The sequence below is a fragment of the Cavia porcellus genome, unplaced genomic scaffold (genome assembly GCF_034190915.1).
Source record: "Cavia porcellus strain 051 isolate PalLab524CR breed Dunkin Hartley unplaced genomic scaffold, mCavPor4.1 scaffold_15, whole genome shotgun sequence".
Taxonomy (NCBI): domain Eukaryota; kingdom Metazoa; phylum Chordata; class Mammalia; order Rodentia; family Caviidae; genus Cavia; species Cavia porcellus.
In genome coordinates this window covers 7,864,824-8,003,497 of record NW_026947498.1, presented here as the reverse complement: position 1 = coordinate 8,003,497, position 138,674 = coordinate 7,864,824, and the positions used below count along the sequence as shown (strand labels likewise).

The 138,674-nt window shown below is 52.6% G+C and overlaps 4 protein-coding genes and 1 long non-coding RNA gene across 14 annotated transcripts; 3 read left to right on the top strand and 2 right to left on the bottom strand.

Moving 5' to 3' along the window:
• Window positions 1–23,864: 23,864 nt before the first annotated feature.
• Pknox1 (PBX/knotted 1 homeobox 1) lies at window positions 23,865–74,899 on the top strand. 6 transcript variants are annotated; one of them, XM_063224548.1, is made up of 12 exons: window positions 23,865–24,030; window positions 41,781–41,841; window positions 42,770–42,877; window positions 45,477–45,604; window positions 53,635–53,806; window positions 56,128–56,298; window positions 59,815–59,914; window positions 61,312–61,409; window positions 64,453–64,581; window positions 67,166–67,242; window positions 70,100–70,272; window positions 72,021–74,899. In XM_063224548.1, the coding sequence occupies exons 3-12, from the start codon at window positions 42,827–42,829 to the stop codon at window positions 72,230–72,232; spliced, it is 1,311 nt and encodes a 436-aa protein (XP_063080618.1). In that variant the 5' UTR covers window positions 23,865–24,030; window positions 41,781–41,841; window positions 42,770–42,826; the 3' UTR covers window positions 72,233–74,899. The 6 variants fall into 6 exon arrangements, with proteins under 6 accessions (XP_063080618.1, XP_063080621.1, XP_063080617.1 ...); XM_063224551.1 differs by having other exon boundaries at window positions 41,781–42,163; window positions 59,818–59,914; XM_063224547.1 differs by having other exon boundaries at window positions 41,781–42,163.
• A 6,682-nt stretch (window positions 74,900–81,581) lies between these two features.
• Cbs (cystathionine beta-synthase) lies at window positions 81,582–95,086 on the bottom strand. Of its 2 annotated transcripts, XM_013146092.3 has the most exons (17): window positions 94,975–95,013; window positions 94,416–94,497; window positions 92,241–92,417; window positions 91,167–91,273; window positions 90,593–90,727; window positions 90,286–90,365; window positions 89,984–90,118; window positions 89,599–89,668; window positions 88,851–88,942; window positions 87,984–88,109; window positions 87,631–87,715; window positions 86,666–86,771; window positions 85,968–86,045; window positions 85,752–85,886; window positions 85,276–85,384; window positions 83,872–83,956; window positions 81,582–82,487 (listed from the first exon to the last, which is right to left on the bottom strand). In XM_013146092.3, the coding sequence occupies exons 3-17, from the start codon at window positions 92,408–92,410 to the stop codon at window positions 82,384–82,386; spliced, it is 1,617 nt and encodes a 538-aa protein (XP_013001546.1). In that variant the 5' UTR covers window positions 92,411–92,417; window positions 94,416–94,497; window positions 94,975–95,013; the 3' UTR covers window positions 81,582–82,383. The 2 variants fall into 2 exon arrangements, with proteins under 2 accessions (XP_013001546.1, XP_003463971.2); XM_003463923.5 differs by lacking the exon at window positions 94,416–94,497 and having other exon boundaries at window positions 94,975–95,086.
• Window positions 95,087–95,213: 127 nt separating this feature from the next.
• Window positions 95,214–97,354, top strand: LOC106026263 (uncharacterized). Its single transcript, XR_001199870.3, has 4 exons — window positions 95,214–95,730; window positions 96,318–96,442; window positions 96,586–96,745; window positions 97,073–97,354. It is a non-coding gene; the product is annotated as an uncharacterized LOC106026263 (long non-coding RNA).
• A 9,966-nt stretch (window positions 97,355–107,320) lies between these two features.
• Window positions 107,321–119,812, bottom strand: U2af1 (U2 small nuclear RNA auxiliary factor 1). Of its 3 annotated transcripts, none has more exons than XM_003463965.5 (8): window positions 119,655–119,812; window positions 115,897–115,984; window positions 113,434–113,500; window positions 109,366–109,415; window positions 109,170–109,268; window positions 108,727–108,860; window positions 108,550–108,642; window positions 107,321–107,605 (listed from the first exon to the last, which is right to left on the bottom strand). In XM_003463965.5, the coding sequence occupies exons 1-8, from the start codon at window positions 119,696–119,698 to the stop codon at window positions 107,461–107,463; spliced, it is 720 nt and encodes a 239-aa protein (XP_003464013.1). In that variant the 5' UTR covers window positions 119,699–119,812; the 3' UTR covers window positions 107,321–107,460. The 3 variants fall into 3 exon arrangements, with proteins under 3 accessions (XP_003464013.1, XP_003464012.1, XP_063080616.1); XM_003463964.5 differs by lacking the exon at window positions 113,434–113,500 and adding an exon at window positions 112,568–112,634 and having other exon boundaries at window positions 119,655–119,811; XM_063224546.1 differs by lacking the exon at window positions 119,655–119,812 and adding an exon at window positions 112,568–112,634.
• Window positions 119,813–131,728: 11,916 nt separating this feature from the next.
• Window positions 131,729–134,624, top strand: Cryaa (crystallin alpha A). Of its 2 annotated transcripts, NM_001172935.1 has the most exons (4): window positions 131,750–131,995; window positions 132,184–132,252; window positions 133,671–133,793; window positions 133,893–134,624. In NM_001172935.1, exons 1-4 carry the CDS (start codon window positions 131,807–131,809, stop codon window positions 134,100–134,102), a joined length of 591 nt encoding a protein of 196 aa, NP_001166406.1. In that variant the 5' UTR covers window positions 131,750–131,806; the 3' UTR covers window positions 134,103–134,624. The 2 variants fall into 2 exon arrangements, with proteins under 2 accessions (XP_005001048.1, NP_001166406.1); XM_005000991.3 differs by lacking the exon at window positions 132,184–132,252 and having other exon boundaries at window positions 131,729–131,995.
• Window positions 134,625–138,674: the final 4,050 nt, after the last annotated feature.

Genomic DNA, 138,674 nt, shown 5'->3' with positions numbered 1-138,674 from the left:
CAGCATGACCGGAGATGCTGCAGCACAGGGGAGACAAAGCCAGGACGTGGGGATGTCACCTGCTTCTGTCCAGCACTGGCCATCACCTGTGACCACGACATTGGAGCAGGCTGGGGAGGCCCTGCTAATGTGTCACCATGATGGATGAAGAATCCGGGTCAGACAGGGCCCAGGGTGCGGAAGGGACCTGTCCTGTGCCTGCTTTCCTCAGTGTCCTTCACGGGTCCCAGTGCCCTGTCACTGGACAGCCCTGGCCAGACCCACCTGGGACATCTCCATGCCAGGCGTTCATGCTAGCTGAAGCCGCTGCTTCCAAAGGGCCCTGGGCCCCCTCTGTCTGACATGGCCACTCATGACGGCCCTTCCTCCTCCCTGGGTGCCACTCGGGCCAGGCAGACACAGGGTGCACGAGCAGAGCAGGCGTTCTGAGGATGCATGCACCAGGGACCACCTCCAGCCTGTGGCTACAGAGGGGGCTGTGTCCCTGGGCTGCAGAGCTGGGGCCTCCACCTTGAGGACAGGGAGGGAGCTGAACCCAAAACCCAGAACCCAGACCCTGAGATGAGATACAGAAGGGATGCACAGGAGTCTGTGCAGCCTGTGTGACTGAGAGGAAGGGAGGGGAGGAGAGGAAAGAGAAGGGAGGAGGGAGGGAAGGGAAGGAAAGGGAAAGGAAGGGAAGGGAAGGGGAAGGGAAGGGAAGGGCAGGGAAGGGGAGGGGAGGGGAGGGGAGGGGAAGGGAGGGGAGGGAAGGGAAAGGAAGGAGAGGGGAGGGGAGGGAAGGGGGAGAGGGGAGGGACGGGCAGGCCCCTGGGTGCTGGGGTGGGACCTGGCGTCAGGGCAGGACTACTCTGGCCAGGCCTAGAGACCCAAAGCTAACCCCACATGACCATCCTGAGAGCTGCACCCCTGTGGGCTCCAAGTGTGGCCCTGTCTACAGTGTCCTAACACTCAAAGGCCAGGCAGGAGAAAATCCGGACGATGCAGGCAACTTGCTGGGTGACAGTGTTCACTAAAAATTCCCCTGGCAGCGGAAAGGACCTCAGAAGGTACCGCCTGACCAAAGGACCACGCATTTTTGTTTTTAATCAGGGAGTAAATATTTATGGACAGAAGCAAATGAATCGGTTGGCTGTCACTGCCACAGCGGGGCTTCTGGACCAGGAGGTGGCTTGTGTGTGGCCTGATCTGGGAAGTCTGGGAGGGAGGACCTTCACCCCTGCTCCCCAGACCTCGGCCTTCAGACAGGGATGTTTGGGAAGTGACAGTCACGGGAACGCCCACTCATCAAAGGTGTCATCCATGGTAGTTCACCACGGAAACTTCAGGAAGTACGGCCGCACTGGAGGAAGCAGGTCTCTGGGGTCTCATCCCCGGAGGATGTATCTTGCCCCTGGCCCTTTCCACCCCCCAACTTCCTGGCCCCCACAAAGCTCTGCCTCTCCACCGACCCACGGCAGTGGGGCGGACAGCCTTGGATAGAAGCCTGGGAAACCGTGAGCCAGAATCTGTCTTTTACATCTAAATTGCTTTTCTCAGGGATGTTGTCATAGCAGCAGAAAGGTAACTCACGCAGTAATCAAGGAACTTAAGTTATATAAATAACCAAATCGTATGTTGTGGAGACATCTTTGCCCTTCCTTCCTTTCTGTCTTCCTCTCTTGCTCTCTTGCAACTTCCTCCTTTCCTTTCCTTTCTTTTCTTTCTTCTTTCTTTTCCCAGTACTGGGGACAGAACACAGGCCTCGGGCCAGCAGCACAGACACTCTCCCTGAGCCGCGTTCTAGCCTAGGAGCACCCTGTTAGACGGACAGAAATCCACTGCTAGCTTTTCAAATTTCACACATTCTGTGTGTCATTTAGGATGAAGATCTTAATTTTTCAATGCCTCCATTTTCCTGTAGAATTAAATCAATAATATACGCCTCTGTGGCAACAAAATAACATGATGTCTGGGATTTTTGCCTTCATATTCCCAAGGGCACAGAGACAGGGTAGAGCTGGGTGTGGGGCCCTGCGTAAGGGGCAGGGTAGGGGGGAAATGGGGGGCAGGGAGAGTGCAAAGTCCTGGCCCAATCCTGCCCTGACACGACAAAATTCTCAGGGGGAAGAAAGGATGAGAAATAAATAAGATCCATAAGATGCTTGTCTGTTTGCTCATTTTGTTTCATTTTGTTTTGGTGCTGAGAATTGAACCCAGGGCCTCACACACATTACAAGAGTGCTCTACCTCTGAGCTGTACCCCCTAACCCCTGGGCACAAAAGTTCACTATTTCCTTCTCTCTACTTCATGCATGTGGAAATACTCAAAATAAAAGTTAAAAATATAAGCCGGGCATGATGGCACATGCCTGGAATCCCAGCACTCGAGAGGCTGAGGCAGGAGGATTATTGTATGTTCAAGACCACCCTGGATTACAAAGTGAGCTCAAGGCCAGCCCAAACTGCATAGTGAGGCCCTGTTTCAAAAAGAGAAAAGGGAAAAGAAGTTAAAAATGTAACACCTGGCCCTACCTAGCACCCAGGAACACTATAACTCGAGCACTGTCCTTAGGGAGGGTGGTAGCATCACACAATGGACACCAAGTTATTAATCCCCTGGCCCCAAAAAGATTGCATCACATCAGGAGGTGTGTGACAAAGAGACAGAAAAGCCATGAGGCAGAGATCAAGCTTCCAACCCCAGAGGCGGTGTAGAAGACCCGATTTCAGCATGGAAAATGAGAATCCATCTGGGCAAACTGCTAAGGTAGGAGATAAACTTGCAATAGATCAAAACTATGTCCCCCAATGGCTGATGATTTATTTCTGGAGTTCCATATGTGGAGCATTTCCAGTCTCACAAATGATAAATAATAAATTTTTATTTCTCACTCGCTGGTTCCCAGAGGCAGATGAACAGCAGAGTATAAAGGGGCTACTGCAGAAGCCAGCCAGGCCCTGACCAGGCTCCCCACCCAGGACAAGCTCAGGATCCGGGGCACCAATGGGTGACCCAGAGCAGTGGGGGGCTAATGCCTGCTATCTACAGAGTCCCCCTTGTGAAAAGCACAGGGTGAGTGTCACGGTGAGAAAGCCCTGAAACCTGTCTTGCGATTATGTGGCCGTTATTACAGATCAGCAGCCTTGTTCCTGCGTGGGAGGATGCGTGCCTGAGAATAAATTAGCGTAGGCTTCTGTGAGGCGGAATGAAGAGAATGACCTCGAGGCTCACGTAAGCCTACCATAAAACACTGGAGAGAGGGTTCGTCCAAAGCCTTGATGGCACAATGGGGCTGATTGTCCTCTGAGAGGTGGCCTGGGGGCCTGGGTAGGGAAAAGGACGGGTATGGACAAGAATTAAGATGCGTTTGTTGGTGGCAGTGGGGTTGTTTTTGTTTTTGTTTTTGGCTTAGTTCGGTTTGGTTTTGTTTTGTGACAGTGTGTCACTAGGTAGTCCGGGCTGGCCTTGAACTTGCAGCAGTCCTCCCGCCTCAGCCTCCTGAATGCTGGGCTTACAGGTGTGCACTGTTACCCCACAAGAGGCACTCTATATACATACCAGCTCCCCATGATGAATGCGATCATATGCACGGCAAACATGCACTCATTAAAAGATTTTGCAAGGACCCAAAACCATTCCGTAGCTCTGTGACTGAGGCAGTGAGCACAAAGCCAGTCAGGATCAGCAGGTGATAAAAGGGAAGGACAAGATTGTTACTTCAAGTAAGGAAGCACTGCAGTTTTCTGCCAAGCAACATTCCCAGGAGGAAAGAGGGGAGCTTTCTGGGGAGACCCCGCCCAGGTAGGGTGGGTGCATGCCCAAGCATGCTCAGTCGTAGGTCACAAACAACCAAACAAGGCAGATGCGTTGCTGGGCCCAGAGTTGGTCCTTGTAAGTTTTTCCCAGGGGCCTTCACAAAACTGCCTGATCCCTGAGAGAGCAGCAGCCCCACTCTGAGGCAGGAGCTGGGCCCACATGTGCTAGTCTGGTCCTGTGGCCAGCAGCCTGAGGCCTCCCCAAGGTCCAAACCCTAAAATACTCCATCCCTGCAAAAGCAGACAAAGTCATCCTGTGACAGCATGGTGATGGAGAAGCAGATTGCCAGAGGCTGAAATGAGGCAGGAGGGACTTATTGTCATTTAGCAAACCCTTGGGTCCTGGGACCAGACAAGAGTAGAGGGACAGCTTCTGGGAGAATCTTTGAACAACTAAGAGAGCTTCTTACGAGCTTAGGAAACCTTCACCTCCGCTTAGCAACCACCAAGCTGATTAGACAGTATTTCCACCCAGCTGTTAACTAAGTCTCCTAAAGATCTTTATCAGGCAAGATTGTAAAATCCTTCTTCATTATGAAAGTAGTGTCAAAGACATCCAGACACTAGAATATGCCCACCAAAATAAGTCTCGTGGGCATAATTAAGTAATTAGAGACACTTAATGTAGCTCAGGCTGGCCTTGAGCTCATGGCAGCCCTCCTGCCTCAGCCTCCAGAGTTACTGAGATTTTCACACATGTACTACCATGTCCACAGAAGGTGATTATTTTTAGAGCCAGGGAATACTGGAGAAGTTGTGAAACCAGCGCATAGGATAACTCCTGTAAGGGAATTTACATTTATAAAGGGAGTCTTCGCACGCCTCTCTCTCACTTTCTCCTCACCTCATTTGCTTTATGTAAAGAGTGCCCTCACCACTGAGTTTCTGTTGTGCACCAGGAAAGATCCTGAACAAGAACTTAAAAAGTCATGTTTCCCCAAACTTCTCCCTCCCTACAGCTGTTGTTCTTTGTTCTAATACAGATAAAAGCAATAATCTTTGTCCCTGTAGGTAAAATTTTATAACCTGGCCCCATAACATACAATTTTGGCCAAGCAAGGCCTCCAAGGTGCGTTAAATTGCACAACTGTCACAGCTTAACAAACTGCCTTAGTTTTCCTTTATAAACTTTTCCACCCACCAGTTTCTTGCCACTAAAGGGACCCACTCCCTCAGCAACACGCATCAAATGGGAGCCTTTCCTTGGCTCAGGGCTCAGCCTTTTGGACATGGGTTTGCTGAGTTGGTGCACTGGTAAAGTAAAATCCTCCCATTTCTCCCTTGATCTCTCCAGTCTCTTGAATTTTGCACTAGTACATGTTAATGAACTTAATGGAATCCTATTTCTGTCTCATAAGCCTCCCCCTTGGGAAGAAAGGAGAAGAAAGAGACAGGTGTTCCTCCCTACCCAAGTCAGCCGGAAGAACACTAGCCAGGGTGGCCTGGAGCTAGCCTTGAACTTGCCCAGACAGTGTCCTTCCCATAAACAGATCTGAGAGCTCCTTTCCAGCTTCAGGATTCCTTACTGATGCTGATGGGCATTGCACATACACAAGAGCTCCTGTATTCACAGGTGTGCACAGGGCCACAGAAGGGAAGGAGGTTGGAAACACATTGCAGAGGCAGAAACTGGCTCTGTGTTGCAGTTATCGGGGGCAAGCATTCATTTCAGTGCCACCAGGAGGACAGCCAAGATTGAGGGGTAGATGCCCCTCTCTGTACATGGGAGGCAGTGCCAATCCTGCCCTCTCCCTTTTGACATCTTCCCCCAAGATGCCACAACACAGGCCTGAGGCTTAGGAAGGACAGCACAACCAGCTGGTGGGCAGGGAGACACCACTGTCACCCTATCACCCTGCTGTCCTTCACCCACGACCCCCAGATGGACTAAGAGAGCCACACCCACAAGTGGGAAAACCAAGTGGCCCAGTGACACTACTGTCAGTGATGGGAACTTGAAAATACCTTTTCTGTATCTCCTCCCTTCTCCCTGGGAAGAGCTGGGGCTGTGGTCAGCCAGGACCAGGGCCTTCCAGTCACACCATGGTGACTTTGGCCAGCCTCAGAAGGGAAGCAGGAGGTGATATGACCACCAGGAAGCCTGTGCCATTCCACGGGGGTCCAGGTAGAGACAGAGCTGTGAAGTCAGCAGAGTCTCCAAAGAAAACCATGGGGTGGACATCTGTCCCTTCTATAGGAACTGAATGTAAGGGCTGGGAATGGACACGACAGAGTCCTGGGGCCAAGGTGGAGCAGAGAGGGTGACAGCTCTTGGAAGGCAAGGGCTGAACACGCCAAGCAAGGCTGTATGACACAAAGGGCCATGCTCAGGGTGCACAGACACTTGGCATGAACAGGGGGCCTTGGTCTCCTCTGCTGTGTGAGCCTCTTTCCTGGTCACTGAGATGCCTGGGAGAAAGCCAAGCCAGTGCACTGTTCAGGGAGAACTGTCTTCCACGCGGGGAGGGATTTGGAGGCAGCTCCTGCCCCAGTTCCGGGGCCCAGAGAGAAAGTGAAGGTTGGGGAGCCTTGGATCTTAAGGTGGCAGCTATCTCCTTTTCTTCTCCTCCTCTTCCTCCTTCTCCTTTTCCTCCTTCTCCTTCCTCTTTTCCTTCTCCTCTTCTCCCTTTCTCCCTTCTCCTCTTTTGCCTTTTCTTTTCAGACAGAGTCTTGCTGTGTAGCCCAGGCTGGCCTTGAATTCATAGGCATCCTCCCTGACTCAGCCTCAGGAGCCCCCTTTTACTCCAAAAGCCTTGGGCCCACTGCGGTAAATTTTTACAAAAGCTACATTTTGGGAGGAGTATAATGTTATTGTTAGAAGTTTTTCCACTGATGAATTACTAATTTGAATTTTATGAATTTTACTTTTATTTCATGAATTTAAACAATATGTGCTTAACAGGAAAATAAAAATCAATAAAGCCAGGTGTGGTTGTACATGCCTGTAACCCCAGATCTCAGGAGGCTGAGGCAGGAAGATCCCCATGGGTTTAATGCCAGCCTGGGCTACAAAGTGAGTTCAAGGCCAGTCTGAACTATATGGTAAGACCCTGTCTCAAAAAATAAAAACAAACAAAAATCAATAAAATATTAAATTGTTAATATTAAATGTTAAAATATTAACTGTTAAAAATGAATGTTTATAATAAATATCAACATCTTCAATATTAACTGTTTACTTGCTTATGAGACCTAAAAATAACAGCAAAATAAATTCCTATTTATATGAATTATAATGAAAATACAAATGTCTATTACAAATAATCTTTGCTTCAAGTATCACACCCGAGGCAGTGTCCACACATGGGAACCGCATGTTCCATATCAGGCCTTGTCTGCACGAATGGCACATGTGCCCTGTTTTCCTGTCTTCTCAGGCAGGACATGCTTGACGTCTTTCTGCTCTTCCTGTTTCCTTGGGGGTTTCTCGTGAAGTTTCACCTATCTGCTCACCAGTCTGCTCCAGAATCCTTGTCCCGAGCTCCCTGGGTAGATACATATTCTTCCTCTGTTGTAACCGATCACTTATCAATTCTAGTCCCCATTCGCTAAAGTTCTCTGTGATATTTTGTGCTTGTTATTTTCTTTATAAACAGTGAAACTATTTATGCCTCACGTGTTTAGGATCCAGTAAAACACAGTCATTGGCCAAAGCACTGTGTTTCGAGTGGCATCACAGTTGTTGCATAACTTGCCAACATCCACTTTGCCTCTCCTTTTGTTGTAAACTGTGACCATTTCTGCTTCACTTGTATTGAGGATTCACAATCAATTTTTGTTTCTTTGTTCTGAGACAGGGTATACTGTGGACTCCCAGCTGACCTCAAACTCATAGGATCCTCCTACGTCAGCCTCCTGAGTGCTGGGATTACAGGCATGTGCCGCCACACCTGGACTCATTATCAATCTTATCATCGTGGTTGTCTTCGTTACTTTTCCCTCATTGCTGGGACAAAATACCCAACACCCCAAATTAAGGAAGGAAAGGTTTATTTATCTCATGGTTTGTGGAGGTTTCAGTCTACATTGTAGTATCAAGAGCTGGCTCCAAGGCAAGGTGACATGGCTGAGGGGCAACATTTCAAGGTGAGAGAAGACAGCAACATCAGTAAGAGCAAAATGAGGGGAACAAACCTCTTCTCCTCCCTTATATTACAAGCAGGTTATCATCCCATTCCCCACCCTACCCGCAAGTGCAGCACTCAAACCATCTCCCTGCCCTTCCTTGCACAGGATGAGGATGTTTACAAAGTGAGAACCCTGGCTCCCCATGAGTACTTCAGTTAAACTTCCAAACTTCTCAAGTTGATTCAATGTATCAACCATAATTATCTCCTTGTCAGCTTGTCAATCAGACACTTTTCTTTAAAATGGTCTCCAAAAACAAAGTCATGCTTATTCTTAATATTTCACAACCTGAACATTGTAACACAGGCTTAACAATCCTTAAGAACCAGAATTAAATCTATCAACATATTACATTAGAACCATAACATTTAGTTCTTGGCCCACCAAAGAATCATGCACTCACTTTATGCAAAAGCCATTTTAGTCTATCTGCAAGAGTTACCAAAGTCCTAAGAGTTTCAGCATTGCTGAAAAGTTCAAGTCCCAAGTCTCCTCGAGATTTAAAGTGAACTCTTACTTGCGAGCCCCTGGACAAATGAAAACAAAATTAAAAACTTCCAACATTCAATGGCACAAGATAAACATTTTCACTCCAACAGTTACAAACAGGAGGATACAAAGTATTGGAACCAAAGCAAGTCCCAAATCCGGCAGAGCAAACATTAAATCTTGTAGTTCTCTGTGCAGGACCTAAGGTAATTTGTGACAAGTTTTCAGCTCCAAGGAGCTGTGGCTCCACTCCTATGGCATTTCTGGCCATCATAGCTCCCATGGTTTCTCTCTTAGGCCTGTTTTGCTCCTCCTTGCAGCTTTCCTTAGACGATCTATATTCCTGGTTTTCAGACATTGCCTTCTCAGAGGACTGCCTGGCCTCCCAGGCCTTCTGAAATTGGGGTGGAACCTTTCTTAACCTTGAAACTCTCACACTCTGCATATGACTAAAATCAGCACTGCATGGATGATGCCAAGGTCTGCTATCTGCTGAAGCAGTAGCCAGTTTCCTTTCTTTTGGCAGTAGAGGTCAAGTGCCTGGATCAATGGGCACTCGGAATCCAACTCTGAGGGACAATTTTTGTATGCAGCTGCCATTCTGGAACATAGTGCTCTGTAGCTTTCTCTTCAAAGCAAAGTCTTTCACTTTTGCAGCTTTGAGGTTGCAAAGGTTAGAGACTTGCTGTTTTTTGTGATGCCCCCAGGCCATCTTTTCTGTTCTCCTGTTTCTTCTAAGCCATCTAGATTTCCTCAGTTTAGTCTTTGCAGTCCACAGCTTTACTGGAGCTTCCTTTTTGGCCAAACTCTCAGTGTTTTAAATCATTCTGTTGGGCTCTTTGTTCTTGATTCATAACATAAATTGGCTAAAACCTCCAACAATAGCCATCTTACAGCCTCAACACTGATTGCCTTGATATTTTTCTGACAGATAAATTAGTCCACCATCCTTAATCTTAATCTCAGGCAAAATCTCTGGATACGAGCAAACTTTTTGCCAAGCCACAACATACATCATCTGCAATCCAGCACCCAATGAAGTCCTTCCCAGCAGAAAACCCCTGAGCCTGTTCTTTACTGGCAGGATTTCTATTAGGCTTCTGGTCTTCTGAGGTCTGACTGAGGTCTGGTCTTCTGAGATGTTCCAGTGCTACCCTTTCAGGCAACATTTCCAGACTTTTCCAAACTCTTTCTACAAGTTCTTCTCAAAGGCTGCATGGTCAGGTACAGTCACAGCAATGACCCCACTCCTGGTACCAAATTCTGTTCTTTTTACTTTTCTCTTGTTGCTGGGACAAATGAATACCCAAAATGAAGGAAAGACAGGTTTATTTAGTTCACAGTTTGTGGAGATTTCATATTGTAGTCAGTTGGCTCCAAGGCAGGGTGGCAGGGCTGAGGGGCAACACTTCAAGGTAACAGAGAATAGCAAAAGCAGCCAGAGCAAAATATGTGGAACAAGCCTCTTTTTTCCCTTATATTTTAAGCAGGCTATTCTACCCCACTTCCCAGCCGGTGTAGCACTTACACCATCTCCCTGCCCTCTTCTTGCACATGATGAGGATGTTCACAAAGTGAGGACTATGGCTCCCTGATGAGTCCTTTCGTTAAACTTCTAAACTTTCAAGTTGATTCAATGTATCAACCATAACAATGTTGTAATGTTGACAGCATAATACTACTTTGCTTTTCTTGGTCATTAGGAAACTAATGTTATTTCTTTCTCAAATCCAAAGATTGTACTATACATTTCTCTGTTTGAACTTGCAACACTGTTTCAGGGATCTTATCTTTGTTATTGCAAATAGTTCCTGCCCTCTTTTAGCAACTAGTCAACTGATACTCTTTTAGCCAATGTGACATCAGTGAACTACTGGTGAACCAACTGTCAAATGTGACATTTGGGTTACTTTTTTTTTTTTTGAGACAGGGTCTTACTGTGCAGTACAGGCTGGCCTTGAGCTCACTTTGTAGCACAGGCTCTCCTCAAATTTGCAATGATCCTCCTGCCTTAGCCTCCTGAGTGCTGGGATTACAGACATGTGCCACCATGTCTAGCTTTCGTTACTTTTTGCAGTAGACAAAACAAGTCTGGTCATAATGTCATATGGTTTATTACTGCACAAATAAAGATTGGTGGCTGAGTTCCACGATAAATTTCTAATTTCAAGATGTAAAATGTCTTCCAATCTACCAGGGGATATATTTGTATACTGTATTTGGAGGGTTTACTTGGTAAATACTGCTGAAAGCTTTGACAACCATGAAATGGTGCAAGTTGGCCAACTGTCCTGTATTTGGATGGTGTATAAATTGCTTGACAGTTCAAAACAAAGGTTTCAAGAAATGAGCCAACAGCATCCAGATTGTTGGGATTTTTTTCTTTCTTGGCAAGTCTTCTGTCAAAACAATTCTGAAAGAAACTCATCTCTTGAGTGTCATTAGGGTTCTAAAAATCTCAGTGAACATCTGTCACTTCTCCATAATCCTTTAGACTCCGATGGTTGGAATGATAAAGTCCTGCTCTGAAGACTTTTAGTTCAGAGAGTGAGGGGTCAGGATAGATACATTTTTCAGTGTTACAGTGGATACTCATGGAATGTTTTGCTAGTATTTCATAACTAGTGTATTTCAAAACATCTCTCAGCATAGCATCTGTTACAGTTTCCAATACTGAATATCAGTGTTGCAATTCCATCCTATAGGTCTCGCCCTGGCAAGAACCTAGTAACGTTCTCCAACCTAGCTAGTTCTCATGTTGGATTATGCAGGTGGACATGACCATCTTGTAGTATTTTGATTAGGGGAATATTTATTTACATCACAGTGTTTTCCTCATCTGAATAAAGGCCTTCATTCTGTACTTCTGTCTGTCAGTCCTGCTAACTTCTTTGGCTCGATGATCCAAGTCATCTTAGTAACCTGATGACTCACTTTTCACCTCCTCCCAAAGTTGTAAAAGTGGATTTTCATGCACTATTGTATTGAATTGGGCTATTTCTACAAGAAAGATCAAAAGAAAACATTTATTAAAGAATTATAAATACATAAAAATACAATGGTGCATTATGTGTGTAAAACTCACCTGTTTACACTCTGACACACGTGCATACCCCCTTGCCATTTGTCTGTTGTACCAAGTGGGTAAACAGAAAGACTGCTTCCGGTGTTTCCCCAGTGAGCTATACAGACGCTACCATCATGCTAAAGTACATATTTTCATCAGAAAAGTACAGTTTGCACATCTGCTATCCTGAGTGAGGAACCAAGGTTAAAGTGTTAGCCTCATCCAGCCAGGAATGGCGGTGGGGATGAAAAAAAACAAGAGACACAAAGGACGGAGACAAGACAAAACCCAATCAAGTCTTGTTTATTCAAGGAAGGAGTATGGGGGGCTGGAGGTTTAGCTCAGTGGCAGAAGCGCCTGCCTTGGAAGCAGGCAGTTGTGAGTTCGATCCCCGGTACCGATAAAAAAAGGAAAAAGACAAAAAAAAAAAAAAAAAAAAAAAAAAGAAAAAGGAAGGAAGGAGTATCAAATATATAGGGTATTGGGGAGGAGGGAGTTGGGTTCTGGGACGTCAGCAGGTAACTTAGCAACAGTGGCAAGACTGAGGGTCATAAAAATCAAATTTTCAAATTTCCCACCCATGGGCTCATAAGCATAATCCCTGAATAGGCCAGGCCAAACAAGCTAGGTAAGGTGCTGTTTAATTACCAAACTTAACTCCTAGAGGGAATTAAGGTGGTGCGACCTGCAGATATAAGGTAGCAGCCAATTCCCAATCCCACAGGTCCCCCTTTAAATATAAGAGGCTGTATCCTTGAGGAGACTGTGCCTGTCTTGGGTCAGGGCACTTCCACAGGGGGCCAACCTAGCCTTACCGTCATTGGAAGACAGGGCATCAAGAGGCCCAGTTCCTGTCTTAGGTGGAGGTTGGCATCCCACGTGAGGCCCAGTTGCCTGTCTCTGGCTATCCAGTCTATCACACCAAGGCAAGAGAAATGGAGCGGGCAGCATGCTTTCACAAAGCATTATCATAATACAGTTTTGCAGGCTCTACGTAATTTTCTCTATCAGCCATTCTAAACCTATGGTAATGGACCTGTAGGTTGCATTTTTATGGCATCCACCTGTTGTTTGACAAAAGCCATCAACTTAGCCATCATAATCCAAGAGACAGGATCCAGGCTGTTGTTCCATCATCTGAAAAACAAGAGCTATGAAAAATCTCTCAGGGGTCCTTTTCATTCCTGGAGTTATCTGTAACATTATCCTCTATTTGTTGCATTTGACCTATTTGTTTAACCAATTGTTCGGGCAGCCATCTTGCAGATTTCATCTCTTTAGAGTAAATGCATACCGATCCTCGTCTTCAGATAAGGACTGGGTCTGGACCATGCCATGAGTTAGTCAGGGGGTCTCTCCATAGTACAGAAGCAAATTGCTTTTGTGTTTCAGTATGCCAAAAACGGGTGGCTGCTGATTGTTCAGCAACATCCAAATTTTAAAAATTAAGGATGAATAAGACATGAGATAGAATATTTTTAGGTGTCCCCCTTGTGGGGTACCATTCCCCCTTTTTTATTTTTTATTTTATTTTATTTTATTTTTTTTTTTTTTTTTTTTTTTTTTTTGTCTTTTTCATTTTTATCGGTACCGGGGATCGAACTCACGACCGCCTGCTTGCAAGGCAGGTGCTTATGCCGCTGAGCTAAACCCCCAGCCCCTCCCCCTTTTTTATTTATCTAAAACCATCCTCCTTTTTTATTTATCTAAAATGAGCTTTAGGGAGAGATGTGCCCTTTCAACTATGCCTTTTATATGATTAATATTAAGATGTTCTATCTTTGGAGTCCTTTTGCAGTTCTTTGCAAAATCACCAGTTTCTCCACAGGTAAAACAGTTTTGTTTATGCTTTTGAGATAAGAATTGTTTAACTGTAAAGCCTTGTAAGGCAGCAGCTATAGCAAGGCCTTGCTGATAAATGGTTTTAATGTCAGTGGTACTAAGAATTAAACTCATACCCTTCATTTGTCAGGCAGGTGCTTGTGCCATTGAGCTAAATCCCCAGTCCTGGGGACCAGACACAACCTTGTGCTTGGTTGCCAGCTGCTTAGGCCAGTGAGCTAAAGCCCCAGCCCTTGCTTAATGCTCATGAGAGAGGAACTCACATTGCCCCTTGGAGCCAGTTTTCTCCATGCTCAAGTGGCTGCTGTTTGAATTTGAGCAAAAAGCATTTTTTGGGCCTCTCTGTCGACCTAGGCATCCTCCCCTATTAACATATCAAGGTCCCACCCATTGCCGGCTTGCGTATTGTGCCTGGTGGTCTCTTTGCAGTTGTCTATATATTCTGATTTCCACAAAAGATAATCCCCACCGGAAAAAGTTGCTTGGACCAATCCTTGCTAATCCATAGGTGTGAGCCGGCCATCAGCCAAAGAATCCAAAACAGCAAGAGTATATGCGGCTGTGTCTCCCTACTGTGCAACTACTGTTTTTAATTCTCTATTCAGTTTGAAATCGAAACCATAGCGTGAAAACTCTGCCCTCTGCGTCCATCGTTATGGTCACAGAGAAAGCCTCCATATCATCTAGCTTTAATGTTGGGTCAGGCCAGGGGGTAAATTTAGAAATCATGCCTCTAGTGTGTGTGTGTAGGGGGGTCGCTGAGTGGGAGAAATCCCGGAGGAAACTTTGGGGTTAGTTTCACTTTTCGTTTTACATTTTTCTATTTTTAGCCTTTCTAACTGAGCTATCAAATCCTGATGTTCTTTTTTCAGTTTAATCTGTTGTCCTTAAATCCTTTTGTCCCAACGGACAAAAATCTGTTGTCAATTTGGTCTCTTAATTCCTTCCTAGTATCAAAAGTTAAACATGCTGAAGCCAGAGCAATACCGCCATTACAGTATGGGAGAGGGCACGCGGCCAGGGCCACACTAAGGGCTTTGTCTGCCCCGGCCACCTGGTGCAGGCGAGGCTACAGTGTGTTAAACCTGGAAGGCGTTGGGCCTTAGCAATTACTGGCTCACTTTGCTCCCGAGTTAAAGTTTATTAAGCCCTAATGGACAATTGCTTCATTTTTTTTCCTTTACTCTTTGCATCTTTAAGGTCTTTCTTAAACTTTTAACAAAAATCTCATGCTGGCTAATTTCTTGTCCCATAATCGCTGTTCGCTTACCGCGGTTCAGCGGCATGGCAGACTCCCATGTCGCCAGGTCCTCTATTTTCCTTTCCTTTTTCTACTTTGGGCCCACGAACAGCGTCCCTCATGAGGTGCCCTGTTCTCAAGCCCCACGCTGGACGCCACTTGTCCCAGCCTGTGAGTAAGACCACTTCCTAGATGGGGAGTGGGGATGAAAAGGAAACAAGAGACACAAAGAACGGAGACAAGACCAAGTCCGATCAAGTCTCATTTATTCAAGGAATGAGTATCAAATATATAGGGCATTGGAGGAGGAAGGAGTCGGGTTCTGAGATGTCAGCAGGTAACTTAGCAACAGTGGCAAGACTGAAGGTCATAGTGTCGAGGTCGCTCCCGGCCGGCAGGAAAGACACACGACAAAGTCTGGCGGTGTGCAACCTTGCCTTTATTTATCTCCGCGTGGGCCCCGCGAGGCCTCCACTCTGCCACCAGCCCTTTCTCGCCAGTGGACTTTCTCTATCTCTCTCTGTGCTTCTCTCTGTGCTTCCTGTCTCGTGGCGGGAGAGGCATTCACTTTTATAGGGTGACAGTGGCTAATCAGTTCAAAGCGCGCGATGCGGGCTGATTGGCTAACATCAGTTGTTGCTAGGCAGACTATCTTACAGAGCGGGTTGTTTAAGTCGCCAGCGCAATCAGGGGGCAGGAAGCAGGCGCCAACTTGACTCACTCGATGGGAGGGGCAATCTAGCTCAGGCTCCGCTCCCACCCACAGGCCCTACGTCCGCCAAGTAAGGCGACCGGTGTCGGCGGCTCCCAACATCATAGGTTAATTCAAATTTTCAAATTTCCCACATGCAGGCTCATAAGCATAATCCCTGAATAGGCCAGGCCAAACAAGGTAGGCAAGGTGCTTAACTACCAAACTTAACTCCTAGAGGGAGTTAAGGCGGTATGGCCTGCAGATATAAGGTGGCAGCCAATTACAGGGCTTCCCACAGCCATGCTTAGGGCCAGCCCTCCCTAGCTGGCCTCCAACTCTCCTGCTGCCCTTCTGTGCACCATTCAGATGCGCCCATGCCTGCGGCAGCACTTTACCAGGGTCCCAGGTATGCTTCGTCCAGCCACAGTGACCGTAGAGCACCAGCATCCTCGGCTGTCCAGGGCCTTGTAAGGAACACACATTTATTCTCCATGGTTCTGGAGGCTGGAAGTCTGACATCAGGGTGAGATTCCTCCTCCTGAGTCACAGACGTTGGCCTTAAGCTGTGTCCTCACAAGGCAGGGAGAGAACTCTGGTCCCTTCCTCTGCACAATGCCACCAGCCCTCTCATGGGCCCTGATCAGTGATCTCTAAACCAAATCCCCACCCAAGGGAGGCCCCTACAATAGCATCACATTGGAGAGACATATTCAGGCTCTAGAAGATACCATAATTAAATAGCAAGGGAGATGCACCTACCTGAACACCACGGAGAAAGACCAGATAAGGCACAAGCTGAGATTTGCAGTTTTAAGCCTGAGAAACAGTTTTTGGGCAAAGGTTTCTGGAGGGATAAAGCCATACAACTATGTTTGGAAAGAATGCTTTTCTAGGCAAAGGGCACAGCCAGTGCAAAGGCCCTGAGGCTGCATCAAATGGTGTGATCAAGGCAAGTGCATCAGAGGCTGAAGGGCAGGATGACATCTTATAGATCCTCATGGACCACCTTGTGATGTGCGACATACTCTGTTGTCCACACACTGCCAGTTGTGGGAAGCCGCCTATGATGGCACCCATTTCCTGCTTCCGGGTTCTTCCCGGCCTGAACAAGCCCGCCAAATTGTCATATCTGCCCAGTTACCCGTGACGCTAGCCTATCAGCTTGTTAGGCGCGCTTCTCTGTGATTGGATACTGCTTCCCCTTATAAGAGGTTGTTCCTGCCCCCAACGGGCGGAAGAGGAACCAACACTGAGGGTGGCGGACCTTGTCAGGTCCGGTTCGCTGTACGCAATAAAGTTTGAGAGCTGATCCTGCTCGAGTTTGGTCTCCTGTCTCCCGCGGCTCCGGTCATCTGGTGGCCCGTACGGGGAAGGTTCGGCGACGCGCGGGCGCGACTGCTGTCACCTGCGGTACGACGGAGAACCCGGCTCAATAACAACGGAAGGCCCCGAGCACCTCTTCTCTTCACCCTGATCAGCTACGTGAGATACAGCGGTTCCCGGGACAGGTGAGTACTGAATCGCCTGGGTTGGGTGGACGCACCTAACAGATTTTGAGCGCCACACGGGTGGACGCCGGTCTTTTTTTTTCTTTGCATTTGTTTCGCTTTCGCTTCGCCATTGTGGGCAACGCTGCTCGCAAACCCCTCGCTGACTCCCTAAGAGTCCTGCTGCGGACCCGAGGCATCTACATAAACCGGGTCACCCTTTCGAGGTTTCTGGATAGTGTTAATGAGATTGCCCCCTGGTTTTGGCCCACGGGCTCTCTAACCCTCCCGTCATGGGAGAAGTTAGGAGGGGATCTTAGATGCGCCCGAGAAGAGGGATGCTTGGATCCCATGGTTTTACCCCTGTGGGAACTGATTAGGGCTTGTCTGATGGACGAACAAACCCCCGGGCTTTGCTCAGCCCGACAGGCTCTTGACAAAGCTCGATCCGAGTGCTCGGAGGAGCCCGAAGTCACACCTGACTTTGGGCCTCCAGAGAAACACAAGGGCTCCGATTCTGATTCGGATTCGGAGGGCTCAGAAGAGGAGGTCGTCTTTGCTAAGCATGACCCTCCTACACCGTTAAAAGAGGAACTTAGGGCTCGGGAAGATAAAAAGGGGAACCAAACACCACCCTGCCCGAGCTACTCTGCTTTGCGGGAGGAACTTAGGTCCTTCCGCTCCTTGGCAAGCTCGCGACCCATGGTCGCCCCCTTTAGGACGCCAGGCCCTACTGCACCGCCGTGGCCGGAAGAGGAGTTGCTCCCTGGGCTGCCACCTCCGCCCGTGGCCGCCGGAGGGCGCCCACAATCCATGGCACCGCCCTGGTTAGAGGGAGAGCTATTTCCTGGGTTGCCTTCTGCGCCCCCATCTGGGGAGGGAGGAGGACGTTCCTTCCACCAGAGGGTATGGTTGCGGCTTCCCTTTGAGTGTTCTGGTCTCCATGCATTCCCGGTACAAGTAGGAGGCAGGGGAGGAGGAGGATATTATGAGCCCTTAGAAATTAAACAACTTTAAGCTATCAAGGACACAGTTTCAGCTTATGGGCCCAATGCGCCATTTATCATGGCGCTTTTAGAGACATTGCCCAGCTTGTGTGATCTCTTCACCCCAACAATCTATTGGCATTAACCCAAGAGGACTTCGCCCAAATCATATTTGGCAAATGGATGTTACACACATCCCAGAATTCGGAAAACTTAAATATGTTCATGTTTCCGTAGATACCGCCTCCCAGGTTATGTTTGCCTCGGCAGAACCCGGAGAAAGGGCCACCCACGCTATTAATCATTGCCTGGCAGCCTGGGCTGCTTGGGGAAAGCCCAATATACTAAAAACAGACAATGGTCCTGCCTATACCAGCAAAATTTTTATGACATTTTGTCAACAAATGGAAGTCACTCTTAAACATGGCATTCCTTACAACCCCCAAGGACAAGGCATCATTGAGCGATCCCATCGGACACTCAAGGATGTCTTACAAAAACAAAAGGAGGGAATAGGCCATGGCCTAATGCCCAAAGGAAGAATATCATTGGCACTCTTTACCATAAATTTTTTAAATCTTAATCACAATAATCATTCCCCTGCCATGGAGCACAATAACCCGTCCCCGGCCGACAAAGGGCTGGTGAGATGGAAAGATGTCCTTACAGGACAATGGATGGGCCCGGATCCAGTGATTAGCTGGACCCGAGGTGCGGTTTGTGTCTTCCCACAGGAACCAGGCTGCGAACCGCTGTGGGTCCCAGAAAGATTGACGCGAGCAGTAAACTCCCCACCAGTTCCTGATAAAGCACAGGAGGATAAGCCCGCGGACACAAGTCAACTCGACCCTTCTGGGACCGACGCTCAGCGCCCGAGACCATCTACAAACTAAAATGTCTGGTTTGGAGCTTTTTCTATTCTGTGGGTTCCTATTAATCACCCCTGTTCGCACAAATTTGACCAACACTGTTAAAAATATGACAGCTTGGCTGCAAGACACCTACCTACCTAAGTTTCACAATTTGTCCCTCATAGTCGGTCAGGAACTTGACAATATGGACGGTATCCAACTAGGTCCAGTCAGGTTTGATTTATCAACTTTAGGCAGTGTTATAGCCAGTTTGTGGGAACGCGTCACCTCCTGGTTCTCCTGGCCCAACCTGACTACTTGGATCCTGATTGCCGTGGCCTTCCTAGTGGGGCTTGTGGTTATTAAATGCTTGTTAGATCGCCTCATACAAACTCAGCAGCAGGCCGCCGCATATCTCCTTCACATTGCAGAACATCAGCTATAAGAGCTGAGTGGGCAAGCCAATGACGGGTAAGACGGGAAAAGCCCTCCCGGTCAACCTAAGACAGGCTCCACTCAGATATACATGGCCTATAAGGCCAGGGGTCCCTTCTGGAGTCAAATTATTGGCATTGAGATGCGAGACCAAGGGTACTGCAGTGCCGTCCGCCCCAAAGGTTGGGGGGAAGGCAGGAATGAATGTCTATATGCATCCAGGTTCGGTTCACAAAAGCCTGGCCCTGCGAAAAAATGAACCACTCACCTTGAGCATGGTCCTGGCGCAAGGATATGCACAAAACAGGGTGATGCACAGCAGGGTGTAGACCTCTACATTCTCTCATACCTCGGCCTACAAGGTAGGCCCACTCCTAGGTGTCTAACAGCAACAAGGTCATAGACACCTTGGAGGGACCCACAGACCATCCTATTTTAATAAATAAAAAAGGGGGAGATGTGGGAAGCCGCCTATGATGGCGCCCATTTCCTGCTTCCGGGTTCTTCCCGGCCTGAACAAGCCCGCCAAATTGTCATATCTGCCCAGTTACCCGTGACGCTAGCCTATCAGCTTGTTAGGCGCGCTTCTCTGTGATTGGATACTGCTTCCCCTTATAAGAGGTTGTTCCTGCCCCCAACGGGCGGAAGAGGAACCAACACTGAGGGTGGCGGACCTTGTCAGGTCCGGTTTGCTGTACGCAATAAAGTTTGAGAGCTGATCCTGCTCGAGTTTGGTCTCCTGTCTCCCGCGGCTCCGGTCACCAGTTACTTCCCATCTTCTGCCAACCTTTGCAAACTGGAGCCATCTGTACATCAGCCAAACCGATTGCCTTCATGATTGAAGAGACCTGCCCGGATCAGAAATGGTCTCTGGTTCACTTTTTCACTTGTGTCTTTCCATATCTTAACATCCTTCAAGGACCTCCCAACCATCCTGTCTCCACTATTCCAGCCTCTCCCCAGATTGTCCCACTGTGAGACAGGGCATCCATCCAGTTGGCTCCTGGGAGCCTTATACTCTAGGCCAGAAGCTCTGCCATGTGGGGTCCACACCTTACCTTCCTGTTGGGTCCCTGCTGATTCCAGTCTGGGTCCACAATGAGCATGTCCACCTCCTGGCTAGTTCAACTCTTCTGTGGCTTTTCCCGAGTTGCTCTTATCTGCCTTCCCTGTGGTCACAGTGCTTCTGCCTGTGCCCAGGTGCATTATCCATCTAACAGCCTGTGGTCATGTGATCCCTCCCCTTCTCTGTCACCTATGGGCTTTTGTACATCACCAACACTCTGCAGATTAAAATGCTCCTGTCTATAGCAGAGCATGGTGGTGTGCAATGGTAATCCCAGCATGCAGGAGACTGAGGCACCTCAAATTTGAAACCAGCTGAACACAGTGAGTTCAAGGCCAGCCCTAAACCACATACTAAAATCCTATTTAAAAAAAGAAACAAAGAGACTGTAAGTCATACACCTGAAATCGCGGAGTTCCTGGCAACTGAAAGTAAGGAGACAACTTAGCGTTTATACTGTTTGGTAAATTTTGCATGCCTATTATCCCACCCAGAACAAGTCCAGAAAACACATTCATAAAAGAAATTAGAAGCCACACACCTGAAATTTCTGAAATGATACCAACTGAAGTAAAGAAACAATTTAGGGCTTCTACTGTTTAACTTTGCCTGCTGTGTCTGGTAGCCTGAGCAGCTATCTAGAGGATAACGATGTGCAACAGTAACTATTGTTGATTTCCTGTCTTGTTTTTGAAATCCAAGGGATTCATCATTTTGGTTTGTTTCATTTTGTTTTATTATCTTTTAAGAAAACAAGAAAAAGAAAGAAGAATGCCAGATATACACTCAGTGCCACAGCACCTGCCTGACAGGCATGATGTCCTGAGCTCAGTTCCCAGTACCAAAAAAAAAAAAAAAAAAGAGAGAGAGAGAGAGAGAGAGAAAGAGAAAGAAGAAAACACTCCTGTCTAAAACAAGGAGAATAAAGGGCCTGGGGTTTAGCTCAGTGGCGTAAGTGCCTGCCTTGCAAATGAGTGGTTGGGAGCTCGATCCCTGGTACCAATAAATAAGTAAATAAAACAAGGAGATTAGGCAAGGCAAATTTAGAAAAGACAGAATACAGTTTAAGGAGAGCAATTTTAAGGCTGTTTATAGCTAAATGATGATTTAGCTTCAGGCTTTGTGAGTCAATTTAAGTCCCAATATCATTTCTTTAACTCTGCAGGTTGTACCCTGTATAACTGGCAACCAGAAGAAATTCTGCTCATCTACTTGTATAAAGAATTACTATAGGGGCTGGGGATTTAGCTCAGCAGCATAAGCGACTGCCTTGCAAGCAGGCAGTCGCAAGTTCGATCTCTGGTACCGATAAAAAGGAAAAAGATAAAAAAAAAAAAAAAGAATTACTATAGACATGCCTGTAATCCCAGCACTCAGGAGGCTGAGGCAGGATTGCTGTAGCTCAAGGCCTTCCTGGGCTACATTCACAGTGAGTCCAAGGCCAGCCTTAACTGCATAGTGAAACCGTTTCAAAAAGGTCAAAAAACAAACAAAACAAAAAAGCCACCATATATGCAATTGTTTATTTCATGTATGAAACCATGATCCTTGAGAAATAATAGATCTTCAGAAATCATATTGGGAAGAGAACAGAAAGAATTGGCTGATCATTGGAATTAAAATGTACAAATGTTCATGTTTCTTTTTTTTTTTTTTTCTTTCTCTTAGAAGGAGGATTTTGCAGGTGGGTAGAGAAGGCGGGTGCTTAAGGAAGCCAATGAAACTCTGATCCCTCCAAACCCCAAACCCAAGTTTTAAGTATGTTTCTGAGGGTGGACCCCCTAATTATGAATGATTACAGGTGGGGGCATTCTCCTTTGCCTGAGATGGACAGAACAGAGAAGGAAGTATACAGCAGCAGACAGGCTTGGGCCAACTGACAGTCAGCTCCAGGGGCCCAGGGGCAGATGGGCAGTGGTAGCCCCCATCGCCCCTGAACCTCAGGCAGAAGTGTGTATCTGGCTCTGGGGCCCACACACCTGGTTCCTCCAGCCGCACCTCTACTGTTTTATAGGCTGGTTGGGCCCCAAGAAAAATGTTAAAACAGCAGCCAGGACTAGATGAAGACCACAAGGCCTGGGCTAGGGTGGTCATATTAGAGACAGTCAGATAGAACTATATTGTGCTGTGAGAAAGGGTTTGGGCCTTCAGGGAAGTCAGCACAAAAAAATTCAGACATCAGAATTGTGGCTGCAGGCAAACCTGGAGAGAATCAAGTCTCAGGACAGAAAGCAATAGCTAGACCTGCATGCCTCCCTAGACAGGAAACAGCAGTTTGGGATTATATATCATTAGCACCACTCGGTCCTGTGGACCCAGGCAGGCATCAGACACACAGGTGGGTGACCAGAAAGTGCACCTGGACCCGTACCACCCCTCCTCACAAACGCCTTTGTTCTTCCCATGTACCCCTGCTCCGTGACTCCGTCCCCTGTTGGATCTATATTGGCTAAGCCAGTATACTTTTAATCCCATGTTGTTGTAGTTTGAGCCACGGTGCGCCTGCGCTGTGATTCTGCTGTATAAATGACCTCGGCCAGAGGGTTTCAGTGGCCACCCATTCGAGGTCTCCTTCTGGAACTCTAGGAGCTGTTTTTCTGCCCATGGCCGATAAAACTCAGCAACTTCTTCCTTTCATTCACAACTTCATTCCTTGATGCCGTGAGACCACAAACTCTGCACATGTGACACCTAACAGGTTGGGAGTTATATTTTTCCTGTTAGCCACATAGGGCACTGCTCAGACTTCAATTGCCATCTCTTCCCCTGCTGCTGCCTTGAAATGCTGCATAATTTTGAACACAGGACCCTACATTTCCATCGTGCACTGGGCTCTGCAAACTTTGTAGTGGTCTCCATTACTGAGCTTTTTGGGTCCTTGTGAATTTTCTTGCTCGAGGCCTCCTTGGCCTCCTCCACTTGTAACCTGTACAGCTCTTCTTTCTGAACACGCGCTGGGCAGCACCGCGGGGCACTTCGCCCACGACTTAAGAGTCCACAGAAGGCCTGGACCGAGTGCAGGTGCGTCAGTCACCACGGGTTGTCCTGGGTTTGCACAGCTGAGGGCGCCTCGTGGGCACTGGGGAGAAATCGGTGCTTCTGCACCAGCCGACTAGCCTAGGACTTCCGGTGGGACTCGCAGGCGCGCCGTGTCGGAGAGGACGGCTGGCACTGTCCATGCCTTGGCCTGGACCTTGGGTTCGCCTGGGTCAGATGGGAGGCAGGTGCGCTCCAGGGAGCCCAGGCGCAGCCACAGAAGGTCCGTGGAGGCGCCAGGTCGCGGCGCAGGGGCTGGGTTCCCGGGCAGCAATTTCAATCCACAGTGGGGATGCACGCGTGCACCCGCTGCTCTCCCCCGCACACACTCACTCAGGCCAGGAGGGCGGCCTCACAGTTAGCACCTAAAGGGGGCGAGATCCAGCGTAAACAAGGCGGCTGAGCAACGTCTGCACAGCTGGGACCGCAGATGGTAGAGCCCGCTCTCCTTGTGCCGGAGCCGCAGATGGTTTCGTCCGGTTCCGCAAAGCACTCAAGTGGCGGAGCAGCCAGTGGGGGCGGGGCGCGCTCGTGGCCACGCCTCGCCACCAAGGCAAGACTCTGGAAAGCCCCGCCTCCTGGGCGGGGCCTGCCGCTCCGCCGGGGCGCGGCTCGCTGGGCGGGGCCTGTCTGCGGGGGCGAGGCGGGGGTGGGTCTGGCCCCCGCCCCGCCCCGCCCCCACGTAGGCCCCGCCCCACTTCGGCGGAGCGCCGAACGGGGGCGGGGCCCATCCCCGGCAGGCCCCGCCCCCGCAGTGAATATTGATGCGGCGCGCGTCGGCGTCGCCCTCCTCCCATTGAGCGAGGCTGTGTCGCGTGGCCCGGCGTCGGCGTGACGGTTGGACGCGGGCGCGGCACTGCGGGTCCCGATTGCTGCAGCCGCTTGTCAGTGTGATGAAGATTGGCACCCAGGTAAGCTGTCACTCAACCGCTCCGCCGCCGCCGCCGCCGCTCTCGCCGCCGCCGTCCCTATCAATCACGCCGGCCGCGGCCGCCGCTGCCGCCGCCCCGGGGCTGGGCGTGCGGGGTGCGGCGCCCGAACCCGCGCTCGACCTGCCGCCCGGGGCAGGGGGCGGGGAGGGGGTGCGGGCGCGCGGCCGGGGAGGGGGCGCGGGCGGCCGGCGGCGCGGGGGCGCGCCCGGCGGGTTTCCTGTGTGGGCTCAGGACGCGGAAATTTCTGGAAAGCTCCGCGGCCGCCGCGCCGGGCCCGCTCGGGGGCGCGCTCCTAACCGTCCTCGGCGGGAGCGCGCGCGGGCGGGGCGGCGGGGGCGCGCGGGATGGGGGCCCGGGGGCACGGGCCGGGAAGATGGCGGCGGGGTCTACCTCGGGGCGCGAGGACGGCGGCGCACGCTGCGGAGCGGCCCGGGCCTGCGTCGCGGCGGCGGGTCCCGGGGGCCGGTTACGACGCGTTCTTTATATTCAAGAGCTCGCGTAGATAGCTACTCGGCGGGAGTTCGGCCCGCGTGCCCGCTCCGTGGGTTTCCACGTTGCTTTCGAGCGAAATCGTGCCACTTAAAAAAAGACAGAAAACCGAGAGAAAGGAGTCGGCTTTATTTCCGCGTAGCGCCCCTGCGATGCCTCGCTTTGGTCCGGGCCCGGGACCTGCTTGCTCGCTGGGTTCCGCCGCGGGATGTTGGAGTCCTACCTGTGCGCCAGGTGCTCCCGGTGCAGGTGTGCGTGTGTTTGCTAAATTTGAGCCCAGGCGTGCAGCAGTCAGGATAGATTCGCCTCGGTAAGAGGTTCTGACTTAAATAGAGGACCGAAGAGTTAGCTTCGGAAGAAAGTAACGGGTTTCCCGAAGATGTGGGCTCTTTCCATTAAAGAATGGAAGAAACCTTCCGCTCTCATTTGGCTTTCTTAACTTTTTTTTTTAAAACTTCATTTTTTGATAGTAAAAAAAGATGGATCTTTCTCTTAAGTACTGTTACTGTTGTTTGCTGTGCAGAGGATTGAACCCAGGGCCTGGCAGATGCTGGGCAAGCCCACAGCCATAGAGCTGCGTTTCCCGCCGGGCTGTTAGTTGATAAGGAGGGATTCAGGGGAAATTTGAACTGCAATTGTAGATGATACACTGGAGTGTCCCTGGAGTCTGGTTGGTTTGTAAGGTGGCAGACCCGAATCATGCTTGCGGTCCATCATTTGCAACCGCCTCTGTATAGAGGGGAGAGTGATATGTGATGGTCTAGTTAGCAGTTTTGCTAAGTCCGCTGTTGTGTACACTAAACCAAAATGTTGGGAATCCCTGCTGACACGACACTTTCTCAGCAGGGCAACTGGAGTTGAAACCCTGGAGATTTAAATGTGTTTACAGTCCCTGAAACATGGCAGGTGATGGGTGGCTTGTGCCTAGTGTCTTCGGGTTACATGGTTAATGATCTCCCATCCCAGGCCTCTGGTTTACATGTAGCCATATACTTGTGGCAGAACTGCTAACTTTTGCAAAGTCCTGGTTGTGAATAGAAGTACAACGTTACTTACTATTCAAGTAACATCACAACTTTCATTTTTGTTGCAAATTGTTCAGCTCTCTGAAACTGTTAAGTAGTGGCTAGTGTAGACCTTAGCTCTTTAAGTTTCCCATGTTTGCCTGGTCAAAATGAAATAGGACCAAGCAGAGACGCAATGATTCTGAAGTGCAGTCACCAAATACTGAGTCAGGTCAGCATTGGACCCCATCTGAGCCCCACCGACCCAGGCCCCATGGTGGCTTTGGGAAGTGCTTGGGGAGGAGGGATGTGGTAACGGCTGACAGCTGGAATTCTTTGTGACTGTACTTGTCACTGGTCCTGGAGAAGCCCCAGAGTTCATTGTCTGCTGTCACATAGGAGTGCTACATGTCAGCTGGAAGTGATCGCAGATAAAGATTCTTTCTCATACAGGTTCAGATACCAACCTAAGTACTTCCTGCCTCAGTCCCAAGTCCCTGTAGTCTCTATCCATCCATTGATAGGAATACAGATGAATGTGTCTTTGTCTTCCTGACATGATTTTATTGGTGGCAAAGGTGACAAATTGTTCAAGTAGCACAGCTGGGGAAACTCGAAGCCTAGGCAGTATGGGTTGCCCGCGAGGTGCGGTGAGGGATGTGGCCAGGCTGGTCAGTCAGGGAGTCTGTCTGGCATCCACGTGCTGGCTGCATGTGTTGCTTGCGGGTTCTGGCTGGTATAAGCTGTGGACCGGACCTGTGAGCAGTGCAGTGCATTCGGCTGGGAGGTGGGGGCTGGGTCATCAGAGGGCTGGAGTTTCATTTTACAAGATGAAAACATCTTGGGGCGCACCTGCGGAGGCTGCAGACGGTCCTGCTGAGGGGGCGAATGGGCACACTCAGTCCTGAGACTGATGTGCAGTGTGACTGTCACCTGCTCCTGTTTGGATTCGTCTGTCGTGGGCCTTTGTCTAAGCTGCTGTCACCTGGAGAAATCAAGCCACCAGGTCCTCTGTCCTCCCTCAGGAGAAGCTGCGCTGTGTGGATTGTTAGTTCCCTGTTTTGGGGGTTGTTTCTGCTCAGGACGATGCTATCACCCTGAAGCCTGTATTTGGCCCACCCGCTGGCAGAGGAAGGAAAGCCATCTCCAGGTGTGGCAGCAGAGACATCTACAGGCATCCCGGGAAGTAAGGACAGCTATAATCAGGCGTGATTCCTGCACTCATTGACTCTGCGGGCATCCAGTCGGCCACAGGGATCTTGTGTTGTCCATGAAATCGGGCTCTCATGCTCTGCCCCCTTGCACCTCTGCCTGCCTTGGCGTCTTCTCTTCCCAGCACACACCTCAGAGAGGCTGGCCACGTACTCTTCCCTCAGCACCACCACAGACACTGGCTGCAGGCTACCTCTGGTGCAGGAAGGTTAGGGGGCTGGAGGGGGAGTGTCTGCTGCCGGACAGTGGTGCCATGTGTCCCTCCAGCTGTGGCTTGGCAGGTGCTGTGACAGCTGTTTGTAAAGCTGTCTGATCAAACTCTTGCAAAGCCTCCCTACATGTTACGTGTTATGTGAGATGTGCTTTGAAGGTTTACCTGTTTATTTACTTTTGCATTAGAGTTTATAGAAAAGTAATAAATTTTAAATTGCTAAACCTTATGTCCCTTTAAAGTCAGTTTTGTGTTACGCGTATGTTTCTCATTGTGATAAAATATATAGAACAAAATTTGCTGTTTTAAATTTTTCTTTTTTTTTGAGATGATGTTACTGAGTAGAGCAGCCTTGCCTTGAACTCACTGTGTAGTACAAGCTGGCTTGAACTCACAGTGATCTTCCTGCCTCAGCCTCCTGAGTGCTAGGATTTACAGGTTTGTGTCATCACACCCAGCTTGTTTTCACCTCTTTTAAGTGTATAGTTTTGTGGCATGGAGTTCTTTGGGACTATGTAATCAGCAGAACTTCGCCACTGTCCTGCTGCAGGATTGCTTTCATCTTGTAAAATGAAACTGCTCGTTAAACAAACTCCATTCTCTCTCTGCCTAGACCTGGCAGATTCTGTGCTGCCGTTTCTCTGCCTGTTTATTCTAGGTACCTCAGCCCAGTGGACTCCTAGCTGCATGCTTGGCTTTTGTGACTTACTTTACTTAGCATATGTCTTCATTTTTGTAATAAATATTTATGCTTGTTTTCACATGTGTCAGAATTCCCGTATTTTTAAAGGCAGAATAGTATCTCCTTGCATGTATGTACCACATCTTAGTGACCCACCCATTCACAGCCATTCAAGTTAGGCTCAGCTTTGACTCCACAGATAATGTGCAGGCATGGGTGTATAGATCTCTCTTTGAAACGCACTTGCAGTTCTGTTGTGCAGTGCTCAGAGGTAGAATCTTACGTTAGTTCTGTTTAACTTCATGGGGAGTCACTGTGCTGATTTGCACAGTGGCTGTGCTGGTTTCCATCCTATCTGCAGGACATAAGGGTCATGTCACTCCACTTCCTCTACAGTGTGACTTTCTGGTTGGTGTGGGGGTTTCACGGCGCTGGGGTGGAGCCCAGGACTTCTTGCGTGCTGTGCAAGTGCTCTACCACCAAGCTGCTGCCCCGGCCCTCTTCTTCCTGCTTTTACAGGGGTTGTCCTAATGAGTGTGAGATGACTGCGTACTGTAGGTTTGATCTGTGCTTCCTTAGTATTAGTCATATTAAACATCTTTCTGTGTATTTATTGGCCATTTTTACGTTTTCTTTGAAAAATTGTCTACTCAAGCCCTTTGCCTATGTTTGAGTCAGGTTGTTTACATGCGTGCATTTGACATGGAAATATTGTAAGCTGTTTTGTGTTGCCCTTTTACTTGACATGTATTTTTGTGAATTTACATGTTTCTCATTTAAAAATTTTTAAATTTAAAAAAATTAAGTCTCACAGTTTTTGTGAGTCTGGGTTTTTATATTTTATGGTTACTGAGTGACAGAGCCTTTTAGCATTTGGGTGTGGGTATGGGTTTCCTGTGTTTTGCCGCTGCTCCTCTCCCACTCTGGTGCTGGGACTGAACCCAGAGCCTCATGCATGCTAAGCCTGTGCTCTGCCCCTGCGCTACACCCACTTGCCTTCATGTAAACCACACTTAGTGACCCTTACCAACAAGGACACTGAACATTCTTCATGTCCACTTGTAATGATGCCAGATACGCACCTTAACTCTTTGGTGCAGATTTAAATTTACCAGCTCTGATAGGCCATCCAACTCAGAATCTATTAAAAGAAAATTTGAAAACCACTAAAGTGCCTTGTCATTTCAATTTTGTTTTGTATTTAGTGGTTGTGTTGGAATTACTTTCTTTGTACAGGCTTTCATAGGATTTAGTATCTGATTTTATTTGAATATTAAATTTTAAAAATTAATCCCCCCAGCCTTGTTTGCAAAGTAATTTCTTAGCAGATGTTTTCCTTGAATGAGTTATTTATTGACTGACAGTAGCTCTGGGATGGGGAGGACAGACAGTGTAGAGAAAGGTGGTCTTGTGGTTTCTGAGCCCCCACTGTGTAAAGCTCACACAAAACAAAAGTGACTCACTGAACCATGGTGAAGCATAAGTGTTCTAAAAGTTTCCTTGAAAAGGTGTCTTTTTTTCTTTTGGGGGGTGCCACTGGTGTTTCCCAGGGCTTCAGCACTGAACCTGAGGGACAGCCCCAGCTCATTTTAAAACTTTTACGTAGGGTCTCAGCAAGTCACCAAGCAGCCCAGGCTGTTTGAACATGTGAGCCTCCTGCCTCAGCCTCCCAGAATGCTGTGACTACATGTCACTCTATCTGGCTAAGATGTCCTTTTGAATGTAGAATTTTGAGTTTTTGTAGATCCCTTGACGGCTTTCATAGATACGTTACTAAACAGGTTTATCTTGGAAAAGATCATGAAACATTTATTCAGAGTTTACTAACGAAAGAACAGTCTCTAGTCACAGCCCTGGTTCTCACTGTGCTCCAGTTCTCTGGCTTGTCTGTCTGTCATTGTGGCCTTCGCAGTCTGCAGTGGTGGACCTGAACCTTTCAGACAGCAGGTAGGAGGGGCATTGATGGGGAAGCCAGCTGTGCAGGGTGAGAAGCAAGAGGGCAGTGGCTGCAGGGCAAAGGCTGGGGCTGCATCTTAGATGACTGGAAGGAGTACAGCTTGGCTTGAAAAAGGGTTGGGATTTAGCTCAGTGGCATAAGTACCTGCCTTGCAAGCAGGCAGTCGTGAGTTCGATCCCTGGTACCGATAAAAATGAAAAAGGAAAAAAAAAAAAAAAAAAGAAAAGAACTGGGACACGTCTCTGCACAGCTGAGCTTTAGAACAGGGGTTGGCAAACTAGAGGCCTGTGGGTCAGGACCTAGTGCAGTCTGCACTGTGTGGCCGAGTGGCTAAGAGTGTTTCATGATTTTCCAGAGAGCTATAAAGGAAGAAAAGAGACCATGTCACCAGGAGCCCGATTTTCGAAGTTGGTGTGACTCTAGGTGGAATCAAATCCTGTAACTGTTGGGGAAATACGAGTAACAAGGGAGAATGGTGGACTCAGACCTTGATGGGGTGGGTATGCCATGCTGTCTGTGTAAAACGGTTTGAAGAAACTGCTCTTAGCTGGGCATGATGGCACGCCTGTAATCTCAGCACTGTGGAGGCCGAGGCAGGAGGATTGCCTGGAGTTTAAGGCCAGCCTGAACTATATACATAATGAGACCCTATCTCAAAAAAAAAAAAAAAAAAAACCCCAAAAACAGCTCTTAAACCATAAAATCATAGGACTGCCTATAAGAAATGCTCACCCTAACACTAGAGCTCTTTCCCTGGGTGGCCTGTGCCCTGAGGGAGGGCCCTGCTCTGCTGTCAGGCAGCGGGAGTTGTTCTTTCCTGCATTCTGCCGGTCACAGCTGTGCTGAGGCTGCAGAAAGCTAGAGGCCTCCTGCTCCAGGGCGTGGGCGGGTTGGCCAGCCACCCAGCTGGCCCAGGCCTGGGCTTGCAGGAAGAGGACTGCTGGGGGCACCCTCTGGCTCCTCAGGACTGCTTTCTAGAATGATCCCACTTTTCTGTCTGCAGAGTCTTCAGCATTTCTTCTGTAAGAGGAATAGAAACAGGAGACTTCCTTACTTTTGACTGGTCAGGATAACATTTAGCTAATGAGCTGAGGATGTGCTTTAAGTGTTGTTTTCACTCAAGTTAATAAATTCAAAGAATCAAGTCTGTAACTCTTTCTGTTTCCTGCAGTCCAGCCCAGGGCGTTTGTGTGGGCTTGGTAGATCTGCTGCTGAGCTGCATTCCCAGCCCTGTCTGTAACTGTTCTCAACTCGCAGGGCCTCTCTGCTTTGTTCTTTTTCTTTTTCTTTTTCTTTTTTTTTTTTTATTATCAGATCTTATTGGTATTTAGATCTTATTTTAGATATACATAATGACCAAATTCATCAGAATTTGTACCTGTGTATGATGTAATTTGTTTTTTCCCCCATTCTCCTACCCTCCCTTCAACCTCCCTCCCCTTCTCACTTTACATTGTTTTTCTTGAAGTATTCTGAGCAGGGGATGGTAGTGCGCACCTGCAATCCCAGCACTCAGGAGGCTGAGGCAGGAAGATTACCAGAGTTCAAGGCCAGCCTAAATTACAAAGTGAGAGTCTGTCTCGAAAAACTAAAAACTTTCTATGTGTGTTGTGTCCCAAATGGAGGATTCAGTTTCTGAGTATGTTTTTGTGGAGTGAAGCACATGTCGTGGCATGGTCCTTGTGGCTCCAGGTACAAAGCAGTGTTTCCTAGCACTTTTCACCTGCGTTCCCCTAACGCCTACTTCATATCTAAGGTTTCACTTTCTATGGTTCAGTTCCTTGGGGTCACTCACAGTCTAAAATACTGAGCGGAAAATTCCAGAGATAATTTATAAATTTTAAGTGTATTTTATTATAGTATATTGTTATAATTATTCTATTGTATTATTTTTCTGTTTGTTTGAGACATTCTCATTATGTAGTTCAGTCTGGCCTTGAACTCAGTGATCCTCTTGCCTCAGCCTCTCCAGTGCTGGGTTGTAGGCATGCACCACCACGCCCAGCAATATGGCATCACTTAGGAAGAAAGCATTGGAGCCAGGGGAACCCCACAGATCCTAACATTTAACCTTCCGGTGTCTTGAAATTCGTTTGAAGGATTTAACATTTCTTTTGAAATGACCCCAGATGAATTTGCCTTTCCGAATTGTACGCCTAGCTGTCAGCACTGTAGAGCGTTAGTATAAAGAAGAGCAAGCCAGCCTGGCTAGGGTCACGGTGCTCATCCTGGTGCTTAGAAGCAGGAGGGCTGCAAGTTTGGGGCTAAGCTGGGCAGTTTAGGGAGAGCCTGTCTCGGCTGGAAAAGGTGAGGATAAGGCTCAGTACAAAGACCCTGCGTTCAGGCCTCGGTGCTGCTGCCAGAGGACCCAGGTTCGAGTCTGGGAGCTTCATGAATGCACTGTTTTTGTTTCAGGGAGATGGGGGTCTTGCTGCTGCAGCTCTTGGGCTCAGCTGCCTCTTCCGGCCTCAGCCTCACAGGTAGCTGGTCATGTAGGTGCGTCCCACTGCCATGCCTGGCTTATAAATACACTTCTCTGTGTTACTGGTAATACAGGACTGTTCCAGAAACCATCTGGGAGAGAGTGTTACTGCTGATTTTAGGTAATGCTAAAATAACCATTAAGTGACTGAAGAGCCAGTGTGAGTTCCTAACACCCCAGGGGAGAAAATAGAACAAAGAAACACTTCAACAAAAGAGAGTTTGGGAGACAGAAACATAACACAAGTAAGCTTGCTTAGTACATAGTCTGTTTCTCTTTCCTTTTCTGTTTTTTAGTCTTTCTGAGACAGGGTCTCACTATACAGTTTAGGCTGGCCTTGAGCTTACTTTGGTTTTTTCTTTTTGGTACTGGGGATTGAACTCATGACCTTGTGCTTGCCAGGCAGGTACTTATACCCCTGAGCCAAATCCCTAGCCCTGCCGAGCTCACTTTGTAATACAGACTGTCTCGAACTCGTGCCTCAGCCTCGGGAGTGCTGGGATTACAGATGTGAGCCAGCATGCCCAGCTACTTGGTATATTTTTTTAAAATAGCAGAACTGGGATTACTTGAATAACCTCAGGTGTATAAGGAAGCACAGTCATGTGTGGAGGTGAGCTGGGTGATGAGTGTCAGGATAGTGGAAAACAGCATCTAGCTAAATCGGTCTGTGAGCGAGGCATCCGCCAGGAACACAGCAGATGGGAGAGGAGAGATGGGAGGAGAGGAAGGACAGGGCTGGACTCGGGACAGCTCTGGGCAGCAGCAAAGCTCCTGCTAATGGACGGGCGCTCACAGAGGGAGATCATCCTCGCCAGCTTTGCCTGCCTTGCAGCACACGAGAGTGGGTGGGAACAGGAAGACTGGACAGTTCCACATGCAGAGGGTGAGACCGTGCTGTGACTGCCCACAGCCCAGGGACCACGCAGACCAACGAGGAGGGCATGGGACAGGCTCTCAGAGGGTGGCCCCCACCTGGCATACGGGAGTTAAGTGCAGTAAACCAGACAGCTGCCCGGGGCCTGTGTGATGAGGCTCCTCTCTGTGCCGCCTGCTTCGGAGAGAGGGCTGTTCCCTACCCCAGGGCACACAGAGGGCCTGGCGCAGGCAGGCAGAGACCCCTTATGGGCTGCTGCTCAGGATCATTCAGCATCAGGTACCCAGTAGGCTGGAGTTCACACCTAGACCACTGTGCCTACGCTCTAGCAGAACCATACACGTGTAGAGCTGAAAACTCAGAAACAAGAGGCAGAGTAGTATATAAAAACTGAAGGCAAAACCAGTCAAAAGAACTAGGAACTGAATTGTGGTTTAGCTGTACAGACGGGAGGTTTTTTTTGTTTTTTTTTTCCTTTTTATTGGTACTGGGGATCGAACTCATGACTGCCTGCTTGCAAGGCAGGCACTTATGCCGCTGAGCTAAATCTCCAGCCCAGATGGGAGTTTTTACAGGTGACTTAACAAATTGGCTTGTGCACCCTGGTGAGATAAATCCTAGAGACAGAAACTACAAAGACATCCTAGACAGTTTCTAGTCCTTGTATTGTTAGGCACGGTGTTGGTGTTGCTATTTTGAACACAAGTGTCATATAGTAGGTCAGAAAAGTCATTATGTTACTGTCATTAGAAAATAACGTATCCAAGGTAAAAGACACACAGATATGAAATGAAAGTAGTCAAGTAAATATACTGTAATTCTCAATTTGGAGATTTCAGTGGTAGCTTAGTGTTTGAAATGTATGAGAAAGTACCTTCTAACTGCAGTCACTAAAAAAGGCCTAAACTACACGTTGCTTTGGGGTGATTGGGGTGCAAAGTCAGTAGCCAGTAGTGCCAAGCACAGCACCTAGACCCAGGCAGATTCAGAGCCAGTTCTGGGTACCGTGGACAGGGAATTGGAGGTAGTACCTCGAGAGGAGGAGACAACAGCAAGAGTTTAGTAAAGCCAAAACAGCATGTGTGCAGAGGGTTTTAGTGCACCCCTGCTTTAAAGCCCCCCATGGAAAGGCCTCCAAGGGTGACTGACAGGGTGCCGACTCACAGCCTCAGCATCTGTTGTGCACAGACTTTCCCAGAATTCCCTCTCCAGTTATGTGTATGAGATGCAGCCCCCACGCGTGAACTTCCGGTGAGCTCCAGGGGAAGAACATTGACTAGGGCAGGCCGAGCTGTCCAGTGCACCCAAGTGTCTTGGTTTGGAATTTTCCAGACATTCCCTGGGTAGGTTCGGAGTCTTTTTTTTCCCCTGTCTGTATGTATCACCATGTGGTAAGCTGTGGTACAGGGCTGAGGGTGGCCCTGAGTGGAGGGGAGTGCCCACAGCTCCAAACTGTGCTATGGCAGGGACCCTGCCTGAGTGGCAGAGTCTTGGAGTGTGCAGAAAACGAAAGAGATGAACCTGGAGCAGTGCATTCCCCTTGAAATTGAGGAAACTATCAAGAACCCCAGCTCAAAAGACTAAACAAAAAAAGAGCTGGGCAGATAGCTCAGTGCCTGGCCCTAGATTCAGTGTTCTGTGCAAATAACAATAACAAGAAAACAAACAGAACCCACCCACGCTGAGGTTGTAGTTGAGTGCTCTGGTACATTCCTGCAGTCTCAGCCGGCAGCATTCAAGGCCACTGGGAGCTACAGACTGGCAAGACGTATTTCAAAAACCAGAGCTGTAGGGTTTTGTTAAACAGCATGGGAGCTGACTTCAGGGTCTTGTGTTGCCAATAATGGGGTAATTTTAACACTAAGGAAAAAAGAGCAGGAAATACTTAACACAGTGAGGCAAAAACCACCTTCAGCACTGTCCTGAAGACTGGTAGCTGAAAGGGGAGAAGCAAGCGTTACAAACCCTGTGTGGAGGACAGGCTTTGGGGATGGGTGGGAGGCCCTTTCTTGAGTTGAGAAGGTAAAGCAATGTGGGGCGCCTCACCCACTCCTCAGCGAAGCTGGGAAGCAGCCTGTACACCTGGCTGTGAATCACAGCAGGAGGCTTCTGCAGAGTGAGAGCCTGGAGAATAGGCTCCTGGCCAGGCTTGGGGTCGGTGTCATTCACATTGTCACTTTCACTCTCCCACGAGTTTGTACCACCGGAGTAGGAGTGTAGAGCAGATTACACACACTGTAATATTGACAGCTACACCCTTGTCCCGAGTTAACCTCATTCGTGGTATTTACTTGATGGATCAGGCTTTGAGAAACGCCGTGGCTTTGGATTGCATTGATGAAACTGACAGATACCCAAGTTGCGTGGATTGTTGGTTACTCTCCTAGTTCCCGCATGAGCTCTACAGTATGTTATCAGCAAAGCTAGTTTATGCCCAGACAGCATTATATAGAAGAAAATGGGAGTGCAGCACATGTTCCCAGGGGTCGTGCTGTTTTCCTCACCTTAGGAGCCCTCTGAGATTTGAGCCTGCATCTAGGCCTGGCTCAGTGGCAGTGACCTGTGGCACATGCACCATAGCAAGCTGTGTCTTTGAAAGCGCTGGAAGCTTCCCAGCACTGGCCTAGCGCTGAAAGTGGGTGGCAGGGCGGGTTCTTGCTTGGTAACTGCATCAGGACCTCCTTTGCTAAGCAGCACAGAGTGAGCATCCTCGGGTGCAGGGAAGGCCAAAATCATGGTGAGTGGGGGTGGTGAGGGTGTTTTTGCCCCGGAGGGTGCAGCAGTCTCTTCCTCTGGCAAAATACTCTCCTCAGTATCCAGCAGCTCAGTGTCCCCAGGCTCATTAGGTTCCTCCAGAGGCCTCCACCCCAGTTTGCGGGGTTCCACTGTGGTACAGTCAACGCCTCCATTTGATCTGCGGACAGTATCGGAGGCCGAGGGTGACCCTGTGCTGTAAGTCAGCCAGTTTGTACGCGGGCTTGGGTTTAGCTGTGGTATTTTCAGCCCAGTGGCTAAAGGAAGATGGTTGTCCTTCAGCGTCCCAGGCTGTTTCCTTGTCTGGAGCTTGGGAGCTGAATCTTTTAGCACGTTCTTTTCCTTGGTTGCTTTGTCAGAGATGCTAAGAGCAGTGAGCCGTTGTACTTCTTACTCTTCTGTGTGTAGAAGTACTGTGCACTTCTGCATCTTAGATCTGATGAGTGGTGGGTTGTGTATTTGGAGCGGTCACCACGACTCTGGGCTGCCAGGAGAGACCATGGCAGATTCAGGTCTCATCAGTTAGAGAGCCACCTCCAGAAGCCATTAAGCTGACTAGAGAACTGCGTCCTTAGAATTTTGTTTCTCTAGACTCACTCTCCGTGGCAGACTACTGGTCAGCGTTCTCTAGAGCAATGCTGTCAGGTTAGGCTCCCAGGAGAGTCCACAAGGCCGTCTACGGCTGGAGAGATGGATCCAGCGCTCCTCAGCCCAGGATGGAGGCTGAGCCCAGGCCAAGGTGGAAGGCCTGGACGCTCCCTGGGCGTCAGTGGTGGGAGGCTGCATGAAGCTTAAGGGGCAAGACCAGTGCTCAGAGGCGGTGGCAGCACGCAGCGAACCTCCTTCTCCTCTCCCTCCGTGCCACACAGCGGGGCCTGCCTCCCGAGTCGGCTGGCCTGGGTGCCATGCATGTCTGCTCAGGTGTTTGCTGGTGCAGGCAGGCCGACACACAGTGGTTAATGGCCACAGTGAGGAGGAGACTTGTGCCAGTGACCCGCAGGGGGCGCAAACGCTGTGGACTGCAAGCACGTAATAAAAAATTCTTCAGAAACATAAAAAAACTTTAATTAAAAAATGGCTTATTGACATTTGTGTGTCTTTAGTTAGTGAATTTTAATTGTTTGCGAAAGTTGGAACATTGCATTTTCCTTCTGTGGCCTGCAGGTCACTCTGGGAAGGGTACTGAAGTGACAGAGAACTTCAGTGACTGGAGGCAGCAGACAGGGAGCATGTGTAGCCCTCAGTGTAGAGCATTAGGTGGGTGGTCCTCCATGGGGAGCCGAGCCCCGGGACAGGTAAAAGGCAAGCAGCCCGCACATTGGAGGGGAATACGAGTGACCTAAGGTGTTTTGCTCAAAAACATTCTTTGAGCTCAGTCTGTTTCTTTAATGTTGAATCTCTCCCTTTTACTTTTTCAGTCATCTAATTCATGGATTAAAAGTACAGTATCTAGGGGACGTGGGGTATAGTGGGCCTAGGGAAGAAGCAGCCAGACAAACTGGGGAATACTGATGGGAATGGTCTGCAGTGGATTCCACTGCCTTTTGGAGCTGCAGTCTTGTTAGCTCTGGCTCTGCTTGTCCTCTCTGCCCATCTTTACTGCTTCCCTCCTCTCTCACTTCCCCCAGACTTTGACCCCTTATTGTCCAGGGAAGCAGAGGCGCTGAGGGTCCATCTCCTTACAAGTGCCTCAAGGTAAAAAGAGGATGATGAGACCCCGGGCTAGGATCCAGTGTTTCCAAAGGAAATGAGGAAGAAAGGTTTGGTTGTTTGATAAACTGTCATCTTTTGATAGGAGAAGAGGGCAAGAACATTAACAAGCCATTGACACTTAAGCTTCATATTATAACCAGCAGGGGCCAGGAAGACCCCCCCCCCGCCTCCTCAGTGCTGGGGATAGAGCTCAGGCTTTGCACCTGCAGGGAAAGTCCTGTGCCACAGAGGCGCATCCCCAGCCCAGCGAATCCTTGCCCTCCAGTCACCCTTGCAGTGTTACAGAATGTGAAAAAGGACAATTTTCGGTAAAGATGAGCCTGCCAACACTTGTCATGGGTCAGATCCTCTTAGTTCTTTCCCAGTAGGTGCTAGGTTTCACCCACTCTCAGATGGTCCTAGGCTCAGATGGTCCTGCGCTCATGGACAGAGGGGCCTTGGGCTGTGTGGAGTGCTGTGCCCTCTGCTGGAGGAGAGTCCCCCAGGGGCTGGGGAAGCCACAGGCCTGTGCTTGGGTGGGGCGGTTTGGGGGTGTGGCGCCATCTGCTGGCAGCTTCTCTCCCGCTCCTTGGTGTCAGTAGCAGTGCTGGTCACCGTGGGACTTTTGTGCCCTGTACTTACTCAATTGTATGGTGGGCAGGAAGAGTTGCTCGGCTCTCCCATTTTTAGTTCCTTGCCTGGTGTTCTGATGCATGGGGGCACTTGTGTGCAGAGACATTGTAAATGTCTCTTTCAGAGTAGTTGGATCAATGTGTATCGAATATAACCATTTTTGAAAAAGAAGAACTGCAGGTCTTTACGTTTTTGAAATAAAATTCTGTCCCCTCCCCTGTGTTGATTGTGAACATCTGGAACCAATTGAGATAGCAGGGCTGCGGTTGCTGCTGCTGAGGTCCAACGTGTTGGTGTGGCCGGATTGCTTTTGCTGCCCACATGGGGTCGGCTGCGGGTGTAAGGGCCCTGCTGCTGGCTCTCGGCATGTGCGCCTCAGCATAGAGAGTGTGAGGGCCTGCAGCATCGCCACATGGCCCAAGCTCAGTCTCTGTAGCAACAGTATTTTCATCGCCTAGTTTTCTTTCTTTCTTTTTAATTTTAAAGATAGTAAAATCCAATGAAACAAAATAGAACAAAGCCAATCAAAGCAAAGCAGCAAAACTGGCACAGAACTTCAGAGCACAATACTAGGAAAACATAAGTGGCTGCCGTAGTACATCTTGTGGTCTTCACAATAGTTGTCCATTCCATCAGGTATAGCAAAATCAAAACAGAATTCCCTAGTTTTCTTAAATCAACTTTTACAGCATTTGGTTTCTTTTTATTTTTATGGGCTTTTTCTTAGATGTTTACCCAAATTGGCTTTGAACCCTAGGCCCAGGCAAACCTCCTGCTTCCTCAGCTTCCTTATTAGTTGGGATTACAGGTGCACACCTCTATGGCTAGCACTGTGTGTGTGTGGTCCTGGGGACTGAATGGATGCCTTTGCACTGAGCTGCATCCCTAGCCTGTCTTGTTTGGTTTTGTCTATTTGAGACAGGGCTTCACTGTGCAGCTCAGGCTGGCCTTGAACTCATTGGCCGTGAACTCACAGCAGTCCTCCTGCTTCAGCCTCCTGAATGCTAGAATTACAGGCATATGCCACCATGCCTGGCTGTTACTTACTTTTTATTTCAAGACCAGACCTTGCTTGCTAAGTTGCTTAGGCTGGTCTCAAATTTGCAGTCCTCGTGCCTCAGCCCCACCTAGTGCTGGCATTAGAGAGGTTCTCTACCATGTCTAGCTCATGGGTTGATTTTGATCACATATTATAGTTGGTTACCTGGCACCATCCCTTCACCTTTCTGTTTGTTTGTTTATTTTTGAAACAGGGGCTTGCTGTGCATTGAGGCTGGCTTGGACTTACTATGTCTCCCACACTGGCCTTACACTTGAGGCGGTCCCCCTGCTTCAGGCTCCCAAGGCTGGGATTACAGGCATGCGGCACTACACCTGGCTCACAGAACACTTTTCTATCTTAAACAGTCTAGGATATTCAGAGATCTGATTTCCCAGTGGGCAACGGCTGGAAACCTCCTTACCATGGCAGCTCCGTGGCTGCCTAGTGAGGGTCTCCAGCCTTTCTTGCCTGTCTCGCCAGTGCTGCAGGGTACAGCTGGTCCCACTGGGTGGTATGGTGTGTTGGAATAAGCAATGTGGCACACATGGGTGGCCCTACAGGTACTCGGGCCAGACTCCTTCCCCTTCCAGCTGTTCTCAGGCTGCAGTGCTCCCAGCTACAAAAGGAGTTTTGGAAAGGAGCCCTGCAAAGCCAGGGCTACTCTCCACGTCCGCCTGTGGTGTGCAAGTGTCTCAAGTGCCATGGGTTAGATCTAGACTGCCCCCTGGAACCTCCTGTGCCCAGAGGTGGAGTTTGGGAGGTGGTCTAACGGCCCCTGAGTGCTCACTCATCAGTGGAGCCCTCCCCTGGAGGTGCAGAGCTGCCCCGCTAGGGAAAGAGGCTGAGGTCTGGAGGAGTTAGACCGTTCTCCAGCACCTGCCTCTCTGCTTCCTGCCTGCTGCGGTTGAGCCCTTTCCACCGAGGATGCTCCCACTGTGCCCTTCCGCCCTGGAGCCAGCTGAGCAAGAGTTCTTCAAAAACAGTGAGCAGAAAAAGACTTGTCCTTTATGTCGCAGTCGGCAGGTGTCCTGTTCAGCTGGGAAGTCACTGAGGCACTGAGAAAAGGGCACAGCTTCACCCTTCCTCCCTCTTTCTGAAGTGCACCCCGGACTTGCAGGTCATCCCATGGAGCATCTTCTGAGAGTTTTTGGCACTGGTGCTGTCAGCCAGCCACAGCCTTTCTCTGGGTCGATGGCCGCGGACATGGAGGGGCAGACGCAGTCCTCAGCCCGCAGCTTCGTGCTCTGGCAGCCACTTAAATAAGGGTGAGATTAAAATCTGCTGTGAGAGGTACAAGGCCATCTGTGTGCAGAGGCAAGCAGAGCTGTCACTAACCACATTCTAGAGTGTTTAGGCTGTAATTGACTCATTCCTGTACGTCTAAATTCTATTATAGATGAGTATTTCTACTGCACATCCAAGATTGCACCTGTTGCTGGGGTTGCCAGGAGAGCAGTGGATGAGGGGTTATAATGCTGGGGACTGCATAGAGGGGTTGTGTGAAGGCCCTGAGGAAGGCCTTGAGGGGGAGGCAGTGTCATGATGGCAAATGTGCACAGTGAGCCATGCGCACAGTGGAGGAGAGGGCTTGGCATAGCTTCCAGGTTGGCCAGGACCCAGGGAGGGGAGAGGACAGGGACACGGGAGAGGTGGCAGCTGGAGAGGAGCAGGGTCAGTGATGCCTGGCATGGGACAGGGGCAGAAGCGACCTGGAGAGGTGACTCATATGGATAGATGTGCGTGTTATAAAGTGTGGAGAGTGGACTGCAGCAGGGCCGGGCTGAAGTCCCAACAACCAGATGGGACCAGGTGGCTGGGTCTGGGGACAGTGCTGACCAGGAGTCTGCACTGGAAGGTGGGTAGCTGGGAGTCAAGCGGGAGAGCAGCTGGGAGGAGAGGCAGGCTCAGGTCACGGCTGAGCCCTAGGGAGATGCTCCAGGCCAGGTGTGCGGATGGCGGGGGTTCTGATTGGATAGTGGGTTCCTAGCTAGATGGAAGCAGCTTTCATGTCGGTTCATGGCCTTGGAGACTTTCCTCCCATCTTGACTCTTGCACGCGGTCCACTGCCATCCTTCCAGTGGCCAAGATCCCTGTGTGGCTGCCTCTTGCTTGTGGCTTCAAGGATGCTGCCTGGCTCTGCTTCTAGCCCCAGGGCTCCTTGCCATGTTGTGTTCTCCCATCTGCTGGTACAGCCATCCCCTGCCCCTGCTGGTCTCCTCCAGGCTTGTGGCCTTGAATGAGGCATTCACAAGTGAGGGCTGTGCCACGGATGGCCACAGGCCAGCTGGGCTAGATGGGGAGCCCTGGCCTGGTGTGCGTCAGCCCTGAGTTCCATCCCCAGCACTGGGTGCAAAGAAGGTTTTTAAAATCTAGAAACCTTTTCTGTCACCGTTTTGGGGCTGAAATCCAGCATCATGATGTGGGCAGGGCTACACTCCCTCGGGAGGCTCCAGGGGAGGGTCCTCCTCCAGCTCCTCTACCTCCCTGTGGTACCCTCCTGTCCTCCACACAATGGCAAATACTAAACCGGGATGTTTGCGGCTCAGGACCCTTCACCCATGGCCTCTGGAAGCCACTGTGCGCGGGTCCTGGGAGAGGGTGACCTGGTTCCCCTTCAGCATGTCCTACTGGGACCTGCTGCCCCAGCGCCCGGGAGTCTGCAGAGCGTCTCAGCCTCACTTCTTGTTCCCCCAGGCCACAGGCGCTGCTGCTCACCTGTCTGCTCTTGTCCGGACCTGCGGCTCTGCTCCTCCAGGTGCTCAGGCGGGAAGGCCGTGTCCCCTGACTGTGTCCTCACCGAGGCCCAGCTTACAGCCAGCATTTTCCAGGGACCAGGAGTGCACTGCTCCCCCACTGGCCAGCCCTGGCTTTGGCTGTACCAGCCAACCTCTTAGCTGGGAAGTGGGTGTCACAGGAGGAGGCCTGGGCCTCCAGTGCTCAGCAGAGGCTCCGCAGGGGCCCCTGATGCTGCTGCTGGTGGCCAGGACGCTGTCCCTTTGAGCTGAGTGCAGAAGACGCGCTGCTGCTCATTTCTTCGTGGACCGTAGCTGCTTTAGGGCCTCCTAACGTGGTCCGTGGTAAGATGGCTCTTGGCCTTGCTGTGAGTTTCTCCTGACCCTGGGACCACAGAGTCTGGGTGACACGTCCCCCGGTATTGCTGGTCTGTCACTTGGGGGTCAGCCCATGTTCTTTGCTCTGCTCCGAAACGCCTCTCTGCAGCCATGTTGTAGATGTGTGTCATGGTCCCTGGCCTAGCCTTCTGTCTTCTCAACATTATTTTGAGGTTGGACTAAACCAGTAGCCATTGTCCGTGTGTCTGAGCCACACACGTGGTGCTCCAGGAGAGCCAGCTTTTGCTCCTCGTGCACGATGCCTGCGAGCTACACCTGCTCTTGGGGTGCTGTCCCTCCGTGTCCTTGTGCCCCCAGAGCCTGCCCACACGGCTTTTCCCTCAGAGGCCACCCTGACCATGCGTGCAGCCTGGTGCCTCCCCAGGCCCCATGCTGTGCCACATCACTGTCCCCTTGGTGTCATGCCCAGTGTGTGAGATGAGTGACCTCACAGCAAGAAGGGGTGGCTCTGCCCTGAGAGATGATGCCTCAGAGTCACTGCCCAGGTGCTGTGGGGAGGGGAGGAGGGAGGCCATACGCCCCTAACCACCGCTTCTCGCTCTTATTTTCTAGACGCCGCGTGCTTCGCACTCGAGATGATCTGATGTCCTGAGCACACGCTCGCTCACCATGATGGCTACACAGACGCTGAGTATAGACAGCTATCAGGATGGGCAGCAAGTGAGCGCCTGACCTTATTCTGCATGCTAGCTGCTGCCCATGGGCCTGGCCCTGGGCAGTGGAGGGTGCTCTGTGTGCTCATCCACACGCCCTGTGAGGTTGCACCTTCAGTCTTCAGTCTGTTATGCTTTGCTATTTGTTGGTGTCCAAAGATAAGCCATAGAATTCTCCAGATTAGTTCCTTGTCACTTTAGCATCCCTCCCCTTGCATAATTGACCTTTTTTTTTTTTTTTTTTTTTTTTTTTTTGCGGTACTGGTGATCAAACTCATGACCTCATGCTTGCTAGGAGGCACTTATGCCTCTGAGCTAAATTCCCAGCTTGACCTTTTTAAAGTCAGTGTTAATTAGCATTGTGGCTTTTGAAGAAGAGCTGGATGCTTGCCTAGCTAGCATATAGAAGGCCCTGGATTAGTAGTTTAAAAGAAAGAAAATCTGTACTCCTGAGCCCCCACCCTCTTCTCTCTCTCCTCCCTCCTTCGTTGTTTTGGTGTTGGGTCCCCGGGGCTTGTTGTATGGTAGGCAAATCCTCTACCATTGAGTTCTTTCCTGCAGCAGGGTAGGGTTTGTTTGTGGTGCTAGGGGTTGGACCCAGTGCCTTTCACACTGTGCTACCTACCAGCCCTTTAAGACAGTATTTGCCAGATCGCTCAGCTGGGACTTGAACTTGCAATCCTCTTGCTCCAGCCTTCCAGAGTGCCCAAGATGATTTAGATAAGTATAGTTTCTCATGTTGATGATCACAAAACTGAGCTGAGCCAACCAAGTTTGACATGGGAGTTCTGAGGTTTCATCTCCCCAGTAATAAGTGTGTGAGGAACTGTCCTGGTAAGACATCTGGCAGAGTCTGTGTTGATGGTCCTGTCTTGGGTAGCTGTGCTGTGATGTGGGTGGCCCCTTGACTGTCCCCCACTATGGGCGGGGCTCTCCTCGGCTGCTGTGTGCTGTGTCTGCCTGTGTGGCTATTGTGTACTCTGCGACCTCAGAAATTGAGGAGGAGCTTGACTGAGGCACCCATAGTGCCGCCTGCCCTTTGTGTTCCCACGAAGGTGGGGTCCGGAAGCCCCTTGTTCCCTGCCGCCCTGTGGAGGGTTGGATGAGGTCAGGGTAGAGGCCTGCCTGATGCCTCAGTAGGACAGCTCAGGTCTCCGTCCTTTCTTGTCCACTCGTAGGCAGTTAGAAGTTTACTGCAGCAAAATTTGATTTGCTTTTTTTGGAAACTGAATTGTTCAAGGATAGAAATACATTTTACCCAAGAGACAAACACATAGCTTATTTAAAGCAGTCAAGTCATGTATCTTTAAGACTTTTCAGTAAACACAGCTGGTCTTTACTTTGTGAATGCAGTGGGCTTTCCTAATTTGTGTGTGTGTGTGTGTGTGTGTGTGTGTGTGTGTGTGTGTCTGCATGTTTGTGTGTATGCACACACCCACGCTGGAGTATCACACCAGGCTTTGTGCATGCCACATATGTACTCTACCACTGAGCTGAATCTCAGACCATGTAAAAACCTTTACAGTGTATAGCTGGGAATGATGGTGCAATACATATAATCCTAGCGCTCTAGGAGACCGAAGCAGAAAGAGCACCAAGTTTAAGCCCAGCCTGGGAAATTTAGAGGCTTAATGATACCCTGTTTTAAAAAAACGTTTCACATCGAGGAATGTGGCTCAGTGCAGAGCCCTTCAGTTCAAATCCCAGTGCTGAGGCAGGGTGGGGGCATGTAGAGTGGATAGGGGAAATTTCCACGCTGGTGCAAGTATGTAGCATATTGGATTTTCAATTATTTTTAGAAAAAGACAAAAGAGTTTGGCGTACAGTGGTATCACGATTCATGAATGCTTTTGTTCACAAACAAGTGTTTGGCAAAATTTTGTTTGCAAACTGCATCAGGTAACAAACATGACTGTGGCCTCTTTCCCACACAGACACACAATCCTGGAGCAAGGTAAGTTCACGGACCGAGATACCACTGTCTGTTACTACCCCTCTCATCATATTATTAAAGTGAGGCTCTATGGCAGGAAGACAGTAAAAGATTGTTTACGTGGTAGTGTATAGTTGTAATTTTTAAATCACAAGCATATCACAGATATTGGTCATCTCAGTTCTTAAGCAGTTTGGGAATTTGATCTTTATGTTACCTGCTTTAAATCATATTAAAGTCAAGGAGTGTTTTTTTCTTTCTTTTTTTTTTTTTTTTTGTCTTTTTTTTTGAGACGGGGTATCGCTATGCAGTTCAGGCTGGTCTTGAGCTCACTTTGTAGCTCAGGCTGGTCTCGAACTCGCAAGGATCCTCCCCCCTCAGCCTCCTGAGTGCTGAGAGCCACCACACCCAGCTAAGTCAAAGGAGTTTTATTGGTACCATGCTATACTCCGTGCATTGTTGCCAACTCATTAAGTGTCTGACCATTCACACAAAGTGTCTGATTGTGTTCCTGTTTGGGAGTAGAATATAATTTTATTGTGTTCAATAACAGAAATTTAAGGCTGGGGATTTAGCTCAGTGGCATAAGCACCTGCCTTGCAAGCGTGTGGTTATGAGTTCGATCCCTGGCACTGATAAAAAAAAATAATAACAAGTTCTCCTCCTTTTATAGATGCAAGTGGTAACAGAGTTAAAAACGGAACAAGATCCAGTCTGCTCTGAAGCGGATGCGGAAGGAGTCAGCCCTCCTCCCGTGGAGTCTCAGACCCTGATGGATTCGGACAAGCAGGCCATTTATAGGTAGCACCAGGGTGTGGGCGTGTGGGCTTGCGGAGGACCCGCGGAAGGCAAGCCTTTTTGATGCCACCCAGAGCTGGTGTGAAGGCAGGGTGGACAGTGCCGCTGTGGGGTGGTGCCACACCTGGGAGACTTCGCTGGGTGAAGCTGATGTGACTTTTGACAGCTAGAGGAGAGTGTTTTGTGATGTATATTTAGGTAATCTTGCCAAAAGGAATCTTTAGGCCCATGTGGTTCTATGTGTGTGTTTATGGTGCTGGGGGTCAGACCCAGGGCCTTGCTCATGCGAAGCAAGGGGTCTACCCCTGACTGTACGCCAGCCCAGACTCAGGTGGGTTTGGGGAGGAGTCTGCCAAATATATGAAGACGAAGAGAACAGTGAGTTTGTAGTCTCTTCCAGAAAACAAGAGGGGGATGCTCCCCAACCTCCCTGGGAACTGCCTTATTCTGACCCTAAACCAGAGGAAGGCAGTATAAAACCACATACAGACCAGTGTCCCTCCACGCTTAGGTTCATCATCAATAAAAGGCTGACAAAATCCACCAGTATGCAAAAAGAAAACCACCTAGTGAACAAGTGGAGTTTATCCTGCAATGCAAGGCTAGTTCAGCATTAAAAACCCACCAGTGCACAATATATCCTGATTCTTCTTTGTCCCCCAATCCCTTCCCCTCCCTTCAACCCTTCTTCCCCTTAAAAAAACCAAAAATCTACCAGTGAGATCCACAAGGTGATCATATCCGTTGATATAGAAAAGCAGTCAGCAAACTCCAATCTGTAACCATCTACTTACAGCTAAGAGTTGTCAAGTAAAGGCAGTATTGGGGAACTCTCTTTGAGACAGGGTGTCCACAAAACAGCATGCTACTAGCATCCTATTTAACAGTGAAAGGTGGTGTTTTTCCCAAGATTGAGGTGTCCACTTCATTGCCCCTTTCCGGCATTGTAATGGGGATTCTGGCTCAGGCGCTGTGGCAAGAATGAGGGTAAGAGGCGCATCTCTTACTCACCGGAGAGGTACAGCCCCGGGAAGGGTAAATGGGATGTGCACGGCAGCTCACACCTGTTATCCTGACCTGGATGATACAGTGAGTTCAAGGCTTCCCTGAGGTATAGAAGAGTCTGTCTCAAAACACAACTGATTGTGCATAAATAATAACTGTCTATGTAAAAAAATTCCAAAAAAACTCCCCAAAACTTCTGCAACTAAGTGATTTTAGTAAGGTTACAGGTTACAAGAGCAACAGACAAATCCTACTTCTATACCAGTAATGTACAATTAGAAACTTAAAAGGAGCTAGGTGTGGTGGTACACAGCTATAATCCAGCATTCAGGAGGCTGAGGCAGAAGGATTGCCATGAATTTGAGGCTAGCCTGGATTCTATAGTGAGTTCAAGGCAACCTGGACTGCATAGCAAGATTTTTGTCTCAAAAAGAAAAAAAAAAAAAAAAAAGAAAGAAAGAAAGAAAAAAATAAAAAGAAAAACTTGGGCAATTCTATTTATGTTTCCTATGCCTAAGAAAATTAGATATAAACCCTTTGTGCTGAAAATGATAAAATGCTGATGTAAGCAACTGAATGCCATAATAAATGACAGGCCGTTCTGTTTCTGGGTTAGAAACAGAACCGGTGTGGAGCCGGTGTGGTTAGGGTACCAGTATCCTCAAATAGGCTGTGGACTTAACTCAGTCCCAAGCCAAGTCTTAACGGGATGGTTCTGTACAAACAGGCAAGCTAATTCCAAATTATTTAGAGAACACAAAACTAGAACAGCTCGAACAGTGTTTTTTTTTGAGACAGGGTCTTACTGTGTAGCGCATGTTGACCTTGAACTCACTCTGTAGCTTAGGCTGGCCTCCAACTTGTGATGGTCATCCTGCCTCAGCATCCTGAGTGCTGAGATTACAGATGTGACCGCCACACCTGGCTAGAGTGATTTCAAAAAAGGAAAAGTTGGAGGGATGCACCTACCTTATTTTTAAAGCTTACTGTGAAGTTACAGTCCTGGAGACGTGGTGGCACCATAAGGGAGACACCTGCAGGTCAGGCACAAAGCGCGGTCTGGAAGCAGGTGCCATGGGAGTGGTGGAGGGGGAGCCAGTGCAGCCCACTCCCCGCAGGTGCTGGGATAGGGGCACGTGTCTCGTGTCCAAAACAGAAGCCAGTGGGCCTCAGTCCGGCCTTACATCTTACACATGCATTCACTCTAACTGGATTGCAGCTCTGATAACAGACTGAAAAAACTGATTCTCTCAGGAAATATCTTTCTGAGCCAGACAAAAAGTTCTTAGGACAGCAAGACCATGATTTATCAAATCAAAAGTTGAAAAATTGGACTTGATCAAAATTTAAGACTTGTGCTGTGTCAAAAATGCTGCTGAGAGAATGGAAAGACAAACTGCATGCTGGAGGGAGAGCTGGACGTCCCACGGCTGCCGAGGAACTGTGTTGTTAGAACAAGACTCCTCAGAACTGGATGGTGAGAAAACCAGCCCTGCAGTGACAGCTGACAAAGCAGTCAAACAGGCACCGCGTCCGCCCAGGAGGACCCAGGGGCGGCAAAGCGCTGAGGGAAAGGTGCGTTCAATGCTATTGCTCATCAGAGAAATGCAGATGACACTTAGGGTGAAGCCACTATCAGGGCGGCGTGAGTGAAAGGCAGGGGCATGCCATGCTGCACAGCTGGGCTGTGCCTGCTTTGCTGCCCAGGGCACAGTCAATCTGTCCCTCCTCATACTTCATGTGCCTTCTCAGGGCCCAGAGAAATGAGAACTCGGGTTCACACAAGCTCGTGTCTGAAAGTTTCATTTTGATTATGGTAAAATGCACAGAAAGCTGAGGTCTAATCCATCTTTTGGGGTGCAGGTCAGCTTGCTCAATTCATGGTCCTTCTCCAGGAGTTTCTCATCCTTGTCTAAACTCAGGCCTCCTCTCTCTTCCTCCACATTTTCCTTTTTATTTCTGTGATTTTCAGTATTCTAGATAATCTCATCTAAGCAACGCCATGTAGTGTTTATTTTTTTGTGATTGACTTCTTTCCTATCATGTGATGTCTTCAAGGCTCCCCTGTGTTGTAACAGGATCTCCTTCCTTTTAAGGTGGGGTAGCATTCCACATCCGGTATGTGCTCTGCATGTTGGCTTGTACCATTCATCAGTGGACCTTGGCTTGCTTGTATCCTTTGACTTTGCTTTCTTTCTTTCTTTTTTCTTTTCTTTTTTTTTTTTTTTTGGTAGTGGGGATTGAACTTACAACCTTGAACTTGCCAAGCAGGCACTTAGGCCGCTGAGCTAAATGCCTTACCCCCTTTTGATTTTTCTTTGGTTTTCTTTTGGTTTTTTTTTTTGGAGCAGAAATTGAACTCAGGACCTTGCGCTTGTCAGGCAGGAGTTTATGCCACTGAGCTCTATCCCTGTCTTTTGACTTTTCTTAATGCAGCTATGAGCATAGGTGTGCAAATACCTGCCCAGCTGTCCATTAATGTTCATCGATGCTTCCTTCATGACTGTCGGAAACTGGGAGTGGCCTCGGTATTTCCCAGCCGACAAACAATGGACAGTGATGTGCCACGCAGAGGATGTTATGCAGCAGTTAAAGTAAAAAGTGTGGGTTCACAGAACAGCTCGAGGGACTTCCAGCCGCAGGCACTGAGTGAAGGAAGCTGTTGTCAGCTGGCTGGAGCAGTGTGGCTTCATTTCCATGGACTTCTAATAGCACCACGCACTGGGGCAGGGGACCCCGTGGGCGATGGCCCAGGCGGAGAGCGGATTTGGGCACAGTGCAGCAGAGGGGCAGGGAGAGGAGGTCTGGGGTCTTGGAGCTGCTCTGCAACTTGATCATGGCAGTGTTTACACACTCACAGTGTGCAAGTGTGTGGGTGTGTGCCAGGACCTGGCCATTCCACTGTTGGATAGTTTATCAAATAAAAGTCTGAACCTGCACTGGTCCTGGTGTTCTGAGACCTCGGTCTCCTTTACCTTGGAACTCACCTGATTAACAGCATCGCATAAAACAGTTCCACTCAGAATTGCCACAAAAGCTGTAAAACTAGGAACAAACCTAGCGCCAAGTACACCACAACTGCATAGAGAAAATTGTAAAACTTGTAATGAGGAATGTAAGCAAAAACCAACTGGTAGACAGCTGTTCACATCCCTGCATAAGAGCACTTAGTGCCAGGGTGGTGGCACACACCTGTGATCCCAGCATTTGGGAGGCCAGGATGGGTTACACAGAGACCAGCCAGAACTACATAGTGAGAACCTGTCTGAAAAAAAGAGCAAAGGGAAGCACTTAGTGCCCTGAAGCTTCACTTCTATATAGATACAATTCTAAAGCTCATCTGGTGGAAAATGTGCAAGATAACTGATGTTGTAAACAGCACAATATAAATAAAGTCCCACAGGAAGTTCTGTGTCACTTTGCTTTGCTTTTGTGACGGTTACTGCCTTAAAAAGATGACGAGGAGGGCCAGCCCAGGAGCCCCGCCACCTTGTGGCTGGCCACCCCTCCCACCCCTGGGGTAGATAGTAGAGGACCGTGATGTGGACATGCACCATACTGCAGAGTTCAGAGAGAGGCTGGGCATGCGTGAAAATACAAACGGGGCTTTCAGTCGGTAGGCAGCAGATGCGCGCGTAAGCATCAAAGGACCCACAGACTATTGGTAAAAGATTCCCAAGTTCTTTGTTAATAAAAATCCAGCTGAAGCCAGATTTAATGGTGCACACCTGTAATCCCAGCACTTGGGAGGCTGAGGCAGGAGGACTGCCCACATTTGAGGCCAACCTAGGCTACGTAGCAAATTCAAGATCAGTTTGAACTTCATAGTGAGACGCTGTCTCTCAACACACCCCCCACCAGAAAACCCAGTGGAAGACAAATATGAAGAAAACAGGAAAATACATGTAGCCATCAACTAAGGATGCTTTCTTAAGTGAACACAAACTCAAAGAGTAACTGATAAAAACTACAAAACCCTTTATATGACAATAGATGTTACAGATAAGTCATAGACTACAGACTGGGAGCAGGTGTGTGTCACGGAAGCAAAGTGTCCGTATCCCGAGCCTGGAGCGGGCAGTGGAAGACGGCAGCCTCAAGCACCAGGGCCAGCGTGGGCAGTCCCTGAGGGAACGTTCCAGGTGGACATGTGTCTTTTCTGCCCAGCTAAAAGATGTCCTGCCACAGTAAAAAGAGGAGGCCAGGGACAGTGGTGCACACCTACAATCCCGGCTGCTCGGGAGGCGGAGGACCGGCCACAGCCTGGGCAGCCTGCGAGGTCCTCTCTCAAAGTAGATGCTTAACATTAACTGTGTGGGTTCTCTCACATGAGAAATCCAAAATGCAAACCAAAGACTGAAGTTCAGGAGAGATGGTAAGAAACATGGAGGTGAGCTCTGCGGAGACCAGGAAGGGCAAGGCAGAGGAGACGGGCCGATGTACCTGTGTGCCAGCTTCCCACGGCACTTTTAATGGCTGTGAACTGTCTTGGTCATTTTTCTTGTTGCTAAGGGAAAACCCTCAGCACCCTAAGTTAAAGGAGGAAAGGTTTACCTGGCTCGAAGTTTGTAGAGGATTCAGTCCCTAGTCTGCGGGCTTCAACAGGGTGGCCTGGTGAAGAGAGGTGGCTTGGCGGCCACCCACCTCCTTTCAGTGCCTTTGTGTCACTCCCCATCCAGGCTGCAGGCCTGTTGCGGTGCTGCCCACAGCTGGGCAGGGCTTCCACTGTCACCCTCACTCCCTGTCACATACCCTGCCACTGCAACACTCCCACCTGTGAGCACGGGAGGCTTTGGGACTGGTAGACACAAACCAAGGCAGTGTAGAGGTTTCTGGAAAGCCTGGGGGCTGTGGTCCTGAAGATCCCTAGAACTCAGAGGGGGTATGCTGAATAGCCCTTCTGTTTTCTTTCTGTTTTTGTTTTTGGTTTTTTGATTTTTGAGACAGGATCTCACTGTGTAGCCCAGGCCAGCCTTGATCCCTTACAGTCCTGCCTCAGCCTCCCAAGTGCTCAGCCTCCGGATTACAGCACCTGGTGTACCTGGCTCCATTTTCCTTCCTTACCCTTTTTTCCTTTACATTGTCAATTAAAATGAAATAAAGTCCCAACCATAGTACACACTTTTTTTCTTTTCCTTTCTCCCCTGTTCTGGGGGCTGTGCTCAGGGTTTACCGCACTGGCCACACACTGTGCCACAGAGCTGCACCCTCGGCCCCTGCAGCTCAGCACGCTCCCCGGTGTTCCACGTGTGGCTGCGAAGGGGGATGTACATCTGCACCGCTGTGAAGCAGACCTCCAGAATCTTTTCGTCTTGCAAATGTGACACTGCGCAGTGATGGCAAGTCTTTCAGAGACTGAGTGCCCAGACCGAAACCCATCGCTCAGTGCAGGGTGCCGATGCTGCAGTTAAACCTGAATGCCGAGACCCAGGCAGCCTGACTTGCATGTTGACTGAGCGCCATGTGCAGCATGCGTGCCTTCGGTCTCTGCCACTGCTCTGTACCCATTAAACCCAAGGCACCTTTCCTCTTTCACCCTTCACCCCATTGACTCTGTTCCATTTTCCTTTTGTGAATTTATTTTAGATGCCCCGTAGAAATGGCACCACATACGAGCTGGCTTCCTGTGGTACATTGCTTCACTCAGCACGATGTCCTCAGGGCTTATCCCTGCTATAGCACAGGACTCTGGTAGCCTCCAGTGTCCTCGCCTTTCCCTCCAGGCAGGGCTGCCAGGAGCTCATTGTGTCTGTGGACAGGGGTCCTCCCTGGTTGTCTGTGATTGTTCCCAACTCTGGATGACCCCAGTGACTGCCAGGTGACATGACACTAGAATTTCAGGGGTAGGCTGCCACAACACAGTTAAAGAATGCCAAGATGTCGCTTCAGCAGCACTTGCTGCTTAGTTTGTGGGGCTCAGCACAAGAGTAAAACCTGAGGTTCCCTGTTCCAGACACAAGAATTTCAGGCCAGTGCTTGCAGGACCTCCACGCAGCCGTCCTGTTAATCAAAGCAGGTCCCAGGACCTGGGGGCACGGTGTCCTCAGGAGGAGGGCACCACCAAAATATGGACAGCTGGGGGCAGGGAGGAAGGCACACTCGGGGATGGTGGGGTAACCCCAAAGGCTTTCTGCCTGACCCGTGGGCCAGAGTCCTTTCCGGGAAACAGCTTCACCCTGTGGGTAACTGGAGATCGGTACCAGACCATGCAAATGACTGTAACGGAAAATCACACAGCAGACAGCCAGTGTTGCTGAGGACGTGGGGAAGTCAGAACCCTTGGACACTGCTGACGAGAGGGAGAAGACTGCGGCCACTTTGTAAAACTGCTCCTCAGACAGAAGTGGAATTCCGTTTGGCTCCCCACCTCTCCAGTCCTGCCCACGGTCCTAAGAGAAGGAACACCAACGGGTGCCCTCAAGCACTTGCGAGTCAGCGCTCAGAGCAGAAGCAGCTATGGTAGCTGGGAGGTAGATGCAGCCCAGACGTCCACCGACTGAAAGGGAAAAGCCAATTGGCGTGTCCTCACCAGTCTCCCAGAATGGCGGACAGTGTATGGCACAGCAAGCTCCAAGCTCCGCACAGCTCCTGTCCTTCGGAGTGTCTGGACAGGTGTGGAGAGAAGGTGAGGCCAGGAGGAGTGGATAGGGATTGCTGGTGGCCACAGGCTGCTTGTCAATGATGACATTGGAACCAGTGTACAGTACCTTTAAAACCACTGACTTCACCGGGAAGAAAGGTTTGTGCTTATGTTTCATCAGTTTTTCATGCCTGTAGCTCGTAAGCTGAGCAGGTACTTTGAACGTAACAGTACGCAATGTATTAGCCATTGTTAACCTCCTTTTGTTTTGAAATTTTGTGTTATCATTTTTGTTGTTGTTTCTCTTTAAAATAAAAATGGCCTTTGTGCTGTAAGTGGTGAGATGTGCAGCTGGGGCTGGGTCCTAGAGCTCCACCGGGCTGCGTGGCACCAGAGCCCAAGCTGGAGGCAGAGAGCACAGCTCTGTTCTCCGTCCTTCCCTCTGCAGGCACCCCCTATTCCCACTGCTAGCCTTGTTGTTTGAAAAGTGCGAGCAGTCCACACAAGGCTCGGAGGGCACCACTTCCGCCAGTTTTGACGTGGACATTGAGAACTTCGTCAGGAAGCAGGAGAAGGAGGGGAAGCCCTTCTTCTGTGAAGATCCAGAGACAGACAACTTGGTAAGTAAAATCAGTGTTTCATGTGGATGTTTTGCTTTCATAATTTTAAAATCTGTTCACGGCATTTTGAACTCATATTTAGAACTCCAGACTGTAGCTCCACGGAAGGGGGGTGACCGCTGACCACCAGCTTCCTTGGTTAGGAACACTTAGCAGATGAGCAGACAGCTCCGGACTGCGCAGCCAGTGGCCAGAGATACGGCTGTGGGTGCTGTGTGGGCTCCTTTTGTCCCCGGCCCTCCCGCTCTGGGACCACTCCTTGCCCTGCCTCTGGCCACTGCAGACTCAACAGCTCTGCCTCTCCTGCCATGGAGCCAGCGGGTGATTAGCTGGACCCCCTTAAGTTAGGAGCCACATTAACCCTCCTCTTCCTTAAGCTGTGGCTGGGGTGTTGTATCCCAGCGGTGGGAAACTGACTGATTCAAGGGGAGAGCTGTGTAATTATAAAGGAACTCACTTTACAAGCCAGTTGTGCATATCTGTAATTCCAGACATCTGGGACACAGAAGCAGGGGGTTCACAAATTTGAGCCCAGCCTGGCAACTTAGCAACTTAACAGATCCCTAATTTAAAAAATAAAATAAAGAGTTGGGGACGTAGCTCAGTCTCAAGGCACTCACTGCATTGAGTCCCCGGTACTGGAGGGAAAACAGACCATAACCAGCTTTACAGTGGGTTTTAATGGGATTGCCCCCAGGCTGCCCAGTTTCTAGTTAGTTCCTTCTTTAACAAGCACATCACTTAACTTGGGCTGCATCCTAAGTGGAGGGATCGGATCCCCCTGAGGTCTGAGAGGCATCCAGGGCTGTGCCCCGGCAGTGCCAGTGGTAAGTTTCTTCTTAGCAGATGTCTAACCTGGGGCCCAGCACTTGCACCATTTCCTTCAAGACTGACTCACTGGGAGCTGGGGATTTAGCTCAGTGGCATAAGCGCCTGCCTTGCAAGCAGGCAGTCGTGAGTTCAATCCCTGGTACCGATAAAGAGGAAAAAGACAAAAATAAAAAAGACTGACTCACCTGGGCGCCCTCCTCCTGCATCCTGCGCACTCTGCAAAGGAAATGGAGTTGCCTGGGGCCCATTGACGAGTCTGCTAAAGCAGGCCCTGCCCTGTGGGAGGCACACAGCACTTGTGGCCTTTGCCAGGTGGCCACATCCTGTGCCTCCTCCTGAGGGTGTCAGGTCTCTGCCCCCTTGCAGGCCTTGCACACAGACCCAGCCTGAGCACCATGGTAAGCTGTCCTAGGGCCCATGACAAAGCCTTGCCCTAAGCAACAGAGGGTCTTTGCAAGCTGCTTTGTTCCTAGTGAACTGCCAGGTGTTTGCCTTTAAAAATGTCTTGTGGGCCAAGGGTTTAGCTCAGCGGCACAAGTGACTGCTTAGCAAGAGCAAGGTCCTGAGTTCGATCCCGTACCTAAATAAATGGCGTCTTGTGTAGCATGTTCAATCCTTTCCACCCAGTGGGCCGCTCCTGTCTCTGAAGTGAGACTAACAGTGCCTGTCCTGGTGTGAGTCAGAAGCCCTCTCTCCTGAGACTGTGTCTTGCCTTCTCCCCTCTGGCGGCTGTGTCTGGCCTGGCTCAGGGAGGGGACCTGGTATCTTTCACACCCTGCCAGGCTGCAGGGGCCCGAGTTCTGCCTGGTGCAGGGCTTGGCAGGCCCACCGCTCTGCAGCTCCTCTTGCCCGCTGGTGGGCTCTCCCTGCCCATGAGTGCCTGTGCGCCACCTCCCGAGTGGGTTCACAGGCGAGGCTGCTCTTCCGAGCTGTCCTTCACAGGCTTTGTCACTGGGATTATTGATTAGCTATCGTACAAACTGTCTCAGAACGTAGTGACTTAGTAGAAAGGTGTAAAATGTTTAGAAAATCATAAGAGAAAGTCTGGGATGTAGGGCTGGGCAGGAGGTTCTTAGACTTGGCAAGATCAGAAGAGGCCGAGCTGATAAACTGTGAACTCCAACAAAAACAAGAGCCTCTTGGGGTGGATGTGAGTCTATCCCCGCTTACAGACAAAGTGGTGGATTCGTGGAGCAGGGGTGGGAAGCTGTTGTGCGGGGCGGGCAGGCAGAGGAGAGCGGGGACAGAGCCATGCTGCCTGTGTGCGGGCACCGGGCTCATGAGTCCTCTGCACACTGGTGCAGCCCCAAGCACAGGGCACTGCTGCCAGGACCGTTGCTTGCGGTGTGATTCCTGTGTCTTCCCCTCGGCTGCCAGTGGCTGGAAACATTTCCATGTAATACCCAGAGGCCAGCTGTGTGGAAGGAAATAGTGTAGCATAGGTGCGCCGCCGCCTCCTTCCCTAAGGTCGCCGCTTTCTCTGCTCCTAGATGGTGAAGGCCATCCAGGTGTTGCGCATCCATCTTCTTGAGCTGGAGAAAGTGAATGAGCTCTGCAAGGATTTCTGCAGCCGGTACATTGCTTGTCTGAAGACGAAGATGAACAGCGAGACCCTGCTGAGCGGGGAGCCCGGAAGCCCGTACTCCCCTGTGCAGTCCCAGGTATTGCCTCGGGCCTGTACTGCATGGGCCTTGTGGCGTGGCCGGCCAGCTTTTTCAGAATTGCAGGGCTGTCCTGATGGCTGTCCTGCCTGAGGGACCCTCCAGGCCTCCGCCCCAGCCTGGTGTGGGAAGGGCTCAGACCTGAGACAGGCCAGACTGTGTGGGCCTCATGTGTGTTGTAGATGAGGCCTCTGCCTGTTTTGGGCCCCGTGACCCCGACAGGTGTCGCCGGAGGGTAGGGTGACACTGCCAGTCAGCTTTCCTTCATGAAAAAAAGTGTAGATAACACTTATGACACACAAAACAGGCACATTTTCAAAAGTTGTGTAAAATGTGTGCAAAATTTACTATCCTAACAATTTTTTTTTTGGTAGCTTTTTTTTTTGAGGCGTGGTCTCGCTATGCAGTTCAGGCTGGCCTCGGGCTCAATTTGTAGCCCAGGCTGGTCTCGAATTTGCAACCATCCTCCTGCCTCAGTCTCCCCAGTGCTGGGATTACAGGAGTGCGCCCCCATACCTGGCTTGGTAGCCATTTTTAAAGTATGTTTGAGTGGTGTTAGGTTCATTCACACAGCTGTGCTTCCAGCACCGCCATCTGTGTCCAGAGCACTTTGTCTTCCCTCCTGAAGCTCTGCCCGTTAGACTCAGATCCTCAGCCCCTCCCCCGGTGCCCGCCATCCTGCTGTTTGGCCTTCCACGGGAGACTGGGGCAGCAGCTGCCCTCTGTGCTAGGCTTATGTCCCAGCACGCAGTTCCTGGTCTCATCCATGAGGCGGGACTGTGGGTTGGCCGTCCCACCCAGCCATCCCGTTGACCTGAGCCCCGTGCCAGCATCTCCCATCCTGGTCCTGACCTCGGATCAGCTGCCACCTGGGGAGCATCTGGTGAGAACGAGTGTGCCTGTGTCCTGCCCATTCCCTAGTTTGATGTGTAACTGCCGAGCTTTGAGAGTTCTTTCCCTGGAACAAAGGATACCAAGTTTTTCGTTGGAGACATAATTTGCAGATATTTCCTTCAAGTCCATGGCTAAACTTTGTCTCATTTTCCTAGCAGGTGATTTGCGGAACACACTGTTTTAATTTTGTTAAGGCTGCTTTATCAACTCTGCCTCTTAGGAATTGGGCTTTTGCTCTCAAGTCTAAGAACCCTGCCCAGTCCTAGGTCCCAATTTTTTTTTTTTTTTTGGTACCATAGATGGAACTCACGACCTTGTGCTTGCCAAGCAGGCGCCTATGCCACTGAGCTAAATCCCTGGCTGTAGGTTTTTACATTTTTCATTTCAATCTGTGACCCATTTTGAATTATTATTTGTAGACAGTTTAAGGTTTGAGTTCATTTACCTGTAGGTAAATGTCTCTTCTAGCTCCTTTTGTTGGAAAGAGGTTCTGGTTCTATTAAATTATACTTTGTGCCCTTATCAGAAACACGCCTGGTACCTGTGCGTGAGGCTGCCTCTGCTTTCTGCCTGCCCCATTATCTGTGGGCGCGCGTGCACCCTGTGGTTCTGACAGTTGTAGCCATTTGATAAGTCTCAACACTGGGAAGATAGGTTCTTCTCAAGTCATCATTCTTTGCAAAATTGTTTGGGCCATCCAGTCCTTTCCCTTCCCATATAAATTTTAGGATAATCTTTTCTAGAAAACCTTTCTGGGATTTTGATAGGAATTGTATTAAGCCCATATATCAATATGGAAGAATTTATCCCTTCACTATGTTGAGTCTGCAGACCCATAAGTCTAGTGTGTCTTTCCGTTTGTTTGTATCTGCTAGGATTTCTTCCATCCTACTTGGTGTTTTTGTACACGAAGCCAGGCATGGTGGTACACACCTGTATTCCCAGTACTCAGGAAGCCGAGCCCATGAGTTTGAGGCCGCCCTGGGCTATGTAGGCAAGTTGAAGGCCATCCCTGCATAGGGAGATCCTGTGCAGGTGTCTGTAGGGCTGTGTCTGAGGGTTTCTGTTTTGAGTGAGTGTAAATGGGTTCTGTTTTCAGTTGTTGCCATCACAGGGTCCCTGCTGGTCTGCAGAGTCAGAGTGTACTTCTATGTGTTCCCCTTTATCGCTGACCTCACTTACAGGTTCCCCGAGAGTCTCCGGCAGGCTTCTTGGGATTTCCTAGCTGTCCAGTTATGTCATAGGCAAGCAGGGCGCTCCCTGCTGACTCAGGGCCTTTTTGCTTCCTTTACTCACTGCATTGTGTGCCTGTCATTACCTTGAAGAATGGGAGAGTAGATTCCTCACCCCTAGCACCTCCCCAGTCCTAGGGGACCCTGCTGGCCTGAGTAGCCTTGTGGTGGAGGTGTGTCCTAAAGTTCGCATCTGGTGAGGCCACTCCCCTATTGCAGTTTTCTGTGTTTTTGTGATATTGAAATTTGTCAGATGCTTTCCCTGCATCGGTTAGTAAGATGACAGGATTGCCCTTCTTTGACCAGTTAATATGGGCAATTCCATGGTTGACAGAATATTGAACAAACCTCACATTCCTGGGTTAAAGCTTCTCAGTCGTGGCACATCCTTCCGAAGTGTGAGTGCAGATATTTTGTCAAGTGTTTTGTCTGTATGTGGTGGTGGTGGTGTATGTGTGTGTTACTAGGGATTGAACCAGGGCCTTTGTGCTGAGCTACATTTCCAGCCCCCTCTTTTTTTTCTCCCCCGTCAGATCCATTTTATTTCAATGAGAAAAGGAAAAGAAAAGAGTAAAACAAAATTTGAAAACATGTCAATCAGGGGGCAACACTAGTGCATACACTGTAACACTGTCATCCCCAAATCATTCATCCAGAGCACAAGACATCTGAATTGAATTGTCCAGACAATATCAGCACAAAACTTTCTCTTCAGTAAACTCAGAGAAATCAATAGTATAACTATCTTGGCTATCTAGCTATCTAGCTATCTACACGTTTACACATGTGTATTTTATTTCACTTATGAATATGGTCTGGTTGCATCCATTTACCTATGAAAATCTGTAGTTTATCCTTCTTTTCAGCTGAGTAGTACTCCATTAGATAAAAATACCACATCTTTTTTACCCATTCCTCAGTGGATGGACATTTGGGATGTTTCCCAATTACAAAGTGTGCCATTACAAAGTGTGCTGCTGTAAACATGGGTGCACATACATCGTTCAGCTCTGCTCTTTCCGGTCGCTTCCCCGTCCCAGTCCACTTCTCTGGAGGTCCCTGGCTGCTGCCTGGTAGAGGACTCGGTGTCTGAGCCAGAGCTGAGGAGGAGAAAGGCTGCAATCAGATAGCATTCTGCCTGTCTCCCCGGGCCCCTGAGGCTGGTGGGCCGGACAGTGAGAGGGAACATAGGGCAGCCATGGTGCAGAGGACCTTCAGTACTGACGGTCGGATCGAATGCAGTGTCTGAGAAAGCTGTACCCTCGGGATTTGTTCTGAGCCTGCGGCTGCGCTCTGCTCCTTAGTGATGTCACAGTGCTACCACTTGCGGTTGGAGACCTGGCGCCCCCATTCTCTGCTAACCCCACTGTCTCTGTGTTCTGACCCTCAGCAGATTCAGAGTGCCATCACGGGCACCCTCAGCTCGCAAGGACTGGTAGTGCCAGCATCCGCCCTGCAACAGGGAAACGTCACCATGGCGACAGTGGCAGGTATGGGCAGAGGGTTCCGATGCTTTCTCTGTGAGCACTGGCAGGAGTACTCCATCTGTATTTGAACAAGTATAGAAACATAATTTTCTAAAGTTTTAATTTTTCTACATTTCCCAGTATTTTAATTAATGCCGGTTTCTAACAGTACTCGAATCCACGATCTTTTTCCCCACTAGAATGAGGTACTAGATTCCAAGGTCTTTGTTATGTCTGTTTCTTGTTCATTCTTACCAAATACATTATGCAAATTTTTTCCTATCAAAGGATATTGGAAGGGCTGGGGATTTAGCTCGATCCCTGGTACTGATAAAAATGAAAAAGCCAAAAAAAAACAAAAAAAAAACCATTTAGCAGAACCAGGAGTGACAGTGCATACTTGTTTTGTTGTTGTCTTTTTCTTTTTTATTGGTACCGGGTATCAAACTCACGACTGCCTGCTTGCAAGGCAGGTGCTTATGCTAAATCCCCAGCCCCGACGGTGCATACTTGTAATCCCAGCATTTGGGAGGCTGAGGCAGCAGGATTGCTGCAAATTCAAGGCCAACCTGAACTACATAGTGAGTTCAAGGCTAGCCTGAACTGCGCAGAAAGCCCTGTCTAAGAAAAAAATAAAAAGAAGATAAAGCAAATGGAGCAAGGCATGCAGGGAGAGGCAAAGGTTCACATTAAAAATGTCATAGTACAGCTAAAGGAAACCTCATGAAAAAAGAAAGCACGCTTGACCAAAAGGTATAGCCAGGGCCCAGGACAGCTTACTGCCGCAGCACCTGCCTGGGCAGCCTGAGGTTGTGAGTTTGATTTGCGGTACCAGAGCAAACCACAAGTATAACCAGAATAAAAATACTTGTTATTTAGTACCTTTGGCAAAATCTTTAACGTGATGATTGTGAGGTAGGTTGGGTTGGTTTGGTTTGGCTGTGTTTTTTTTGGAACCAGGGATTGAACTCATGACCTTGTGTTTGTCAAGCAGGTGCTTATGCTGCTGAGCTAAATTCTCAACCTGTTTAGTTTTTTGAGACAAGGTTTCATTATATAGCCCAGATTGGGCTCACAATTGCAATGATCTTCCTGCCTCAGCCTCCCCAGTGCTGGGATTTCAGGTGTGTACCACCATACCCACCACAATACCCATGTACTGATTGTAGGAAAAAGTAAAAACCAGAGGCCAGCAAAGAGAAGGGAATGGCCAAGTGCCCTGGAAGCCAGCTGGGCTGTAAGGCCCCTAGCCTGGCAGTCTGGTGAATCTGTGGTCATTTATAGTGACAGGTGATGGACTTGAAAAGACCTAAAAGCTAATCATTGAACTGGAGATTTATTCCTTCCACAAGTGTATCAGGAAGAATGGTTTTAAATCACTCGGACTTAAAAGTGGCTTAAGTCGTCTTCTCCCTTCCGAGGTGGCACCGTGTACCAGCCTGTCACAGTTGTCACTCCTCAAGGCCAAGTGGTCACCCAGGCATTGTCTCCCGGGACAATCAGGATCCAGAACTCACAGGTGCGTGTGTGCTCCCCGAACAGCACGGGGTGCTGCCCACTGATGCGCCCGCTGTGTGATGGTCACCTGTGCCTTGGAGCCAGCTCTGGTTCATCTGCTGTCTGTGTTTCTTCTCGCTGTCCACCTCCCTCACTGTAGAAAATGTACAAAGTCTGGGAAGTCAGAAGGACAGGAGAGGCACTCCCATGGCCTGACTGCTCCAGCTGTGGGTGCGGCCCCACCTCCACGTGCATGTTTCTGGCCCTGCTGTGGGCCTGTGGGGCGTCTGGTCCCTTCCTGGGGCACAGAGCCCAGAGAGGCTGAGGGGGTTCCAGGCTGCACCTCACCCTTCCCTTTGTCAGGAGGCGCGGCACAGGCAGCAGGAGGGAGCAGAGGAGCCCTGCTCAGGCACTCTGGGTTGTGTTGCCCGCAGCTCCTTCTGCAGTTGTAGGGGAGCGAGGAGGCGGGGTGGACCTGGGTTGCCTTCTGGTGGTGGGAATTCAGGGGCACAAGCTTTTCGCTGTGAGCTGTGTCTGCATCAGAAAGCCCAGGTTCAGGGGTCACTGCAAGGGCGGTGAGTCATTCTTCCTGTTAGGTCAGACATTTGAGGTCTGCTCGAGAACTCCAGGGGCCCAGGATGAGGGGTGTGGGTGTCTTGCTAGATATTCAGAGGCACCACCAAGCAGCCATTCAGTGGATAGGGGACCTCACTGTCCAGGCCCAGGCATGCATAGGAGAAGACGTAGCAGGACCCTGCCCAGGGGCGTGCCCCCTCCTTCCCTTTCTCAGACCAGCTCCTTTGCCTATGGGGCTCCATGTAGACTAAGTAAAAGCCAGATCTGGTGGAAGGACAGTTTCCTAGTGTGAAAGTATGCTCTTGGAAAGGAAGACCCTTGGAAGTCAAATGCCTCACTAATGTCATAGGAGTTCCCATCTTGTTAGGTGGGCTAGTTTCCCACTGGGCATACGGCTGAGTGGTGGGGTGCTTACCTAGCACACGCAGGCCCTGGAGTGGTCCAGTACCTGAGTGTTTAGAAACAAAGGTGGAAGCCAGGTGTGATGGCGCATACCTATAATCCCAGCTGCATCAGAGGAAGAGGCAGGAGGGTGCAGTTCAAGGCTAATACAGCAAGACCTTGTCTCAAAATAAAGAAGTATAAAAAAGAAAGGAGCGTGTAGCTCATTGTTAAGAGTGCTTGCGTGGCATGTGTAAGGCCCTGGATTCAACCCCCAGCACTGTTAAAAATATGCATACAGATTCTACTAACAAAATATATATTGCTGGGCAAGGTGCTGCCTGTAACCCCAGAACCCAGGAGGCTGAGGCAGGAGGATCACTGTGAGTTTGAGGCCAGCCTGGGCTGCACAGTAAGTTCAAGGCCAGCCTGAACTGCATAGTGAGTTCAAGGTCAGGCTGAACTGTATAGTGAGACCTTGCCTCAACAAACAAACAACAGACAAAAAAGATATGGACTTCAGCAGTCCACCAAACTAATAAATGTCTGGAAGCTCATGGCCACCACTCTGAGCTCCTCTTGTAACTGTAGAGGCCAAAGGTAATTTGCATTGTGCTCATGTTTTTAAATTTAGTATTAAAATATTTGTGCAAGATTTTTATTTTCCTGGTGTGTATGTTGTTGGGCAAGCTCTGTGTATATCGTACTCATGTGCACACACATGTACATGTGCGCATGTTACATGTGGATTCTGTGACAGCTGTCTGGGCCACTGTGGACTGTTCTCTTTGTGGCCAAAGTTTGGGCCCTTGTTGGAATAGTTGAGGTACCTTCCCAACAAGAGGCAGTGTGTTTTGTGACAGAAACTTCCAGTGGTTTTTTCAAGGAAGTTGGTGACAACAGCCAGGGCTTTCTCGGGAGGCCAGTCTTGGTGGCAGAAGTAGCAGCTGTGTGGATGGCAGTCGTAGATAACCCTGCAACCTTGCCACATCACTGTCCACCACCTGCTGCACAGAGCTTCCTGCCAGCCTGTTCCTGTCGCAGCACGGGGCTGGCGTGCCCTGCCTGTGTGAGGTGTGGGTGGTGGGTGTCAGTATCCTGGGAGGGGCCGGTCACTGGCATGTGCTAGCCTAGTCACACACGGCCGGAGCAGCCAGGGCTGGGCACTGTCTTCCCAGGGTTTCTTCCTTGCTATACTTAATTACTCTGCCAGTGCAAACGCATTGCAGATGTGTTTTTGGCGTGGTGCAGCAGCATGCGCCCGTCACGCTCAGGTGCTAAGGTGGAGGCAGAAGTTCAGGGCCAGCCTGCACAGCATCCAGGCCCTGTGTCCCTTTGCCACTACTGAGTGGCGCCCCCACCCGGGTTCAGTTATCACGCCAGAGACCCACAGAGCCCGGGAAGCTGGGCTTAAGTCACCAGCTGTGTGTACTTGATGATCCCATTGGGCGCCTGTGCCGACACGTGGGGCTGTACCATGCTTCCCAGCAGGGTCGGTCAGCCACGCACCGCCAGAAACCCAGAGCTGCCTGGCAGTGAGACATCCAGGTTATGGCCCTGTCATGGACATGTTGAGCCATTCATTGTCCCACTGTCACAAAAAACATGTCTGAAAAGTTACCCAGCGTAAGGCACAGGCTGGCCTCGAACCAGTCTGTTCCAGTCTCCCACTGACTGGGGTCATAGGTATGCACTGCCGCATGTCCTGGGGGTTTCTGGAGGCTTTGTTATGAGGTACAGCGGAGTGACTCTCTGATCACTGTTGATCAGTACACCCTCTCTCCCCTCCTTTTCCCTTGGAGGTTGGAACTCACAGTCCCAGTCCTCTAATCCTGCTGGGTCTTTCCTGCCACTGGTCCGGTTGAACGTCCAAAAGAGCCTCACTCAGCACTGCCAGGCAGTGGGGATGGAGACTGGCAAGTGTTTCACAGCGTCACTCAGGCCCTCCAAAGCTTGGTGGGTCCGCAGAGGTCCCACCTCCAGTGCGTCCACCTGTACTGGGCACTGGCTGTTCCTCAGGAGCAACTTGGTCACGCTGTGCATCTGCAGCTGCAGGCCACAGTGACATCGTGAGTTCCTGTCTAACCGTGCTTTCCCCTGTGCAAAAGCTCCAGCTGCAGCTAAACCAGGACCTCAGCCTCCTGCACCAGGATGACGGCTCGTCCAAGAACAAGCGGGGCGTGCTGCCCAAGCATGCCACCAACGTCATGCGCTCCTGGCTCTTCCAGCACATAGGGGTAAGCTACTAGGGGATGCCCAGGCACTCTCTGAGATGCCTCTTCCCTGGCTGAGGCAGCATGGAAAAGTCCCTTGCATACGAGAGAGGCCTGGTTTCCAGTCTTACTGTTTTGTTGAGTGTTCACAGTGGCTGAGCATGGGGCAGAGGGAGGGTAGCTCAGTTACTTTTCTCATTGCTATGACAAAATAGCCACACCCAAAGTTAAAGGAAGGAAAGGTTTTTAGCTCATAGCTTGTAAAAGTTTTAGTCGATGGTCAGCTTGTACCAAGGCAGGCTGGCAGGCAGAGGGGCATTGCGGAGGGGAAACGGTCCATGGCAGACGAGCTAGGGGATGCCTGCGCACCGAGCACCACACAGCAGCAGCGGCAGTAGCAGGTCTGTCTCCCTTTTGTCCCATACAGGCTCTGTGCTCTGTGATTGGTGCCGCCTTTTTTGGGGGTGGGGTACCCTTAGCATCACACCCTCAGTCCACATGCACGCCCCCAGTGCAGCCACCTTCAAGGGCTCTGGGGGGACATCTGGATGCAAGCCGGACCTGTAACAGGTTGGGTCAGGGGCTTCATGGGCCGAGGGGCTGGGGAGAGATGCATCTGGGCGGACCCTCATACTTGGCACAGTCCGAGAAGGGGGTGAAGCTAAAGGCAGAGGTGGTGTTGGGGTGTGGGTGGAGGAAGACATGAAGCTTGGCTGCCAGGTGCTAGATGTGCGTCTGTAACGGTGCTGCCCGGGCTGCGGGAGCCTCTTTGCCTGGCCCTGGACATGCACCTGGCCCCAGAGAAGGGATGCACCCCCTGCTGCAGGGGGAGTCAGCTCTCTGTGGGGTGTGGCTGGGTGCCTGGGCCTAGGGAGCCCATAGGGAGGCCATGCAGGCAAGGAGGCCGCTTGGTGCAATAGAAGTGAGGAGGTGCACGAGATGCCCGCTGCCAGGGTGTGCACTGCCTGATAGTAGCCACAGCAGCTGCCGGTGGCTGTCCGCTAGGATTCCGCTAAGGCTGTTTGTGTTTGCTGACTGGGTGCCGCTTGGCCTGTCCCTTGTCATCCTGTCCCCGTTCCCTGGTGATACGTCGTCCCTCTCATTTGCCAAACAACCCAGGGCAGCAGCGGTTGCTGTTCGGGTTTCTGGCTGCGTACTTGGGTTTCGTGCCCCATTTCTCTTCTGTGGGCTTTTTAAAGGGCAAGAACAGTGTTTATGGTCCAGCCTTGAACTCAGGGCCACATGCACACTTGTCATTGGAGTCAGGAGCGTACAGCTGCTTGGCAGGTCCCTGCCGCTGTGTGCCCTTCATTCCCGTGTTTACAACCAAGCCAGGCAAATACCCATGCTCTCAGCATGTGGACGCCACTCACTGGGCTTGGTGGGGCAAAGTAAGGGCTTTGGCACGTGTAGTCTGGAGTGTGTTTCTTCTCAGTCTGCACAGTAGTGGGCCTTGGAGCGGGTCCTGTAGACAGATATGGATCTCCTTTGGTGCTTCTGGGAATTCTGATGCTCCCTTCTGTTTTTTCTTTTCTATTATTCTTTAATTTGGAGGGGCAGTGCTGGGGACAAATCCAGGGCCTTGCATATGCTGGGCAAGTGCTGGACCACTGAGTTCTGCCCTTTGCCCTTAGTCCTGCTTGTGTCCATGCTATGTGGAAGGAGGGTAGTGTGGCAGACACACCTGCCCCTGGGCCTGGGCTCAGTTTATCCCTGCTGGCGAGGGAGTGAGTCCAGTGCCTACTGCTGTAACACATCTGCTCTCTCGGCTTCCAAGAGGAGATTTTTGACTCATAGTTTCAGGGGCTCCAGTCCATGTCCACCCATGTATCAGGCCTGTCATTGCGAGCTGTGCTGTGGCTGCTGGCTGGCGGTGGTGGGGAGCATGGTGCACATGGCTCACCTCAGGGCTGGTTGTGTGGGGGCGGAGGGCTGAGGTCCTGGTTCCCCTCGGGTACGTACGCCAAGTGACTAAGGACCACATGCCAGGCCCTGTCTCCCCTTGGCGGGGCTATGGGCACTATACCTGTAAACACAGCGGACTTGATCCTGAGGCTGCCAAGGGGACAGTGAGCATCTCGACATTGGTGTGTTCCCACAGTGCCAGAGACAGAAGCACTCTACCTGCTGTGTGCCAGCCCTGGAGCAGTGGAGAGCAGGATAGCATCTGGCTCTGGAGGTGCCAGGAGGCCTCGAGTAACACATGCTGTGCTGAGGCCTAGGCTGCCTGGAGGTGGGGTAGAGGCTCAGGGCTGCGGGCCACCTGCTGTCCTCCTGGGGTGCAGCTGCTGGGTTATGAATGAAACTCCAGGTGCGCTGACACAGACTTGGGACGCAGCCAGTGCCCCTCTGGGCTGAATGGCCTGCTGCTATTACTGTCCCCAGAGCCCCTGCTCCTCTGCTGATGAGCTTCGCTGCCCCTTGGTGTTCAGGACTGTGGGGAAACACTGCATCCTCTGGGCAGAGAGCGAAAGTTGGGTCCTGGCTCGAAGCCCTGTTGAGCAGCACCAGGATTTACCGACGCTTGTTTGTGCGCTGACTTTTCGATTGGAGCATCTTGATTCCCTCCTTAAGACTCAGCGTGTGCTCACCTCCTTTTTATTTTTAGCACCCGTACCCAACAGAGGATGAGAAAAAGCAGATTGCTGCTCAGACGAACTTGACCCTGCTCCAAGTCAACAACTGGTAAGGGGCGCTACGCTGGGGAGCTGGGCCTCACAGGCCAGGCAGACTGTTCGGACGTCTCTGCTGCTGTCTGTGGCAGGTGCCCGCGGCCCACGTGTTCCACCAGAGAGGTTTCCTGTGCCCTCGGGATGAGGACGGTTCAGTGGAACCCCCTGTGGGCCCGCACTGACAGCTCCTGTGGACGTTTGCCTCTCTTTTAGGGACCTGGTGCCACTGCAGACGTGGCCCCTCTGCCGTCTGCTCCTGGGCCTGGCCTGGGAGTGTCTGTGTTTAGCTCAGAGCATCCTCTTCCATTTCTGGGGTCACATATTTTTGGGAACATGTGGACCTGGCTGCATGTCTCCCCATGAGAGCTGACACTGTCAGGCAGGGCTGCAGCCTCACTGGGTTGTGGTCATTAGTCACATTTTCGTCATGGCTTTGGGGGCAGCAGCAGCAGCTTCCACCTAGAGTTGGCAGGGGTGGAAGGAAGCCCAAGTGCCAGCACTTGGAGGCATTGTGAGCGTGCTTTCATTTTTTAAATATGATCCTTGCACAGGGGCCCCGCTATTCTTCCCTGTGTGGCTCCGATTCGAATATACTGCTGTGCATCGAGGTCTGTTTATCTCAGCGGCGCTGAGATGCAAACTTGTCAGAGTTCCGTATCCAGAGTGAAGTCTTCCTCCTGACATTTGTAAGCGCTATATCCAGTATTTCTGTTGTGTTCATCCGTTCAGTCTGTTGCCTTTCATCTGGATGGAAGCAGGCCACCACACTATTTGGTTACTTCCTCTGAAATCTAGTACATAGCGTGCTTGCAAAAACATAGAAGTTCGCAGTATGTTGTCACTGTGGCTCTGCGCAAAGGGAGCCCTTCCTGGTCATTCTCCCCCGTCATCCTCCATGGAAGCACTGATCTGGTTGCATCAGAAGAGTATTGGTTGCCTGGGGAACAGGAGTGGCCAGAGGCCCTGGGGCTGTCCTGGGGCTGTTGTCCTGCTCAGTGCTGGGGCTTCCTCCAGCTTTGCAGTCCATGGCTCCTCCTGTCCCCAGCTTGCTGTTCTGGCAAGCTCATAGAATTATGTTACCTAGAAAACTAACAGCAGCTTTAAGTTTTTAAAATTAGTAACGTAGCTTTTTTAATCTTAAGTTTTCTAGAATCTTCTAATATTTATAGCTATTTTCACTCTCTGTGACTTGTTTTTTGAGGCAGAGTTTTGCTGTGTTCCCCAGGTCCTCCTGCCTCGGCTTCCTGAGATACAGGTGTTACAGCTGCACAGCTGGCTCTTTGCTTTTGCGTTGGTAAAGATGCTGCTTTGAAGCTGAAACACACCTGGCATTGGCTTGGCCAATTGGAGTGAGGAGGAGCTGGCAGTGAGATCAGCAGCGGCCAGTATTCTTGGCCACAGCCTGCCCACATGCACATGCTGCTGGGTGCATCCTTTACCCTAGGGAAGGGCTCTGGAGACAGCCAGCTACACACTGTTAGCCTGTGTCCTCAGATTGTGTTAGGCACTGTTCAGCTTCCATTTTCTTGTCTTTGTTTTTGAGAAAGGCATCACTGTGTTGCCCAGGCTAGCCTTGAACTCTAGGTCTTCCTGCCTCAGCCTTGAGGAGGGCTGGAATTACAGGTGTGCACCACCATGCCCACCTCATCTCAGAATTTCAGGTGCGGCCGCCTTGGAGCTGACGCCCTCCTGGTTCTGACTGTTGGCAGTGAGAGCGGTTGTGGAGGGATGAGGGCCCTGTCACTGCGGCCTTGCAGAGAAAAGGCCGAGGCTGCATGCTGGCTTTGGGGCATGGAGAACGCTGCTGCTCGGCCCACCTCCGCCTATCTCTTACAGATAGTTTGTCAGAAGCTGGCCAGGGGCTTGTTCCTCTGACAAGGAGGCGGGAATTCCCCGGGGGGGCGGGTTGGGTGCTCCAGTGCTCCTGCCTCAGGCCCGAGGCAGTGTGTGAACCTCAGCAGGTTTTGGCTGACTGGCACTTGTGTGGGACTGGTGGGGTTCCTTCCCCTGCGTCCTGGGTAGCAAGTCACCCCGCAGGAGGACCTAGAATGGTGATGGAGGGCAGCCACATGGAGGATGTGATCGTCCCTGGCCTCAGTGGTGGTAATGAAGGGAGCTGACCTTGGGATCTGGCTCCTCTCTTGTCCCACAGCCAGCGCCCAAGGATGGAGCCTGACCCAGCCCACTCTCTCCCCTGTCCAGGCCTGGCCAGTGAAGCATGTACTGCCTGCCCACTGGCTTATAATTTCTGTCACTCTTTCTGTGTATGGGTCGTGGCTAAGGAGGCAGAACAGCCCGCGTTGGCTCCGGCATCATCATTGCCTGCACACAAGTGCTGTGCTAACCGTGGATCTGGGACAGGCAGCTGACCAAGGACTGCAGTCTTCTGAGAGTAGCTCGCATTCACCACGCTCTCCCCAGAGTCCTGCATTCCCGCTGAGGGTCCCTTGGCCAGAGACCCGGCCTTGCTAGAAGATCTAGCACATCACGGCTGCCCAGCGCTGTGCCATGGGGTGCAGTCTCCCCTCTGTCTCATGTTTCCTCCTTGGAGAAAGTAGTGTCCGGCACCCAGCTCTGTGCTGGTTCCTGTTTGTGTGCTCATCTGATCCACAGATGCAAGGGAGGTCCAGGAGGGCAGAGAAGCAGTGTGGAGGGGCCATGGAAGCAGTCCCCCTTCCTCAGAGTTCATTTTAACAGCACGCCCCATGTTTCTGGAGTTAGGTGGTCACCATGTTGTCCTCCTGCGAAGGGTTTGTGGTGGTGGAGAGTGGACTTTGCCAAAGCGTGTGTTCATGAAGGGGAGTTGTAGGTCCTGCACAAGATCTTCAAAAAGGCCACCCCGGCCTCAGTTTCCCTTTGTCCACATGCAGGTTCATCAACGCTAGAAGACGGATTCTGCAGCCCATGTTGGATTCCAGCTGTTCAGAGACCCCAAAAACGAAGAAGAAGACTGCACAGAACAGGCCTGTGCAGAGGTTCTGGCCGGACTCCATTGCGTCAGGCGTGGCCCCAGCACCGCCCAGCGAGCTGACCATGTCTGAAGGTACGGGGCGGAGGGAGGCCCTCGTATGGACCACACTCAGCTGGGGCCCCAGCCCCACTTTCATCTGAACCGTGAGGGGAGCGCGGGCCAGGAGTATGGACTGTAGCTGTGCGCTGAGCAGCACAGGCCCGGGTCTCGAGGGCACCAGCACCTACGGCTTTCGGCCTTGGCACCCCTTGGCTCTGCTTTCAGCCTTGGCACAGACACTGGGAGCAACCCTTCTCACACCTTGCTCCGGGCTGGCCCCTGCCTCTCACTTGGGTTTTTCCCTTTGACACTTTCCTGCTGTTGGCGGCCACCGTTCTGAGATGTTCCATGAACCTCTTGCTGTTTCTGAGAGCTTTTCAAATCGTGAATTGGCTGGTGCGCTTTCCTTTTCATGTACCGCCTCCTCTGCTGGCCTGAATCCTGGGCTCAGGTGATCCTTCCGAGCTCTGTTTCTGGCCCCGCCCATGGCCCAGTCCTTTCCAGGTCCTCGGTGGCCCGTCCGTTAGGCAGGTGACTGCGTCACACTATCTCATTCGGATAGTTCCTGCTTCTCTCTTTCCACCCCTTCACCTTTGTTTGCTTTGCAGTGTCTGTTGTTGCCTAAATCCCAGGTGCTCTGTTTCTCATTTTACAACTGCACTTTCCATCTTTCTAGAAATCATGTTTAGCTTTTGTGTGTTCCACGAATCTGTTAAGTTTTCAATATACAGAATTCTGTGTAGTATCTGTTTTGATGTCTGTCTCTGGTAGGTCTCACATCTCTGTCTTTTTGTTTTCTCTTTTGGTCCTATAAATAACAGAAAGGTCTGTTTCCCATGCCCAGGGCAGTCAGTTCATAGAAAAAGTGTGTTTTGTCTCATGCTGCTGGAGATTCTAGCCAGGATCAGGCGCCCTGTGCTTTGGCCTCTGACAGGAATGGTGCCTCCTGGTGGGGAGCCAGTGGCTGGAGCAGGGACCCAATGTCTGCAGTCCCCACCTCTCATAGTTCTGGTCACCTTCTGTAATCCCCCCCAGGACCAAGCCTCACACGGCCATGGGCTCCTAGGGATGATTTCCCAAGCACAGCAAGTGCTGTCCTCTGCGCTCGCCCCCTCCCTAGCAGAGGAAGTGCTGTGCTGCGGGGAAGGACCCTGAGAGGAGCATCCCGGGGACACAGGCCGCCTCCCAGCCTGCACCCCTCTCCGCTAGGGGTGGCTGTCTCTTCCCTCTGTCCTGTGCACAGGGATGAAGGGGTGAATGTCCCGCTCTTGAGACGGCGCTATGGTACTGTCCCTTCTTTCTGTTATCACTTGCTAGCCCATCTTGTGGGGTGGTTGCAAGTCAGGCCCTGCCCCAGCACTACCCCGTGTTTGCGTACGGCCCAGAGTCCCTGTCAGTCTTTCCTCTAGGCCTTGCTCAGGGCGTCTGGTTGGTTTCTGGCTCTGTGGCCAGGCTGAATGGCAGGCAGACACCAAGGTTTCCCTTTTAGGCCAGTCTCCCTTGTCCTTCCCTTGGCTTCTCTGTTGTTTCTCATCGTATCCTGTACCTCTTTCTGTTTCTCCCCTGCTTTTTACCTCCTGATCTCCACTGAGCCCATCTTCAGGTGGAGACCTTACTCACTAAGTGTTCAGACCGCGTCCAGGAGCAGTGTCTCAGATCCCAGCAGAACTCTGGGACACTGTGGACGTCTGAACCGTAGGTCAAACGAGGAGGTGGTGCCTGGCTGCGTCCTCTGGAGCTCTCCTCCTCGTGCTCCCGTGACGTCCTGTGCTCTGCTGCAGGTGCCGTCGTGACCATCACCACACCTGTGAACATGAACGTGGACAGCCTGCAGTCCCTGTCCTCAGACGGGGCCACCCTGGCCGTGCAGCAGGTCATGATGGCGGGCCAGAGCGAGGACGAGTCTGTGGACAGCGTGGAGGAGGACGGGGCCGCGCTGGCGCCCGCCCACATCGGTGGGCTGGTGCTGGAGGACAGCGGCTCGCTGCAGTAGGAGCTGCCGCCTCCTCGCTTTTACAGTTTGCACAGCAAACGTTTTACAGTTTTGTTTCTAATATGTTTTATATGTAGATATAGAAAAGTGCACTTTTGTATTTCATAGTCAGCTTAAAAAGAGCGTCTTTGCTGGTGCAGCGACTTCTTTCAAATGTGTGCGTGTGTGTGGGTTTTTAAAGAAATTCTCCAAGGGTTTAACGGTAGAATTGTGATGAATGGCCCCACCTGGAGTCCCTAATTAGATTAGGAATAGTGCTGCCGTTTTCTAAACAATTATGCAGTTTTAATTGAGTTCTGTAGCTTGCAGCAGTTGTCGGAGGGCTGCTGTGTTGGTGTTGCCCATGGACAGGACAGAGCCGCACCCCAAAGCCATTGGTGGGGTGGCTGTGGCCGGCAGCAGCCTGCGTACAGTATCATCCAGAACATTGGGGACTGCAGTGTGCCTCGGTCCCTCATGGTCAGTGAGCTCGTGTCATTTGCTATATATAAAAAGAAACTCCTATTTTTACCTTGCTGGAATTATTGGATAAAAAGCTATTTTTATAAATTCGTTATGAATTGGATTATGACTATATTGAGCATAAAATTTCTAGAGAAGAAACAGTACATGCCTGCGTTTCCACTGGAGTGGTTGCCGCTGCCCAGGTCTGAGACCCTGCCCACACTGCCTCTCCCAGACGCTTGGCATTGGGTGCTGAGAGAGGCAACACCCTAGGGAGACTGAGGAGACTCCAAATCTGTGTGCATGCACACTGCTCCTGTTATGTTCACACAGGTGCACAGCTGCCTGAAGGTGTGTGCACAGCATGCCTCGGACCAGGGAAGCCAAGGGGGCTTCCGCCGTGCCCACTCTTTCTGATTTCAGTTTGACTCACTCAGTCCCTTTGCTGTGTTAGCTGGGTATCGGGATACGTCATGCAGAGAATGTTTATTATAAACTGATAATATAAAACATTCTCCACTGCACCGGCTGGGAGCTGGGGTGAATTCAGACAGCTGCACTGCCTCAAGACAGTGGCAGGTGAGAATGAAGTCACAGTGCAAGCTGACTGTGACCGTGTGGTGCAAGCAGGCCCCACCCGGGTGCTGCACACACTCCCATTTTCCTGTCGCATGTTGTCGCTGCCCAGTTCCCAGAGCCCACCCCGGGCACCAGCTCCCCTAAGATTTGGAATCATTTGCAGACATCCATTTCCTGGTGATGCACTAAAGGAGTGGGCTGGGGTTTACTTTCTGTGAGTTTAGTTTGCTTTTTGTTTACTCAGGAGCAGGTATTTTCTCAAAGGGGAAATGAGCTGCCTGCCTTGTGTGGCATGTGTTGGTGTGAGCGTGGACAGGTGACACAGTCCCCAGCTGGCAGAGGACAGTGTGGGTCGCCATGGCCACCAGCTCTGAAGGCCCCCGCGGTGCTGATTGGCATGATCAGGGTCACATTAGGGACATCAGTAGGCAGATTGATTTTTCTTAAACTGATTTCGCTCCATAAAACGTAGGAAGATGAGCCACGTAGGAAGGGGAGTCCATCCCTTGCTAAACCCTCGTCGGGAGCTTTGATGCGCAGGAAACTTCGATTACCAGCTCTTGAGAGAGAGTGACATTTTTAATCAGCCACTGCATAACTTATTTATAAATAGTTTTCAATATTTTAAGTCACGTCTGCACGAGCCTAAGAGATCATTTTATCTTTATTTAAATGCCAACTTTGTTGGACTTCTTAAAACTAAGACCTGGGGGAGCCCCAGCCACTCCGCCCAGCCACCTGCCCTTGGGCAGAGCAGAGAGGAAATGCACAGAGTGTGAGGTTCAGTGGAGGGCCCTGACTCCGCCCTGGGGTCCCTGTTCAGACTGCACCCCTGGGACGCCAGCTTCTTCTGAGTGGGGCAGGTGCCTTCTCCAGTGAGGCAGGTTCTTCAGCCCGGAAGCCCGCTCGCTGGCTTCAGAGGAGTAAGGTACATATGGTGAGAGACAGGCTCAGGGATGTGGCCCGCATTCCCATCCACTCCGTTTCTCCAGGGCAAGCCCTTGCTTCTCTGAGTCGCTGCAGGCCTGGGCTCTGTCAGTGTGCAGTGCAGAAGTACCTGCTCTCGACTACAGCCAGAGGAGGCACTGGAGTGTAGCCGGGCCCTGCTTGGCTTCAAATGGCCAGACTTGATTGGATCCCAGTGTGTCCTTGTTAAACCCCTCCCTCAGGATGGCTCCTCTCCAGTGTGTCCTGAGACCCACAGCCAGCGTCTAGTCCCTGCTGCCCAGCTCACCCAGCAGGCCCGGCCGGTGGGCTCAGCACTCCTGTTTTCACATCCAGATAGTCCGAAGAGTCGAAGTGTTTATCCAATGTGCAGGTGGCCCCACCAGGGGGGTGCCAGGGAGGGCTTTGCGGCTGGTGGAGGGCCTGCCCCTCCTGTTCGAGGAGGCAGGAGACACTCCGCTCTCTGGGACAGGCTCCTGCGAGTTGGTAGGGCTGCCGCCCGTCCTGAGAGCTCTCCCTGGCAGTTGGTGACAGAACTAACTCAGCAATCTGCCTTTTTTTAGTTACCTTTGGTCTTTGAAACTGACAATCTTTAAAATGTGAATACTGTAACGATGTTTTCTTGGATTGTTGTCTTTAAAAGGACTTTTGTGAAGCAATTGATTTATCAAAGCAAAAAAATTAAAAATAGAAACATGCCTTATGGATGTTTTATTTTGTAAAGCCCATGTCACCGAAAGCCACTGTCCATTCTGGGCAACTCGCAGCTAGCAACATGCCGTGCCCTGGTACCACGCACCTTATAACCTGGCTGGCACTGCAGGGGTGGTCAGCTCTGCCGCGTCCTGGAGACTCATGTGGCTTATCCCGGTCATCACGTTTCCAGCAGAAGAACCCAGACAGGTTTGGTTGTAGTTTTCTGCAAACCTGGTTATTTTGACAGTAATGAGAAAAAAGGTAGAGTAGATCCCTCAGTGACACGCTGGGCATTGAACTATTTGGAGGGGTTTCCGGTGCCATGCAGGTTGCCATGCACCCCAACAACTGGCCAGCATCAAGGCAGGCAAGCAGCTGCATGGAGCCTGATGGGGTGAGGCCGGGAGGCACCTGTAGACGGAGCTGCAAGCATGTGGAAGGTGTGAAGGCAGGTATGAAATAGATCCACGCAGGACCTCCGGCCAGCATCAGGCTCTGGGTCGGGAGCTTCAGTGTTAGTTTCCAACATTTGCTCCAGCAGCTCTAGAGGGACACGTGTGGGTATAAGGTCTGTCTGCCTCTTTAGTCAGACAAGTAAATGACAATGATCCCGCAGACCTGTGCAGCTCAGAACCCCTGTGCAGGTTGCTGGAGTTCCCATTCTGTGGGCCTCCGCAGATGCGGGTCCCAGAGGAGACCTTTAGTGGGATCAGACTCCTCCAGCTTCTGAGACCTGGGACCCTGCTGATGTGTGCAGGCGATAGGGCTGCGGTGTCTGGGCACATGCATGTGTGGGTCAAGACCAGGCTCGAGAGGTGCTCAGGCTGCTCCTTCCTCACTACTGGTGTCCCCAAGGCCTGGCTGCCCGACTGGACAGCTGGTGGCCGCTTGTGTGTGCAGGAGGTACAGTCTCACAGGTGACCTCATCCTTTCTTCATCTTGTTTGAATGCGCTTGAGACTCCAGGCTGCCTGTCACCAGGAATAAAGCAAGAGTTCTCGCACCCCAGCCTATCAGAGAGTCGCTAAAATAGCAGTGTTGCCTTCAACTGCCGAGACATTTTTAGAAAATGCTTTGTAGAGAAATCAGGTATAAGTTTAAGTATTGCACTGTGTGGTCATTGAGCTTTGTCCTGTGTCATGGCTGTGGCAACCGTGTGGGAACTGTGGGGAGCCTTCCTAGTGAGTGCGCCGTGTGGCGGTGGAGTCCTATTCCGGCAGAGCCCTGTCCAGGCTGAGCTGGGCTTGCCCTGCTGCAGCAGCTGGAGCAGCACTGGAGTAGGGGTTGTGGCCGGCACAGGGATGCTGCCAGGGCTCAGAGGCAGGGCCGGCAGTGCTCGGGCAGGTCAGAAGCTCATCTGTCACCCAGATGTGAGGACAGTGTGAGGACAGCACTGTGACCGAGTGTGCAGGGAGGACCTTGGGTCTTAGCATTGAGGGCCACCTTTCCTTGCTTGGCATCTAAACCAGGCAGGGACCCAGGGCTTCAGGGGTATGGACAGGTAGAGGCCTGAGGAGCAGTGCCCTGAAGGCCCTCTGGATGCTGCGCTGTGCTGGGGACACACACCCAGGGGCCATAGTGTCCAGGTGCAGACCACATGGTGGTGCTGTGTCTGGAGAAGAGAGTACAGTTGCTAAGCCCTGTCACACCCAGTGTCCATGCCCCACGCCCTAGCTGCATGTGGGCCCAGGAGCCAGCCAGAGGAGGTGCCACAGCCTGAGTGACGACAGCATTGCCACAGGGTGGGCAGCAGCATGGTGGATGCTGCCACCGATGACCCTGGCCCCAACAGACACCCTGGAGTCTGGCTGTGGGTAATGGGTGACTGTTTGCCATTGGCTGCCTCTTGATTGTCTGGGTATTTTGGGTAGATGAGCCTCTGCTCATCTAGAGGCATGGTGCTCGGCCCTCATGCCTAGGACAAGTGCTTACAGCAAGGTGTGCTCGACTGCCAGCTGTGGAGGCTCCTGTGGGAGCCCTATGGGCTGGTTTTTGGCTCAGTGTTGTCCCCTGAGCACCGTGATGTCCACTTCCTGCTCTAGCTGTGGCCAAGTCCTCTGAGTTCCCACCCCAGCACCCTGCACGCAGGGCCCCTGTGCTGTGTCTGCCCTGGCCTGACCTCAATCTGGGTGGGCCCTGTCCCTGGAACTCGGTATGTGCCCCTGCCTGCCTCGAGCCTGCACCCCACTTTGTGTTGTGTCTGTGCAAGGTCTGCACTGCCTGAGAGCCGCTGAGCCCCTTGGACACCCTGGTGTGCCCACTGTGAGAGCTTGGTAACACTGGAGCTGTCCTTTCCCCTGTGCTGTGGTAGCTGTCTCTCCCTCCCTGGGCCCCGCGTTCTCGGGGGCTGCTCAGGTTTTATGGGTCAGCTGCTTTCTCTCTCCCTCAGGCAGCATATTCTGTGGCCTTGTGCATCGTGACAGAGGTGGAGTGAGAAAAGTGGTCCTTCCAGCAGAGGTGCGCGAGGCAGAAGGTGGCAGAGAGGCTGCCTCTCCTGGGGACCCACAGGGCCAGGCATCATGGGCAAACCCACATGCCTGTGAGGACCTAGCCTGAGCCTGGGTGCACTGGCTCTGCCCTTGGGGCTGAAGGGGGGTGGAGCATCACAGCAGGGCTCCCACCTCCTGCTGAGGTTCCCAGCCCCCTACACACACACTGCTGCTGCTCTCTGGGTGAGGCTTTACCCCGGCTGAGGGCAGGTCGGTGGCTCCGAAACTGAGAGGTGAAGTAGTCGTGGGCCCCAGCATCTTGCTGGAAGGAAGCCCACGCCACATGGCAAGGGTGCCAGCAACCACCAGCCTCACGGGTGCCTCCCAGTGCCACCCAGCTGACGTGGGCAGCCCGGTTCATGGAACCCACAGGTGCTCAGTGCTCCCCAGTAGTTGGAGGCCCCTGGCCAGCAGCCGCACACCTCTGGGTGGGCTTGTCCCCATCCACAGGCCTGGGTGTGCTGGGACCCCGAGACGACACCCTGCCCACACTACTCTGGTGTTAGGCCCCTGGACGTGTGTCCATAGTACCTGGAATTGTAGCACGTGGCCCCTGTGGAACAGGCTGTGAGGCTGCAGACTGCAGGGGACCCTCTCCCCCTCTAGTTTCCTAAGGTCTGCGTCTCTCCCCTGCTGAGAGTCCTTCCTGCCAACACCCAGACACAGTTGAAGTTCCAGCACAGCAGGTGGAACTTTTTTTGCACTACAGGATCTGGTGACACCACCCAACATGATTCCTGGCAGTCGAGCACACCTTGCTGTAAGGACAGCCATCACCGTGCTAGCCCCAGAGCTGGCCTGGCCCCACCACACTGGCATGCAGTGGGGTCTCTCAGCTAGCCGGGGACAGGACAGCACCCTGCCTCTGGAATTCCCTCAGCATCAGGGGACCAGGGCTCACCTGAGTGCTTGAGCCTGCCACATACCTGCTTGGAGACATGCAGGAGGGGGCCCATGAACAGGCCCCCCAAGATCGTCACTCACAGACCAGGTGGGGTGACATCTGTTTCCACTGCATGAGCAGAGCTCACCCCACCACACTCTTGGCTTCTGTGGCTTTTAAAAAATTGTAAAATATACAGAACATAAAACTGACCCCCTGAACCGTTTTGTGTGTGTCGTGGTATGCCTTGGGGCATGGAATCCAGGCCTCACACATGCTAGGCAGGCGTGCAGCTGCTCAGCCACATGCATAGCCTCTGTGCACATGCATTTATAAAATGTCGTGTCTGTATTCATTTTGCAGTGCTTTGACCAACCGCAGGAACAGCGCTCACTGGCCAGGCCAGTCTCGCCTGATACCGCCATGCAGCCAACTGGCTGGCCCGGGCGCCCCTGGTCTCACCATGAGTGGACATCTTGGGTATGCACAGGTATTGTCCCCCACAGGAACCATACTTCCCTCCCCTTCCTCAGAACTAGAGCTGCTGCCCCACCTTCGGCAGGGCTCTGGTGTCCTGCTGTGACCTGCCCTGAGTCTTTTCCAGGACTGGCAGCCGGGCCAGCCAGAGAGATATCTATGGAAGAACTGCGTGTGACTTAGGGGTGTCCAGAAGAGGAGGCCACCAGCTTCACCCCAACCTGCCTGCTTACTGGGGTGTGGATGGGGCTGGTGCTCAGGCAGCCTCTTTGGGGCTTGAAGCAGCAGTAAGAAGATGTGGAGTAGCTAGGGAGAAAGGTCTTCAGTTTCTGCTGCCTGTCCTCCGCTGAGGTCTTTGGGGGCTTAGAGCAGAACTGTGTCATAAGGGACAGAGCCCGTGAGCTCCAGAAACCTTGCGTGAAGTCATGCCTGGCAGGCAGCTCAGCCACAAAGCCCTCTGCTGTGTGCTGCTGGCTGCCTGGGAGTCCCTCTATCTTGGGGGACAGCGCAGGGGGGTTCCACACAGGGCAATGGTCACTTACTGTGCTCACACTTGGAATTGCGATTCTGAAGAGCTTCGCCTGCCTCATCCTAAGGAGAGCAGGGACACTTGCACCACTGTCAGAAGGCCACGGACCCAGGCCACTACACACCCCTGTGTGAGAGGGCACGGACCCAGGCTGCCTTGCACCCTTGCGTGGGAGGCCACGGACCCAGGCCGCTTCGCACCACTGCATGGGGGTCCACGGTCCCAGGCTGCTTTGCAGCCCACAGAGGCCTGGGGACCCTCGCTGCAAATGGTGGTTGCCACAGAGTGGCACCACCAGGAGGGGGTGAACTGGACAAGAAATCAGGGAGCATGCAGCCCCTCTACCAGCACCCTGGTGGCTCAGGTCCTGGGCCAGCCGGCCTGACTGTGAGCATGTGGCAGAGCCCTCTCAGCTTTGTAAACTCGGGCTTTTGGGAAACCTGCTCAAGAGCTCCCGATGGACCTGTGGTCAGGCCATGGCACAGTCTAGTCAAACAGGGCTCAGGGTTCGTGGCTGGGTCTCTTGAGCCCCCTTACCAGAAGGCTGCTCTGCAGAAGCCCTCACATGCTTGGGAGGAGTCACCTCATGAAAAATCCAGGGCATGCCTGTCATCCCAGCACTTGGAAGGCTGAGACAGGAGGATCAGAGTTGGAAGCCAGCCTGAACTACATAGTGAGTTCAAGGCTAGCCTGAACTACACAGCAAGACCTGATCTCAGCCTCCAAAAAGACACTTAGACACAGGTGAATGAAGGAGACGCCTTGTAACAAAAGCAGAGATCAAGATAAACCTCACAGGTCAGGCATCACTGGACAGGCCAGCAATGCAAAGTCTCAAGCAGTTTCTCCCTCAAAGCATTGAGAGGAACCAGCCCTGCCAACTCCTGGACCTTGGCCCTCAGCCCCCAGCTCTGTGCGATGGTCTCTGGCCTGTGTGACTGACACCATGGCCCAATCAGGCTCACCAGGGGCAGCCCTGAGGCTGGCAGGGAGCCAGCAAAAAACAGGCCGCCCAGGGAACCTGCCCCCTCCCATGCTCCTGCAGCCCATTCCAGAGAAGGCTAAGGTCACGGGCTCCTGCGGTTAGAACCTGCTGCCCTGGGTCGGTACATGGCCCATTACAATCCTACTGGAAAAGATTCTTCACCCTCTAAATGCTCAAATAAAATGAATTCCCCAGGTAACAGCCCTCAGAGCCTGTTTGGGTGATGGAGGCTTTTTTGTTTTTTGGTTTGGGTTCAGCTTGGCCTTGAAATCATTATGTTGCCCAGACTGGTCTGGAACTAATGGTGATCCTCCTACCTCGGCCTCCCAAGTGCTGGGATCACAGGCTTGCACCACCACACCCAGCCTTCCAAAGCACTACTGGAAATGCAGAGTTGGAGACTCATGCCTGCCAATTTCACAACATCCGGCACAGGACTGGCACATGGGGATGAAATGAGTGCCCAGGAATGAGCCCAGGTATCTGGAGCCCGGGAGTTTTAACAGCAGGGACAGAGCCATTTGGTGGGGACAGAAGCATCGCTTCAACAAGTAGCACTGAGACAATGGCTCAGGTCTGTCTGACAGTGCCAACTCACACGTCAGCCCATGTGCAAAACTCCAGGTAGACCAGCAAGCTGAGTCCGCAAACCTGAGACAATATTTCCACACTAGAGTGAACAGAGAGAGAGAGGCTGAGAGAAAAGTGGGACAAATTCTGACTTTGCCAAAATTAATAATTTAACTTCAGAGAACAGTGTTTAAAAAGTGAAAAGCACCTATGAGTGGGAGAAAAATCCCATATCTAGTAAAGGTGTAGGGCCTAGAATACGTAAGGATTCCTTAAAACTCAACATCCTAACTGAAAGGTCTTTTCCCAAAGAATACACCAACAACTAACGAGCCTGTGAAACACCACCCAGCTTGGAGATGTGAATGGAAACCACAATGAGGACAGGCCGGTGTGGTGGCCTCCCAGCACTCGGGAGGCGGAGGCAGGAGGATCCAAGTGAGTTCACGCCAACCTGACTACAGAGTCACACCCTATCAATATCAAAAAAACAAAACAAAAACACACAAGTACAGGTACCCCAGCCCTGAACCCCACTCCTGGTACCAAGCTCAGGAACGCAAAACGGGTGTTCAGACACATAGCACTCACAGCAGCTAAAAGGCAAGAACCACACACTTTTCTACTGGGTGACCAGCGGTGGGGGGGGGGGCAAAATGTACACATCCATAACACAGATGAGTCCCATGAAGGAGAGACTGACACAAGCACCCCAAACACATCCTGGGGAGGAAAACAGCCAGACAGGCCACGGGTTGTGTAACTTCATTTATAGGAAATGCCCAGAACAGGTAAACTGAGGCACAGTGAGGTTAGCAGGGCCCAGGCTGGTGTGGTGGGCCACGTCTCAGCAGCTGAAGGCCAGGGCAGAGGGAGGACAGCAGGAAGAACAGCTCAGCTGTGTGACACTTGACAGAGGTGTGGCAGTGGTGCCTGGTATGTACTAAACACCAGCGACCCGTTCACGCTACTCTACATCCTAGGTTAACTGCATTTCACCAGGGTTACAGTCCAAATGCAAAGCTTGTCCTGGCTCACTAGCCCCTTTCTGCTATCCCTCATTCTGGAATCTTCTCAGGTAGAGGTGCTTTCTGTCCACTCTGCCCATTGCTGTGTCTGTGTCCCCTACCTGGCCAGCTGCTGTTTGTAGGGGCTGCAGCGGGCGGGGGGGGGGGTGGTTTCTAGGGATCACACACAGAAGTGCTCCACCACTGAGCTACACTCCAGCCTTTTTGTTGTTTATTCTGAGACAACGCCAGTATGTTGTCCAGGCTGCCCTGGATCCTGCAATTCTCCTGCCTCAGCCTCCTCCTCAGTCGCTGAAATTACAGCCATAGCTACCATCCCCAGCTCCAGCTCCTCTCTGCATATCCCCTTGGTGAAACATCCTAAAGGAAGTATCCTTGAAGAAAAGCCCCTTGAAACAGATGTGAGTGTGCAGATCTGTGTGGGAAGCCAAGTATTATGTTAGGACAAAGCCTGTAGGCCCCGCCCTGAGCACCCAGGGTGGCTGCTGCCCATCAGGGTGGGCGGGGCAGACCTGGCACTACAGGTCTCACTTCTGGTCCTTCTCATGGGTCGCCACGAAGTTGAGCAAGTCGATGGCGGTGACGACTCCAAACACCATCTGGCGTGCGTTGGCCTCACCATTGATGTGATCTGTGGGGACAGGAAAGAGGCTGCTGTGTGAGGGTGCCTGGACGCCGAGCGTGCTGTGTGGGGGCCCTGGGCCATCACAGGCGGAGCCCCAGACTGTCTGCCTGACGGCCCTTCCCTGAGCTGCCTGAGCAAATGAGCAAGGTGGGTGTGGGCCCAACATGTGCTGTCCTCCTCCCATGTGGAGGGGTCACAGAGCCCTGGGGGCGGGTGGCCTGGAGAGCAGAGCCATGGCCACAGCCACACGAGGGTCTCAATACTTTGGGACATGTGGGTCCCCATCAGAGACCGGCCTCCGACCACATGGTGGTCCATCTGAGCAGCAGCCTGACTGGACAACAGGCTGGCACAGTGGTGAGGAGAGGGCAGCAGGCGACAGGCACCGGCACAGCAATCCCATTCCCCGCCTGAGCGTCTTCAGTGAGTGCTCATGGCTGCCTCCATGTCCTGAATCCAATCAAAATGTGTCTCTTTCATGGTTATTTTGACTGGTAGGAGCCAGAAGTCAAAGGATTCCAGATCTGGGGACAAAGGCGGACGAGTACACAGTGTCCTGTTGTCACAAGCTGTTGGATGGCACTCAGAGGCAGCAGTCACCATATTTTTGATCACACCTCATGAAGCCGCTCAGGCAAGAGGCCCTTAGAGCCGCCTCAGCGAGTGGACAGTGGGAGAACCCCAGGGGGGCTGGGGAGCACTGTCTTCTGCTGCCATGTTTTTTTCACTGTGTACCTGATTGCCCCCTATATAAGCAGGCTGGAGGCGCAGCTGCGCCCCACCAGCGCTCAGGAGTCCTGTGTGCTTTCCTGGCCCTCGAGAGGTGTTCCAAGGGGTACACACCTGTGGGCCCCCACACCTGCCCAGAACCTGCTGCAGAACCAAGGACGGGAGAGGGTTAGACATGACACTGCCCCCACATGGCAGGCTTCAGAACCAGCCCTGGGCCCGGGGTGGACACTCATGCCCTTCTCCCCTAACCAGAATGTAAGATGACTCCCTGACATCAGGACACCCAGAGAGCGCAACAGGAGGCTCCAAGCTTGCAGGGCGGGGTGTGGGTGGGGACTTCCCTGCAGAGCAAGCCCAGCCAGGAGGGCAGCGCCACCACAGCCACCTCTCTTAGGGCATGCGGGACCCAGCTGAGGCCAGGATGCAGCTATTTCTGATTCTTCTGGGATTGTCCCTTAGTCCTCAAAACTGGTGTCACCTGGGGCCTTGGCTCCCAGAACGCCCAGGCCCAGGTCCTCCAGATAAACAGCCCCTGCCCCAGGCAACAGGTCAATGCTACCCACTCCCCACTCCCCACTCCCTGTTGCCCACTGCTGCCCGTGGCCGCCTACAGCCAGGCCCTGTCCCCAGCGAGAGCCCACACACGTGTGTCACTCACACTGGATTTGCTTGTGGACCACCAGAGCGAAGTGGTCTGTCTCTAGGATGTGCGACAGCATGCCCAGAGTGTCCGTCAGGTGGACCTGTGAGGGAAGCCACATCTGTACCTGTCCACTGCATCCCAGAGCATCAGGGGGGCTCATAGCCCTCAGGACGACCCAACGTGAGACCTGGGGGGCCCAGCACCCCACAAGGTGACACAGAACACACACTGCTATGCTGTGATCTCAGTGAAGGCAAAGGCATCTGGGGCCGGGAGTGGGTTGTGGGGGGACACGGGGCTCCCGGGGCCATCACTCATGTCCCAGGCAACACTGCAAGGACTTCCTTTCCAGGGCCCGTGCAGGGCAGCACACAGGGGCCTCTGCTGTGAAAGCCCTCCGGCATCTCAAGGGTCCTTTTGGAAATGTCCTTGGAGCTGGATACATCTCTCCCAGCACAGTCACATATAATTTGAGCATGCAAAGGACCCACAGAGACAGAAGACAGGATAGTTGCTGCCTGTAATGGAGGCAGAGGCTCCCAAGCCTTTGGGGGTGATGGGCACGTCATGAGCACGTATTTAGGTTAAAGCCATCACACTGGACCCATCTGACATGCCTAGTTACACCTCGGAAAGGAGGGAAGACTTCCAGAGACACAGTGGGCCCAGATCTGCCCAGCTCTTGCTGGTACATGCTATACCCCACAGCCTCCCTGGCCACGGGGAATAAAGGCTCCGAGGATGCCAAGGCCACTGAAGCCTGGGCGTCCACTCTGGGAAGGGACAGAGGGCCTGCATGAACTGAGACCTGGGGCGCTAGGATACTGGTCACATCTGCCACCAGGTAGAGCAGAGAGGGGGCCAGGGCAGTGGGCGGTGGGCAGAGGGCCAGAGCCAGGGCCGGGGGACTTTGGTTGATGGCTCAGCAGGAGGACAGGACCCCAGCTACACTGCCCTAGTCTCTCCAGCTGCAGGAATCAGAGGCACCGAGGGCCCTGGAGGGACTGAACGGGGAGAATGAGCGTGTGCTGGTGGTATTTTGGGGTGTGTGGATGAGGTGCAGCGGAGTCCAGTTCATTGCCAGATTTGGGAGAGACCCATTGTAACCCCTGCCTTTCCATGTCCCAGGGATGCTGGGGACAGATGCTATCTGGGCTTAGGACAGGGAACACAGACACATCGCCCTAGGGACCACGCCGGGCAGCACTGGCCTTCCCCAGATGCCCTGCTGCCCCGGACAGTCCGGAGCATGTGCTGTGGAAAGCAGGGATTAAGCATGGCAGGGTGGAGACCAATGCAGCTGCTGGTGACCAGGGTCCAGCAGAAGGGGCGAGGTGGTCCCCCTGGGGATGCCGCACTTGCAGGGAAGTGGGTACCCTGGCCCGGGAACCCTAGGGTCCTAGCAACACAGCACCATACCGGCCTGAACTGCCTGTAGAGGACTTTGCAGACCTGGTCTGCCGGCCGCACCTTCCCAGCAAGCAGGGACGACAGCATGTTGCCAAGGGTCACCATTCCCAGGATGGCCCTGTGAAGAGAGAGAGACAGGCTCAGACTCGCCCCGGGCATGGTCCCAGCCAGCTCAGGGCTCCTCCAGAATCCAGTGAGTGTGCAGGGACCCAGGCCCTGGAATAGTGAGCCTGTGGGTCCTAGGTGTCTTAGAACAGAGGTGGTGTGGATTTCCCGTGTGACATTCTCAGGGTGCCTGTCATCTGCCTCCTGGGCAGTGTCTCAGGGCCCAGAATTAACACAGTACTTCCCACGTGCTCCCACTGACCAGGGACAAGCTTCTGGGGACCTGGGGCTCAGCTGCCCTGGCACCAAAACAGAAGCTCCAGCTCCAGGCACAGCCCTCGGACAAAGCTCTGGCTGGGGTGGCAGTGGCAGGCACTGACCCAGATTCATCCACCACGGGCGCCTGGTCGAAGCCCTTCTCTCGGAGGATGGCGATGGTGTGCCCGCAGGTGATGGTGGGCAGCACAGTCAGTGGCGCTGACAGGCTCAGCTCCTGGACCCGCCGGTGCCACCACCTGTGCAAGAGGCCAGGCCAGGGCTGAGCGGGGGTGGGTGGCCCCAGGACAGTGCGGGCAGCATCCCCGCTGGCCTCTCACCAGGGCTTCTTCACAGAGAGCACCTCCTCCTTCAGGAAGCCCTTCTGCAGCATCCACTTGTCACTCAGGAACTTGGACCTGTGGGACCAGAGTGTCTCCTGCCATGGCCCGTACCCATGCTGAGGGGTGCTGTGGGCTGAGGTGGACTCCAGAGAGACCCTAAATGGAACTGTGGCCAGCGAGCATCCCGTTCCCCAGACCTGGGGCCTCCTGCTGGCCCTGCCTAGCACACACTGCAGCCAAGAGCTCAGGGGAGGTGGGCATTCCCCAGTACTGGCAGCCTGGCAGGGGCACCCAGATGTGAGTCACCTGACCTGGGAGCCCAAAGGTGAGCAACTGGCAGGACAGCTAAGGGCAGTGCAAATACAGTGGGCAGAGCGGGGGGCTTGGAGTCCCATCCCACCCTATGCCTTAGAGGCCGGGTGCAGTGTCTTCCCCGTGGCAGCACGGGAATGCAGGCATCAGCCCAGGGAGGGACTGGGGCAGCGTGTTGTCCTCTGAGTCGGGACCTCAGTGTCCAGGCACCTGGGAGGCTACCATGTTGTGATGGACATACACTGACACACCCCTCCATCGGGCCTGCAGTGGCTCTAACCGTCCCACCCCTGCTTCCTGCTGTCAGGGGAGGCTTCACGGGCATCAATCTCGGCCAGGGGTCGGGTGGGGCGATCCTGGCCCAAGGACCAGGGGTGCCTTACATGTAGTTCCGCACCGAGTCAGGGAGGATGACCACACAGCGCTGGCCCTCCTGCAGCTCCTGGGCGGCCTTCACAGCCACGGCCATGACACTGCCGGAACTGCCACCTGCCAGAGGACCTTGGGTCAGACTCGCTGTGTGTGTGCGCTAATGTGCACCCACGGATGAGCACATGTGCACACGAGCAGCATGTGCGCCCAAACCTGCTCTCTTGGGGCCTGTGGGGAACTGGCCCCGGAGGACCCATCCGTTTCCTATTCACATGGTCTCCCAGCTGCCCAGGTCATGGGACGCCACATCCCCAAGGGAACATGGAGGCCTGGAGAGCCAGAGGCTCCTGCTGGGGGCAGGGAGGCTGCTGCCAGGCAATGCGCAGGGTGTTCTGGGCCCCCAAGCATACACCCTGGCTCTGAGCTGAGCGCCAAGGACAGCCTCGGTCTGTCACTGCACAGAGCTGCACGGCAGCCCCGTGATGCTGGTGCCCCCCCAGCCAGTGCCCCAGCGACACTGAACCAGGGCACTGCCGCTGCCTCCTGGAGGCACCCATGGGGCTCAGTGCAGGGCAGTGGGGCAGATACCCACCATGAGAACATGGCCTTGAGGCTGGGGACTGTCCCTTGGAAAGAGGGACGCGGGCTTCCGAGGACCCAGAGCCCAAAGAACATCAGGTCCCTGTCCCCAGGGCAGCTCTGGGAGTTCTCAATGGGCGCTTGAGTGCAGTTTTCCTCTACTCCCATGTACCCTGATAGGCACAGTCACTCCGGGTACACTCCTGTGGTTTTCCAGGCACCCCAGAGCTAAGCCAATGTGCTGGGGACTCTCCATCCTGGCAGGACAAGGAGATGCAAGCCCGAACAGGCCTCGGGTTCCACGGAGGACTGAGCTAGTGAGGGGCCTGGACCCAGCTCAGAGTATGCTGTTCCCTCCCCGCTGCTGCCCCCACACACCACCGAGGGCCACACTCACCGCACAGCAGCCCCTCCTGCGCGATCAGCATGCGGGCGAAGGCAAAGGACTCCTCATCATTGCTCTTGAACCACTCATCCACCACCTGCACGGGACCAGCCAGCTCAGGGGACCTCTGTCCAGGTAGCCTGGGCCTCAAGCCTCCAGCCTGGGTCTCTGTGCCTGACTTGTCCACCAGCACCACTCCTCGGCCACAATCGTGCTCACCCACGGGCTGCCCCTGGCTGCCCTTTCCTCAGTCCTGTGGGCCTGTGCTCACCACATCTCTACCTCCACAGAGCTGCTGAACCACCCCCGGCACCTCAGGTCCCTGGACACAGAGGCAGATAAGGCTCACGCCCCTGCCAACCTACCGCCCGGTCCAGCACTGTGGGGATGAAGTCGTAGCCGATGCCTTCCACCTCGTAGGTCGTCTTCTCTTTGCGGTTCAGCTCCTCGGGCTCGGCGAGGATGGAGCCCTCAGGATCCACCCCAATGATCTGCAGGGTGGGTGGCTTTAGGGCTCACGATGGGGATGAATGTCACCAGGACACGTCCGGCTGTCATCGCTTGAGTGCCGGCAGTGGCCTGCCCAGGGGATGCACACGCTGTTCCTCCCTCAGAGGCAGCACAAGGTACCCAGGAGTCCAGGCCCAGAGAATGAAGACGCAGTGGCTGATCTGAAGCCACACCCAGCCGGGAACTCAAATGACCTCCCAGGACTGCTATGGGAAAAGTGCCCGCAGAGAGAGCAGGAGTCTTTGGAGACAAGGGCAGCCCTGGGCACTAACCTTTCCCTCTCCCAAGAAAAGACAGGCCTCCCCTCCTTACAGCTGCCCAAAGACCAGCCCAGGGCCTTCCCGACTCCCCAGGTCCCTGGTGGGACAGACTCAGGGTGCTAGCACCCCTGGGTGAATCTATATTTCCCAATCAGCACTGGATGCCCCCAGACCAGAGGGCAACTACCCAGCTCCAGCTCATTTGGGTCTTAGGGTCATGAGGTGCACTGCTCCCCATCAGCCAGCCCCACATCCCAACGCCCTGGGGTGTGACACACACCAGCCAGGACAGTGGTGTGACCTGGGCAGACACAGGAGGAAGAGGAGCTTCTGGCTCTCAGCAGGGGCCCCACGCCGAGGAGCCGCCGTGTCCCCTGGGCATGGCGGAAGCCGTGGTGAGAAAGTCTGCAAGTCCAACCCCGCCCCACCCCAGGCCGGGTCAGCCTCCCTAGGGCCACTTACTCTGCACTTGGGACACTTCTCCTTCAGCTTCCGGGCAATGCCCGTAATGGTGCCACCTGTGCCCACTGAAGCCACCAGCATGTCCAGCTTCCCTGTTGAGGGTGGGGAGCATTCTCAGGTGAGCCAAGCTGCACAGCCCAGCACTCTCGAAGCCCACAGGTGCAAACACACCCACGCCCAGGCAGGAAGCCAAGTTCAAAGGCAACCTCATCACAGGCTCTGGGTTCAGCTATGGGCTCAGGTCCAGTGTCGGGCAGGCAAGTCTGAGCCAAGCAGTGCCCTGCATCAGGACAGCTCGCTGCTGCCAGAGAAGCCGGCAGGCTGGGCTAACACCTGCACCAAGTACCAGGCCAACTAGATTCAAACAGGAGGCCAAGGAGCCAACCTCCTGCAAGTGCTACTCCTGCAGGACGGACAGTGGACAGGCACTGAGCGAGCCTCGGGCTGGCACAGAGACCAAGTTCACTGCAGCATCACCACCCCCAAACACCAACATAGACCTCCAAATGAGAGACCAGTATCTGCCTGGCCCTGAACCTGCAACAGCGCCTCAAGGCTGTGGGTAAACAGTCACCATTAGGTGTCTGTGTTACTAAGGCACAGACAGAGACCAAGAAGGCACTCAGGGAAGAAACTGCTGTAGAAACCCCTTCAGAGAGAAAAACATTTAAGCTGGGTTTTGAAGGGTGAAGAGTTTACACTCCCAAGTAGCCAAGGATATGTGGGCAAAGGGTTGGGAGGTACACACCATCACACTGTTGCAGGATCTCTTCAGCCGTGGTGTCATAGTGCGTCAGGGGGTTGCTGGCATTACGGTACTAAGCAGGAGAGCAAAGGGAGACACCTGCGTCACTTGCATCTCAGTAGACAAGGACGGCCTGGCAAACACTTGCTAAGCAACGGTGAGGACCTCAGCAGCCAGGGAGGAGCAGGCTGGCTACTTGGGCCACCTCTGCACGATTCTCCAGACCCGTAACTCCTGGAGCAACCACGGGTGGAAGAAGCACGGCAGAGGGCCACCCACCCGAGTCCAGGCTCAAGTACCAGCCTGCATCAACCCAAATCCCAAAGGCACCGCCCCAGAAAAACGCCCTTCTAGGGCACAAATCCAGCTCCCAGCACCTGGGCTTCACCTGGTCTAGAATGTGAGAATTGGGGATTTCATTCTTCAGCCGCCATGCCACCCCGACGTGAGACTCGGGGGAGTCGAACCTGGCGTTGGTGGGCGTCCGCACGATCTCGGCCCCCAGGGCCCGCAGCACGTCCACCTGCCCAGAAGGCGTGTCTCGGGTTTAGTAGGCCCCAGCTGCCCTCCAATCATCTGTCCCCTGCCAGACTCAGCCTCAACCCCACCCAGCTACCCTCCAATCAGCTGTCCCCTCCCCAATCATTCTCCAATCAGTTCTGTCCCCAGCCAGGCTCCGCCCCAACCCACTTTCTCCATGCTCATCTTCTCTGGCATCACGATGATGCAGCGATAGCCCTTCACAGCTGCGGCCAGCGCCAGTCCGATCCCTGCGGGCAGCACATGGAGGATGAGAAGGGTCTAGCGCTCCAAACCCTGCCTGGGACAAGGCTCGGAGTGCCGATCCTCCTGCCTGGAAGGCCCGGGAGGGACAGCCTTCCTAGCCCAGATGTCTAGGAGGAGGGACTCGCCCTCCCACCACTGCCCTGTAGGAAGCTGCCCTCTGTGTCACCAGAACAAAAGCTGTGCCCTGGGATCAGCACCCACAGCCACCCACCTGTGTTCCCAGATGTGGGCTCGATGATGGTGGCCCCAGGTTTCAGGGTCCCATCCAGCTCAGCATCCTCAATCATCCGTAGGCTGATGCGGTCCTTCACGCTCCCACCCGCATTGAAGAACTCACATTTGGCCACTGGGAATCAGAAATCACAGGGATGAAAGGACCTAGCTCTGGCTGGTTCCTGCTGATCCCATGCCCTGGCTCGGCACTTGCCAGGCCCGGGCACAGCCACCTCTCCCCAAAGCTGGGTGCCCACTGACCACAGCTATCATCTTAGAGCCCACCCATCTGCAGGCCAGGTGGCAGCTGAGCAAATGAAGAGGTTGCATGGGAGCCCCCTTTAAGCCAGGCGGGAGGTGGCCTACAGCCGGAGGGGCCCCCCACTCAGTCACCCTGGCACCACATCCTGTGTTTTCCTGCCCATGCAGAACCTAGGTGATGTGCTCTTGGCAGCTGTCAACCACTGGAACTTTCTAACACCCCCCCCCCCAACTCCAGGCACCCCCAAGACCCAGCCCAGAGGAGGAAGGAGAGTGGGAGGGGGAAGGGGAGCTTGGCGGGCAGCACTCACAGAGCTCGCACTTGAGCCCCGCATTCTTTCCAATCTTGTTGATTCTGATCAGTGGGGTGTTCCCAATGTTGCTCAGAATATCTGGCAAAATTTTTGGAGATTCTGCCCTAAAACAGAGAGGAGTCCACAACATTCAGGAAACAAAACAAACCAGTGGTGATTTAGTAAGCTCTGGTGGTCCATGTGCATTTTTTTTTTTTTAACCAGGCATCAGAGTTGGCTGTAAGAAGCAATCTGGGTGATGACATGAACCTGCACATGGGGTAAAGTGACACAGTGAACACACCTAAGTACACACATGTGCACCCTAAAAATCCAAACACAAAAGCCAGGTGTGGTGGTGCACATCTGTCATCCCAGCACTATGGGAGACTGAGGCAGGAGGACTTCGGGGAGTCTTAAACTAGTCTGGGCTACATTGTGAATTAAAGGCCAGCTTGAATGTACAGTGAGACCTTGTCTCAAAAAACAAAACAAAACATAAAAGATAAAAAAAAAAAAAAAAAAGAGAGCTGAGGATGTAGCTCCGTGCAAAGGTCCTAGGTTCAATCCCCAGCACCATGAAAACAATCCAAACACAGTAATGCTGTGATCAGTGTTGTGGTAAAATTATTTCCCAGTGAAAACATCAAAGAAATTGCAACTTTGATCAAAGAGACCCATGTTCCTCTAGAAAGTGGTTGCTGGGAATCCCAATCCTCTGGTCCCCCACAGGTCAGTGTGGGGACACCTCAAGGCTTGTCCTTTCATGGCTCAGATCCCTGGCCAGCAGCCAGAGCTCGGCCTGCTCCTTGGTGACTACACCCTCGAAGCCCTGCTGGATGGACGGTGAGGGTGCCAAGGCTCTGGCTTCATTTGAATGACGCGGCCAGAGGTACCTGTTTGCGTCTTTTGAGTGACTGGTCAGGTGCGGGTGCCTGGACTCCTTCACCAACTCGTTCAGCAAGGGCTGGGTGTTCCTATCTTGCTGGGCACCCACCTAAATGCTGAGCCTGCCTGGGTCTCTAAGGTGCTGCGGGCAACTCTGCAGCTGCCAGGTATCAACCACCCCTGGGGTCAAAACCAGAGACTCACAGGTGGGCGTGGCGATGCGGGGAGTCAGTGACAGGCCTGCCCAGGTGCCAGGTGCACCTGCTCGGGGTGTCCGGTGGGATCCACAGGCGCTCCTTGTCCCCCTCAGGCACCCCTGAGAGGTACGGGCATGCTGCAGCCCCAATCTCCACCTGGGGTGTCTCCAAAGGCATGCTGAGTCTGCAATGGAACGCGAGAGTTCAGGCAGGGGCTGAAGACTCCACTGCCTCGAGGCAGCTTGGCCTTTCCCAGGGTTAAACACAAGGCTGCCCTGCAGCCCAACAACTCAGCTCCTGGGTGCAGATCCAAAACCAGAAGTAGATATTCAGATGCCCATGCACATAGTAGGTATCATTCACCAGAGACTGAGTCAGAAGGTGGAGCAATCCATGGCCATTGATGGACCACAGATACACAAACACGCGGTCCATCTGTGTCATGGAGTATTATTCAGCCCTAAAAAGGAGAGGAATCCCGGAGCATGCTATAGCGTGAACCAAGATATCACAGAAAGAGAAGTCAATCACAGAGGGCCCCGTACTGTGGGGGTGCACTCATGTGAGTAGTTCCACATCTTTCCACACTGTTGTGTACGAGGTACGAGGACTGAAAAATTCAGAAAGAAAGCAGCATACAGGCAGCTGTGGAGCAGGCCTGTAATCCCAGCTACTCAGAGGCTCAGGCAGGAGGATAGACATTTCAAGGCCAGCCTGGGAAACCTAGGGAGATCTGTCTCTAAGTAAAATGAGAAAGGGTTGGGAACACAGCTCAGGAATAGAGCATGAGGAGCTTAGCATGTGGGAGGCCCTGGGTTTGAGTCCCAGCATCATTAAAGGCGGAGCGGGTGTTGAATAGTGTGGCTGGGAGTGAAGGTCCTGCACTGGCTAGCTCCACACCCAGGGATTAAACAACAGTGATGAAAAACACCCAGGGTGCAGCTCGGCGGGACAGAGTTGCCCAGCAGGCACGGGCCACCCACAACCAGGGAAAGGCACGTGAGCCCCAATGCGTGCAGATTTCCGTGCATCCAGGCTGGTAAGTAAACAGGGCCAGTGTACAGTCCATGTGTGTGTGTGTGTGTGTGTGTGTGTGTGTGTGTGTGTGTGAGTTCTGTGTGAAATCTTCGCTGTTTTAAGTACAAGGGGCCTTGTGACCACACCCCTAGTACAGAAAGAAAACTCTATTAACATAAGTATATATTTACCCACAGGGTTTTTTGTTAGTTTTGTTTGAGATAGTGTCCCCCACCATAGTTCAGGCTGACCTTGAACTCACTATGTAGACAAAAATTGACCTTGACCTTAACCTTGGGGGAGTTTCCTGCTTCAGCCTCCCCAGTGCTAGGATTGCGGATGTGCAGCAGCACATCCAGCTCACACAGTTAAAAAAATTTAATCCCTAAAACACAACAAAGTAGAATACATCCTGTCCTTCTCAAAGGAGGCCAACTGCTTAACGCCCTATGCACAGATAGGCCTGTGTGGGGCTCCCAGGCTGGGGTGTGACAGCCTGCTGCAGGCAATAGTGGCCCTGTGCCCCCGTTTGGCACTTGGCCTTGCCCGTGCACAATTCCCCAGGACATGAAATCAGGCAGCTTAAAAGGGATGAGAGGGATAGAGGGAGAGAGAAGAAGAGAGGGAAGAAGAGGATGAGGAGGAGGGAGGGGAGGGCAGGAGGGGAGACCCTTCCTGGGATGCCCCTCATGCCCTTCTGGGGACACTGCTCGGATGTCTTCCTCATCCCAACAGTCGGGCCAGAGCTTTTGCTATCTCTTCCTCCAACTCCACATTGAACCTGAAGATCCAGCCTCTAGCTGACCAGGAGGTGTCACGCCCAGCTGCTGACTCTCGGGCCCTCAGGGTGACGGCCTGAATGAGGTGGGAGCCCAGGCGGTTTCTCCTGGCACAGAAAGGGGCAGGAGAGCGAGGAAGGAATGGTGTGGGAAGCCAGGCCACCGAGTTAGCAACGCTGTTTGCCGACAAGATGATGCAATTCACAGGTGCGGGTGGGGGTGGGGGTGGGGTGGGGGTTGAGAGCACCGGGCAGTGGTGCTCGGGAGGCCCTGGGACTACTGAAGACCCTACTCTGGACTCGCTGTTTCTCAGAAAAATGAGCCCATTTTCAGGGGTTTGAGCCTCTCCAGAGACACCCAAGGCTGTCACATTCCCCTTCTTCAACCTCTACAAAGTCCGTGTGAACTGAAGCGCGCCCTCCGTCCGATGGCACGGGTCCCAGCACTGTCCTCACGCCCTGGAGACCCCTGTAGAGGCAGGAGGGTTCCCCCAGGAGGGGTCCACGTACTCGGCGACCTGGGTTCACCCGCGACCTCGCGCTCTGCCCGCGCCAGGCGTCCCAGGCAGGCGCCCTCTAGACGCCCCGGGAACATCACACCCGTCCCGGCGAGGCCCGGCGGCTGGGTCGCGTGAGTGCGGGTTCCTTGGGGATCTTCGCGGAGGGGGCTGGGAAGCGCGCGGGAAAGCAGGCAGTGGCCGGGTAAGGGCGCGCGACTGTCGGGGAGCCGGGGAGGTGAGGTCCCGGACGGGGCCGGGATCAGGGTCGGGGTCGGGGTTGGGGTCGGGTCAGCTGCTCCGCGCGCCCTGTAGCAAAGGACGCAACTCGGCACAGGTGGGCGTGCGCGCGGGGGCAATCGCGGATCTCGGGCGGGCAGCGGGATCCGGATCGGAGTCGGGATCCAGGTCGCGGGCGGGTCGGGGTCAGGGTCAGGGTCGTAGCTCACCAGGGCGCACAGCGAGGACGGCGGGTGGCGGTGACCCAAAGAGCTGCAGAGCGAAGACCTCGACTGGGGCTACCGCGCGGCCCAGACCACGCGGGGCGGATGCGATTGGCTGGGTGAAGGGGGCGGAGGCCCGGCAACAACCAATCCCAGGCGGAGACGCGCCCGCCCCGCCCCTAGCCACCCACCAGACCGCCCCCCGTTGCCCCGCCCCTACCCCGCCTCTTCTGGCTGCAGGAAATGGGCCGCCTCCTGACCCCTACTCACCTCGCCCCCATCTCACTCCCATCCTCCCCCAAACTCTCCCCACCCGCCCCCATCTCTCCACCCCGCCTCCTCTCGGCCTCCACCCTGCCCCCACCCTCTGTAGTTGCAAAATGGGCCCGGGCCCCGCCCCCTGGGTACCCGGGAACCCCAGTCTGGATCCCCGACTCGGATTTCGGATTTCGGCCACCTGGGCGCTCGCAGCCTCTGGGATTAAGAGCGGGAATGGTGGTGCACGTCTGCAGTACCCGCAGTCACGGGGCCGAGGCTAGAGGATCGCCTAAGTTTGAGGACAGCCGCTTTGCTAGGGACCCCGGTCCCTCGCGCTTCCTCAAATGGATGGCGGGCGTCAGCGATCTAAGGCAACCCAACGCCCCTAACTCTGAGTGCTAAACAGGAAAGAGATACCTTGTTGTACCCCACCCCATGGCTGATGGGTGACCTCAGGCCTTTGAGCCACTCCTGGAACCTAGGACGAGTGCTGGGTGACCCGAGGTGTGTATTTGTGTAAGTGCGCCTGCTGTGCGGGGTGGAGGTGGGGTCCTAATAGAACAGTCCCCATCAGTGAGCAGCGTGGGAACAGTCCCCCAGCACAGGTGACAGAGTTAGCTCTGGGAGGAAGGCCGGGTTGGCATGGGCCCAGGTCAGAGCAGTCCAGGGCCAGCAGCTGGAAGGAATCTGGAGAGCTCAGAGTTGGGGCCGTGGCCAGGGCCTGAGTGGGGAAGGATTTCCAGCCGAGGGTTTGATCTGCTTCCATGCTGGGGATGGAACCCAGCTCTCCGAGCCTGCTAGGGAGTGCGCTCCCACTGAGCCACACTCCCAGCTCCTTGAATTACTATTATTATTACTGCTATTATCTTCGGTGCTAAAAGTAGCTAGAACAGACGGAACTCCCAAGCAGGTCTTCTCAGTCCCTCAGTGTTAATGAGTTTCCTTAACCCCCATCCCCTGGGAAGGGGCTTTATTTGGAGATCGCACCCTTGAGGAGGAAATACAGGGAGACTAGTCCTGCTGGGTGGGTGGAGCTAATCCTGTGTGTGCCATTGATTGGTGGGTCGATTGATCGATCATGTTGTTGGAAGAACGGAAGGAGGAGAGGCGGGCCCAGGAGCTGCCTGCGACCTTCGGAGAGAACCTGGGCGGCCACGTGTGGAGGAAGTGGGCGGGGACAAATGCGTGTTTCAAGGTTCAGCTGTCCAAAAGTTTGGTAATCTTTTTTTCTTTTACATTACATTTTATTGATACATTTTAGATATACGTAACGATCAAATTCATCATAGAAAATCTATAGGTAATTCATTACGGCAACCCAGATTTTTACATTTTAAAAAATTGTTTATGTAATTTCAGCCGGGCATGGTGGGGTGCACCTGCAATGCCAACACTCTGGGAAAGTGAGGCAGTAGCAGTACAGTCAGAATCAGGAGCAGCACTGTGGTGGGAGTGGCCCTGACCTCTGGCCCCTGCTGCGTTGCTGCGGGCCCCTGTGGTACCCTTCCCAGGTCCTCAGGTGAGCACTGTGGTCAGGGTTCTGACTCTCACACCAGGTATTTGGGATAGTTCCTTAGTCTCTCTTTGTGTTTCATGACACTGGCAGTGTTGGAGTGTACAGGCCGGATGATATACCTTGCGGTGGGGGGTGGGGGGATTGGGGGTGTTATGGCTTAACTAACCAATGTGCCGCCTCTTGTTCTGTATGTGCCATAGGGTTAAGTTTCTAATCCTTGTAAAAATTTAAGTTTCAGCTTCTTGTAACTTTCTCCCCTTTCCACGTTAGTGCTAACGAGCTGTCCTGAGATAATTAACTTTCTTCTTTCTTCTCCACATGTTATTGCAGATGTGCTATTCCAAGATAATGTTTATCCACGGGATGGGAGTAACAAAATGCACCAAAGGCTCCAGATGTTATCAGAACTAAGTCCACGGCTTTACAATTTCCAGATGCTGTCAGGACTAAGTCAACAGCTTAACAGCTCTGCGGGTTTTTGTTTTTTTTTTTCCCTCTCTCTCTCTCTCTTGCTTTTAAAATCCCTTTCTTCAGTCTCTGCAGTGTGCAGTCTCTGGGTCAATCCTAAGGGGGCTGCGTCGCCAGGCCTGAAATAAAATCCTTTGCTCCAAATTTCTTGATTCCTTGCTTCCCTGAATTTTATTCCGGGATCCGAGCTATCTCGGGGGAGCCAAGGGACTTTACAGTGAGCTACATCCCCAGCCCTTTTTATTTAGTACTTTGAGGCAGAGTCTCCCTAAGTTGTCCAGGCTGCACTCAGGCTCACAATCCTCCTGCCTCAGCCTCCAGAGTGCTGGGATGACAGGTGTGTGCCAACATGCCTAGCAGAATGGGACTATGTATGGAGTCAGGGTTTTTAAAGAGATGTTTAAGGTAAAAGGTGATCACTGGGACCAGAGACACAGGGGAGACCCTGCCACTGTGTGGTGGATCTGATGCAGAGGTCCCAAGTTCTTGCATAGTGCAAGCAGTGGGATGCAAAGTGTACACTCCAGGTGGGGGAAGGTGACAGTGCTGATTTCCTGAACACAATGGCACCGTCCAGATGCATGAGGCTGCCAGGCTCAAGAGTAGGCAGGAATGAAAGGGCTCGGGTGTGCCTTGGTATGGGCTTCTGTAGAAGGCTCCTAGGGTAACAGTGACTAAGGTAACGGTGACATCTGAGCTCAAGGAGGGCTGGCCTGAGGGTGGTGCCAGAGCTGAGTGTGCTGAGTGCAGGGGAGTGACCTCCACAGCCCGTGTTCTGCCTCTGCGAACTGTGCAAGGACTCACAGCCCCGGGCGGCCTGAGCAAGCCTGGGAGAGGCCTCGAGTGCCTTGGTCTTGAACCTGCAGCCCCTGGCACCATGGTGCAGGAGTCTCTGCCAGGAGACCCCTGGTGTGCGACTTCTCTGCGGCTGCCCTGAGTGACAGCCTGTTCCTTTCCCTCCAGTGAACACGGAGCAAGGCTGGCCCGGGGGACGGCCCCAGGCACCCTTGTCCTGCAGTGGGGACTTAAAGAGCAGTGCCCTCAGGCTCTCCCCCCGCCCCCAGCTGTAACTGTGTGTTCCCCTGCAGATAAGATGAGAACTCTGCTGTAAACAGGGTTTGTGTCCTCTCTTCTCCCAGAATTCCTAAGGCTCCATCCTCTTTCAAGCCTAAGTCCTCAACCACTTTGTGTTGCTCCTGGACCCACACTCTGACTCCCTCAGTTTCTAAAGCCCCCCAGACAAGAGAGTCTTTGTTCCAAGGCTTTTGATCACATAAGGTCAAGCCTGGTGGGGGGCGTGCAGCTAACACCCAGTGAAACCCCCCATTGTCTCTCTGATCTCTTGGATTCTGCAGCAGATCTAGACCCCTGGGAGCAGGTGTGGATGCCCTCACACACGTGCATACTGGTAAGGAACACATTGCAGGCATGTTATTCTCTGTATGGAAAGTTCTAGACACACATAACCCATAGTTCCCGTGATTCCTTCAGTTCCAAATCAGATAGCAGGGCACATTCTAGCCTTTCCTGACTGAAGAAGACACCAACAAACCCTCCAGCTTCATTTGCTTCATGTTGTTGTCACCTGCTTGTTTTTGGATTCTTGAGACAGGCTCTCACTGTGGGGCCCAAGCTGACCTTGAACTTGCAGCAATCCTCCAGCCTCAGCCTCCCAAGTACTGCGATTACAGGTGTGAGCTACCACACCTGGCTCTTTTATTTGCCTTTTGTTGACTCAAAAAAAAAAAAAAAATCCCTGCTTGGAGGTTACACAGCTGGGCTGTCGCACATTAGCGTCCCTTGGCTTTGCTGTGATGGCAGCTCTGCCATATGGGTCATGAGAACAGTTACCTGGGCTCCTTCTCAGCGACTTGGAGTCCTAAGCCTGCAGACCCTAACCTTGGGACAGACCTCCGAGGGTGGAAGTGTCCAGGGGAGTTGGTAGAGGTTGGTGTGATCAGCCCTGAGTCTCTCCTCTTCCTCTACAGCTGGAGCTGAGTTCTGTTCCGTCCTCGAGCCTGGAACAGCACCCAGGAGTCTCCAGTGTTCAGCCCTGTGGCACCCGTGCCCACGCTTTGCCTCTCTATAAAGCCTCTTGGCACCGCAAGTTCCCTAGTGACAGCTGTGGGGACAGCTGCCACCTGGCTGCAACATGGGGACTGGCAGGAGTTCTAAGCAAAGCCCTGAGAGAAAAGAAACAAATTTGGGCAAGAGGAAGGGGAAGATGAGGGCTGTCCTAGGGCTAAGAAAGCAGCCAGGCTGCATGAGACTGGTGTGGCAGAGACCAAGAGCTGACCCCAAGCTCCCACTTAGACCTGCAGGCCAGTCCTGACTGCTTCCTGTAGCTGCTTTGAGGCCCCATAAAATGTAAATCCTATCGCTGGGGGTCTCTCTATTTGTGGCGTTTGGGTTTGCTGTCCCACAAGGTGCTGTGTGTTTCTATTCTAAATTTTCTATAGTAAATGTCATCCCAGCACTTGTGAGGCTGAGGCAGGAGGATCGCTGTGAGTTTGAGGCCAGCCTGGGTTACATAGTGAGGACTACATAGTGAGCCCCTGTCTCAAAAACAAAAACAAGAAAAGACAGCTTGGAACCCAGCCTGGGCAACTTAGTGACTCAGCAAGATCCATCTAAACAAACAAACAAACAAACAAACAAACCGACCAACCAAACAAACGAAAAAACCTCAGGGCACAGACCCTGGGTTTAGCCTCTAGTATTGGAAAAAAATATACAAAACAAAACCAGTGAGCTCTGTGTTTGCGTCATTTTTCTCTTCAGCTTAAAGGCACAAGGTGCACATGTTGCCATGGAAACCCTGGGAACAGCCTGGCCCTGGTCCCTCCCTTGTTCTCCCCCTTTAGCTCTGGCTGCTTTTGCTGCTGCCTTGAAGTGTTGCCCCTGTGCCCTGCCACCCTGCCTTGGAGCCAGCTGATTATGGACTGAAACCTCCACAACAGTGAGCTAAATAAACCTTTCTTTCCTTCATTTTGAGTGTCGGCTCCCTCAGTCTGGCTCACTTGTTTACTGGACTGAGTTTTGTGCCCCCACACCCACTGGGTTGATTCTGTGTGTGCGCACGCGTGTGTGAATGTTACCATAATTCTGAGCATTCAGATTGTGTAAAAAGGCACATTCAGGAAGCCCGATGCTGTCTGGCCAGCTGCAGTATCCACAGCTCCGCCTGCCTGGCCTCTGGGCTGTGATGGGCAGATCTGGTGCCCAGGCCATGCACAGGACAGGGAGGAAGAGGACAAAGTGGCGCCCTGGCCTGGCAGAGTGTCAGCACAGATGCTGGGCACAGAGCTCCGGAGTCCAGGCCCTGGTCCTGGGCAGCTGGGAAGCCCTCTTTGGCCCTGCATGGAGATGCCAGGGGGCTCAGAGCGCTGGGTGAGTTACAGGAGCCAAAGGAACCAGCTCGCTATGCCCACTGGAAGCCCCGGGTGCAGGTCTCCCCTGTGGGGCAACCACAGATTGATTGAGAGGTAAAGGACGCTTGGGGAGAGAGCCCACGTTCACGGGAAGAAACAGCTCTGGAGACAGGACAGGAATGGATCAGGCAGGATGACTGCTGGAGCCTGTGGGGAGTGGGGCAGAGGCGAGGGCCCCGGGGTCCAACTCCGAAGCCAGCAGGGAGGGCACTTGATCACAGCCCCGAATTTGAGGAAGGGAGCGGGCATCAGGCAGAAACCGCCTTGTTGGGCGCAGGCGCTCAACATACCATACCCCAGCCGGGACTAAGGACCACGCCAGCTTCCGCAATGCGCTATGTCCCTCTTTAAATTAGCCAACCCGTGCGCAACCCCGCGCTCTACTCCGTACTCTGTGGCAACTCCTGATTGGCCACAGCTGGATATAGTAGCCGGAGCCTACATCCCACTCCCGCCCTGCTTCCTTGTGGGCAGCCTGTGATTGGTCACGGCCAAATATATAAACCAGAGCCTGCGTAAATAAACTAGCAGTTAACTGTCGCCCACAAAAGCGTCTCCTGTCTCCTGTTTCATTGGAGCTGCGCCGGTCACCGCCTTCTCTTTGTCACACAAAGAATCACAAAAATAGGGCCAGGACTAGTGGAGGTCAGGACTAATGGAGATGTGCAGCAGACAGAAGACAAGGATGGGGCTGGTGTAAACTCAGCACCCAGGAAGCTGAGACAGGAGGATCCCCTTGAGTTTGCATAGTGAGACCCTGTCGCAAAAGGAAGGAAAGAGAAGCTGTTGAGGGCGTGTGTGGGAACAGCAGGCTGGAGAGGGCACTGGCTTTGTTCTCTGTGACAGGACGTAGTAGAGCCCAAGGGGCGGGCTGTGGGCCATGCAGGTGATGAAGATCTGACCACAGCAATAAGGTGCAGATGGTCTTCAGGAGTGGGTGGGAGGACACTTGAGGAGGTGGCTGCCCCCCAGGGGAAGCAGGATCTGGGTGGCACCGGATCCTTTGGAGTTTCTGCTCGGAGAGTTTGCAGACCTGGGGTGCACTGGGGTTTCCTGGGAGCACGGGGGTCCTTCACACCCGGAAGATGAGCGCTGTTCCTAATTCCTGTAACTTTTTACTGATAACAACTTTACTCAGCTGCAATTCAGCCCATTTTAAGTGTACAATTCAGTGGCCTTGAGTGAGCTAAGTGTGGGATGAGCGCCAATAGCCCACCTTTGGGGAGGCTGAGGCAGGAGGATCACTTTAGCTCAAGAGCTTGACAGCAGCCTAGGCAACACAGTGAAACTTTGCTCCCCCCTGTTCCCCCCACCCCCTGAGAAAGGGCTGTTAGTTACTTTGTAGTTATGCGACCTCTACCTCAATTTTAGGGTGTTTTAAGTGTCATCTCACCTTGCCCCTCACAAAATCAGTCAGTGCCTCTTCTCTTTAGCTGTGGGTCTTCAGTATGTACAGCCTTCAGAAAGTATGAGTCTGTTCTGTCTCCCAGGATTCACTTACTCCAGACAGTCCACATAAGTGGTGTCTTGATTATTTTTCTCTCACTGCTGGGACAAAATACCCGACACTCAAAATGAAGGAAAGAAAGGTTTATTTAGCTCACTGTTGTGCAGGTTTCAGTCCATAATCACCTGGCTCCAAGGCAGGGTGGCAGGGCACAGGGGCTACACCTCAAGGCAACAGCAAAAGCAGCCAGAGCTAAAGGGGGAGAACAAGCCCCTTCTCCTTCCTTACACTGTATGAAGACCACCCCCACCCCCACCCGCACCTGCCCAGGGCAGGGCGAGTGTAGCAACCACAGCCTCTTGTGCTCTCCTCTGGCACAGGCTGAGGCTGTTTACAGAGAAGGAAGGGGCCCTGGATCCCTGCTGGGTCTCCTAGCTAAACCTCTGAACTTCTCAAGTTGACACTGATGCATCAATTGTAGCAAGTGGAATCACAAACTGTGGCCTTCGGTGCCCAGCTCGTTCCTCTGCAATTGACATTTTCAAGCTCTTCTGTGCCCAGCAGGGTTCACTGCTTCTTTCCCTTTTATGGCCGAGCCATGGCCCATCATGTGGCCTACCGTTTACCATTTGTCCATTGAGGGACATTTGCAGCATTCCTAACTGTTGGTGACGGTGATGGACATCACTGTAAAGGTTCCTGCACTGGTTTCCATTCCTCTTAGGTGTGCTCCTGCGAGTGGAAATGACCATCTCTGCCTAACAGTTTGAGTCATGGCCAGACCCTTTCCCACAGCACCGCCCCGTCTTCCATGCCTGCCAGGTGGCCCTCAGCCCTCCAATTTGCTCCCCGTGACAGTTAAGCTGGGTTATCAACTCCATCAGCTTGAGCTGAGAGCTGTCCAAGGGACTAGTGGAAAACTAATATGGCTGGATCCTGGAAGTGTGACCTCTGCGTCCACCTACAGCCCCTGGCCTTCCTCCCTGGTGCTCTCACCCTAAGCTCTGCTTCCTGGCCAGCATGAGGGGAGCAGCTGCCCTCTGCCAGGCCCTCCACCATGGTGTTCTACCTTGGAGCCCGCTGACCATGGACTGAACCTTTGGAGACATGAGCCGAGTAGCCTCTCCTCCTCTAGACTGCAGGTGCTAGTTATTTTCTCTAGCAACGGGAGAGCTAATGCAGAAAACTGGCACCAGAGAAATGGGGTTGTTGCTGCAACTGTATCTGTGTTTGAGAGCCCTTTGGGGCTGGCTGGTGGGAGGCATTTGGGAAGATTCGGGGATGGTGGTGGCTGATAGCAGCCCCTGGATGTTATCACCAAGGCTGTATGATTTTTTTTTTCGGTAACAAGGATTTAACTCATGACCTTCTGCTTGTCAGGCAGATGCTTGTGCCACTGAGCTGTATCCTTGGCGCTTATGTATGATTCTGATAGAGTTCAGAACATGAGTGCTGATGAGTACAGACAGAAAGGCCAGGCTCAGGGAGCTTGAGCTGAGGAGGAGGACCCCTGGGAACTGGACTAGAGACCAAGCTTCTTACATTTTTCCATGCCTTGAGACTTCGTGGAAGGGTGAAATGGTTGGCAATGGATGAAGTGTTCTGGCAGAAGAAGTTTTAAGGTGACCCAGCTGCTTTTAGTCAGATTTATAGGAAGAAACAAGAACAAAAGCAGAGCAGAAGTATGGGAAACATTTCAAACTTTGGCTTAAAAAGATCCATGTGTCAGGGCTGGGGATTTAGCTCAGCGGCATAAGCGCCTGCCTTGCAAGCAGGCAGTCATGAGTTTGATCCCTGGTACCAATAAAAAAGATAAAACACACACACACACACACACACACACACACAAAAAGATCCATGTGTCCAGCTGGGAGCTGAAGGAAGTGTGCCTACTGGATTTGTGCCATTAAAAATAAATCAAAGCCAGAGGTGGTGAAATGTGAGCACTCTGGGAGGCTGATGCAGGAGGGCTGCAAGTTCAAGCTCATGGAAAGTTGTTTTTTGTTTGTTCTGTTTTGTTTTGTACCGGGAATTGTGCAAATTCAATCTTAGCCTGGGCAACTTAGAAATTTAGGAAGCCCTTGTCTCAAAAATAAAGTGAGAAAGGAAAGAACGAAGGAAAAAAGAAGGAAAGAAAGAAAAAAGGACTGGAGCTATAGCTCAGGGCGTAGGCTCTGGCTTCAGTCTCCAGCACTGGGGTGGGGAATTTGGGGGAAGGGGAAGAAACCAAGTATTTAAACCAGGAAAAGAAGATGCCCACAGGGCACCCCAGGATTCAGCAAGGCCCCTCCTATTTCAGAACCAAAGGTGCATGTTTGAGCAGACAGCATCTATGCCCTGCTGAGAAGGGCTGCCTTGGGAATCGGTTCCCTGGGATTCTACTCGGCGCTCACCATGCAGGCACTCAGGCTGCCACAGCCATGGTTTGGGGGCCCAGCTACTGCTCAACCTGGCACAAACCTTGGGGTCATTTTACCTAGTGCTGGTTGCATGGATACACAAAATACAAGAGTTGTATTTTGGGATGGGCCAGGGCGGCTCCATCCAGATCTCCTAAGAAGGACTGAGGGGCCAGGCAAGGAGTCCCGAGAGCAGAATGTGCTGTGACTTCAGGCCGGGCCAGGGCTGAGCGGTGGGAGGCATCACCTGGGGACAGGCTGGCCTCTGTGCTGTGCTGCAGACCCTATCACTCGTGGAGGACTTGGGTCCACAGTGCCTCTGGCCGCAGGCGAGGGAAGCGGCCACCTGACTGGTCCCAGCACTGTTTGGCTGAGAGGTTGTGGAAAGAAATGACCTGAACTTCTGCTTCTTTGAACATTAAAAGGGGAAGGCAAATATAACTTAGACTGTTTTCTCTTAGGAGTTGGAGAGGAAGAGGCGAGCTATGTTTTCCAAACCCAGGCAGTTTTACTTAATTAACTCACGTTTGTTCAGGACAGAGTCCCTCTGTGCATGTAGCTCAGGATGGCCCTGAACTCACATGTGGCCCAGACTGGTCTCAAACTCACAGCTTCCGGCACACAAACCCCAGAAGGGCTGAGACCAGCGCTCTGAGAAGGGCAGCAATGGGTAGCTATGGGGGTGCATCTGAAGGATGCTGTGGATGGTTTAATGCTTGAAGCTGCTCTCCCCACTGTGAAGCGAGTCTGCTCTCAGGCTTTGGGAGTGGGGTCGGAAGTGGTCCGTCCCTCCAGCTCTCCACACTGCTGTGTGTGTGCATGGCAGGCAGCTGTGGGCTCCACCCGCTCCTCCAGGGAGGAGCCCTGGCTCAGCTCATTTTGGGGCCCAGGGGCTGGTGCCAGTGTCCTCCATGGCTGTGGCACATGGTGGCGTGTGGAGAAGAGCTTATACTGCCCAACAGGAGGCTGGGGATACACAGGCCCGCCCCAGATCCCCAGAACCTCTCACGGAGACCTTGCCCTCCCCAAGGTCCTGCCATTTGCCCCCTGGACCATGTTCAAAATAGAGGGGCCTCGCACACTTCCCTGCCACTGACCGTGCATTTGCTGGCTGTGCTGGGCATGTGCTGCATGGACACAGTAGCCTGGGGGTGACGGCCAGGCTAGGGCTGCCGAGCTCAGGGACCAAGGGAGTTTAGAACTTCAGGCCCCAGTGGAGCTGTTCAGAGCTGGGCACCTATCCCAGTGCGACACCTGAGGGGCACAGAGCCAGGCTTGCATGCCCAGAGCCCAGGGCACCTGACAGCAGCCTGACTTCCCACAATTCTAAGCTCTGCAGGCTGAATCATTTAATGCTTTCTTCCTCTCATGGGATCGCTAAGGTGATGGCCCGTAGAGAGGGGCGTCAGCAGCCCTGTGCTGAGCGGCTCTGGGAAAAGCCTGTGCAGTGAAATGCGGCCTGCAGCTGTGGGCCCTGCCTCCAGGAGCCACAGGGGTCATGAACCAGAGTAGCACTGACACTTCCTGGCTCTGGCCTGCAGCTTTTGACTGGGGGAGGCCCTGCCCCCTGGGCCGAGGGCTTGGCAGCACCCCTGTCCTGCTTGTGACTAACCCAGCAGGCGGGCAAGGGTGGGAAGGGTGTTCCCACCCACCTTGGTGGGAACACCAGCATGTGCACGCAGCACATGCACATGACAGGCAAGAGCAGCAGTGGGGAGAGCCCTGCAGCCCTGCACGCGGGGGAGGGGGGGACGATGACGGACACGGCTGGCAGTTGCCCCCAGGAGCTTTTGGCTCCATCAGCTCAATTATGCGGAGTCCCGGCCTGCAGCGAGCTGTGCCTGTGCTCATGACAAAGCTGTGCTGGGCTGTCCCCTCCGTAGAAACACCTTGGAGCACAACCCACAGAAAACATGGTCATTCACCACTGTGAATCACAGAGGTTACTTCACCAGCCTGAGGCAGTGGTGGGTGCTGGGGTCTTCAGGGCAGGCCAGAGCAGGAGGCGGCTGGGGGAAGGGTGGTGGACCTCTATTTCCTTTGTGAGCTGATCTCCAGCAGCATCTGAGGGCCAGACACCAGGCCTGGGTTGCCCAGCCTAGCCTCCAGCCTTAGTGCTAGGACTGGGCAGGCACTGGCAGGCCCGGCTCCCTCACTGTGACTGGACTATCAGAGCAGAGCTGCCCCTCAGCACTGACTGCATGGGCTCTGGATCCGCAGGTTCATGACCCAGGCGGCCAAGGCCTGCCTGGTACCACCCTGCGGGCCTCACTGCTGTCCAAGACACAGCCTCCTCCCGCAGGGCTGCCCAGAGGGGAGCCAGGGCTCCACAGCTCAGTGCTATCCTGAGACCTCATCACACGGATCGCCACCCACAGCACTTCCACCCCACGCCCTGGGACGGCATGCCCAAATCCACTTCCACCAGCACCCGTGAGCTCCTGGTTTAGGGGTGGTCACAGCACACAGCAGGTTTCAGGAGAGGGGACCTGCTCATGGCTGTGCTACTCTATGACGGCTGTGCTGCCGTCTGGCCTGCAGAAACCGAAACCGGTTAAGCGGCAGCCTCTCCCTACTGGCGTCCAAGAGTGCCGGAGCCTGTCACCAGCTGGCGGGGGAAACCCCTGCTCCGACTCCGGCAAGACGACTTTACTTCTTCCCAAGAGAGCTCCCTCATTTGTTACGTTTTATTTTATATCCCAAGTTCAAAAATCCTGCTTCACTTACACCCAAAGTAATAGATAAATATTAATCCTTACCCCAGGACAGCTGACTCGACAGCTGACTCCAAGGAAGAAATGGACTTTCCATGAGAAATAAACCACCCTGAGAATACTGTATCACTACAAATTTTATTCAGAAACCCATCTTTGTTTTTTTTTTGTTGTTTTTTAAAAAAAATTCCCATTATGAACTGGTTTGGTCAATCAACTACAACACTTTCTAGCAGACATATGGTAAAAACGGCACGGCTCAGAATCGCCCAGATCTCTCCCGGTCTCTCGATCGCCTCCGGTCTCGCTCCCGGCCTCCGCCGCCTCCTCCACCGCCACCTCCGCCACGACCACGGTCTCTGGACCGAGAGCGCCGCTCCCGGGACCGGGACCTCGATCTATGCCTGCAGTTGGAGGAGACGTGGTCAGAGCTCCAGGCACAGCCAGGCTGTGTGGGCATCCACACCCCCCAGCTCCTGCCCATGCACCCAAGAACAGAATAGGGCGACACCTCTTGCCCTCCCCATGGTGACAAAGCGTGGTGTGCCAGGACCCCCACCGCGTCAGGCTGAACCTGGACAGGAGGGGAGACGGCTCTCTTTGTGGACAGCAAGAGTCCCCGACAATGCCTCAACTTCCCACACTAGCTAAAGGGCAGAAAGCTTGGGCCTCTGCTCTGGGACGGGATAAGACGTGACCGCCAGGTTTTTTGGGTTTGCTTTTGGAGACTGGGCCTTGCTACGTGTTCCAGGATAGCCCTCAACTTGGTACACTGGCACTTTGCTTCATGAACACTTTTGCCTGCAAACAATTTAATTGGTTCACAAACCAAAGTGTTAGGCAAAATCTTTTGTTTGCAAACTGCATCAGGTGATAAAAACCACTGTGGCTGTCTTTCCTACACAAACATAGCCATCTTTTCCAGAATCGTGGAACAAATCATACTTATGAACCAAGTACCACCCTATGTAGCCCAGGCTGGCCTCAAAGCTGTGGCGATCCTCCTGCCTCGGCCTCCCCAGTGTTGAGTTACAGGCGTGTGCCACTATGCCTCCTCACAGCTGGGCACTTGGAAGGCAGGAGGAGGCGAGTACCTCCAAGACAAATGAAAACAGCCCCCCAAGCCCCAAAAAGCACCTGCAGCATTCACAGGAAGCTACACTGCCTAACCCAATGCTGTGCAGCCCCAGGATCACACAGCTGCACACTGCAGGTAGGTGCTTCATGCATTCTTCCCCCCAAGGCACGCCTGTGGGGTTCCAAGCTGCTGCTCGTAAGCACAGACTGACACGAGGGCAGAATCCGGCCCTGGGCGCCTCCCGGCTTCCAGGACACCCAGAGTACTCACTTCTTGCGACGGCGCCCGTACAGCTCTCGTCGCAGCTCTCTGGAGATTGGCTTCAGGTGCATGAAGTTGCAGAAGCCTCCTCGTGTGCACTCCCTGCGGGTAGGCAGACTGGGGTCAGGACGGCCGAGCACACCCGGGGCACAGCTGCCCACCTGCCCTGCAGGACCCCGCACTCACCCCATCTCGTACTGACGGCAGCAAGCTTCCCTGAAGTCAGTCACAGGTGACAGCTCAGCGTGGATCGGCTGTCCGTTAAACCAGCGGTTATTGAGGTCGATTACGGCCTTCTCTGCATCCTCCTCACGGCGAAACTGACCAGACAAACACAAACACAGGTCACTCCTTGGGAGCCCACACCCTGCCAGCACCCCCTGTGGACCAAATGCCTGCGGTGCAGGGTGTCGTGCAAGGCGCCAGCAGCCCAGCCCGCTGTGGCAGGGGGATGGGTCTCCCCGCAGCCCCAGACCACGGAATGCTGCCTCTGCTCTCAAATTCTGACTTAGAGCAGATGTGGTACGTGCGCAGAAAATGAGACTAAGAAAAAGCTAAACAAAATGAGCCCCAAAGAAAGCAGGCGCAGGCAGCCCTAGGCCGGAGCACTGACCCACAGCTGCTCCTACCTTGACATACACGTTCCCCACGAGGTGGTCCCCCAGGTTGTCGCAGACATTCATCTCCTCCACCTCCCCATACTTCTCCTCCATCTCTGTGAAGACCTCCTGGAGAGAGCACAGAGGTGAGGCCAAGCACGCCCCCGGGGTGGGTGGGAGTGCTGTCAGGGGCTCCCCGTGTCTGGGCCCGGGGCGCTGCGCTCACCTCAAAGAACTCGTCGTAGTGCTCCTGCATCTCCACATCGCTCACGGCACCTGCGGACGGACGAGAGACAGCTCGCTGGTTAGTGCCGGCGCCAGACAGACTCGTCCTCACGCTCAACGGCTATAGTGACACATGATTGTCTAGAGGACACAGGCCAGAGTGGCGCGCTATGGGGGCACCGGTCCGGTCACTGGACTCAAGTTCGCTGCGATGTCAAATGCCCCGACAGTCTCCGCTCTGGCTACCACAATAATCACTGCCAGCTTTAATCAGCAGCAAAAGGCCATTTTCAGAAAGTGAGGAAAGGCTGGCTCTCAAATTGAGACTTTTTAAACAGAGTTTTCTTCTAAGACTCAGGACAGAGACCGAGTACATGCAGTGATTTCCCCTTCACTGGGTTAAAGAGCAAGCTGCCGTGTGGGCCCACGACTAGGCGCTCCCAGGCCTAACTGGCTCCTGTTGTACACTGCCAGCCACGGAACACCGGGAAAGTCTTTTTGGTGTGACCAGACTTAGTACCATGCCCAGGCACAGCTTCGGAATGTGGGTGCCCTGAACAGGGGCAGCCATGGTGCTCTGCTGACGACAGCACTCCTGCTTTCTCCACAACTACTGTCCTCAGTGTGCTTTCACACTCACATGCACTAAGTGGGATCACGTCCACTCTGGGTGACTGCACACTTACATGCTACCCCAGCGACATCCTCTCTACCAAGTTCTACTATGCAAAATCGAGTTCTTTTAACTTAAATCTGAGAAGTCACACAGCAGGATGCCAACAATGTCACATTCCAAGCAGTCAAAGGCTGGCAAGGCCACTGGCTTCCAGGCTGGGCCCACTTGGCTCCGCCACCTCCCACAGCCACATTCCTGAACACGAGATGGGCCCAATAAGCCAGCTGCCTGCCCGACCAGGGCACCACCAGGGCTATGTGACCAGGTCTAGAGAGTCTACAGTGGCACCCCTGCGCTCTCTCAGAACTCTTATTAGGAGCTAACATCTTCAGATTCAGAGAATGATCTAGGTCCCTTTCCTAATATACCCGTGGCTGTGCTTTAGTTGTTTCTGAAATCCCAGGAACTTGGTTTATCTTAAACCCCAAAGCTTACAGAGAAGCAACAGTATGGCCAAGTGAGCGGCTAGCAGGACACAGCTCCGCCCCCAGAAGCAGTCAGGTTACAAACAATGGGAAAGCTGGCCAGAGGCCGCTCCTTCCAGGGTGGACTGCAACATGATCTAAAACTCACTTCCTTTTCCATACCAGAGAGAATGTGAAAAGGAAAAAATCTGTAAACGCCCAAAGTTTTAGCAGCTTTGAGGAGTGTTCCAGTAGTGGTTGTTTTAAACTGCTGGCTATATTCATTCTAAAATTTTTAATCAGTCACAATGTCTTGAAAGCAAAAACCAGTACATTAAAATACTGATCAATAGGACATTATTTAAATGACTATATAATTAAAATAACACAGCTTAGAACGTGACCAGTTTTTTATAGAAATGTCATTCTTAAACTGGGATTCATATTTAACATTTATCCATGCACATGAAGCTCATTTTTCTACAAACGAAAGGTATGTTAAAAAGAACCAGTAACTTTATTGAGGTAACTGATTGTCTTTCTAAAATGCAGAATTAGAATTTACTTTGATCTGAACCCCAGAGCTGGAATACGTAGAAGCTAGACGTTTAGTTTACAGCAGATGCAAAACAAGAGTACTGTGACTTAAAAACAGACACAAAAGCAGCTAGTATGACACTACAGCCAATAAACACGCAGGGGCAGGGCAACCAGGGCAAAGGCCTCTTAGTTGTGGTCACTCAGTAGTCTACTTGCCCAGGGCAAGGCCAACAAACGAGTGAATCCACATGTAAAGATTCCCTCCACCTACTGACACCACCCTGCCCCAAGCCCTCGCACACCAAGGACTGAGCCCAGGACCTTCGCCCCAGCTCCATCCCCAGACCCGTTTATTTCTGAGATGGCCACAGGGTCTGTGTGATCCTCTTGCCTCAGTCTCCCAGAGTGCTGGGATCACAGGCATGCACCACCATTATCTTTAATAGGCATTTTAAAACAGGATTACCAAGTAAATCCTGCTACCATCAGATCAGGGAGAGAAATCTCTATGAAGTCAGTATGCTAGCATCAGAACCACACAGTATCTCAGCAAAAAAGATTTCTAACAAAATCCCACCCCGCTAGAAATGTGCACCCCGCCTCAGGGCAGTGCCTGAGGGTGGCTGGGCTCCTGAGAACCAGGGGTCACATCCAGGCGCCTGACTCAGCCCTCCCCTCCCCCAGGCTCTCCAGGGCTGTCTTGTTTCCTCCCGCTTTTATGGGAACCGGAGACTGACCTGAGGTTTAGAGGCCTTTTATTTCAATGCACCCATAAATGACTGAATCTCAGTGATTTTACTGGATGGTTGTAAAAATTGGCAATTTCATTTCTGAACTTTTCAACGCCACTGATCTGCACCCTGTTCTTTAAAACCCTCTACTCTACAAGCACACAAACCCTAAATGTAGTAGGGGAAGAAATCAGGTGTTTCCTGAAGGTTAGGTTAGATCCGCTACCCCATCGGGCACTTGGGGCTCTCCAAAGGCCGCCCCTGAGGCCCTCAGGTTGGGGAATTCATCTATGCAAAGCAGGCGGCTAAGAAGGGCGCCTCTTCTGCCAAGCAGTTATCTGACTTTGGTGCACTGGCATGGGTGTAGCAGGAGGGCTCAGGGGTCAGCGCGCACCACGGCCTCTCGTCTGGCAAACACAGAGCGAGGCTCTCAGGAGAGGGATCTCCAAAGTGGAGCTGAAGCAAAAACCGCTAATAAGAAACGAAATTTGAAAAAATTCTGAAGCAATCTGCTTTGGAGAGTTCCAGAAGGAGAAATGTTCCAACACTGCTGCTCTCGAGAGGGAAGAACAGAGCTCCGACTCGATCCCGGCGCGTCCCCAGGATGGCGGTCCAGGCGCAGGGAAGAGCAGCAGGTCTGAACTGTTTCCAAGGGGCCCTGCCCGCCACAGCTGTCCTTATGAGAGGGCCAGAGGTGCCCAGCTCTCCAGCAGAGGCTGCCACGGGCGGGGGCCAAGCTCCTGCCACTGCTCTCTAGTGCGGCCCTTGACACTAGCACAGCAGCCAGGTGGGTGGACACTGAGCTCTGACGCGCAAGCCCAGGGAACCAGGGAAGAACTTGGATGAACTTACAGCGCAAACCGTCAGCAGACTGGGAAGAGTTTTGAGGGTTACGGTAAATGTTCAAGAGGGCAATGGTCTGAAATACAAAACGCAACAACTTTATATTATGGAAATTGAATGTACACACTTCACCGGCTGCCTCTGTGACCGCGTCAGCTGAGTCAGTGCTGAAAAGAGAGCAGGTTATTTCTTCAGAAGCAGAGATGTTCCCTTAGTTGGTGGCTGCCTTGAACTACCTTGCCCTACTGTGACAGAGATCTCATGAGATGCCAATACTGTACTTCTGCTTACAGAGTGCAGAAATAATCTCAGATTCCACCTCAAGTTCCAATCCAGGCCGGCAACTACCAGAATGATCTCAGATGTAGCAGAACACGAACAGAAAGAGAAGCACCTCTAGAGATGGATGAGAAACTGCTGTATTAGAGAAATACAATAGTTACATGTCATGAAATCTCTACCGCCTAGAGGAGAAGCTGTGATGGTGAAATAAAACCACACTCATTGGGCAACTTACCTTATTGATTCCTTAGTGTCCCTAGCATTTTTAATTCACAGAAAGAACTTAACAGAGGCCAGGAGTTCAGTCGCTGGGAGGCCCAATGATCGGCTGCTAAAGCGAAAGCCCGCTCCTCGCGCACAGGCACTCTCCTGACCGACGGCGGTCAGCGGAGAGGCCGGCCAGTGACCTCCCTAGCAGAGCCTCCTGAACTTGGCCGCAGCAAGTTCTGGCTGTGCGCATCACGCGGTTCCGGCACCTTGTCCTGTTTGCAACAGCTCTATGTCAGCAGCTCAGAGCCAACATTATGTCTCAATTAAGAGTGGGCTCTTGAACACCATTGTCTTAAAAAAATTTCTCCAACTGTGGGACTTACAGTGTGAGCCGTCAGCCGTCTGTGCACTGTTTTGGGGATTACGATAGATGTTTTGAATCAAGATGGTCTGCGGGGAAAAAAAATAAAAAGGGGAATTCTACTGGCTGCTGTGCATATATCAGACAATTGCAAAGAGACAATTTGTTTGCAATGGCTAAACGTTTGTTTTTCCCGCAAGTCAGACATTTATTTTGTCTTGTGCAGAGTACACCAAAACCATCATATTATGAAAACAGAGTTTGAGCAGTGACTTGGGCCAAGCCAGCCAGCAACCAAGAAGAAACTGCAACTTGTTTTGGGCAGCCCCCATTATCAATAGTGAAGTGCTTCGATACAAGATAAGTAACGGGACACTAATGTTTTCTTGTACTTCAAGCCAACAGACACAAAATTGTCAAAAGACTCACATTATAATCATTTTTCCCACACATAATTCGTTTTCTTAACCAAATGCGTAACTCGACTTTACGCAGGACGCCAAGCTCCCTGTCTCTTTGGAAAGCAGGCACGCCAAGTGGTCATGGATACCTGGCTCTTATTTACGCTTTCTTGGTGGGTCTCTGTTTACATAATACAATAGTTAAAACATTTGCTCTTTTCCGATCCTTCTTTTAAGGAAATAATCCTTTTAGCCCTTGTCCTTTAAACTGGATCAGGCAGACTTGAAACCTTACACTGTACCGTTCTTCTTAAAATCAAGTTGTCTGAAAAAACAAACCATGTTTAAGTTAGTAAGCTAATATAGTACATGAATCTCATTGTCCACATCACTGTAAGCAGCTTACAAAGAAACCCACCCTGAGTTATGCTAGATGCACCAGCTAACCCAATTTACGCATGACTCAGAAAATAAGTGCTGGGCCTTGGCAACCCGAGTGTGGAGCAAGCAGCCTGCAGGGGCCTCCTGGGCTGGTGGGTCTGCTCGCAGCCTCGAGTGGAGGGGCGTGAAGCCCAGGCTGCTATCAGAGGGTGCTGTACAAAGGCCAACGGTGGACGGCACACTGGGAACCTGAGGACTGATGCCGTCACTGGACGTTCCGTGGGCCCAAGCTTTTAGCTTTCCTCCAGGACTCATGGGTAGGATGCCTCTCAGGACAAGCGCAACAGAGTCCTGCTGTTCAAGCTCTCTGCAGAAAGTGCCACCTAAAGTGGCAACGTGGCTCCATTAAAATCTGTGGCCAGGGTGACTTTGGATGGACGAATCAGAACCAAAAAAGGTACTTGCTTAACACGCACCACCGACCCAGCAGGCTGTAACGGCAGCACCACCTTGCTCAGACCCACAGTGCTTATCCTGGCTTCTCACTGAACCCCAAGGAGTCCGGTGATTCAGAGAAAGCACACACAAGTGCCTCTGCTTGCTTAGGGGCCTCTCTTGGGGAGGGGGAGCACTTTGGCTACCAGATCCCCAGTTCAACATTGAAGGTGCTCAGTGACTGTATGATCCATGGCCACTGGTTCAGTGGGGGAAATTTAGTTAATAAACCAAGTATTAAACATAATTAAACAAAAGTTTAAAGTAAGCTCTCAGATATCCTGAACATTGAACCAACTGGCAACCAAAAATTGCAAGGGAAAACCCAGGGTGCTCTTCCCCTCAAAAAATGCATTTTGTTGTGGGGTTTCTGAGGGGTTTAACTAATAAAATCCCAGACTCTCTCTTCTAGCTCAATTATATCGACTGGCAGAGAAGCAGGTCTCATCTGTGAGAATGTCAACACATGGAGAGGTAGGCACAGGACAGGAGGAGGAGCTGCCAAGGCGCCAGAGCTGCACACGCAGATCCTGGGGTGACGAGGAGCTGCGCACCTTGGCCGACAAAGACCGGCCACGCGTTCTTGGACTTGGGGGGCCGCTGCTTACTGCTGCTGTGAGGGCACACTCTCTTTTTAATCATCTGTGTGCCTTTGTAGGGAGCAAATCCTGGCCTTATTTTTCAATCTGCCACAGATAAGAACAGACTACTGCAGATGCAGGTCTCTTTTACTATGAGGTTTCACCTCAATGGTGCAACCTACTGCTTGCTCAACTTGGGCCATCGAGACAAGGATGGTGCTCAGGTACTGAGATCTAAGTGGATCAGCACTCCATAAGCAGCAGTCGTGTGGCTCTCCTCTCTGGAGAGAGCAGAGCAGAAAAGTGGGAAAGAGGTGCAGTGAGCACCGCCTCCAGCGGCTCTGTCAGGGGGAGAGACAGCCTTAGCTGCGGCCACATAGACTGGACTCTTGTTTTTACCAAGTTTCCAAGGGTGACCAAAGTGGGAGGAGGGGTCCCCACTGGGATGGTTCCCCTGCTGTGTTCATTTGCTTGAACAAAGGAACATATGAACACAAGTGCAAAAGTAACACAAACAGGGAAGAATCATCCCCTTAATATGCTGAAATTACTTAATCACCTCTGAAAACACATTAAAGTTTGATAATTTATGTGACAATAAAAAAGGAAAAAAAAAAACAAACAAACCTGGCTAAAGGTTGGTTTATTGTGCAACCGAGAGCACCTGTCTCCATGACGACATGCTCCAATTTTGAAATAAAATGAGCAGTTGACTCTGCAAGGGAAAACAAGACCAGGTTATTTTGCTGAGAAGACACAAGACAGAAATATGTCACTCACGTGCTCTGCCCTAACTGGTACCTCCTTTACTTCACATAGCACAGGCATGCGGCTTCTTCCTGGTCCTTCCCCTTCCCTGCCGCATTTTGAATGCCTTAAAAACTGTGTCCTTCTACAAAAATGTCACTCTTCCAATAAAGCTCCTTTTAACACATACTCTTTATCTGCTTTTTGGGGGGTGGGGTACTGGGGATTGAGCTTACAACCTTGAGATTGCTAGGCTGGCGCTTATGCCACTGAGCTAAATCCCCAGCTTTTTTCAAATAAGTTTTATCTGCTCTTTTGAACAACAAACTATGCAGGAGTCTAAAACTAAATTTAACTGACCTCTTAGCTGTTCTCTATTGTTATAAGATGAAATTCTCACTGGGAGTGTAGACCCTCACCAAAGGCCTGGGCCAGGTATGGCTGCCGGCTTCTCTAAGTAGACTCAGATGCCATCTGCAAAGCAAGGGGGCGCCACCCTGGTGCTGCTCCCAGGATCACGCCTCGCACACAGGACTCAGTGCTATCACTAGTTACCGAAGAGCGAGCTCAGATTCTCTCCAAATGCCTATCAGACCCAGGGGGAAATTCCCACACCTGTCTAGAGAAAGGAACTCTCAATGTCAGTACATGGAAAACAGGCTACTGGAGAACCCAGCACATCTCGTGGCCTTTGGTCTCCACTGAAGGGCCCCCTTGACACTTCTCAAATACTCCGAGATGGGACAAATCAAACCAGCACCTGTGCGGCAGCAAGGTCAGGTGCCTGGCAGATCTGTGGTGCATTAGCAGAGTTCACAAATTTCACTGGCTGGACCTCATTCCAATTTCAATTTGAGGGGCAGGAATGCTTCCCTGCAGATTTTTGTAAAATTTAGACACCAGTCATATCGGGGCAGTCAACTGAGAGTGAAGACCAAAGGCACCAACCCCAAGGACCAGAGAAGACTGATGAGCTACATTTACCATCACGGGCAAGTCTGTGAATGCTGCAGAAAGAAAAGAACTGCTACATGTAATTCACAAACTTTTAAGGCTTACTTGGCTAACTTGATTAGACAATAACCAATTTTCAGGCAGTCAAATGCAAATGAAGAGCTTATTTTACTTTATTACCATTTTTTGGTACTGGGAATCAAACTCAGGACCTTGTGCTTGCCAGGTAGGTGCTGTGCCACTCATTATTTTTGAGACAGGCCATCAAGTAGGCAGGCAGTTCAGGCTGGCCCTGGACTCACTGTGTAGCTCAGGTGGACATCGCTCTTTCAGCACTCCTGCTTCAGCCTCCCGAGTGCTGGGATTACATTTAAAAGTATCTCAGAATACCCAGATGTGATGGTACATTCTCATAATCCCACCTTTTGGAAGGCTGAGGCAGCAGGATCACTGTGAGTTTGAGGGCAGCTTGGGCCACACACTGAATTCAAGGCCAGAACAAACTACACAGCAAGACCCTGTCTCAATCAAAAAAACAAAAACACATCTCGCAATGGACAAAATTCCTGCCTGAACAACACTCAACTATCCCATATAAATAAAGGAACTCTTGTTCCTGGTAGTGCTAGCCAGTTAATTATTTACAGCTTAGTAAGTTAATCAAATTTTTCCGATCTGCTTACTGAACTACTGAGATAAAAAGGAGAAAGGGGAGATTTACTGTCACAGATGAGTTATCAGGCTGATGTACTGGGCCAGAACAATGTCTGTGACCTAAAATGTGTAATAAACTAAATACTTAGCATACACACTGTACTTCTGGTTTAAATTAAAAAATAAAAAAGATGCTGGGTGTGGTGGTGCACGTTCGTACTTACAGCACTTGGAAGACAAAGGCAGGAGGATTGATGAGTTAGAGGCCAGCCTGAGGAACACACTGAGCTCAAGCCAACCTGAACTACGTCGGGAGACCATGTCTATTAAAACAAACAAACAAACAAAAACCCCAAAAACCAAAACCCCCAGCAAACAGCAGCTTTCTTTCTTTTTTGGTCTTTTTGAGACAGAGACCTCCTGCCTCAGGCTCCCAAGTGCTGGGATTACAGGCATGCTCCACAATGGTTTTTTTTTTGTCTTTTTGAGACAGTCTGGCTACTCCTTTCAGGCTGGCCTTGAGCTGGCTTCATAGCCCAGACTGGTCTTGCACTCCCAATGACCCTCCTGCCTCAGTCTTCCCAGTGCTGCGATCACAGGCATGAGCTATCATGCCAGTCTAATACTTTCATTTTTTAGTTGACCTCATCTTCTGTAGCTACATCACCTGAAACAATTAACTTCCCAGATTAAAACTGTGACTTTTATTAGTTTTGTCTTAACAGGTTAAAATGGTACTTACATAGAGGAAATATAACAACATTACTAGGTCAAGTAAGAGTTTCTTAGACTGTGAGAAAGCTACAAGAGACAGCCTTTCGTAAGTTAGAAGCCCTGGCGCACAAACAGAAAAGGGGAAACCACCAATGCCTCCAATTCTGCCTGTGTCAGGTCTCCAGCCAGGGGAGAAGCCTCTTTCCAGCTGAGCTGGCTACTCATCCCCAAGTTCACAAAAGGCTCACTTCCAAGCCATCTCCTGTCACCTCACCGCTTTTAGAATGCACTCCTCCACAGTATTTAACAATTTTAATTTTATTGCAATCATCCCAAAAGCCTCCACCACCATGAGTTCCCTGAGGCCGGCCTAAAGTTGACATCCACTAAATTATTTCCGGGGTAACTAATTTGGGCTCAAGAATTTTTATGAAGAGCTATATCACCTCTCCTAAACAACACAGTAAATTCTAGCATGTGTAAAGAAGCCGTTTGACAGGACAGCCTCCATCCTGGAAAACAGAAACATTTTTAACAGTGTTTGAAAAAGTGGCATCAAAAACATTCCATAATAAATTTAAGGAGTTATCATTACGAACAGACATTCACATAAACTTTGTAGGGCACGCAAAAATGGCCAAAATTAACCACTTACTCAGAGCAGATTAAGCCAGACACTCTTTAGGATTTCAAAGTAGGAATTATCCTTCAAAGCGTCTCACGACGCTTTATCCTAAACTTCTGCCAACACTGGAAATTAACGCGCTCCAATTAAACAAAAGTGAAATTAAACTTTTTAACCTAGTGATTAACGAAGGTTTTCAACCTTAAAAAAAAAAAAAAGAGAAAACTCAAAAAAACCCAACCACGAAAGCGCCCGTTTTCTAACGCTGCAATCGCCAACTGTTTTAAAAGCTAGGTGCGACTTTCGGGGCTGAGCCCGGAATCTGCGCGACACTTTACCGGGTCAGGGGTCAGAGGCGTCGCTCGCGGCCCAAACTCCGCTCTGGCGGGCCGGGACTGGTTCGCGGGACCGAACCCACAAGCAAGGACCCAAGCGAGCAGCAGAGACCGGCCGACGACGACAGCGAAGGCCAAAGAGGAAGCGTGTTGGGCCGGGCCGCTAAGGCGCGAGGCCTGAGGCGGGAGAGGCCGTCGGCGCCCATTTACCCGCGCCGCCCACGAGGCGGCGGGTCCGCGGCGCGCGAGGCCGGAACGGCCGCCGCTTCTTCCCGCCGTGCCCTCCCCCGCCGCCTGGGCTGCCCTGCTGCGCGGCCGCCGCCCAGTCTGTGCCCCGAGGGGCGGCTCTCACTCACTTGTCTTTTTCGGTGCCGAAGATGGAGGCCAAATACTCCGCCATTTCCCACCACTGCGGCCGCCGACACGGCTGCCGACGCCGCCAACCCTGCCACCGCCTGTGGAAGACGTCACCGGACGCGACGACGCTCTCTCCACCCGACGTGGCGGCGCCGACCAATCGGGAGAAGCGCTGTCTGCGCGTGGGCGGGACGTAGTGCGCACTCGGGGTCCGCCCTGCTGGAGGCGGCCTCCCGCGCGCCCCCTATTGGCGACCTTTGGGCGTGCTCCGCTTCCGAGTCCTACGCTGAGGGGGTGTCCTGCCCCTTTTCCCACGTGCCTCTGCCGGGACCCTTAAACACTGCCCCTCTGCTCTTGTCGGTGGGATTCCCCCACCTCTCTCCGCTCCCCGTACCTCTGTCAGTTGGGATCCCCAGGACTCTCCGCGTGCTTGCTGCGGGCCCCTAGGGCCACCCAGCGGAGTGTTTGGGAGCCGTTCTGCGCCTCCCCCTGGGTTCTACCCCGTTAGGTGGTTATTCTGTGGTTTCCACCAGCCCTGATTTGCAGCCCAACTGCCCAGTAAGGCTGGGTAGCAAGACAGAGGGACAGAGTCAGGACCTGACCTCTCTGCCTACGCCAGTCCCTGACTGTGGGCTGGCCACGGGGTCAGCTTAGCTTAAAGGATTTTGTTAGTATAGCATCACTGTTGGCCTGGCCCACGCCCTTGCCATCTGGGATGGGTGACTGACGAGCAACTGGAGACCTCTTGGGAAGAACATGGGTCGACTGGACAGACAGATGTTTAGGCCTGTCAGCCGGGAAGTTGGGAGCTACAGAGAGGGCTCAGTTCTGGATCCCTGAAGGAACGCAAGAGAGAAGGCTGTTTGTGGGAAACCAACAGAGAGAGGAGGCTTTCAGGAGGAGTTAGCCTGGTTAACAGAGCTGGGGTGGATGAGCAGACAGGGCCTCCTACCCTGCCCACCTGTTTGTCCTCCATTTGTCTATCTGTTTACCCTTCCACTCACCTATCCATCCATTCACCTATCCATCTATCCAACTTTCCCTCCTTCCTTTTATCCACCCATCCATCCATTTGTCTATCTGTCCTACCAGCCACCCACTTGGCCACACATCCACCCATGGTTTTTTTTTGTTTTTTTGGTACTGGGAATCGAATTCAGGACCTTGCGCTTGCCAGGCAGGCGCTTATGCCACTGAGCTAAATCCCCAGCCCACCTGTGCTGATACATAGGGGCAACCCGGTGATGACCAGAGCTGGGGCCAGTGCTTGAACACAACCCAAATAGACCTCCACTTAGAAGTCTGCTGGACTCCTGGAGCCCATCCTGTCTCCACTCGATCTCATTTTCTCCCTCAACTCCTGCCTCCTGACCTCCTGCTTTAGCATTCATCGGCCGATCACCTGGGTTCCCCTCGACTTTCCAACTCTTGCCTCTGTGGAGGTGAGGTCATCTGCAGTTGCAGCAGTGATGGCCTCTCGCCCATCCTGCTGTTGTCCCCTGGCTGTGCACAGGCTGCCCTGCATGTCATACACAAGCAGCACGACTTGGGTGTGGAACACGCATAGTTCCTCCCAGTGTCCGTGACCGTCAACTTGGAGGCAGGGCAGGTCTGTGAGTCCTGTGAGCACCAGAGGAGCAGACTATGGCAAATGGGGTCCTGAATTGTGTGACCCTCGACACAGCTACTGCTGTGGGGTGAACAGAGTGCAGTCCGAGCCAAAACCAGCACTCCTGGACCGTTCCTTTGGGTCCTTCCGCCACTCGCACCTTTGCTAAAGCCCCGGTCTCGCACCTTGACTGTGTGGTCCTCTCATAGACTTGCTCGCTGCTGTCTTGCAGTGTATCCATAAACCATCTTCTTGCCTTCTTTGAAGGCTGGCAAATTCTTTGGCCAGGCTTTCACACGCTGTACGAGCGTGTGTGGCAGCAAGAGTGACTCTGTGCCCCCGCTGGCCCTTCTCTGCTTCCTTTCTCCCCTGGGCTGGGCCTCTGTGCACCAGGTTGAAGCAGCAGTGTCTCTGCCGCTGCCCAACCTCCTTTGCTTCTGGTACTGAGGTCCAAACCTCTGTACACCCCAGCCCGCTTGGCTTTTGCATTTTGGGACAGAGTCCTCCTGGCTGAGATCAGACTCAGGGTCCTCCCACTTCATCCTTCTGTGTAGCTGGGATTACAGGTGTGCCCCAGCATGCCTGGCTGCTTCTCCTCTTCTGGGTGACAACTTGTGCTCCAGGGAGGACCCAGATTTGACGCAGGGTCCTCTGTGGCTCCCAGTACCCAGAGCACACAGGCATCTGCCCAGCGCTGGTCTGTCTTTCCTACCAGAAGAGGGGTGCTTGAGGACCCCAGTTCTGTCTTTTCATTGTTTCCTGGTCGAACAGGTTCACGGGCCTTTACCTGCAATTCCAAAATACAAGTATTTTTTTCTTTCTGTAAATTTGATGCCAAAATTCAGTTTGCTACTAAAGCTGACGTGGTCCAAGGTATGAGTAGCATCATGGTGTTCCAGTAGTGGTGACTCTGCCGATTCCTGGTGTTTGTGTGCGTGTGTGTTTTGTAGTTCTAGGAACTCAACCTAGGAACAACTGAGCTATATCCATAGCTCTGTTTACCTTCTTTTCTTTTCTTTCTTTTTTTTGAGATGGGCTCTCGCTAAGATCAAACCAGCGATCATCCAGCTCCTGCCTCCTGAGGAGTTTGGACACCCAGCTAGTGCATTTCAACTTTTTATTTTCTCATCTTTTTTTTTTTTTTTTTTTTTTGTCTTTTTCATTTTTATCGGTACCAGGGATCGAACTCACGACCACCTGCTTGCAAGGCAGGTGCTTGTGCCACTAAGCTAAATCCCCAGCCCCACTGTGTCATCTTTTTGAGACAGGGACTCATTATGCAGTTCAGGCTGGCCTTGGGCTCACTTTGTAGCCCAGGCCAGTCTCTAACTTGCAATCATCCTCCTGCCTCAGCCTCCTGAGCGCTGGGATTACAGACACATGCCACCATGCCCAGCTTCCCAATTTTTAAATTCATCCTTTTGTGACCTTGGCTTTAACTGCATTATGAAGACACAGCAAAGGTTGAGTATTTCGCAGTGCTCACGTGGACATCCTGCCTCAGTGTGGGAAATGTCAGCTGAGCTGGGAGGCCCTGTAACTTAAGAGACCAAAGACACACAGTTGAGCTTTTGCAGTGACACCACTGCCCAAGAATTGTAAGAAAATAGAAACAGTGCGAGTGAATGTAGGGGGATCCTTGCCAGGAAGGGACCGAGCAGCGTTGGCAGGGAAGATGCCTGCCTATGCCAAGAGTGATTGCTGGTCGTGAAACCAGTTGGATCGTAGTAGAAGGAAGTGAACTTTAAAGGTGAACGTGAATATTCAGACACCGAGGTGTAAAGCAGGTGAACAGCTGAGACCAGAAACAGGTGGAGCTGCATGGTGGGGCTTCTGAGGTCCTGGCCCTGAGGATTTCAGTCCCTGCACTGTGCTCCCGGCTGGGAGGAGGGAAGGTGCCCCGCTGGGCCTAGGGCAAGGCCAGGGCCACGTAGGTGGGAGTGGCCGCGTGCTTCCCAGCTGTGTGGATGAGCGCCCTGAGAAAGGCTTTCCGCCTGGTGTAATAATCCCGTGCGTCCTGCCAGGGTCTCACGGCAGTCCAGCAGGCCTGGGAGAGAAGCAAGCAGATTACCATTTCTGCCTCACTGCTGCTTGAAGTGCCCATTCCTGGCTGGCTTTTGAACAGTCGTGCCTGGCATTTACTTTTCTTCATCCATGATAGCAGTGCACACCCCAGGGAGCTGGACTAGGGGTGCATTTGAGGGGCAGGTTGAGGTGTTCTTGTCGTGAGACGGAGGGTAGGCTTCTGGTAGCCCTTCACTGCAGGGGCTTGGACGGTGCACAGGCTCTGCTGATGTGTGCTAAATCCATGTGTGCATGGACTCTGATCTAACACAATTTTCTTTTTAAAGACAGCATCTCACTATGTAGTTCAGGCTGGTCTTGAACTCACTAGGTGGCCCAGGCTGGCCTCAAACTTGCAGTGATCCTCCTACCTCAGCCTCCCAAGAGCTGGATCACAGGCGTGTGCTACCACATCTGACTCTAGCATGATTTTTGTTTGTTTGTTTGTTTGGTACTAGGGATCGAACTCATGACCTCATGCTTGTCAAACAGGTGCTTCTGCCACTGAGCTATGTCCCTGGCCCCTGTAGCATGATTTTTGAACCTGGAGATGAAGTCTGTCCCATGGCAAAAGAAGGCAGTTAACAAATGTCATTATTTACCAAATGATATAGGGGAATGAGACTCCTGACCGTGAGTTCATGTTCTCTAAAACCGAAGAATGAATTTTAGGAACACGGAGGTGAAGAGTAGAATATATTTATTGAGAGAAAAAAAGTTGCTGTTTGAAGAGAGACAGAAGGAGTCCTGAGTGAGTTACCAAGGACTGTCTTTTCCAGGGACTTTTATAGAGTGAAACCATGGATTTAAACGGGGAAAACTGGGAACTCACAAGGCAGATGGGCATAAGGTGGGACGTAACTACAGCTAGCCAATAAGATCAATAGTTCAGGTAAAATTGATTACATTAGGAACAAATGGTGGGGAAGCGAGTCAGGTAGCAAGAGAACATTCTTAGAGCGCAGTGAGGCCTCCCTAGGGACTGGATGGTGACTTCTGGCTTCTCAAGGTGATCCAGACTTAATCCCTATGGTTGCATTTGTTTTGAGATCTGGCCCACAGCGAGAAGTGTTGTCCCCCCCCAAGGTCATCAGACATCTGGTCCTCTGTGCCGGCTTCCTCGAGGGCCCAGCCCTGTCTGACTGCCTAGAATATTTCTAACTGGCTCAGTTGCCTGTAACACAAAGACCTAAGTCAGGGCAGAGTGGCAAGGGAGACCGCTAACTTGGACATGAGATTCCCTAACCTGCTCAAGTGCTGGAGAGGTGCCTGGTGGCCCAATAGGTATTGAAGACAGGAGGTGGGGGGAAGGGCGATGGGACGTCCTGGCTCCGGGACCCTGGAGTTCATGAGGTGGCTCAGTTGTGGTCTGGTGACCTGGGTCTTGGGCTGTGCTAGGACTGCTCCCCTGCTCCCCACCACCCAGCTCCCATCTCCGGCCCAGGCAGCCCCTTCCTGCTATGATGCTATTTGTGGGGTGTTGGTCCCACTGAATGCGATGAAACTTTAAGACATTCAATTTGGGGGTCCTGGGGACCCACTCTTGGGGACCTGTGAGGGGTTTACCCTCACTTGTTTGTCTGGTTCGACATGGCTTGTTCTCATAACCTTGGTGAAGCGGCCCGAGTGCCCCCAGACTCAGGGTTGAGTGCCAGGAAGACTTCTTGGTGGCAGGGGTCTGTGGGGCACCTGCGATGCTTCTGTGCTTTCTCATTTTATTTTTCTGATACTCACCTAGCTTCTTCCCCTATCCTCTTTCTTTCTTTCTTTTTTTTTTTTTTGTCTTTTTTCTTTTAATGGGTACTGCGGATGGAACTCACGACCACACACTTGCAAGGCAGGTGCTTATGCCGCTGAGCTAAATCCCCAGCCCCACCCTGTCCCCTTCTTTGGGACAGTTCTTGTTGAGCTGCTGAGTTGCCCTCAGGCTAAATTCAAATTTGTGACTTGCCTGCCTCAGCCTCCCTGAGTGCTGGATTACAGGTGTGGCTCGTTTTGTGAAGGAGGATGAGGAGCCCCTACCCTGCACACAGCAGACATGTCCATACTGGAGGGAGGGCTCGTCCTCCACCGTAGACAGAAGACCAGCTCTGGCGAGGCAGGGAGAACCCAGGCACACACCAGGCAGGGTGCCACAGGGACTCTGGGCTTTGCAAAGTCCCCACCCCTGAGCTGGGCCTGCTGGGCACCAGCTGGGGTTGCCTGTCCCCTCACTTCACCGTGGGTCACACGCTTAGTAGAGCTAACTCTCAGAGTAGACTTCTTCTACCCATTTACCTGCTGTCGATCATCTGCCTAATTATCTATGACCTCTGTCATCTATCTCCGTGGTCAGTCACCTGCCCAGTCCACCTGTTGTCCAACATCTAGTTATTACTATGTCCCTATTTTCTGTCATTTACCTATTTTTATCTGTTGTCTATCACCCACCTGTTATCTATTATGTATCATTTGCCTATTAGCCATTGGTCATCTGTCTGTCTGTCTATCCATCCTCCGTCATCTGCCTATTATCTGTCATCCATCCATCCATCTGTTCATCTCCCATCCTTGCACCTCTCAGTCGTGAGGGCGATTGGACCAGAAGGTGACCGTGCACTCCTGTGTCCAGTTTTCAAGGCTTTGCATCCTCCACTGGGCCAGTTCCCCCAGGAACTCTGGTTTCTTCGGGTATAGCAGATACCCAGGACCTGAGCTCCATCCCCTGCCCTGTCATCTGGGCCAGAGAGGACAAGGATGGTCGAAGTGGTCTGTGAGCCATGCTAGAATCTGAGGCAGGAAATGTCTGTGCTTCCTGCTGTCATCTAAAGAGCTGTGACACCTCACAGCTCTGCCCACAGCTCACAGAGCCTGTTCCCCTTCAAACCTGGAGGGTGCAGCCCAGTGAGAAAGGGGCCAGTGGAGCCCAAAGAAAGGCAAAAGCTAAACAGCAAAAGCACCACCTGACAGATAAGGAAATTAATAGCAGAATAAAAAAATCCAAAACACATAGAAAACAACTGGGCATTGTGGTGCATGCCTGTAATCCCAGCACTTGGGAGGCAGAGGCAGGAGAATCACTGTGAGTTCAAGGTCAGTCTGGGCTACATAGAAAGACTCTGTGTAAAATAAACACACAAAACACACAACCCCTCCCCTCAGGCCCCAACAACATAGAAGACAGAAAATAATAAAGATAGGAAGAGCAATAAATGCAATCGAAAGGAGCTCACAGGGGAGAGGGCCCACAAAGCCAGGGGCTGATTTTTTTCTTTGAGCCACCAACCCTGTTTCCAGTAGCCTGATTCTTTAGAAATCTGATAAAGTGAGTAGACGGGGTGGGGACAGACCCAGGGGCTCAGGTGCTCCGCACGGGGTAAAGAGGCGATTCAGTTCATGTATACAACAGGCCACCTCACATCAGTCCACTTGCCTATGTACACAAAGCAGTATTTTAAAAAAGAAAAGAAAATAGGGAAACATAACCACAAAGAGAAAAAACCAAAATGGGTAGAAACAAATGTGACCCGATAGAGAGCAGCAGGCCCACCCTTGACAGGTGAGTCTAACCAGCACTGGAAAACCAGTTGCCAGAAACTTCCAAAGGGGAGGAAGGCAAGAAGCACGCCCTGCCGCATCTCAGGGGGCGCCCCGGGCGGGCCTCAAAGCCACGGAGGCACAGCAAGAGAGGAGTTTTGGCAGGGGCATCCCTGAGGAGCTGGGGGACTCTGTCCCCCAAACACTGATCCACCCGGGGTTCCCAAGGTGCTGGGCCCAGGCAGAGTCCGGGAGCAGGGGAGCTCCTGGGACTGGGGGCGGGGGTTGCCTCTGAGGTTCACTGCCCTCTCTGCCTTCAGCTCTTCCTTTTCCATGGTCCTCTCGGGGACGCGCAGACACCTACACTTTGCTCCCCGGCTCCTTTTTTAGGCCACCGAGGGGGGTTGAGCCAATGACTAAACTGGGGTGATGCCAGTGAAGTAGGGTCGGCCTGGGCCTCATGGGATCAGTTGGCTTTGTTAGCAGATGACTAGCAGGGAAACTCATTTCAGTCGTGCAGAAAGAGCGTTAGGGAAAGGGCCTAACAACAGTCAAAGGAAAGTGGGTTGGGGGGGGGTTGTAATATTCTAACAAACCAATCGGAGAAGAACTTTTCTGTGTTTCTCTTTTTTTTTGCCTTTTCCTTTTATCGGTACCAGGGATCGAACTCATGACTTCTTTTTGTTTCTTTGAGATGGGGTTTCACTATGCAGTTCAGGCTGGCTTTGAACTCACAGTGATCCCCCTGTCTCGGCCTCGCCAGTGCTGGGATTGTAAGTGTGTGCCACCACATCCAGCTAGCAAAAAACAGATTTGAAATAACATCATGAATATCTGATGAGGAACTAGGTTTAAGTGACATTGAGAAGTCTCACCCACTGTGAAATGGAGTTTGTGTTCCGTGGGGAAATGTGCCTGCTTTTAGGAGAGGTTCCTGAAGGCTACAGGGGCCGCAGCTCAGCTTCTGGGCTCTGGTTTAAAAAAACTGCCGCTAAGGAACACAGAAAGAGACAGGCAGCAAACTGGGAAAAGATCATCATAATTGCTCGATCTGGCCGAGGCCTCTCCAGCTGTTCATTGTGTCATGAAGACTATAGGTTTTGGGAGGCTGAGGCAGGAGAATCGTTTGCAAGTTTGAGACCAGCCTGGGCTACAAAGTGAGGCAAAGGCCAGCCTGAACTGCATAGTGAGACCCTGTCTCAAAAAGATTAAAAAAAAAAAAAAAAAAAAAAAAAAAACACGGTAGGAACTCTTTTGTGATGAAAATAAAATCAGTAAGACAGAATTTTACTTCCCTGTCAGAAATTATCAGTGATACCCAGGTGGCCAGCAAGAGGCAGGTGGGAATTGTCTGCCTCCCTCTGTAGACCTTGCCAGGCTGGTGGCCAGCTGCGACCAGCCGTGGGGAGGATTTCTCTAGTTGCTAAGGGCAGGTCTTCCAGCTGACTTGTGACCGCCCCCAGACACTCTGGGGTCTGCGGCCTTGCGTGAGACCTGGGGCTCCGTCCTGCGGGCCCAGGAAGCAGGATGCCCACTAGATCCTCTTCCTTCCTTTGGGGCTGGTATGGCTGCAAGGGGTGGAGGGAGGGGATGGGCCATCTGACCTGCTGACAGAGGAGCTGGGGCCAGGGCTTAGTGGGCGCATTCCTGCCACGCTGCACAATGCCCGTCACCCTGCCACGCTGCATTTCCACCCTGGGGCCCTGGAGTGGAAAATCGGGCGCCTGGGCCTTTGTGCAGGGTGGCAGACTGCTGGCGTCGTGGGAATCCTCTCTCACAGCCAGTGTTGCCTTTGCGGTCAGTGAGGGGGTGGGGGCTGGAATGCTGAGGAAGCTGGGGGATAGGAGGGGAGCTGGGAGTGTGTGTCACGCATCACACACCACAGATGCCTCTCACATACATGCACACACCTGTGCTCCCTGCATGTGCATTCGCCTTCACTGTGCACACAAAGTGGGCCCGTGCTGGCACTGCAGCAGGCCCTTCCCAGAGCGCTGGTCACGGTTTCCCTTATTTCTCTCATAAAACAGTGAACGACCAGAAGAGGCCACGGTCAGACCCTGTCTGCTCTCCGATGGGCGGCAAGACCTTCCGGGCCCCCAGGGGATGCCGGGGTCTGTGTCCAGCACTGGGTGCTGGCATCTCCAGCTCTTCCGTCCTGAAGAAGAGCCCACTGCCCAGGGTGACAGGAAGGAAGCTTTGCCGCCTGCAGCGTGGCAGGGCGAAGTTTCTTTTCTTTCCTGAGGGTCCCACAGAGGTTCCTTCCTCACTAGAGGTTTCTAGCAAAGCTGGGATTCTATTTTGTTCTTGTTCCGCAAGATCTCACTCCTTTTCATCCCAAGGAAGCCCTTCCTGGCTCTCCTTGGCGTATCTGAACGACCAGTGTCACTCCTCTTCAGTCTGGGGCCGTCGTTAAATGGAGCAGGTGTCACCTGAACACAAGCCGTGGGCTCTGATCATCGGAGCCTGCTGAGTAACTAAGGGACAGAGAGCGTACACAGCGTGCTTGCAGGAACATCGGTGCCTGGATGGGGCGGAAAATGAGACCCCATCAGGAGAGCATGTTTAAAACATAAATTTGCTGGTCCACTGTGCCTGGCCTAGGGTGTTGGGGTAGACAGGGCTCACGCAGTATAAGTCAAGGAATGGGGCCATGTATGATGGTGTTCACCTGTATCCCAGTGCTTGGGAGGCTGAGACAGGAGGGTCATAGATATGAGCCCAGCCTGGGCTATTAAGTGAGAACTTGTCTCCAAAACTACAAACAGATGAACTACTGATCACCGACTTTAAGGTAGAGAAGGGACCCTGAGTTATCCAGGTGGCCCAACATAATCACGGGGTCCACACCAGAGGGGTGGGAGTGTGACAGAGAGGGCTGTGGTGTGAGAAAAACCCAGGGTTCATGCCCCTCCGGGGCAGGGACAGGGCCAGGAGCTACCAGCTGGAACTGCAGGAAACTGACTGTCCCCACCCACGTAGGTACAGCTCCACAGAGCCTTCAGTGTAGCCCCCGGCCCCACATCAGATGCACTGCTTCCAAGGTGCCAAGAAGATACTTTTTTTGAGGTGCCCTGGCAGACTCACAGCCTGGAGCCTGCCTGCACCCCAGCCTAGGGGCACCAGTGTGGGGGCAAAGCAGGTGCTCCCCTCCATGCCTTGCATGGAGAGGGCTGCACAGGGCGCAGGTGTCTTGGGGCAGCAGCTGCAAGGCAAGGCTGACGATGCTCCTAAGGAACTCGAGCACCCAGTCTAAGGGGAGAGGTGTGGATCACTACCTTCTTTGCGCTGGCCTGGGGCCTGGAGCTCAGGACCGCTCCGCCTAGCACTGGTCCAGCCGGGCTTCTCCAGGGAGGGGTCAGTGGCTGGACACTGCTCCCAAGGGGCAGCCTCTCCCCGTCCTGGGCATCTGGGATGGGCAATCAGCGCCGGGTGCCAACCCCACCCTGCCCGGGGCCCCTGTGCTCTCAGGTGTTGGCCAAGGCCCACAGGCAGCCTGAAGCTGCTTTCTCCTTCTTCCAAGCCAGAGTGCCCAGCTCAACCTTTCCAGCCCTCTGGAAAGGTTGACTAAAGAGTGACCCTGGGATCTGTCGCCTGGGGTGGCCCAAAGAACCACGAGGCAGCAGGCAGCAAGCGTTAAAGGGAGGCCCGGGGTAGGGGAGGCCCTTGCTGCTCCCAAGCACTGATGATCTGCACCCTAAAACTGGCTGCCAGAACCCTGAGAAACGACTCCTCTGAAATGGTGAAGGGGCACAAGGGCCACATCAGGCCTTTTTTAGTACCAGAAATCGAACTCAGGACCTTGTGCTTGCCAGGCAGATACTTGTCTGCTGAGCTAAATCCCCAGCCCCACATCAAGATTTTGTTTTTAATATATATATTTTTATCACTTGGCCAGAGCCATGCACAAAGGTGGTGTTCAAAACTGCAGGGGTGGGGGCACATGGCACTGTTGGTGACGAGGAGCCGCTTGCAGAACGGCCCGCAATTCTGGTTTCAACACTGGCTCCATCCCGATGTGTCCATGCGATCCTCCTCACAGCCTGCTCCATCTGTGGCCAGTGGAGAATTTGCAGGGGCTTTGGAGTGTGCTGGGGTGCATGTTCATCCCACTGCCATGACCTGGGTGCCAGGAAGCAGCTGGACGAGGAACCAGGAGGCACAGGGCGACTTCTCAGGGTCTGGGTCATGCAGGCAAAAGCCAGCCGGAGACGGAGGCACAGTGTGCCTTGCAGGTGTGAATTAGCTGCCCCCAGTCAAGCTACTGAGAATTTTACCACTACAAGCCCTTACTGGTGTCTCCTTTTATGTTCTTCCTGAGATTTCTGCAAGTGTTTGTAAGCTTCATGGTCAATAAAGCTGTTTTTTTTTTCTTTTGAGGAAGGGTCTCGCTGTGTAATCCAGACTTGAACTCACTGTGGAGTCCAGGTTGTCCTCAAGTTTGTAGCAATCCTCCTGCCTCAGCTTCCCGTGTGTTGGGGTTACAGGCTCGAACTACCCTGCCGGGCCTGCAATTCTGCTTTTGAGAAACAGCACCCTCTCTCTGAGAAGCTGCTATGAGATTTGGGGGCTGATGGTCTAACTTCTGTGATTCAGTTTCTCTGTCCGGGGAGCAGGGTGATGAGTGCCCCCTCCTAGTATGCCTGTGAAGACCACTCAGGATAAAGTGTGCGAGAGCTGAGGCTCGTCGTGGTCCCCGGCGGTGAGGGTAGGGGACAGAACTCCTCGGGGACAGCTGTCCTGCCTGTGGCCCCAGGCTGGGGGAGGAGACGCCCAGCCCAGCCAGGCTATGCTGACACTGCAGCTCCCTTCCTGAGCTCAGGCATTTTCAGAGAAAGCCCTTAATGCTCCCATTCTGTCCGGGCGTATATAGGCAGGGCCGGCGCCCAGCTCCTCACTGCGCTGCCCAGAGGCCCCTGCTCGACTCGTGGCCTGCCTCCGTTCCCTGCAGCTGAAGCAGACATGGACGTGACCATCCAGCACCCCTGGTTCAAGCGTGCGCTGGGACCCTTCTACCCCAGCCGGCTGTTCGACCAGTTCTTCGGTGAGGGCCTCTTTGAGTACGACCTGCTGCCCTTCCTGTCCTCCACCATCAGCCCCTACTACCGCCAGTCTCTCTTCCGCACCGTGCTGGACTCCGGCATCTCTGAGGTAAGGCCCTGTGGCGGTGCCGGCTTCTCTCAGCCGGTCAGGGAGAGGACTGTCAGGGATGTCCCCGGGGCCACCGATGTCCCCAGAGCTGGTAATGTGCAGAGGCCAGGCGGAAAATGCCTGCACCACTGGGGAGAGGTCGGAGGAGGACGCCAGCCCGAGTCCGACGCTGTCTTTTCCTCCATCAGCTCATGACCCATATGTGGTTTGTAATGCACCAACCACATGCTGGAAACCCCAAGAACAACCCTGCCAAGGCAAGTTGATGGCACAGGCGAGCTCCTGAGGCTCGCAGCTCCCAAATTTTCTCTTCTGGGATCAGGTGGGGTTCACTACCCTGAGATCCGGAGAGGAGAGGCTTCTTGTTCCTGCAGCATGGGCTCTTGCAGCAGAGGCTGTGGGCTCTACTGAGGTCACCCCAATGCCCCAGCCAAGGGCACTGAGAGGCCACGAGGCCACCTCCCTCCCTGCCCTTGAGCTGTGGCCACAAGGCCAGGCCTCAGTTTTGTGGTGGCCAAGCGTCACCACTGCCTGAGAAGCAAAGGCTCCCCCAGCAGGGACACGGTTTCCAGGGAGGAAGGTGCTTGGAGGGAGGCCCTGAGCTCAGTCAGGGAGCGGAGGGTGACAGGACTTGGTGGCCTGCCACTGGCTTTGCCACCATGGAGAGATGGCTGTGGGGCTGCTGATGGAGGCAAGGGGAAGCAAGGACAGTTACTTACCGCTGGCCAGACAGCTCGCTGCTGAGGGGCGAGCAGCCATGAGCAGCCCCCAACCAAAACTAAACAGCTGCCAACCCACAAGGAACTACCCAACCGATAAGTAACTAGCTAGCCCACCCATAACCAAACCAACAAGCTAGCTAACCCTTCACCAGCCATCTAGCCAACCCATGACCAACCAGCCAACCAAGCCATGGCCTATCAGATAGCCAATCTATAAGCAACCAGCTAGCCAACCCATCACCAACCAGCTAAAAACCCATCAGCAACTAGTTAGCCAACCCATGACCAGCCATCTAGCCAGCTCAGATAACCAACAAGCTAACCTACTCACGGACAATCGGATAGCCAACCATTAGCAACCAGCTAACCAACCCATCACCAACCAGCTAACCAACCTATCACCAACAGCTAGCCAACTCACCAGTAACCAGGCAGCCAGTGACACCAGAAAGCCAACCCGTGAACAAGTAGCTTGCCAAACCAAAACACCAGGCTGACTCATAACAGGTCAATAAATTCACTTACCGACCAGCCATCTGACTTGTAAAAAGCAACCCAGCTCAGTTAGCAAGCCAGCCAACCCAGGGCGAGCCCAGTCAGCCAGCTCCCTCACCAAGCAGCGGGCAACCTCCTACCACACAGGCTCTGGTCGGCATTTCCCACCCAGGGACCCAGGACCCAGGGACCCAGGGGCCCAGGGACCCAGGGACATAGGACCCAGGGACACATTTCACAGGGGCCCAGGGACACAGGGACCCAGGACCCAGGACCTAGGAACCAGGAGCACGGTCCCAGCTGGAATGCTCTTTGCGCGGCAGCCCCATGACCGGCGGGACCTGTCCTAGTGGGTGGGGACTGAGCTCTGGAGCAGCCGCCTGCCCAGCAGGACCATATGTCCGTGCCCTGCCTGAGCCCTGGGTATCCTGAGAACTCCACACGGGGCTGGGTTTCAGGTCCGATCTGACCGGGACAAGTTCGTCATCTTCCTGGACGTGAAGCACTTCTCCCCCGAGGACCTCACCGTGAAGGTGCAGGAGGACTTCGTGGAGATCCACGGCAAACACAACGAGCGGCAGGTGAGCTCGGGGTCTGGGCAGGGCGGGGAGGTGACAGCAGCACGGCTCCGGGGTCCTGATGGCCCTTCCCCATCTTACCGCGTCCCGGGCCGTCCCCAGGATGACCACGGCTACATCTCTCGCGAGTTCCACCGCCGCTACCGCCTGCCCTCCAACGTGGACCAGTCGGCGCTCTCCTGCTCCCTGTCCGCGGACGGCATGCTGACCTTTTCCGGCCCCAAGGTGCAGTCCGGCCTGGACGCTGGCCACAGCGAGCGGGCCATCCCCGTGTCGCGGGAGGAGAAGCCCAGCTCGGCGCCCTCGTCCTAAGCCGGCCCCGCCCCGGCTGCCCCTGCGGCCCCGCCCCGCCCCGCCCCGCCCGGGACCACAGGGAAGGCGTCCGCCCGCCTTTCTTCCCCTTCTCTGTTTCCTTTTCACCTTCTCAGAGGGAATGAGGGTTTGAGAGAGTGGCCCGGAGGCTTCGGGGCCTTGTCCTGCGGTGCCACAACCTTAGGGGGCTCCAGGCCCAGCACCAGCCAGGAGGCAACAGCGACTGCCCCACGCAGTTCTCCAGCTGGGGCCTGGTCCCCCCCGGGGGTGGGCAGGAGCAGGGGTGCTCGCCCCAAGCAGAGCCCTTGCCAGCCATCTGGGGGGGGGTCTCGGGTTCTAGCAGCCCCTCTGCAGGTCCTGACGGTGCCGCCCCAGGGGCCGCAAGGTCTGGGGCGCCGGGGCTTCCGGCCTGCTCCCTCACTCTGTCTTCCCGCACCCTTCCTCTATGTAGTACCGCTCGGGGTCTCTGGTCCCAGGAGAACGCAGCCATGGCAGCCAATAAAGAGCAGGTGGCACAAGCAATCTCTGTCTGGTGGTGTTTTTCCTGTGGGGATGCTGGGGGTGTGGGCTTGCCTGGACTGGAGAGTTGGCCACCACAGTTGCGGGGTGCCAATGGGGTCCTTGGGAGCAGTGCCACAGGGCCCTGCCCGCCCGTCGGTCAGGGAAAGGGTCCTGGGTCCGGGAAGCTGAGGTTGCAGGGTTAAGTGTGGCCACAGAGTGTGCGCCATCCTCTCCTGGAAGAAAGTAGACGGGAATTTCAGGGGGGACCACTGCTCTCCTCAACCAGAGGGGCTTGCCATCTCAATGACCAGCATCGCACACTCCACGTGCTCATCAGTCCTCCACACCACATGTGTGCACATATGCACACACGCTTCTCATGCCTGAGGCTTCCCTATTGTATTGGGATGGCCTCCAGCGCAGAGAGGCTCCCTGGGAAATTCCCTGGATTACTGCCCCTTTCCTGGGACCTCTGTGAGCAGCCACCACACCTCGGGCTGGGGCTGGGACACAGGGCTGGGGGCTGGGGGTGAGGCCAGTGTGACTGCAGACCTGGTGTCTGCCATCCTGTGTCCCCTGCAGCTCCTGCTTGCACCTTGTTTAGTCCTGAATGGTCTTCCCCAAGTTAGATGCTAATGCCCTGACCCCAGCCCCTCAGAAAGTGACTGTGGGCAGGATCTTACAGAGGTGATCAGGTCAAACGAGGGCACTGGGCTCCTTATGGGAAAGGGGGATGAGGTGCCCAGAGGATGAGGATGTGGCAGAGGGGATGACTTTTTTGACCTCTTAGCCTGGACCTTTGGCCTCTGCTGGTCCTTTAGGACTTCCCTCCAGGCCCCCAGTTCCTGTACTGGACACTGGGAAAAGCCGGCACCAAGGAGGTTCAGGAGGCAGTCTGTCACACCAGTGGGCCTGACTGGGTTCTCTCCCAAAGAGTCAGGGCCTGGCCCGGTGGGTTCTGGGGCTTCCATAGGGAGAGCAAGCAGGAGGTGCAAAAGCAGACTTAGTACATTATGATTGGAGGGTTGAGTGACATCACTGGTTGCCAAGGAAGCTTAAACATCTCAAGTTACATTGCAAAACCATTGGTTACATAAGCTTGGTTTACACAAAGGAAGGAATGTTCTATTATCAGGCTTGTTGGGACATGGATATGTCCACTTGGGCTTCCTCAGCAGGCTTTTATTTAAAAATTTAATTTCCCTTTCACTGAGATAGGTGACCTTACCCCTTCTGCCCTTGTTTCTGGGCCATCTGTTATCACACGTGCATTGAAGGCCAGGGCCTGGCCACTTCGCTGCTTGGGATGCTGGGACTCCGGGGCAGAGCAGAGCTGCCAAAACCTTCCTGAGATGTCCTAGAGGGCCGCTCCTGGGCCCTGGCTGCCCTCACCCATCTGGGACCGGCCACAACCTCTCTCCTCACAGTAGGGTCTGGTCTGGATGGCCCTCCCTGCATGGGGCCACTAGGTCCTTTTGCTGTTGCCATGGCTACTGTGGGGTCAATGTTGCAGAGTTCTCAGCAGGCAACAAGCTGGCAGTCACCCCACAGCAGTCTTGGGGGCCAGCATCATCCCCCTTGGTGCTGGGATGCAGAGGCTGTGCCAGGGACTCCAGGCCCCTGGGGCAGCTCCAGGGAAAGGGACCCTCAGAGTCCGCCCTGGGGTGCAGGTTCAGGAGATGTGGTGCTGGGCAGAACTTCCACCCTGACCCCTCAGAGTCCCGGGGATGCTGCTGTGATCAGGAGGCTGCGTCCATGAAAGCTCTAAGGCGGAGCCACTGCTGCCCCGCTGTGCCCTGAAGTCTGAGCGACCATCAGGAAGGTCCCACAGTCTGCTGTGCCTAGAAGCTGCCTGCTCACCTGGGCCCAGCCCCTACTCATCACCCAGGCTGCTCACTTTACTGAAAAGTCAATAAATCACAACTGCAGGAAGGTTGCCCTACGCTTCATGGGTTGTGGTGTTTGGCACACCAAGCCAGGCTTGGAGTGATGGGGTCCAGGGACCAGCGTGTCCTAGGCTATCTCTGGGTGACCCCTGAGATCAGGCACATGCAGGGGGTGCTGAACAGCCACGGCTGCTCCTGGGGTTGTGCAGTGCAAGAGCAAGAATCATCCAGGCCCCTCCCTGGATCATGATGTCATCATCACTGCCATCACCATTAGTGCCTCACAGCACCATCACCACTGTCACCATCACCAGCAGCAGCAGCAGCAGCAGCAGCAGCAGAGAAGCATTAACAGAGTTCCTGTGGTGCCCGGCTCTGTGATGACCACAGTGGCCTCTTGTAACCTGTGCAGCAGCCTAGGACCAAGTTCTGTTGTTAGGGGAGATCTGGGCTTAGAAATTGAGTCACTTGCTTGGGGTCCCCCTCACCTGTGTGTGCTGCTGTGGCCAGAGTCCACCTCAGAGCTGGGACTCTAGTCCTTGGCGTCAATGGAACCCATGGTCTGAGAGCTCTGAGGAAGGTGGGTGCTGGCCCTGCTCTGTGACTTGCTGTGTGACCGCGGGCAGGTTTATCAGCCCTTCTGAGCCACCATGGATGGTCATCTGCACCCCTTCCCGGAAGGACTCCACACCGGTTGGCCTTCTTTCCACTGACCACCAGGTGGCAGCAGAGGCCATGCGGATGCTCGAGACTAGGCCCGCCAGAGACTGGAGCATCTGCCTCAAAGGTCACCTTCAGGGATGCAGGGAAGGGAACCAGCTCAGAAGCACCCTAAGAGGCCTGACTCTGAGTGCTTTGGAGCTGTGTGATATGGATCCAGGGGCCCTGCCCTGACCAGCAGGGAGCCCGGACCTGGGACCTGGGATGTAGAGCAGGGTGCAGAGCACACGGCAGGCGTCTCCTTGCGATGCTGTGCTGTGCTTTCCTTTGCTGTGAGACTGGCTGGAAAAGAGCGGTCAGGGCAGGTGGGCAGCAGGTTGGTGCTGTGGGGCCAGCAGCTGTGGCAGGGCCCCTGCAGAGGGACATCAGCCTGCGGGGTCCCGGTGGCCCCGGCTCTTCCTGTGAGGACTCTGACTTCCCTCCTGCCCACAGCCACAGCGGCCTGAGTGAGGTAGGGCACGAAAGGTGCTGGCAGCCGGTGGACACAGGTGCAGCATGGGCTGGGTGTCCTGAGGCCGAGGTCGTGTAGGGGCTGGGCAGAGGCCTCCTGCTCGAGTGCCAGGGGCTCCAGGCATGGCAGGGTCAGGGCCACCGGCTGGGGATAGGGCTGTGCCCCGAGATCTGGCCGCCTGCTCTCTGCCCCTAGCACGCTCCCCAGCTTCAGAGCAGTACGCAGGAAGTATTAGGGGAGCTCTGACCCCACTGTGTGGGGGTAAGGGTGGCTTGGCACAAGGCCTTATGGGCATCAGTTGCCAGGGTCTGGTGCTATTTGTCGATAGCCAGGAGCTGGTAGGTCAGTCCCAATGATCTGCCTGGACTTTTCCTTACCAGCAAGGACTTTTCCACAGAAGGGTGTATTTCTAGGTTCTGTGTTTTGTCTTTTTGAGACACGGTCTCACTGTGCAGTTCAGGCTGGCCTTGAACTCACTGTGTAGCCCAGGCTGGCCTCAGCAACTCTTCTACCAGAAGGACAGGTGTGCACCACCACGCCTGCTATTTCTAGGCTCTGGAGTTGAGAAGTCAGACTGCCTTCCAGGGGTTCCTGGGGTCAGGTTTTCAGGAGACAGAGACCTTGTGAGACTTTTCCTCATAAGGGACAGCATGCATGCTGTGTGTGCACACACCTATGCCCGTGCACACGCAGTGCACATGCACAAGCACAAGCACATGCACAGTGCACATGCACACATACATGTACTTTTGCACACACACATGCACACTCTGTAGTGACCACGGCCAAGCTCTGTGGCTGGCCTGTCGTTGCTCTGACTTCTTTCTGTCTGATTTGTACCTGAGCTTGAAATGTACAGTCAGCCAATCCCGTGTCCTTGGCGTTGTCCCTCCTTCAGGGAAAGCTTTGCCTCATGCTCAAAGGCACTCCAAGGTCACCAGGAAGGCAGAGGTTGAGAAACAGGGGCGGACGCCACCTGAGCCCCTGAGCCACCTGGCCGCTACTTCCTGGGAC

What these genes read in the sequence shown, in the direction of transcription:
- Pknox1 (XM_063224548.1), top strand. Translation starts at nt 42,827, where the DNA reads ATGATGGCTACACAGACGCTGAGTATAGACAGCTATCAGGATGGGCAG. An exon ending in GCTATCAGGATGGGCAGCAA is followed by an intron (nt 42,878 to 45,476) that starts GTGAGCGCCTGA and finishes CTCCTTTTATAG; the next exon opens with ATGCAAGTGGTAACAGAGTT. An exon ending in TCAGGATCCAGAACTCACAG is followed by an intron (nt 61,410 to 64,452) that starts GTGCGTGTGTGC and finishes CCTGTGCAAAAG; the next exon opens with CTCCAGCTGCAGCTAAACCA.
- Cbs (XM_003463923.5), bottom strand. Translation starts at nt 92,410, where the DNA reads ATGCCTTTGGAGACACCCCAGGTGGAGATTGGGGCTGCAGCATGCCCG. An exon ending in GGGGCTCAAGTGCGAGCTCT is followed by an intron (nt 90,728 to 91,166) that starts GTGAGTGCTGCC and finishes TCTGATTCCCAG; the next exon opens with TGGCCAAATGTGAGTTCTTC. An exon ending in TCTACAGGCAGTTCAGGCCG is followed by an intron (nt 83,957 to 85,275) that starts GTATGGTGCTGT and finishes CTTCCCTCACAG; the next exon opens with GTCCACCTGACGGACACTCT.
- U2af1 (XM_003463965.5), bottom strand. Translation starts at nt 119,698, where the DNA reads ATGGCGGAGTATTTGGCCTCCATCTTCGGCACCGAAAAAGACAA. An exon ending in TTCGGCACCGAAAAAGACAA is followed by an intron (nt 115,985 to 119,654) that starts GTGAGTGAGAGC and finishes TTTCCCTTGCAG; the next exon opens with AGTCAACTGCTCATTTTATT. An exon ending in ATAAACCAACCTTTAGCCAG is followed by an intron (nt 113,501 to 115,896) that starts GTTTGTTTGTTT and finishes TTTTCCCCGCAG; the next exon opens with ACCATCTTGATTCAAAACAT.
- Cryaa (NM_001172935.1), top strand. Translation starts at nt 131,807, where the DNA reads ATGGACGTGACCATCCAGCACCCCTGGTTCAAGCGTGCGCTGGGACCC. An exon ending in TGGACTCCGGCATCTCTGAG is followed by an intron (nt 131,996 to 132,183) that starts GTAAGGCCCTGT and finishes TTCCTCCATCAG; the next exon opens with CTCATGACCCATATGTGGTT. An exon ending in CCAAGAACAACCCTGCCAAG is followed by an intron (nt 132,253 to 133,670) that starts GCAAGTTGATGG and finishes GCTGGGTTTCAG; the next exon opens with GTCCGATCTGACCGGGACAA.